This window comes from Trifolium pratense, linkage group LG1 (assembly GCF_020283565.1).
Source record: "Trifolium pratense cultivar HEN17-A07 linkage group LG1, ARS_RC_1.1, whole genome shotgun sequence".
In the NCBI taxonomy this organism is placed as follows: domain Eukaryota; kingdom Viridiplantae; phylum Streptophyta; class Magnoliopsida; order Fabales; family Fabaceae; genus Trifolium; species Trifolium pratense.
This window is the reverse complement of record NC_060059.1, coordinates 38,116,652-38,226,278: the sequence shown is the minus strand read 5'-3', so window position 1 is coordinate 38,226,278 and position 109,627 is coordinate 38,116,652. Positions and strand designations below refer to the sequence as shown.

The 109,627-nt window shown below is 33.1% G+C and overlaps 14 protein-coding genes and 1 long non-coding RNA gene across 23 annotated transcripts; 7 read left to right on the top strand and 8 right to left on the bottom strand.

Annotated features, from left to right (window-relative positions):
- The first annotated feature begins 2,819 nt into the window (after positions 1 to 2,819).
- On the top strand, positions 2,820 to 8,922 carry LOC123915102 (protein tesmin/TSO1-like CXC 2). The gene is made up of 11 exons (XM_045966256.1): positions 2,820 to 3,147; positions 3,940 to 4,097; positions 4,186 to 4,726; positions 4,845 to 4,994; positions 5,836 to 6,353; positions 6,440 to 6,511; positions 6,595 to 6,778; positions 6,861 to 6,959; positions 7,054 to 7,120; positions 7,892 to 8,060; positions 8,176 to 8,922. The coding sequence occupies exons 1-11, from the start codon at positions 3,043 to 3,045 to the stop codon at positions 8,732 to 8,734; spliced, it is 2,622 nt and encodes an 873-aa protein (XP_045822212.1). The 5' UTR covers positions 2,820 to 3,042; the 3' UTR covers positions 8,735 to 8,922.
- A 7,098-nt stretch (positions 8,923 to 16,020) lies between these two features.
- LOC123915067 (peptidyl-prolyl cis-trans isomerase CYP95-like) lies at positions 16,021 to 23,575 on the bottom strand. 7 transcript variants are annotated; one of them, XM_045966233.1, is made up of 15 exons: positions 23,358 to 23,483; positions 22,222 to 22,274; positions 21,966 to 22,079; positions 21,818 to 21,872; positions 21,461 to 21,549; positions 21,140 to 21,164; positions 20,469 to 20,504; positions 20,237 to 20,354; positions 19,564 to 19,691; positions 19,010 to 19,361; positions 18,513 to 18,631; positions 17,750 to 17,954; positions 17,046 to 17,660; positions 16,852 to 16,926; positions 16,021 to 16,635 (listed from the first exon to the last, which is right to left on the bottom strand). In XM_045966233.1, exons 3-15 carry the CDS (start codon positions 22,041 to 22,043, stop codon positions 16,317 to 16,319), a joined length of 2,214 nt encoding a protein of 737 aa, XP_045822189.1. In that variant the 5' UTR covers positions 22,044 to 22,079; positions 22,222 to 22,274; positions 23,358 to 23,483; the 3' UTR covers positions 16,021 to 16,316. The 7 variants fall into 7 exon arrangements, with proteins under 7 accessions (XP_045822189.1, XP_045822173.1, XP_045822177.1 ...); XM_045966217.1 differs by lacking the exon at positions 22,222 to 22,274 and having other exon boundaries at positions 23,475 to 23,575; XM_045966221.1 differs by lacking the exon at positions 22,222 to 22,274.
- A 1,706-nt stretch (positions 23,576 to 25,281) lies between these two features.
- On the bottom strand, positions 25,282 to 26,015 carry LOC123915061. The gene is made up of 2 exons (XR_006811860.1): positions 25,917 to 26,015; positions 25,282 to 25,803 (listed from the first exon to the last, which is right to left on the bottom strand). It is a non-coding gene; the product is annotated as an uncharacterized LOC123915061 (long non-coding RNA).
- A 283-nt stretch (positions 26,016 to 26,298) lies between these two features.
- On the bottom strand, positions 26,299 to 26,774 carry LOC123893818. Its single transcript, XM_045943626.1, has 2 exons — positions 26,487 to 26,774; positions 26,299 to 26,400 (listed from the first exon to the last, which is right to left on the bottom strand). The coding sequence occupies exons 1-2, from the start codon at positions 26,772 to 26,774 to the stop codon at positions 26,299 to 26,301; spliced, it is 390 nt and encodes a 129-aa protein (XP_045799582.1).
- Positions 26,775 to 28,294: 1,520 nt separating this feature from the next.
- Positions 28,295 to 33,124, bottom strand: LOC123915054. Its single transcript, XM_045966208.1, has 3 exons — positions 32,985 to 33,124; positions 30,380 to 30,880; positions 28,295 to 29,211 (listed from the first exon to the last, which is right to left on the bottom strand). Exons 1-3 carry the CDS (start codon positions 33,058 to 33,060, stop codon positions 28,685 to 28,687), a joined length of 1,104 nt encoding a protein of 367 aa, XP_045822164.1. The 5' UTR covers positions 33,061 to 33,124; the 3' UTR covers positions 28,295 to 28,684.
- Positions 33,125 to 40,608: 7,484 nt separating this feature from the next.
- LOC123915046 (cytochrome b-c1 complex subunit 7-2, mitochondrial-like) lies at positions 40,609 to 43,884 on the bottom strand. The gene is made up of 4 exons (XM_045966202.1): positions 43,704 to 43,884; positions 43,429 to 43,586; positions 42,496 to 42,543; positions 40,609 to 40,882 (listed from the first exon to the last, which is right to left on the bottom strand). Exons 1-4 carry the CDS (start codon positions 43,795 to 43,797, stop codon positions 40,814 to 40,816), a joined length of 369 nt encoding a protein of 122 aa, XP_045822158.1. The 5' UTR covers positions 43,798 to 43,884; the 3' UTR covers positions 40,609 to 40,813.
- A 1,601-nt stretch (positions 43,885 to 45,485) lies between these two features.
- LOC123893810 (potassium channel AKT1-like) lies at positions 45,486 to 50,484 on the top strand. The gene is made up of 12 exons (XM_045943614.1): positions 45,486 to 45,673; positions 46,018 to 46,383; positions 46,589 to 46,646; positions 46,853 to 47,170; positions 47,275 to 47,520; positions 47,928 to 48,026; positions 48,112 to 48,144; positions 48,228 to 48,413; positions 48,527 to 48,730; positions 48,970 to 49,045; positions 49,311 to 49,883; positions 50,219 to 50,484. The coding sequence occupies exons 1-12, from the start codon at positions 45,486 to 45,488 to the stop codon at positions 50,482 to 50,484; spliced, it is 2,613 nt and encodes an 870-aa protein (XP_045799570.1).
- Positions 50,485 to 51,124: 640 nt separating this feature from the next.
- On the bottom strand, positions 51,125 to 60,071 carry LOC123915031 (probable boron transporter 6). Its single transcript, XM_045966191.1, has 13 exons — positions 59,798 to 60,071; positions 59,145 to 59,321; positions 58,674 to 58,866; positions 58,253 to 58,391; positions 57,982 to 58,147; positions 57,544 to 57,710; positions 57,037 to 57,210; positions 56,856 to 56,951; positions 53,399 to 53,515; positions 53,006 to 53,313; positions 51,993 to 52,272; positions 51,723 to 51,911; positions 51,125 to 51,623 (listed from the first exon to the last, which is right to left on the bottom strand). Exons 2-13 carry the CDS (start codon positions 59,317 to 59,319, stop codon positions 51,603 to 51,605), a joined length of 2,025 nt encoding a protein of 674 aa, XP_045822147.1. The 5' UTR covers positions 59,320 to 59,321; positions 59,798 to 60,071; the 3' UTR covers positions 51,125 to 51,602.
- Positions 60,072 to 64,081: 4,010 nt separating this feature from the next.
- Positions 64,082 to 66,252, top strand: LOC123915037 (probable histone H2A variant 3). The gene is made up of 2 exons (XM_045966197.1): positions 64,082 to 64,252; positions 65,659 to 66,252. Exons 1-2 carry the CDS (start codon positions 64,145 to 64,147, stop codon positions 65,953 to 65,955), a joined length of 405 nt encoding a protein of 134 aa, XP_045822153.1. The 5' UTR covers positions 64,082 to 64,144; the 3' UTR covers positions 65,956 to 66,252.
- Positions 66,253 to 66,843: 591 nt separating this feature from the next.
- Positions 66,844 to 76,117, bottom strand: LOC123915024 (carbon catabolite repressor protein 4 homolog 6-like). The gene is made up of 16 exons (XM_045966186.1): positions 75,941 to 76,117; positions 75,398 to 75,827; positions 74,289 to 74,455; positions 73,744 to 73,809; positions 72,997 to 73,049; positions 72,104 to 72,185; positions 71,930 to 71,961; positions 70,541 to 70,622; positions 69,489 to 69,581; positions 69,338 to 69,370; positions 69,165 to 69,253; positions 68,189 to 69,069; positions 67,906 to 68,087; positions 67,628 to 67,713; positions 67,287 to 67,371; positions 66,844 to 67,172 (listed from the first exon to the last, which is right to left on the bottom strand). The coding sequence occupies exons 1-16, from the start codon at positions 76,022 to 76,024 to the stop codon at positions 67,089 to 67,091; spliced, it is 2,529 nt and encodes an 842-aa protein (XP_045822142.1). The 5' UTR covers positions 76,025 to 76,117; the 3' UTR covers positions 66,844 to 67,088.
- Positions 76,118 to 78,501: 2,384 nt separating this feature from the next.
- On the top strand, positions 78,502 to 83,448 carry LOC123915013 (KRR1 small subunit processome component homolog). Of its 2 annotated transcripts, none has more exons than XM_045966178.1 (12): positions 78,502 to 78,654; positions 79,813 to 80,090; positions 80,190 to 80,300; positions 80,905 to 80,973; positions 81,799 to 81,855; positions 81,991 to 82,029; positions 82,138 to 82,242; positions 82,328 to 82,410; positions 82,493 to 82,574; positions 82,687 to 82,830; positions 82,935 to 83,006; positions 83,141 to 83,448. In XM_045966178.1, exons 2-12 carry the CDS (start codon positions 79,827 to 79,829, stop codon positions 83,255 to 83,257), a joined length of 1,143 nt encoding a protein of 380 aa, XP_045822134.1. In that variant the 5' UTR covers positions 78,502 to 78,654; positions 79,813 to 79,826; the 3' UTR covers positions 83,258 to 83,448. The 2 variants fall into 2 exon arrangements, with proteins under 2 accessions (XP_045822134.1, XP_045822131.1); XM_045966175.1 differs by having other exon boundaries at positions 78,514 to 78,654; positions 79,810 to 80,090.
- A 3,026-nt stretch (positions 83,449 to 86,474) lies between these two features.
- On the top strand, positions 86,475 to 90,730 carry LOC123915006 (6-hydroxynicotinate 3-monooxygenase-like). Its single transcript, XM_045966166.1, has 4 exons — positions 86,475 to 87,418; positions 88,383 to 88,687; positions 89,037 to 89,247; positions 90,014 to 90,730. The coding sequence occupies exons 1-4, from the start codon at positions 87,167 to 87,169 to the stop codon at positions 90,503 to 90,505; spliced, it is 1,260 nt and encodes a 419-aa protein (XP_045822122.1). The 5' UTR covers positions 86,475 to 87,166; the 3' UTR covers positions 90,506 to 90,730.
- A 990-nt stretch (positions 90,731 to 91,720) lies between these two features.
- LOC123893800 (aurachin C monooxygenase/isomerase-like) lies at positions 91,721 to 93,812 on the top strand. Its single transcript, XM_045943602.1, has 5 exons — positions 91,721 to 91,816; positions 92,046 to 92,168; positions 92,223 to 92,353; positions 92,751 to 92,961; positions 93,330 to 93,812. Exons 1-5 carry the CDS (start codon positions 91,721 to 91,723, stop codon positions 93,810 to 93,812), a joined length of 1,044 nt encoding a protein of 347 aa, XP_045799558.1.
- A 2,471-nt stretch (positions 93,813 to 96,283) lies between these two features.
- Positions 96,284 to 99,800, bottom strand: LOC123914999 (V-type proton ATPase subunit c''2). Its single transcript, XM_045966160.1, has 4 exons — positions 99,527 to 99,800; positions 99,364 to 99,441; positions 96,834 to 97,004; positions 96,284 to 96,747 (listed from the first exon to the last, which is right to left on the bottom strand). Exons 1-4 carry the CDS (start codon positions 99,655 to 99,657, stop codon positions 96,579 to 96,581), a joined length of 549 nt encoding a protein of 182 aa, XP_045822116.1. The 5' UTR covers positions 99,658 to 99,800; the 3' UTR covers positions 96,284 to 96,578.
- Positions 99,801 to 102,748: 2,948 nt separating this feature from the next.
- LOC123914988 (50S ribosomal protein L33-like) lies at positions 102,749 to 105,921 on the top strand. 2 transcript variants are annotated; one of them, XM_045966149.1, is made up of 3 exons: positions 102,757 to 102,875; positions 103,054 to 104,298; positions 104,865 to 105,921. In XM_045966149.1, exons 2-3 carry the CDS (start codon positions 103,879 to 103,881, stop codon positions 105,801 to 105,803), a joined length of 1,359 nt encoding a protein of 452 aa, XP_045822105.1. In that variant the 5' UTR covers positions 102,757 to 102,875; positions 103,054 to 103,878; the 3' UTR covers positions 105,804 to 105,921. The 2 variants fall into 2 exon arrangements, with proteins under 2 accessions (XP_045822110.1, XP_045822105.1); XM_045966154.1 differs by lacking the exon at positions 104,865 to 105,921 and having other exon boundaries at positions 102,749 to 102,875; positions 103,054 to 103,518.
- The last annotated feature ends 3,706 nt before the right edge of the window (positions 105,922 to 109,627 follow it).

Here is a 109,627-nt window from a genome sequence, read left to right as displayed (position 1 = left end):
GTGTGGACATGAATGGGGGTTTTGGTTGGTAAAGCTGGAGAGTCCACTATAAAAAGAATTGTTACAAAAAGAATCATCAATATGCTAAAATCCAACACATGGGTCTGTTTGACTTAGTTCAAAAGTAATCAAAGCAATCTATAGTACATTAGTACCAAACCAACCACTACCACGTACATGATTCATCTATCATTAAATAATTTTTGTTTTTTTTGTTTTTCACCGCCAGTTGAATCTGGTTCGGAGGTCAGTTCTGATATCAAGTGATTTCAGCACCCTTCCGATCGCAGTTGCGAGAATTATTAAATGAAATATTTAGATTGAAGGTGAATTTGACAAAACCGCGATGATATGATTGAAATTTAGTGTAGTTTTTGCTAAATTGCAATTATGATAACGTTAAACTCATTATTTATCTAAATGTACACATTTAAACTTGCGTTTAGTTAAGAATTTAATTTATATGCACCGTCGGTGTAAAGTTATTTTGCGCATGCGTCCAATAATATACCGACACATCATGTATTGTAATTAAAAACACATGATGTGTCACATTCATTAAATGATGTGGCAACGCGTCATTGGATGTATGTATAAAAAAAATTACACCGACGGTGCACAACAATTAAACTCTTTAGTTAATTGGAGTATATATATTGGTTAAAGTTAATCTCAACGTTTGAAAATTGCTTACATATTAATATTGTTAAATTGTCCAACAAATGTATTGGTAGCAATATTTAAACTCAGCGTTATGTTTATGGTGAATTGCATTTTTACCAACTAGATTAACATTTGTTACGGTAAAAATTTTGTTACGGTAGAAATTGAATTCTTTTTTTTTATGTAACTGTGGCTTATACAAGACATATATCGTTGCCTGCCATTGCTTTAAGAAAACGGATTAGATGCGGTTAGTGATTGATGCAATTGTCATCTATGAATCATCTGATTAAGATTTGACAGTTTTTAATTGAGATTTTAAGACAGTTTTTAATTTTTTATTATATAAAAATTGAAATTAAAATTGAATATGTTCGATCTTGATTGAATGACTTTAAATATATCGACCGGATAACTTTGACTCCACTAAATAGATCCTTGCTTCAAGAATTTCCTAGTTCCTAAAATTCTTGTTGTTTTCAACCACATAACACCATTGCTGCACTTCCACGCACATCAACAAGTATTTTATATTGATTAACTTTAATATATTAGAGATTTGGTGTACCACTAAAACAGCATAACTATAAATCTGTATGGTTTCCTTTTTTCCATTGTCGTCCATTTTGTTGGTTAGTGGTTCGTATCGCATAGCATTGTTCTATGGTTTAATGTACGTAAATTTATTTTTAGTATATAGTTATTAAAATGTGATTTATTTATTTTTTTTATGAAAACTGACATCCTTAAATATATTTTCTCTTTTACTTTTTTAATATTAATTTTTTTCAATGATTAAGATTTCACTGGACTTCTCATATTATTGGAGAGGATTTAGTCCCTCTATATACATACATGACGGTTTCCAAGCAAACAATCATAAAATATAAATATCAAGAAATGTATTCAATGCATATCTAACCTTTTTTTCCCTCCAATGTAAATATGCAATGATGTTTGTCTAGCTAGTTTTGTAAATTTTAGTAAAAAAAAAAATGCTAGGTTTGTAAACCAAAAGATCACAGTTTTTTGTGTATAACTAATGCATCTCCATATGCATCCGTCAAATATCGAATCTTCGACTAAAAAGTTGATATAAGAGAATATAACATCTACTACTTATGTCACACTATATTAGTACTAAAAAGAAAATGAGTTCTCTGGTCCGTGCGTATGGATAAACATTTGTTATGAGAGGTCAACCCCTTAAATGGATCTTAGTTATCTAGACGGAATTAGTGTCTACAATTGCGCGCGGATGATAGATTTGGTTAAAAAAAATAGTTTAATACTATTTTTAAAGAATGCATGACCTATGGATCTAATGTCTCATTTCCTTTTAGATAAATATTTCATCTGTTTCAAATTACTTATCGTTTTAGAAAGAAAAAAAAACAATAAATTAAGAAAATGTATTTTTGGACCTTATTTTTATATTATAACTTTATTTTAATTAACCAATAATTTTTTTTCCACACATTTTCTCTTTCCAATAAACTTAATATATTATGTAAAAAAAATTGTTTTCCAAATATATATAAATCTTTTACGGTTTCAACAACTACTGGTAAATATTTGGAATTTACATGAGGGTATAATAGAAATTCGTGCAATAAAGTAAAGAAATAGAAAAGAAATTCGTACAATAACTTAAAGTCTCGTTTGACCCTACTTATTTTATACTTCTCCACTTCTCTTTAAAAGAAATAGAAAAGTAGAAAATTGTATTTGGACCTATTTCTCTTTAACAGAATTAGAGAAATAAAGTAAAGAAGTAGAAAATAAAGAGAAGTTGGGTCAAACACAATTTTTTACTTATTTACTATTTTTAAGGAGAAAAAAAAGTGAAAAATAAGTACGGTCAAACGAGCTTAAACAATCGATTATCTGGTTCATTGAATCATTTTTAAAAATCAAAAATAGAATTATTATATTTATACTTATTACTCGTATAATATTGCATAATACTGCATAAACAAAAATAACACAAGTTGTTAATCCAAAAAAAAAACTAGTTTGTTAAAAAAAACAATAACACAAATCAGTGTTTCCAAGAAGACAGACCCGACCCGGTACAATAAGATAGACCCGACCTGGCCCAATAAGAAAAGAGAAGTTGATTGATTTTTATTTGAGTTCCCGCTTGCATTTTAAACGCCCGCCCTATATGCTCGTATATTTCACGCGCCGCACGCACTCTCTCTCTTTCTCTCTCTCTCTCTAAAATCGATGATATAACCAAAAAAAAAAAAAAAACAAAACAAAAATGGTGAGTGAGTTTCATTATTATCACTGAAGAGAGAGAGAGAAAGAAAAAGAGGGGTTAGGGAATCGAATGATACAGTGACTCAGTTGAATTCATTCTTGCTTGATTGTTTCATGGATTCTCCAGAACCTTCTAAGATCAACAACAACAACAACACTTCTTCTTCTTATTCTTCTCTCTCCACTCTCAATGCCGCCGCTGAATCTCCTCAAGTTCAAGTATCACTCTTTTTCTCCAATTACCTTTTAATTCGGCTTCTTTACACCATTCTATACTTTAATTCCATTTCGATTTATCTCTTCTTATTGCTTTGTTTGCTTATCATGCTATCAATGTATTAAAAAAATTCATTTTTTTGGTCAATTAGTAGTATTGGTGGTCAGAATTTTAACTTGAGTAAGAGTGGGGAATACTTGTTCAAAACCCGACCCGTATGTAATGTTCATATCAACTGAGTTATGTTTACGAGACATCAATGTATGACTTATTATTGTGAGATCTATTCAATATAAACCAATTTATTTCATTTAATGCACTCTTGTCAAATTGCCCTTATATTGCTTACATTGTGGAATTTTAACAAATTGCTATGTTTCGCAATTGGAACAAAATTCTATTTTTTGTTTTATGCAATAGACAACATATTTTAATGTGTGAATTATTGTGAGAGACTTGTTTCGAATTGCGTTTGTTTAGGGTAACTCATTTTGTTTCATTTGTTAATGAAACCACATTGTCTCATTTACTTTTTTGCATAAACTGAATGATGAATAGGAATAAGAAGGTTATCGATTAGGTAAGTGTTAATGGACTTTGGAGGATTTCTATACATGTGCATTGTACTGCCACGCTGCCACGCGCTTTCGTGTTTCCTGAACTGTCTATTTTGTTTATAGATGTTTAGAAATAGAGACTAGTGTGTTATTTAGTTGCCTTGTGTAGTATTTTTCTGGCTTTCATTTCTAGTATTATGATTAATGAATGAAATTCACTTGTCGTCTCAATTTTAGGAATCTCCCTTTTTGAGATTTGTCAACACTCTATCTCCAATAAAGCCCGTCAAGGCTTCTCACGCGACACATGGGTTTCTCGGACTCAATTCTCCACCTCTTGTATTCAAGTCGCCGCGTATTAGTGATCACCACCGTGAAAAACAATACTTGGAAAGGTTTGTGATTTCAATTCCGTGTTCGTGTGTGTTATGTTTGTTACTGACAAGGCACTGGCTATTTGTTGACATGTTTTATATGTATCAGGCCTCAAGGTAGCAATTTGTCCAGTGGGGAAATATCTCAAAGTGACATCGGAGACAACAGTCTTGGTGAAGCTCGTGGTGATTTGAAGAAATTGACTTCTCAGCAGTCATTGCCAGAGGGGTTTATAACAGATGCCCAGAAGGAATTTGGCGTCAAGAACGATGCGAATAACGAAAGCTGTAGTCCTCCACAATCTGTTGAGGAATATTTGGCTGATCCCGGGGAGGATCAATTGTTTCCAGTCAACCCAGAAACGGAACAATCTACTGATGCGGTTGGGTCATCCTTAACTGAGACAGAGAGAGTTATATTAAAATTTGATAGGAGTGATGGTCCTAGTAACAGAGCAGAAGAACTTTTGCCTCTGTTGGAGGAATCTAATATGGTTCATCAAGAAAGGCAAGCATATGTTGAAAATAATTCAATAGTAGAAGGGGAGAAAAATGGTGCTGAATTAGTTTCTCAAGAGCACGTAAACTTAGGCTCGAGTTCAGGTGCAGATGCTTTTGATAAACAATATTGCAATGATTCACTTCCCCAGGTAACTAAGTTCTTGCTGTCTTATACTCTATATTTGTAATGTTGATGTAGGGCATGATTAGTGTGAGCTAGATGTCCTTTAGTTTCTTTTGATTGATCTACAAAATTTCAAGCTTCAGTGTGTAGGAAATGATCAACGACATCAGAGTGACTGTAAACCTCAATTGATGCCTGATCCTATCCAGGATGTTAAAGAATTCGAAAATTCCAATGAGATGGTGTCAACATCACAAGTAAATTCAGAGAATATCCCACAAGATGGCTCTGAGGTAATCACTTTTTCCCCCTCAGGTTTATTGCATTCCGCCAAAGGAATGTGTTAACTTTTGTGTCAATTTTGTGGTCTTTTTATGCTTTCCCCCTCTATGAATGAACCAGTTTTATGTCTATGTCTGTGTTCTTTTATGCTTTAACACTAAATAGACTCTTTCAAGGTTAATGATTATATGCTTGAGTATACTTCTATTTTTTTTAATCACCGGCATTTATTATATCCAATTAAGAGAAGAGTACATTACATGCATTCTATTGGTACTTGGCAGACTTAATCTTTAAAATCTAATAATGCCTCAATGATCTTGTTTGTTTATGGACCTTTGCATGTGTCATCACAAGATATTTATTAACGAAATTATCGGCAGTAGTATACTACATATTTCTGCAGAAGATGGGTGCTGTAATCAGACATCTCTAACTAAAAATTCCCCCCAATTTTCTGCTTTTCAAGTTTTCCTTTGTTTGGAGGTTTTAAAATTGTGCTTTTTTGGTACTTGCATTTTCTCAATCAAAGATTGTTAATAAAATGTGGTTCCTGATATTACATCATGGACTCAAGGTTAAGGGCATCTCTTAGAATAAGGAAGTCAGTTTTCTTTTTATGAATATATAGCATGGAATATATTTTGAATGAAGAAAAGTCAGCAATAATTTGTTGGCTACAAGGTTTTGGTCATGTAGGATGACACTATAGTGGTCTAATAGCATTATATACTTATGCAGAATTTATATAGGATAAAAAGTTGCAGTCTGATTATCAGGAATTTGCGATTTTTAGTACAATTTAATGAAGATTTTCTTTGTGTAATATAATAATTTTTACAATCAATGTAGGCTAGTCTAAAGTATCATGGCTTCCGTAGACGCTGCCTACAATTTGATGAAGCTGCTTCTATTGTTCTTGGAAGTAACAAGTTTCATGTGAAAATGAATGCAACTTCAAGCAACGTGAAAATAGTTCCTGTGGCAGGTTCAAAGCCACCAGGCATTGGGTTGCATTTAAATAGCATTGTAAATGCAATGCCGCCTAGTCGTGCTTCAATTTCAGGTGTGAGATTATCAGATGGTTTACAGGGGATACAATCCAAACCTTCTATAAGTCTGCATAAAGTGGAAAGTGTGACAAGATCCTCGGTTCCGTCCAATATGGATGGTCAATCGTTTATTGATACTAGAAATGAGAGCCATGAAACTGATGCTTCAGTAGTTGCAGATTCTTTCATTTCTGAGTCTCCTATCTTGAAAGAATCCATCGACCTATATCCGGCAAATACAAATGATAAGAAGAGAGTTAGCCCTACAGAAGTTGAAAATACTGAGGAATCAAACCATCGTAGCACCTCCAGGAAAAAGTCAGTTATCATGATCTTTCTCAAAGTTCATATTTTTTATTCTTTACATGTTTGCTAGTTTCACCAAATATTGCATTGCTCTATAGGAAGAAAACAAGTGCTGATGATGCCAGTGGCCCTAAGAGTTGCAACTGTAAGAAGAGTAAATGTTTGAAACTGTGAGTACATTTTTATATATGTTTTGATACTGTACTTTATATGATATGAAAAATCAATGTATTTTGATTTGGGTACTTTGCAGTTATTGTGATTGTTTTGGTGCTGGACTCTTCTGTGGCGAGGATTGTGCTTGTGAAAGCTGTGGTAACAGAGTAGAATTTCAGGAGACAGTTGTTGAGACAAAGCATCACATTGAATCTCGTAATCCACAGGCATTTGCTCCCAAGATTGTACTGTGTGCGGCCGATGTTCCACCAAATAATATGGTATAAGATCCTCATACTTTACTGTTGTTCAACCTCTTGGAATTCAGAGAAATTAGGTGATATTTTAATGTGACATTTGCAGGAAGATGTGAATATGACAACACCGGCATCGGCAAGGCACAAAAGAGGTTGCAATTGCAAAAAGTCAAAGTGTACTAAAAAATATTGTGAATGTTTTCAGGTTGTCTATATTATCCACATTTCTATGCTCTAAATATTTCTCCAGTTTTGCTGTGTCCGCTAATAGATTTCTTTTTGGAAATATTTGTCATAAGGCTAACGTTGGATGCTCGACTGGATGCCGATGTGATGGATGTATGAATGCTTTTGGCAAGAGAGAAGGTTAGAACTCATAATATGAACATCTATTTTAAATACTTAATGCACCGCACAATTTAACTTTGTTTGGTCCGTAGAAATGTTATGGATTGATGTTGGGAGGTTTTGAATTTACCTAATACTAATCCTTGTAAGGAAAATTGTTGAGGCCAGTCCAGCATGATTTTTATGTTTTTTGATGATATGTCTAGAGTTGAATCCAGAACATCAACTCAAACCCCACCCACCATTGTGCCCAGGTAGATTGCTAGAGATGGTCATATAAGCCATACAAATGACACTCCATTGATGTTTACCGTGTTATAGGAGTTAATATTAACATTGACATATATTAGAGAGACTGAAATGAAACATTGAAAATCAAAAGCAATTTTTCTTATTTTAGGAATTCAAACTGGCAAGCCATTTTTTTTTTAAATTTAACTGGCAAGCCATTTTATAGAGACTAAATTGAAAATTGGTGCGAGTTACATAGACTTCAAAATTATTTTAGCTTTTAAAATAGGGTCTTGCTAACGCGTGCCCTAATTGATTGAGGATTTCATAAAAGGAAATTTTATCTTGAAAATACAAGTTGTTACTTTTATCAATGTAATAATTACACCACTTTTTTATACAAAGATACTTCTTTTGGTTTTTTAACTAATGCCCTTAGGGCACTCATTAGCATTCTACTTTAAAATATAGTTGATTTCTTTTTAATGCCACATGGTGGAAGAGAGGGTACAGATGATTAAATATTTTGGTTAATGTAATTCACATTTTAAAATTCAGATTTTGTGGCAATGGAACATGCTTTGAGCAAAGAGAGGGAGAGTAGCATTGTTGAAGAAGGGTTCGATGACACACTTCACAATAAACAGAAAATGGTGACAGTTAGGACAGGCTTGTTTCGACCAGTAAATCACCTCTCACCTGTAACACCATTGTTGGAATGCTCTGAGTAAGATTTCTTTCACTACAAGTCTTCCTATATTGTATATAGAATAAGAAGTTATTATCTTGAGTATTTTGATGTCTCTGCCTTTGTGCTGATTGGCCTTTTTCCATTTGTCCAGCCAAGGCAAGCAGGCTGCAAAGTCCAGAGTTCCTTCTGCAAGTTGGACTAAATCTTCCAAAAAATCACGGAGCAGTCTTGCACATTCGGAGTCGAATAATTCTCAAAAGAATGCACCTACAGGTCCTTCACCTAAAGATAATGAGTGGTTAGATCTTCCACCATACCAACTCTCCAATAGATGCGGTATTCGCCAATTGTCCGGGGGTTCTCTTCGTTGGCGCGGTAGTTCACCAATTACCCCAAATGATTCCAAAGATGATGAATCAGACGACAAGCTCTTTGACATTCTAGAAGATGGAACACCTGATGTATTAAAGGAAGCTTCAACTCCCATCAAGTCTGTGAAAGCAAATTCTCCGATCCAAAAGAGAGTTTCTCCTCCACAGAATCATATACTTCGGATTGGATCAAGCTCCTCAGTTGGTGGTTTGAAAAGTGGCAGGAAATTTATATTGCAATCTGTTCCTTCTTTTCCGCCGTTGACTCCTTGTGCTGATTCCAAAGCTATTCGCACTGCCAATGAGGATTCGGGCAACAGCACAGATAAAGTGACATAACCCAAAAGCTAGAGAACACCCTCAATGTGTGTATTATGGTTGGCATCTTGTCTGGTAGGGGTATGTTGACATATACTATGTAATAAATGTTTTAGAATTTTGCCATTTATATGCTTATGTGTGAATCAATGCACAGTTGCAGTTATGACTGGATCATCCTTCCAATGTGTAGTATTTATATTTTTCACGTTGAAAGCTGTGTTTAGTTCTTTCTTGGAACAGATTCTGCGTAGTTTATATTTTTCTTGCCCCCACACTAAGATTGACAAATCTGGTTTTTACGTCAATTTATTTTGGCTAAGTGAAATTGAAATGTAGACAACTCCTAAATTTGTAGAATTTACCTCATTTAAAATAAACACATATAATATATATTTTAACTATTTGTACTTCATTTGTTCCTTACTATATATATATATATATATATATATATATATATATATATATATATATATATATATATATATATATATATATATATATATATATATATATATATATATATATATATATACTCTTTTGCTGCTCAAAAAAAAAATTTAACTTATTTAATTTTGAACGTAATCTAAAATATTAACAACTTTATTTTTAATTTAAAAATTTAAGTGTTATGAATATTAATTAAAGAAAAGGGCGCCCCTAATTTGGACCTTTTTTTTAATGACAAAATTAATATATTATTATTTTTAAATTAAAAATAAATTTTAAATATTAGATAATTCACACTTAATTGATTTTTTCTCATTCTCATTAGTTAAATATGACTATAGTCATACATTTCAATGACAAATAACGTAACAACTATGTGCTTATCAATATACGTATCTTGTAAAGAAATAATATTTCTCGCATTTTTTTATGAAACCCCCCTTTTATATTATGTATCTTTTTCTTTTTTTTTTCAATATTTATGTATCTATTATTTATCAAATAACTTATTATATTTAAATGTTCACGAATCTTAATTCAACTGGTTGAAATATCGAAATTGCAATGTCTCATTTCATCTATCTACCCAAAAAACCTTATTATATTTAAATAATCACATAAAATTTTACAATATTATATTATTTTATCAATATATAATTACTTATTTGTTTTATTTCTCAAGTATTTTCATTTTTTTTTCAATTTTTTTTCTTTTCCCGCACACATTACCTGTTGGGAGACATTGTTGAGAACCCATTACCTGTTTAACTCTTAATGTACTCCCTTCATTCATCCGTCCTCTTTTATAAACAAAAAATATTCTATTAGGATCTTTGAATAATTGATTTAATTGGTATATAATCATGAAAGGTTGCTTAAAAAAAAATATTGTTATAAAAATAATCACATTTTTTTTAGACAAATGGGGTGGAGATTGGGAGGTACTTTCGGATATTGATGGAGGCTTGTGGGGTGGAGGTATAATCGAAAGACTCATCATTTGACAGGTTTAAATTTAATCTTCGTTTTAGTTTATATTTATATTTTGTGTTTTTTTTTTTAACCAAACAAACTTAATTCATATCATGAACTAATAAATGTTCAATACACGAGGGAATAATCTCAAATCTATGGAAACTGACCCAAACATTGGCCGCCCTAGCAAGAGTATGAGCAACCAAATTCGCTTGTCTCCTAACAAACTTAACCTCAAAGTTTACACAAGAAGATGACATGAGAAGAATAATGTCGTTAACAATTAAATTCTGAATTGTCTCGTCTTCTCGAATGGATAGCGTCAACCAACAACTTTGAGTCACTTTCAAATTGAACTCGGTCAAATCCACGATAGATAGACTCTCATAGCATGTAATAGTGTTCATGCTTCGCCTTCCACTATGGAGTAAACATGTTGCTGCCATTGAGTCAATCCAGCCACAAACTGCCCATTGTAATGTATGTTTTTCGGCTTCTAGCCTTAATAGGGTTATATCAACAATCCGGCCCGGGTACACTTTAGGATATTGATGGAGGCTTGCGGGAGTGGAGGTACATTCGAAAGGGCAAACCTGCAGATTCCACGAAGAATGTTATGATTCAAAATAGCATATGAGAAAATACACTTGGCATAACATAATTGGTTGAGGTAAATGGACACATGATTAGGGTTGTGCATAAATAGTGAAATGAGGATCAATAGTTGCTATGAAGAAAATTGATGAAAGTCTCTAGCTCTCTCCCTTTGGTACTCTCTTGTAGAGTAATGGTTAAGTGTTAGATTTAATCTTCTTGTATCATTTCCTTAATGTTTCTTTTGTACTAAGAGCACCAATTTTAATTGGGTTCTCATCTATCAATTTTACTTTAAATTCAATAATCAATTTGCAATTATCCATATTTTATATTCCCAATTTTGAGAACCCTTACAATGGTGCTCTCAACCTTACAAAACACAAATTTTTTCAGATGTAGTTGTATAGGTTTCATGCACCAACTCATCGGTGAAATCCTACGCATCCTACACAAAATTTAATAAAAGAAAGACAAATAAATTACATTATTGTCAAGCTATTAGTGTCTCAAAACCATTCATCTTATATTGTCAACCCATGTGATGTGACTCTACAGTCCGCTATTCATAGCAGTTTCACACGGTAATAATTTGCATTGTTGATTTGAGATCGGACGGTTTAAATCACTTACACAAAATTATTTCAATAGTCTATTTTAGATCGGACGGTTGAGAACTTTAACCGTGTGGCGCAATTACATTAAAAAAAACTAATTCCAATTTCCGACTATATGTTCAGGTTGAGATTCATGGTTCATAATTGTTTTAAAACACCTCAATACACTTATTATAAAAATAAAAATAAAAAATAAAAAAAACCTCAATACACCTTTTGTAAACAAAACAATATGTTCAGGTTCCAATGCACGACACCGCCACTACCCGGTGCTGTTTAGCCGGGATGCCTGGTTGAGGTCAATGTGATCCATTCAATGCCAAAACTCCATTATCAAGCAACAATTTAACCTTGTTAGGCAACTGATGTTGAGAAAGAAAACTGTAACGTTTAACACAAGCAATGATTTTTTTGTCAGATATCTAGGGTAAACTTCTTCTAAGAAATCTAGGGTTACCATTAACAATGTGAATAACATCAGAGTTAGAAGCACCTTTAGAGAGTAAAAATTGAAACTTAGGTAAAAAAAATGGGGACTTCTTATTGAGACCCAAATAAGTGGCAAACTCTTCCTAAGAGTTTTATGACTGTATGCACAAGTCAGATATCGAACACAGAATCTTAGTTAAAATAGTAGAGACACACACTATCTCATCTAAGTGTTCTTAGGTAATTAATAGTAAGTTGTAAAATATAAGAACTTAATTGTTAGTAAATGGTTAAATATATGGACCAACTTGACAATTTAATAGAACCAAAGATTTTTTTAAAATATTTATTAAGACAGGAAACCATTTGAGAGTGTTTTACATGGAATAATTTGATGGTTTGCTTATGTTCCTTGTTTACTCCCTTTTCTTATGTATAAAATGTGTCCCTTATTTGGAAAATATATTTCACCATCCATCGCAAAACCTGGATCTTCTCCGGCCGCTGGATGGTCCTGCACAAATTTCTGCCATTAATTTTAATTTACCGTAGCAATCAATATGGAATGAGGGATGGCTCGTATCAGCAGCGCAAAACATGAAATATAAATAGCATGAGAGGATTCAAATTCATCCGACACTCTAGAAATTACAATGTATGTTAAGTTTTGTTTAGACAAAATTGATCTTGAATTGGTGTTGATCATAAAATTATTTATATTGAGATACCTTTGTAAAAAAGGTGATTTACATTAAAGATATTGTTTAGATAATTTTTTATTGAAATTATTTTTACACCTCAAAATGCATCTTAATTATCTTAGAGGACATAAGGAATAGAGAATAAGATTTCTTGCATTCAAATTTTCTCAGGTTCATACATACATTTGTACTATTTTTTTGACAGGACATACATTTGTACTATTATTCAGAGTGTTTTTGGTCTTTTCCTCATCTAACCTTTTATAATCCACTTAGCCAATATAAAAAATGCACTTTCTCTAGACTCATTAGCTCTGTAGCCATCAAACTATCAACCAACTATAAATTATTTAGAGCAATGAAGGAATAAAAGGACTTTTGTAACTATCAACCATTGGTGACAGACTTTTTTCTAGTTAGCCAGAATAGAAAAGGATTAGTAGGAAAATATGTTACCAACGTTCAGCTAACTAGTCTTAGTAGCTAATCATGTATTTTAAAATATATAGGAGCATGTGGAATACCTTTAAAAATATGCTAAAAATATGGAGATATAAGTTGTAATGCAACTAACTCGTACCAAAGTAAAATTGAGTAGATATCTCCTATATTTAATAGGCAACAAGCTTAATATGAGTTTGAATGATACCTTATCAGATAACACTTCACTAATTAAAAATAATTTTCAAACCAAATTAAATAAAATAAATTATGAAATAAGCAACTTTTGGAATATTCAACAGATACAAATTGATACATCAAAATTACATACCCCTTTTCTATATAATATTTTGGGTTCCTAAACTATTCTAAGTTTTTTCATCTGTATTCTGAATTTTCATAATATTTCACATACATCAAAATTACATCTCTTTTCTATATAAACTGTTCTCTATTCTGGTTCCTGGTAAACTATTCTGAGTTTCTTTTTATCTGTATTATGAGCTTTCAAACCATATATCAAAATTACATCTCTTTTCTATATAAACTTTCCATGTAAACTATTCTAAGTTGTTCTATATAAATTGTTCTCTATTCTGGTTTCTAGTAAACTATTCTGAGTTTTTCTTTTTTATTTGTTTTATGAGTTTTCAAACTATTTCATACATCAAAATTACATATCCTCTTTTTTATATAAGTTATTCACTATTCTAATAAATTATTCTCAATTTAGCATCAGCAACGACAAAAACTACAAAAACATAAGGAGTCACACCACCATAAATTAGAACCCATCAAATCAACCACCATAGATGAGCATTTTTCTTCATGTATGAAGAAGATTCTTCGTGCACGAAGAAGAATACCCCTCTATGTTTATGCTTGTATATTTACATACACACACATACCTACATTCAATTTGAATTAAAATCTAGTTGTACTCGAACAACTTATTTAAAAGACAAGTATCCAAATATTAAAAGCTAGTCCTTGCTAAAAGTGTGATTGATCATGCATGTCATTATATTCAATTACAGTTACAATTGATCACTCATCTCCTCTTCTTCATTATATATATATATATATCAGTAATTGGCATGCTACCATCAGTTTTGCATAATCAATCCAATATTCATGATTATGCAGCCTGTGTTTTGAAACATCATGGAGGAACTTTTCAGTTTAAAGGACCTTGGTTCACAAACATTGCCAACTTTGTCCTCACGTGATCCCATGAATGTGCACCACACCACTAGCAAGAATTTCACCAACTATGGGAAAGGGTCTGATTTCCATGAGATTTTTGAATTTCTGGGTGTTGGTATTTTCAATTTGGATTCCGATGAATGGAAACAAGAAAGGACACTACTTCATTCATTGCTCAAAAACAAAATCTTTGAGATATTCCTTCAACAAATCATTCAAAATAAGCTACAGAATTGCTTATTACCATTTCTTGATCAAGCATCCAAAGGAGTGAAATTATTTCTCTGGCGCACATTAAGAGGTTATCTTCCGGTTCGCGGTCATATAGTGCAGAAAGGTGTTCAATGGAGTAACAACTAACAAGTGTCCTGACTGTGATATGTTTGAAGAAAACGAATGGCACTGTTTCTTTGGATGAGTGAGTACACAAGAAATTTGGAAAGAAACCGAGGATTGGTAGCACATCGATAAGTACATGAACAATGCTAACGGGTATGTATCTATGGTCTATGCAATGATTGATGATCTAGACCTGAATACTATATCCAGAATTGTTATGGTTATGTGGACAATTTGGTGGAGACGCAATAAAAAATGTTGGAACAAGCAGATGCCGACAGTCATTAGGCACGCGCGAGACTCACTGCAAGACTGGATTCAAGTACGGCTGCAGCATAACAGACAGCAGAGAACAGGTCCTGAACTGGCGCGTAATGTCTGGACGAGACCAGCAAGAGGCACGCTTAAGTGCAATGCTGATACGGCGTGTTATGCATAAGGGATGAGAATGGTCTGTTTGTACAAGCTTTTGTGGGGAATTATGCAGGAAAACCACTCATTGTAGAGGCTGAAGCAAAAGGATTGTTAGAGGTGCTGCATTGGTTGTGTGTCTCTAATAGAGTAGCAACTCCAATTGTTATGGAAATGGACTGTCTACAGGTTGTGCAAACAGTTGGATCGAGGCAAAAAAACAACATCGAATTTGGAGCTATCATTTATATGTGAAGTAACTTACGTGTCAAATTTCTAAGACTCCACATTGGAAATATCACAAAAATCCAAAAACTTTGCCACAAATATCAAACATCATGTGCCTCTTCTAGTGAGAGTTACCATTACTGAGAGTTTTTTGGGCCAAAATCTTCAACAAGGCCCATTAAAATTTTTAGCCTGATCCAAACAAGGGAGGGCAAAAGATTCGTTTTCCAAACAAAATACAGCAGCGCAAACCAGATTCCTCACAACTTCAAAAACCCTGACTTGTTCATTGATGCGGTTCAATTGCTGCTGATGCTTCATTCACCATTAGTATCTCATAACCATTAATCTTATATTGGCAACCCATGTGATGCGACTCTACATCCCACTATTCATGCAGTTTCACGTGATAATAATTTGTATTGTTGATTTGAGATCAGACAGTCTAAATTATATCTTAATACACCTTTTGTAAACAAAACAATTAGCTCGGAATACCTTGTCAAAAATTAGGAAAAAATTACCTCAATTAACCTTTTCAAAAATTCTCAAATTGGAATCTTATCTCCTTCAGACAAAAAAAACAGCTTTTAATTATCTCAAATTAGATGATTTTAGGGAAAAAACTTTGTTTTCTTTTAAAATTACAAGGAAAAAAAATTTTGATTGTGCAATAGCAGGTTCTTTTCATTCCTTGTCAACCAATATTTTGTCGAAGAAACCCAATAAAAAAAAAATACATCATAAACAAAAGGCGTAGATAACAAAAAAGAACTTATTTTGCCACCCCCTAAAGTCACTTTGGAAGTATACTTTCAAAAGGAGAAAAAGTTCTAATGCCACGGTCCAAACTTAAACACTTGAAACGTGGGGTGGGAAAAAATCTCTAACAATACAAAATTCTCTAAAGTGAGGGTGGAAAAAACCCATAATATTAAGCATTTAATATAGAGAAATACTAAAGAATATCTTCACACACCTATATTAGGATTAGTTGGGAAATAAAACTGCATTAGAGTATGACATGTATAGTCTCAAACTTATTCTAGTACCTACGATGGGAAATAAATTCCCAAGCTTGGTTCATGAAGAATATGTAACATTCACTAATTTCAGCAAGCAGATAAAGCTGTATGTGAAGTTAAAAAAAAAAATTAAAGCCTCCAGCTCATTTAAGGTGACTGCTTCGCTGAACAGTCTGAATTTGGTATTTCACCTATCAAGTGAATCAGGAGAGCCATTTCCATACGAGACCAGGCCTTTCTTTCCATCTGAGCTTCTAGAGGAAGACCTTGACCTATCTCTGCTTGCCTTTTTTGGAGACTGTGATTCCACTGGAGACCTGGACCTGGATCGAGATGGACTCCTGCTGGGAGATAATGACATGCGCCTATCCTTACGAGCAGGTGAGCGGTTGCGAACTGGGCTGGGGCTTGGGCTGGGGCTGGGGCTGGGGCTTGGGCTATACCGACGTGCTCGGTAAGGTGGGCTGCGTGATACAGATGGTGTCCTGCTTCTCCTACTTCGGTACCTACATTCAAGGTTTTCACATCATCATATCTACTCTACTCAAAAGGCTGCCATCATTATTGATCACTGGCGTGGGGGTAAGAATACTTGGTACCAGAAAATTCCTCAACAATTAGTCAAATCAGTGAAGAGAAATAAACAAAGCTGCAAATACAATATTTTCACCCAGAAATTTAAAAAAGAATGCAAACAATGTATAGGAAGTTTGAAAAACAACCTTGGTGGAGGAGTTCTTCTTCGTGGCGGTGGGCTCCTAAAACGTCTAGGGGAGTACCTTCTGTATCCTGAATATCTGAGAACAGGAAGTGTAAGAAGTTATGACATTTAACTCTCACTATCAATAGAGTCATACTACCCCTAGCATGATGACTAATTAAAATTTAGAAACCGCATAATACTTAAGCAGTTTACCTGTCCCGGTCATTCCTTCCATTATAGCGGTACCTCACAGGAGACTGAGAGGGTGTTCTGTATCTTCTAGCATAAGAGTATTGTTCACTGAAACCTCTTCCCCTCCTGATACGTTTTGGTGAAGCATCAGGTGACACACTCCTTGACAGACTCCTCTCACGAGTTGTCCTTTCCCTACTACGAACAGGACTACGACTCCTGGAATAGCTGCGGTGATTGCCTCTGTTTGCCATTCTGACAGGACTTCGGCTAATGTTTCTCAAAGGAACTCGGCCAGAACTTCTGCTGAGGCTTCTAGCAGACGATCTAATTGGACTCCTGCTGATGCTCTTTCTTGACATTCTCACAGGGCTCTTGCTGACACTTCTATGAATGTGTGTTCTTATAGGGCTTCTACTGATACTTCTCCCCTTCCTCCCTCTCAAAGGGCTTCTGCTGATGCTTCTAACAGGACTCCTGCTCAAACTCCTCCGTGATGGAGCATGTGGGCTCTTACTACCACTTGGACTTCTGCTCAACCTCCCTTTTGGACTAATGCTTGGGCTTTTGCACACACACTTGGGACTAATACTCATACTCTTGCTCACAGTTTGCTTAGGGCTCATGCTTCGACTCCTGCTCATCAACTTTTAATAAAATACCAGATCTGGAAGAAATGGTAAGCATAAGAAATAACGGAGGTGTGACAAGATTTGAAAGTAGACCTAGATTTTCCTGGATTATCATCCATCACATCAGGCTGCCTCTCTTCACTTCTGTCAGGTCTATAGTTGACCCCAATGCCGTTGCTATGCTGCGCTCCGTTTTCTTTTGGGAATTCTTCCTCCCCTAGCATGTCATCCCCCTCCCTCCTTTTATGACTCATGGGAGGCAATTCTTTCTCCAAAACTGAAGATGACTGGACTTCAGCTGGTAGAGAAAAACAAAGACAAGACATCACACTTGCTACCAAAGAACAAAAACTGAACATTAAAAAAACCTATAACAATACCATAGAATGGAGCTACAAGTTTGTTGAAATTTAATTTCAGTGGCTCACATAACAGACAAAAAAGGACTAGTAAATGAAATTTTACTTGTGGAAAGTGCAATTGCTTCATTTTTCCAATTCTAAGGCAAACTAGATGACATCGTTCCTAGCTAACAACTGTTAGAAGGCAAGAAAGAGGCAACTACAAATACAGTATAAATCAAAAGAAGATGCAAGGATAGGTGATTTTAAACAATAAAACTAGCATGCTTAAATTGTCCTAGATTGCCTTTATTTTTCAGGCCACAATTCCACGTAAAATGATAATGAACTAGGATGACAAATCAGTATTCACCTGGAACCCCCCAAAAGAACCCTTGCAACATCTTGCTTATATTTTAGGATTTCGCTTGGTCGGAGACAAAAGATAACATAACTTACTGGATAAACTAAATTACACATGAAAACAACAAAAAAGTGAAGGACTTCAAAATTACCATCTCTCTGAGAATGATCTTTATGCTTCGGAATTATCCCTTGAGTATCAAGACCTTTGCCATTGGAGCTATCGTCAATCTTACTTGCAATATCTGCATCAGTACGACTGCTTGATTCCCTAACACCACGCAACAAAATCTCAGCGACAACCATAAAAATTGTTAATCAAAGTAGAATTGTTAGTTTTAAAATTGTTCATACAAATTTGGTATTGTTGAGACTTGAGAACAATGGATGCAGCTAAACTCATGTGGTAAGGGGTTGTTTTTTACCAACTCAAGTGGTAGGTTAATAACTATGATATTCGTAAAAATAAACAGCAGCACACAATATTTAGACTACCTATACAACATACTAATAGGAAAAGAAAAAAAAAAAAAAAAACAGTATGAGAGCACAGGATATACATGATACAATTATAAATCTTTCACAAGCAACTATGACTGGAATTTTATATCCCATAAATTTTAACCAAATGTTTAATCATGTTTAATACCTCCTTGATTTACGTTTTGATCTCTTATCTTGTTTTCTTCGCCGCTTTTCTCGACGTTTATCTCTCCTTTTTCCATGTCTACGTTTATCTTTCCTAGATCTCTTTCTTTTCCTCCGCCTGTCATCACTAGATGAGCTTGTGTAAGATGACGAGGACACATCTGAGTCAGAGTCACTCTCACTTAATGAAGATTCACTTGATGAAGATTCAATGTCGGAATCTGAGGAACTATCTGATTCTGATGAGTAATGTTTTCTCTTTTTCCTTCTGTCTCCTGAAGATTTTTTATGCTTTCCCTTCCTTTCAGAAGATCTGTTCCTTCCAATTTTTAACTTGTGTGTCTTCTTTGTATCTAACACGAAAAACATGAAGATTCAAATAAACATATCAAATACATCTAAAAATGGCATTATCAGATTGGACAGAAGCATCAATTTGAAGAGGGAAAATAAACACTACAACACATTCATCATATGATTAGGGATTTATCTATCGTCACTACTTATATTAAGTGAAAAACTCAGTATTCCTTAAATGGGCTAAGGAATTCTCACCCTCATTAAGTTCACCACAATTAATTATTTTAACAGTTACGGTTGGGAGTCCTTCTTCATCGCCTACATCTTCAATTTTCTTCAAGATATCATAACCTTGCACAAGCTTGCCAAAAACCACATACTTCCTGCAAAATGACCCCATAACTGAACACATTAGCAAGTTGAGCATTTAGTACCATTAACCAAAATGATGAGTCTATACCAATTTACACTCTCCAACCATACACAGAGTAAGGTCATATTTTAATACAGTTTAAAGTTTGAACAAGTACTTAATCAAGTAAAACTTGTTAAATAGGGCCCATTGCCTTAAGTGCAGCAAAAAATAAGCCAATTGTCATTTGAATATGATTCAAAATTTAAGAAGCACTCAAGACAAAAGATAACTTTAACATTCTTTATGGTTATTTTAGTCAAATTATTGTAAAAAGAACTACTTCCTAAGCTGTTCCTAGCTTTTACAAAGACTTATTTTTCATTAGCTTAACTTATAAAAATAAGCCTAAAACTTCTTACATGGTTTTCAAAAGCTTTTTTAATCAGTTCATCAAAGCAGTACCAAAATGCTTCATAGTTGTTAATAGGAGATAAGTTCAAATAATTTTCCCTCATCCAATCAGTCCCAAAGTATTAAACTAAATGGCACTGGGAATAAATCAGATAAACAAACCTATCAAGATGGTGATCAGCTTTCAAAGTGATGATAAAATGTGAACCGAGGGTGTCACGGTCAGCAATTGCCATGGATAGAAGGCCAGGAGAATCATGCTTTAGCCTAGGAGACTCGTCTGGAAAAATAAGTCAGAAGTACAACTATAAGAACTAAATAAGCTTTGAGGACATAACTCAAAAGAACACAAACTGGGGAATATGAGTTCAAGACGACAACTTAGCATTCTAACCTGGGAACTTGGGGTATATGCTTTCACCACCAGTCCCTACAAAACATACAGGAAAAAGATACAGGAGTTAGTACAATGGACAATACATGCTGCACATGGGATGCATGCAAAGGAAAAATGATGACTGTTGACGAGGTTTGACAACTAGCTAACTGTTACTAAAACATACGAGAAAGAAGTGACTATTCGGAACTCTTTTTACATTACATTGGTTTGAGATTATTTGATAAAGAAAGTTAAGAACCTCAGCATTACATGTTATTTTAACAGACCCTAATGAACAGAGCATGTGAAGAAAATTGCATGCAGATAAAAGCCAATGTTGGCAGGGTTTTAATTTAAAATTAACAACAGTAAGCCACAGTATAACAAATATTTAATAAATAAAAAAATTAACCCAAATTCGAAAATCAAACCACTTTTGTGCCCCCACTAAGTGACAGGCCAATCTGTATCCAAGCAAATGGAACTTTCTTAGTTTCCTAACTGACTAGGAAAAGAAATTACCATTGTGACAGGAAACATGTAAATGGAATGAGACTTGCAACCCGGACAACTGGGTGGTCAAATGATAAAAAAATAAAGTGACTACATATATTTTATCAAATTGCACCCTTCAAAAGATGGAGAAATAATTAATGATACAAAGGGAAGAATCAAAGAATACTTACCATTTCGATTGATAAAATCACCACCCTGCAAAAGGGAAACCAACCATTAATTCACACAATCAAATTATAATAATGCATGCAAATAGTCTGGTCATCGAGAGCTTATCACAATTATGAGTGAATAATTTCATAAGTACAACCTTAAAACTATATCACAAGAAAAGCAGTCGTGGCCGTCAGCCTGTATCCTACAGAATAAACAAGGGAAACTGACAAAAATAGGGACCACTACTAAGCCATTTTCAACAACAAAAAAGACAGAATACTTACTATAGGAACTACCAAAGAACAATCTAGATATAAGAAAAAGTAAAAACATACCCTAACAATAGAGCCTTTTACAATCTGATGGAAGAAAGAACCCTTATAGTGCAGTGCTTTTCCAGTATTGGGGCTGACTCCTCTTTCTCCTGAAAGGGGAAATGACCCATTTCAAAGAAAAGGGAAAGGTAAATCAGTTATTTGTTGATTGGGAAGATGATTCATAATTAAGTTCTAATTTTGCATGCACGGCTCATAGAACCAAAAGGCAATACCATGTCCAAGAACTTTCAGTTGATGATGGATGAACAATGGTAATGATATGTGGAAGTTTTTTAAGGAAAAAAAATGTCCAAATTCAGCAAAAACATGTATTATAACTGAAGAAAATTTTATGCAAATAAAATGTAGTATTACCAGTACACAGTGCACGGAAATTTTCAGCAGTCTTTGGAGCAACATCATAGAAAAGCTGAGAGGACAAATGACATGCCATTAGGTTGAATATTGCAAAGCTAGAGTATTATATATCATCGGAAAAAAATATAAAAAGAAAGAAGAGTACCTCAAAAACCATTGTTTCACCCGGATCCCCATCTATAGACACATTCATAAACACCATGGGGTTCTTCTTCTTTGCCATAGTGTGTCTTACTGATCTAAAACCACAAACTGATTACTGCATAAACATCAATAAATCATTGATAAGAAGCAATAATTAATAAACCATCACTAAGCAAACAAACTCCCATTTTAGTCACAGAAATGAACTATCCAGCAGCACTTTCAAGCTAATAAAACATAAGTTTCGCATAACCTACCTGAATTCACGTTGACCTCACAAGTTATAACTACAATTAGTCTTGCTGAATTCCTAAATTAACATTTACAGTGCACAAATAGCTACAATTAGCCTTACTGAATTACATCCTTGTATTTGCAGTACAATCAGTTGTTAAGACACTAACAGTTACAGTGCTCAATTCAAAAACCTTAAACTAACAAAAAAGGATAAAATCAAATCACATGAGCAACACAAATATGACAAGCAATTAGAAAGAATCCCAACTACAAATTGCATTTTTTGCAGCACAATCAATATCCTACTATACACCCGCAATACTAAATTCCTTCGTTAAGACAAACAGTTATCAATTCAAATACCCTAAACTAACAACAACAAAAAAAGGGATAAATTGAAATGGGCAACACAAATATCACATGCAACTATACTTGTACCGCAGTCAATCTGCTACTATGTAATAGACTACAGAGATAAGCTCTATAAGACATACAATGATACAACTGTAACAAAATCTGCCTTGTAACGAACTTATTGAATCAGTTAGACACATCTGGTATAAGGCCCTGTTTGGATAAACAGCTTATTTGCTGTCTATAGCAAAAGATAAAATGAAGAGGAAAAAAAAATCTGTATAAGTTATAACTATAAGCTGTTTTTATAATCTATTTTTGAGAACTTCTGAAAACAGCTTATGAACAATTTCATAAGCTATTTTCGTCAGTTCTCCTCCCAAACAATCTCACAAAACTTATGACAGTAGATAAGCTCAAATAAGTTAATCCAAACATACCCTAAATACCAAAGTGCATTGTAAGTGTCAATCAAGATTCCATTCATACAATACAAAGAATAATGAGAACTAGTTTTCCCCCTCAGTTCCTCACCCACAATTTCACAGTTATAAATTCAAAAACCCTAACTAACAAAAAAAAAGGAACAAAACGAAATGAACAACACAAAAATCACATGAAATGAACAACACAAATTATCAATTCAAAATTTCTCAGTATAACAGTTTGTTTGCGCAAATCCACAATAATCTTGAATTGAATGAAAGAAATCAGATCAGCGAGGAGTATAAAAACGAAACGAAATTGTAACAGAAAAACAAAGATTGAAAGAAAGAAAATGCATCGAAGTTGAAGTGTAAACCTAAAACCCTAGAAGAGGATGGAACGAGTACGAAGAGAAGAGAGAAAAAATGCGAGCATGGATTGAAGAAATAGAAGAGTGAAGAAACGACATGCGTTTTAGGGGAAGAGAGGTTACCTGAACCACAAAGATGAGAATGAGAATGAAAATTGAGAACCTGGGTGGGGTTTAGGTGTGAATAATGGAGTGTGAATTTACTCCAATATCCCCGCTCATCTGTACTATATTTGGGGTTACTTTCGTATTTATATTTTTATTTTATGTTTTTTACTTTAAAGATAATTTCATTAATGAAAAGTCTGAAATAACAAATTTAGTCAAAGATATAAAAAAAAAAAATATTTTTGTCACTCTACTTATTTCCAGACGCATCCTACTAAATTATTAAAATACTTTTGTCTGTTACTTAAGTAGGAGATTCTATGTAAGAGAGTATTTTTCTTAAAAATTTTATTTTTATAACCTCCGCTGCTTAAATAGTTAATTTTAAAAATGAGAAATTTTCATTTTAAGAAGTGTTTTTTTGATATTGTGGCTATCGGAATTGTTTTTCGTACTCCACATTAACATGCCACCCACGCCAACATTTAAACATCTAAGAAACCGAGGATAATTGTTAAACATTTTGATTAGTAATTGCATTAAGTGTTGATTTTTTTGGGTTGAAGAAGAGGATTTACGACATTAGAAAAACTCCAATTTTTTTGATAATAATATACTTAAAAAAAAAGATAGTGTTGATTTATTGAATAAGAAATTAAAGCAAATTCAATTTTTTTTTATTATTCAATCAATTTAAATTAGATATTTTCTCTCCCGACCCCGTTTCTTTTATACCCCTGAATTTTCAATTTTGCCCTTGTAAAAAACTTCGGTTTGTGGAAACCGAAAATTTTTTTGCCTTGAAAACAAATTTTGGTTTATAAAAACCGAAATCTACTTTGAAATTGTACTAGAAAAAATTCAATTTTTGCGAACCGAAATTTTTTACAAGTGTAAAATTGAAATATTAAGTGTATAAAATAATCACGGGAGTCTGGAGAGAAAACATCTTTAAATTATACTCACTAGTTCTAGATAGTATGTTTGGTGAATACCAGTGACTTGCATGTTCACCCAACAACTTGTGGATGTGTTGGATGATTATTTGGGCTTGTGGAGTAGAGAATAAGAGTGCTAGCAGAATTGGTAGCAAGCTTGAGGACAGAAACTTTATCGTGCGTCGGTTCGTGATTGTGAATAATATTCCGCATGGAGTTTTAAGTTTGTTCCCCTTACACACAAACACTCACAATTTTCTAATATAGCGTCCGTGCGTACATGCATGCGTCCGTGTTTTAATCTAACTAGTTAATATAGCATTCGTGCGTGCATGCGTGCGTGCATGCGTCCGTGTGTGTTAATATAATAACTAGTAATAGACCCGTGCATTCGCACGGGTCGTAATGTTACGACGTTAATTTGTTAAGTCACACTTTGCGATAGCAGGTTAAGAAGACAAATTTATATTTTACATACTAATTATAAAATAAGCATATTTTAGTCAAATATGCATTTAGTACAAAAAAATTTTATCGACAACTTATTTTTAATTGCAAAAAGACATGAATAGATAATACATAAGTAATTTGTAAATAGCAAGTCAATAAAATTTTATAAATAAAGCAATTGATGATGTAAGGTATCAATGTCATTTGAGTATCATTTTATTGATTAAACAATGTACTACTAATGTTATATTCTAAAACACCATGTGATAAGTATGGTTATCTAGTAGCATGACATATTGATACCAAAACATGATTTACATCCAGAGATTAGTACAATGACCTTAATATTGCTCTGCACATAAAACTCTGCATATAAGTATAAACCATGATAATTAATCTCATACCAAGCATGACTTATATTAGTATAAACCATGATAGTTAATGTTAGATTTCAATCTTAATACATCATAAAAGTCACACATCAAGATAGCACACAAAACTTCAACACCAATGAATCCTGAATTTCTTAATCTGGTCTACAACACAAATTACCAAACAGAGTACATACAACTTACTAAAATTAATTGTTAATGTGAACACATACAACTTCAAATGACATAGAACATGAAATAAAATGCATATCACTTAAAAAACGTCCTGAAATTACAAAAAGCATGTCATAAAGTCCTGGTAATTCTTGAAACGAACAATGTCAACGTGCAGAATGTTTTATCCCCTCTGAAGTTCGAAAATCAGCTTGTCGCCTTTATTTAGCTTATTAGCCAAAACCCAGTTCTACCATCCTTTCGTCAAATACTTCTCAACAATATTTTTCCTTCTCTTGTCTTTGTTCTTTCTTGCATAGTGCACCTAATGTCAATCAATTGATGTGGAGTATCTATGATTAGATATTCCTTGTCCCTCAATACAAACTGAGCAGTTTTAGGTGGAAAATGCTATAACATTGAAACAATTACTAATCATAATCATATTAAATCAAATTGTATGATATTAGATTAAAAAACTTACTGCATTCATGTAAAAAATAATAGTTTTGTATTTTACTTACCAGAACTTGAGATTTAGTCCTGCTTGTGTATGCCTTGCTCACAGTGAGTTCCCATTTATACAAACTTTCATCATTGTTTTCTTCATTTTCATGAAATGCAGGGTCATTGATATTTTCATCAGAATTTGCTGAGTTTTCAGCACTTGAAACAATAAAGTAATCGGAGTCATTCTCATGTAAACAAAATAGTTGGTAATAGGTAAATTTATAAAAAATTATGTTTCATAACTTGATCAAAGATAATAAAGACATTGATATGTTAATGTTGTTATAAATTTGAAACCTAAGGTAGCATATAAGGAAAACATATGAAAAACCTAAAATAAGTATTGGATCCTTTAGGGAGCTTTATAATGAAAGTACTGCATAATGGTAGTGTAACTTACAGGATTGGTTGTTGATCAAATTGTTGAGGGTTTTCAGCAATTTCATCATCAGCAACATATTGAAGCTCTTGAGCAGGTTCATCTTCTTGAACTCCATGCTGCAAAAATAAGTAAATACGTTAAATTTGGAAAACCTAATCAAATTTGTTACCTAATTAAAAGAAAAAAAGACAGTGTACTTTACCAATACTACGGTTGATGCATTATCCTGATCATCAGACGATTCAATCAAACTCAATGAAAATATATTATTCTTAATTTGATATTCCAGACGCACTTTTGTTGGTCTTTCAAATACAAATAAGTATGAAACATCATTTCCATACATAACCTTTTGAGTATCATTGAATTCAAAATAGACACGTACTGATTGATTGTTCCATACGATCCTACCATAATCAAGGCGATGCAATTCTCTTTCCCATTGATCATAAAATTCAAAAGGTTCGTGATTGTGAATAATATTCCGCATGGAGTTTTAAGTTTGTTCCCCTTACACACAAACACTCACAATTTTCTAATATAGCGTCCGTGCGTACATGCATGCCTCCGTGTTTTAATATAACTAGTTAATATAGCATTCGTGTGTGCGTTCATGTATGCGTCCGTGTGTGTTAATATAATAACTAGCTAAAAGAAAGAAAAAATGTGAATGATATATTGATATTCCATGTGATTCATCAGCTAGCTAGCTAATATACATTCTAAGAAACACATTATAACAAGTATATATATGCTAGTATATAGTAGGATACATTATAAGAACTATATATATAGGATAAAAACATTATTCATTATTCATTTCTCTCATGCTATTTAAAAGAGCAACCACTAATAAACACTAAGAAAATTCTTCTTCTTCATTCTCTTCTCAACAATCTTCTCCATTTTCAAACAAGTCCAAACTTCAGGTAATACTTTTTTAGTTTCCACTTTAATACATTTTCAAAAATCATTTTGTTATTGTTCTTCCGATTTATAATGTAATATCAGTGTGGCATTTTTTCAAATGTGCCGCTGTTGGGAACAAAAGCAAATTGAACACAAGAGCATAGAAGGATTAAAACGGCATGGAACCAAATTGTACTAAAATGGGCACCGACGCCCATGTCTCATACTGCCAATGGGTAACTAAAAGAGTTCTTGAAATCAAATTGCCTTTCAGTGGTACTCATTCAACTGAGCAAGAAATGCCTGAACCTACCCCTATTACAAAAGAAGAGGTAGAAGGGCTCAGAGCAGCGTTGATAAAGTCCGAAGAAGAAAAAAAGAGTCGCAAGAAAAATTAAAAAAATCATATCAAGAGAACAAAGACTTGCGGTTGAAAAACAGTAGTATGGAGCGACTACAAGAGTGTTTGAGAGGCGCAAATGAAGAACTAATGGTGTGTGATGAATGGTGGAATAATGCTATAGATAAAGCTTTTATGTGGAGAGAGTTGTGGCTAGAGTCCAATATTGCTGAAAGGAATGTGCAAAGGGAGCATAAGGATTTGAAACAACAATTGAAAGAGATGGTGGTTAAGTATGAGAACCAAGTAAAAAATGAGATGGGAGCATAAAGGAAAAGTAAAAGTCTTAGTGTGTATGTGAGCGTGCGAGTGTGCGTACATGAGTGCGCGCGTGTTAAAATAAATAAATTATAAAATAGACGGACTCTTATGATTAGAAGTTATTAGATAAAATTTGCATTGTCAGTCACTAATAATGTAGCACAGCCTCAATACGAGAGTTCACAAATTTCTGTTAGTATTTACCTTACTACGCCCATGTTTGGTTGATGGTTAGAAATGGATACACAAAATTCTCACACCAACTAATTGTTGGTTAAACTTTTCATTTATAAATAAATATAAGAGTATAGATGAATCAATCTAACTTGTTTCCCATAATTTATCAAAACAAAATACATGAAAGGATTCATAGAAATACGCTGATGTATACTATATGTCTGTATATACTTCATTAAACATAGACTCATTTTCATAGTATATATATGCTAACATCATTGATCATTGATAATTTGATATACACACATTTTTCATATATATTCAAATAAAAATCATACTTAGCACCTCAAGGGTCTTTTAAAAAAGCAGGAAAAAAAAAAACACTCTTATTCCCCTAACAAATATATATAAAAACTGATCAAAAGGCTTAGAACCCATAATAATATTTTGATACTAGCCTCACACCATGAAAAGCCCAATAATAACAACCTTAAGGTTTAGAAAGCTTTTTTTCCATCCCCGATTCTTATAAACCGCTTCCGTCCAAATTTACTAATCCGAACGCAAGAAAAATACAACATTTTTCTGGTTCGGATTAGTAAATTTGGATGGATGTAGTTCTTAAGAGATTAGTGAAGGCTAAAAGTAGCCCTTTAAGGTTTCCGCACGCTGAGTAACTTGACATCATCAATAACAGGACCACAAAGAGAAGAAAGATCATCACTTCTCATACTATAGAAAGTACTTAGAAACATCACCCTTGTTCTTATCCCAACAGCTACAAACTTAAGAACAGCACGTTTGAATCCACCTTTACCTTTAGATTGATAAGGTACCTTAATTGTGTTTTTACCAGCAAATGCTTCAACAATCATTGAACCTTCACATGAATTACTTGCATCACCAACTGAAAATGATAGTGCATAAGTTTTGCCTGGAATTGTTCTAGCTACTTGTGCTATTGCACTTTCTTTTCCGGCTACTAATTCTATTGCTCTTGTTCCTTCGGGGACGGAGAAATGATCCGAGTCTAAGTATTTTACGGCTTTTAAGGATTCTACCATCCATCCCGGAAGGGGTGAATGGTCGTCTTCTATGTTTGGTGGGATGATTACTCCATATGATGAGTTTGGGATTATGTAAGGTCCTTCTTCAAATCCACCATTCTTTAATATGTTGTCTGTGGAGTGTAAAATATTTTGGAATTAGAACATGTAAATATAAAATCATTCAGTTCCAGACATTGAGGAATCAAATTAGTGCATGATTGAGTTGACGAAATTACGTTAACATTGTAACTCTATACCACATTTTAACTTAGACTCGGTCTTTTTGGTAATCAGACTCTGATATCACTGTTGAGTTCATAAGGGAAACTCGAAAGATCATTCACATTTGATCAAGAGAACACTCATACAAGTGAGTTTGACATCATATCGTAATTAAAAAACCTTATGTATATTGACATTTTTCTATTTTTAAGGGGAGAGGGTTGCTATATAAGAAATCCATTTTCTTTGCTAAAGGCAAGTACTAGTGTACTACTGATTAAATAAACAGCGAACTGATTTCCATATGAGACACTGCAATGAATTGACAGAAAACAACTGTTCTATTCTAATGTCAGACATCACTTTAATTTCAATTTATGCAGGCAGCATTTGTTAATTGCATTTCATTAATATATGATCATAACATCTTACCTACCAACTCTGGCCATGGATATATATTATTAATACAGAGCCACCACACCACGTCTAGTCGTCTATTGGTTTTATATGTCTGATATCTATATATGCATAAACATGCTAATATATACTTAAATAATTACCTTAATAGGTATTAATCCGGCTTATTCTCTTGTGTGCTAGTATTAGTTAATGTTTGATCTTATGTGCTTTTTTGATTAAGCATTTATGTGTGTTAGTTAATGATCTCAGGAAGTGTTACATCAAATCAAACAGCTGTCTCTTTGTGAAGATTTGGCAATGGATTATTAAAAGATAATTAAAGGATTAATCTAGGACTAGGAATAGTGTGTTTGTTGCATCTGCAGATTCTGCAAAATTATTTATTTCCTTCAAATCAAACTGACCCTAAAAATGGACACTTCTTCCAACTAAATTGGATTCAAATTTTAGTTTGTCATATTATACGAGTTTAATGTCTTACGAGTTTAATGTCTTCTGCTAGACTCAACTCATATTGTCCGAGTACCTTTTTAACTTAAACACTTGATAAGTACTATACTAAATAGATTGACTAATATTATCATCATCATCATATACTTAAAAACATGCACTTAATTAATGGTAATGATGCATGATAAATAAAGAAGTAGAACTTACTCTTAGTAAGTCTAGGAGGGTAGAGAGTCCTAAGGGCAACAGAATCAATAAGAGGACCACAAGCAGGATCTTCCTCAACACCAGGATTATGAATAACCATTTCCACAACATCATATTCAGCTTTAAAACCATAAGCAATTGGATCCCAACCACTACTTGTATACAATGTTTGTATTGGAATAACACCAAAATCAGGAGCAATAGATATATTAATTCTTTCTTCTTGTGCACATGTACGTGCAACCATAAAAGTTACTGAATAATACATTCCTTTAATCACTTTTATTCTTTGTTTTATTGATGCTTCATTACCTAATCTCACTGCATATGCACCTTCTGGTACAACTAGCAACATGTCACCTTGTTTTTGTCCTGATTTTATGTATTCTACTAGTCCTGATATTTCCCATTCCGGTATCGAGTTTTTGCCGCCGGTTACGACTGTGCCTTTTAATTCTGTTGGTTTCGGACCCAGCTCGAAATTTCCATTTGCCACTAGCCCTGTATGTACAATATTAATAAAGGTTAGGTCACATTATGTTAGATCGGAATTCAATACAGATATAGACCACGTGCAACGGTTAGAGACTCGTGACCGTCCAATTGAAATAAAAATGACGGTCACAAATTGCTTTGATATCACGACTGCATGCAATCTGTGTCTGAATCAAAATTCTATTGTGTTATTGTTTTAGTCTTCCTTATAATCTTGATGGAAATATGTTTAATTAGAAAGGGTTGATATACAAATATATATTTGCAAACAAGGCTTGCAAATTATGTATAAGATACAAATATATGTTACATATAAGTGAAACAAGTAAACTTATTTTTACAGTCGGATAATAAAAAATAAACCAGTATATTTTTTTGGTTTCAAGACTTGCAAACAAACAGAAATATTATTGTCAAAAAAGAAAAACAATAACAACACTATGCAATGAAATCCAATTATTATTGTTGGAAAAGGAGATTTTGTCCAATAACCGACAGGACTAGAGAATACAAACAAACAAAACAATGATAGAACAATAGAGAAATCAACCTATCATCAAAATTATGGGCATGGGTTAACATAATTTTCAAATTTTATAAATTGAAAAAAACATTTTTGAAATTGTAGAGTATAATTAATTCATGTATTCTTCACATATTCATTTACCGTGAATATAAATTTTTGGTCATAGTAATACATTTTCACTCTTACATGTACTATATAATAGTACCATGTTCTTACTACTCCTCCATTTTTTATTGTCCATTTACGTCGAATTTAACGTTAATAACTATTCATTTGATATTTTAAGGGTACGATTTGTCAATTATACTATTTGTCAATTACTCTTATATTTTTCAATAAAACTAATTCATGTTATATATTTGGAAAACTAAAGTTTTTTTTTTTTGCAAAATTATTTTTGGTATATAACGTATTAAATTTATTGTAAAGAGAAAGTGTCTACAAAAAAATATGAATTTATACTTTTTTAATAGAAAGTAAGGTATAATAGAAAGATAATGTGTAAAATTATACTTTTTTAATTTAGTGTTACTATTGTTTCAGTTTCCTCCCAATTGCGATTGAAAGAATTAAATTGTAAATTTTTCTACTAAATTAAATATCAATCACCATTAAATCAACTAATAATTTCCACGGTCAAATGCCAAATGTATAGTCCAACAAATCGACTACTGTGTAATAATTGGGCAGTAGCTAGTTAGAGGTAAAGTGTCCTCTGAAACAATTTTGTGATAGGTCACGTGGTGGCCTGTATTTGTTGGCCCCTTCCCCCCATGTGATTTTTCAGACCATACTGCCCTGCTTTATTCATTCATATAGCCTCAAAATGTGGCCCCAAAAAACCACTACTATTTTTTTAATAGAAAGAAACTAAATGACAAAGACCAGTTGAAACTTTGAAACCGATATATAACTACAATCATAATTTTTAATTGAACTATGTCTTACACCAATTTTAACTAAGATTTATGAACACTACATTAATTGGATGTTTATATTTTAAATTGAAATAATAAATTTGAATTTAAAATATGAACGTCTTTTTTTCAAATGAGCCGAGTACGTGTAGTATGTAGTCTGACTGTATTAAATCTATATCCAAAGTAATAATTACGAGAATACATTTCTTAAAAAAAAAAAAACTAAGAGAATAAATCTCTAGAACCTTGTACCAAAAAAAAATTCTCTAGAACCAATAAAAAAATTATATATTGTCTTTTTTTAAAAGATTAACACTATTTTAAAAAATGGTAAAAGCAAAAGAGTAATAAATCTATATTCTTTAATGTTTATTAATTGAGGTGAAAATGAAATGAAAATATAGAAAGCATGGTAAGTAAATGAAGTTGGGAAATGCCATTCAAAAAATAAATAAAAATGAAGTTGGGAAATATGATGAATGTTGAGCTGTTTAATACATAGTGCCTACACTACATGTGTCAAAAAAAAAAAACCTAGTGCCTACAAATTAACACATGTATGTATATGTACATTAATTAACAAGCATTTTTCAACATTAGCAAATGAATTTAAATGGTGAAAAATAAGTAGTAATGTAGTAAATAATATAGAGATATAACTTACCATCAATGAGGGAGAGGGAGACATGGAAGGTGGAACAAAAGAGAAGGGAAAGAAACAAGAACACTATCTTCTTCATTGTTGGTTGGTTGGAGTTTGGGATTGGGAAGAAGAGGATATATATGGTAAGGCGCGAGAATGAATGAAATGGGCTTAGGGATGGGCATGTCCTTATATGCATGCTTTCTTACCAAAAAAGACTTGTTTTTTATGTAAAATATCAAATATGCCATTCAATTATTATTTTCAACTTCATTTATTCACATATATGCCCCCATATTCTTCTTTCATAAAATATATGTACTATGTAGATATATGGAATTATGGATACACTTGATTATTGTCCGAGAAAATTATCAATTTAGTCCTTAAAATTGTGACGATCGACCAACATAGTGTGACACGAGTAGTAAATACTTTGATCCCTTAATCGTTTGGTTCTGGGTTCGATCTTTGGTCTCTGGCTAATGCGTATGGAGAAACATTTGTTGAGAGAGGTCAACCTCTTAAATGAATCTCAGTTACCTCAGAAGGATTAGTATCTGCAGCAATTTTTTTTTTTGACAATTGATCATAATTTGTTCCTCATAATTATTTTATACTTAGAATAAAATTTAAAACAAAAATGTAAATACATATTTCTTATCCTTTTCCTTTTATTATGAGGAATCTATAAAGATAATTTGAAAAAAAAAACACAACATATTGATTTTTTCATCTTTTGATATTTTAAATTTATTTTTCGCACTGATTTGGCACATTTTGTGCAAAAAAAAAACTGATTCGGCACAGAGCCAGAGCGTGTGTATAGAGATGTTTTCTCTTTAGGCCCCCATGGTTCTTTTTCACCCTCTGAATTTTACTTTTTTGCCCTTCAATAAAAACTTCGGTTTCTACGAACCGAATTTTTTTTGCCTTGAAAAAAAATTTGATTTCTGTTAACCGAAATTTTCCTGAATTTGAACTAGAAAAAACTTCGATTTCTGCGAATGGAAATTTTTATCAAGGACAAAATTGAAATATTTGCGGGTATAAAAGATACATTGGGGGCCCAAAGAGAAAACATCGTGTATAGAAGCAGCAAGCTCACTCATTTAGGCCCGCTGTGCAATGGGCCGCAACTGAAACGTGTCAACCCATATTGAAATGCAGCCCAAACCATTCATCATATAACCTTAAGACAAAAATAATACTAATAATATAATGGTTTCAAAATAATAATAATAATAATAATAATAATCGAAGTATGAATATACAATCTTAAAGTTTATGTACTTCGTTTTAAAATAATCAAACACAATTTCTTTATACTTCAAAAAGTGTTCCGGAAGGACTCTTAAATTTCAAAACTAACTAACTGCGGCTGATATAGATGGTTAGATCTTCCAGTTACACATGATTTGAGTTTTAGTAAAATTTTGCAATTGATAAGTTACATATACATTTTATTGTAAACACTAAATAAAGTTTGCGGTTCTTTTCTATCTTACACAAAGTTGAATGTATGCTTCCCTTAATCTAAATTTGCATATGGGCTAGGTCTAATCTCAAACAGATAATCGCAAATTGCTAACTATACGACTCCATGTAATTTGTGACTGCATTCAATCTTGATCCGACTTTTAGTCCCGACAGCCACAAGTCACAATTATTTTGCACTAAAGGGTGAGAAAAAAACCAGCAAATTTAAGAACAATATATAAACTAGTGGTGAAATCATTAATTGTACGTTGAAGATGAAACATTTGCATGTTAGTAAAAGAGTACGACGAAACAAACATAACACGAGGAAGGTAGGAAAGTGGGGTATTGGGAGAGAGACTCACAAAAAGGAACAATGTGGACTGTATATATAGACACTCACTGCCCTTAGATGGGGTTGCTAGAAATAGACACCGACCTATAATTAGAGGACATATTAGTTTTGTTTTTATGGGTTTTTGGTGTATGCTCTTTAAAACAAGTGGACGTATTCACATTTTAATGAAAGTGGTTGTGCTTTCACACTCACCTTCATGCATAAAAAAAGCAAATGCTAATCATCATGTCTCTGCATGTAACACAAATCTTGTTTTTTTACCATAATTTTGAGAGATATATATGCAGTAAAATAAGTTGAAAATTCAAACTCATATTTCAAACAATAAGTTTAAATTCCAATCATCTCATTTATCCACAATAACTTTTATAAAGTATTATTGTCTACTTTAATTTTTGTGTAACACATCAGGCTTTGTACTAAGATAAAATGCGTCTCTGTGATGGATATCAATTTTTACAGATTATCATTAACCTTAATTATCGAATGATATGTGAGTTTTTTTTTTTATGTATAATCAAAACATTTTAATCCAATTGAAAACCAGCTCAATATCCCATTTTTGCATGGGTGATTATAGAATGTGAAGCTCCTCATAATAGACGTGTCTCGATGTTGGATGCACGTCGGTGTGACACCAACACGACATTGAAATTTATAAAAATATATGAAATAATATCATTTTTTAAAATTAATATTGGTGTCGACATATTAGTATTCGTGTGCCGTGCGTCCATGTTTCATAGATATGAAGATTTCACAGTGTTCTTTTATCCTCATCTCATCTCCAATCATCATTCATTTGAAATATAATTATTGATTTATATGATTTTTTTATTTATTTTACTAATGATTTATATGAACTTAGAGCCTATATTAAAAAAATAATAACTTAAGAGAGATGGGGACAAAACGACAAGTATAACATTTTGATAATTTTGTCTATTTATTATTGAAAATTATTGTATTGAAAATTCACACACACATATATATATATCATCTTAAATTTTAATAAACTTGTAACAAACACATTAATTCATTTTTCTATCATTTTATTCTCAAAAATATATCAATATAACTTGAAACAAATGTGGTGTTGTTTTCGATCATCTCAAACATCAGTTTATTAGAACACATGGTATGATCATATTAGGTCACCTTTATTAATTAGAGACTAAAATAACGGTTTATAGTAACTGAACCCAAATATAAACTAAGACATCGTAACTTTATAGCCTAGCTAAAACTATTTTAAATAAATCAAGATATTAATCTTAAGTGATTAAGATAAATTATTCGGAAGAACTCGAAACCCAAAAAATGAAACTATTGAAATATATTTTTACAACTTCGCATTTAAAGATTGGGGTATCCTTAATAATGAAAAACATGGGGTGAATGTCCCACCAAAAATAAAAACCGCAAAGTACCTATACATAGGGAGGGGTCCAAAATGAAAATATATATAATTAAAGATGAAGGGAGATGAATTTTTCAATTAATTTGAAAAAAGAATAATTTGGATGTGGCTGTGGTTATAAGCATATGGTTGAGATTACATTTGATAAAGACATTTCATCCAACAAGCACTACTATCTGGCTGCATAAAATTCGAAGGTCATTCCCTTTACCACGTACCATGCATTTAAGGAAATTGTCTCCTGTGAATTCTCCAAGATAAGATCTAGGAACCAATGCATGATCTCTTTGGCCCCAAAATCTTATACTTTCCAAAACTTCTACAGTTACATGCTAGATCCAAATGAGTGTTAAGCTTCCAGATTTTGTGGTTGACTATATCAAATAATTTTTTGTTTATCAAATTGATTAGTGGCAAAAAATCACTTTTTTTTTATATAATTATTTTCTGATTTTTGGAAAAAAAATGACACTAGTAATTCAGAGTTCGTCTACGAGATAAGTACGTAAATTCTAACAAAAAATTTATTTTTACCAGAAATCAAACTCAAATTTTACCGAACGATTAATCTTATGAGAATTTATTAACCATTTGAATTCAATTACTCGGTGAAATCACATATTATAAATGTGAAGAAGTAAAAATCACAACACTCTAAATATTAAATGTCACTAAAATTATTATTTGAGTTGTACTTACAAATCCAATATATCAAATTATCATCCCACTATACTAATAGTTATCTTATCCCTTTGTTTTTTTTATCATATATCCAATAGGACACTATATAAATAGGGCTATTGAAATTAATACATCAACACATTCCTAAAAACTTAACCTAGCTACAGTATATGATGAGTACTAGTTTCCAAAGAACTAATATTTAATTCAACATTTCTTCTATTGTTTTGATTACTATTATTTTGAGAAATAAGACAAGACAATATCTCCACACAAATCTGCACAAAAAGTAAAAAAGAAATAAAAGAAACAACGGCATATCTACCATTAATCTCACAACAAAATATTTTATTACTGAAAATTCACTCATATTGAAAAATTATTGGTAAAAAAAGACTTAAACTAACTCCATATTTATAATAGAGATGTGCTATATAAACACAAAAAGGTTGGACAAAAATAAGATATCGTATTTTTTCACTCACAGGGTGAATATCAAGACGTGCAATAAATATTAAAAAAAAAAGCAAAATGTGTAGTTTTATTGTATTTTTGTTAAAAAATTGTGTTTGAATAACATTTTCCTTTATAATAACTCTATTTTATTTCCTTCTTCACACTACTTGACATGATACTTGAATGAATGAGCATCTATTTTATGTCTTCCATTCACCCTCACATAGCAAAAGATTATTCTTGTGACTAGCTATATTTGCATAAAGATATTACTTTTCAATTTTTATGTCTTCCCCTCTAGACTTTACATATCCTCCATAAATTTTAACTTGTAGGTGTGAAAGCCAAGCTCTCCACAATAATAACACTTAGACAATACTCATATCTTTTGATTGAAATCTTCTACCAAGTTGATCACCATATTTCTTATTTCTTTGATCACCTTTAGTAATTACTAGATTGTCTTTAGAAGATTTATCACGACTCATCATTTGTTGACTATCCTTCAACGATCTCACCATTTATCTAGTTGCACTTCCCTGCTAATGTTGACTGCATAACTGACTTATAAGATTTGGGGAGTGAAACTAACAAAAGTAACACTTACTTATCTTTAATATTTTCCTATGCATTCTGATCTAACTTGTTGATCAGAATAGAGATGGTTGGTCCGTTGAGCAATTCGTCCACCGGAGGGGGGTTGTACCTGCAGGCACTCCGATGCTTAAGTCAGCAAGAGAATACGAGAGATACAAGAGAGAAGAGAGAGAGAGAGTGAAGAATAGAATGGAATTGAATACCTGGCTCTCCTGTATAGGAGAGCTTATATAGTCGCCCCCAGCGCTGGACCAAAGGTTGGTCTAATGGGCCGGAATAACCGGCCCAATAGACTCAACTGTCAAGATAGTTCCTGTATCGTAGGGGAGGCGGTTATTCGCTCTATCTTGGTTGGAGTCGTTCCACTATAAGTGGGTAATGGATAAGCTCCCTGACGAAGTCGTGGCTGGATGGATGAGCATGTATTTAACGTGTCGCGTAACCGTTACGTCGTAGAGGACACGTCATAGGCTGACATGTCGGGGAAGCCTCCCCTTATTGGACTATGCCCCAAATTCCGGGCAAGAGGACAATTGGGCCAGCTCTTGGCCCAGTCCAGAACACATTCATAAGTTTGGATACCAATATATTGAACTTATTAATATGATAAAATACATTATCTTCATCTTTTATCTTCTCTGAGTGCAAGTTCATTTTTATCATCTGAGTGCAATTACTGTTAATCGAACTGTGCTCTAGTGCTTCCTCATCATCTCTTGATTATAACATCAATTTTGTCTCAAAAGTTTGATCTCCCTATATTTGTTCTATATACGACATACTCATAATTTTATAAGTACAGTACCTATTAATTGTTGTGGACATATATTTGCTAGTGTAGGACAACCTTCTCGTGGATTCACGTGGAATGTCTACTATTATGGTTAGGTAGTTAGTAGATAGTTTTAATTTCATGAGTTTTCTTAAGAATTTCAATTCTCCATATTTTCAAAATTGAAAATTAAACTTGTCAACTTTTAATAGTTAATAGAAAATAAGTGCACATATATAGTTCTTGTGAAATTACTTGGCAACTTTCGATTTTCAAAAGTAAACTTTTGAAGGACTTGTATACTGCAAAAGAGAGAATAAATTTCACGGGTTGCCCCATAATTTATTTGCTCATATTCTCCACTCATGAACTAGAGAGCCTTTTAAAATTAATTTGGACTCACTACACAAATTACGGAATTTATAAACCAAAATGTATTTGTTTACATTATTAAAATTCACAAATAAATAAGTATTTATTGTAAATATCCTTAGATTCAATCTCTATCTTAATATTAGCTCTAATACTTCAGGTCATTCATGTTTCAAAAGAAAAAAGATTCATTCATGAAAGGTAAAATTAGAATTTTTGTTACATATCTCTTTAAAAGAATTGAACACATGTTTTTGTTTGAGAAACATAGGCGCGCGATGATGCAAATCCAAGTTGGTGATATACAAATCCCAGAACCTCTTTTTTGTTAATCCTTGAACCACTCTAGGTTCTTGTTAGTCTCTGGCATCTTGTATGATCTGGTCAGCCAAAAGCAATCCTTGAACCACTCTAAGTTCCAGTTAGTCTCTATGTAATCTTGTATGATCTGGTCAGCCAAAAACGATGTGCTGTGGTAGTGCGTCTAATTGATTTCAATTCCAGCGCAAGAAGTGTTCCATACTTGAGTTTTAAATCGCGGGAAAGACAAATAATATGGATTAAGTTTTAAAATGGTATAATGAATAATATTGATCAGATTTTATATTCGGAGGCAAGGCTTACATCGAAGTCTGTCACTAAATAAATGCATAAGTTGCCCCAGAAATAGAAATGTGAACGTGAACCAGCAAGAAATTGAAATAAAGGTCACTTCACTTGAGCTAGGGTTAGATTTGGGGATGGCAGCTCAAAGGATGTTTCTTTTTCATGCAATGGAATATCATGTAGGGATGGTAACTCAGCAGTGTTTTTCCAGAAATGGGATGCATCGGTCAGCCATATAATATGTGCTTGCTTAGTGTCACGGCGTTGAAAAAGTGTTATGCTAACCTCCCAATGTAAATTCACAATGATATTGTTAAATTGGACTTTTCCAAACACATTCTTTATTCTTAATCCAATGGAGCTCTATGCCTTCGTTCCATCTTTAGCATGCACATCAAATTGCAATTACAACATTCTCAGGGATCAAGCCACGTTTCATTTTACAGGATTCTTGATATATAACGATAATTTATCACAACCATAGTTTATTTTATAATAATAATAATAATTCCAGCACCATGAAATACATAACATGGGTTTAGTTTTAATGACACCCTTGTGCTGTTATTCTAATAGAATAGGGTATGTGAAGAGTATTTTGTATTATAATGGTTTCCTACTCTAATAGAAGAACATCACAAACAGCACATTATCCTTTTGAAAATATGAACAAGAGCCAAGAATCGGGAATTTAAATAACAGATATCATTGACTAGTGTGAAAAAACAATTTTAAAAATAGGTACGTTGGTTTTTTAATTTAAAAAGTATATTAATAATAAAAATATATGAGTGGATTTAAGAAAATTTGAAGCTTTACCAATGAAAAATATACAGCAGCTATATCGACAAACAAGAAATGATTCCAATGAAGACAAAGGGCAAAGTGAAATGCAAGCCATAAATTATGAAGGCAAACCAGTTTATTGTTGCCATTTATTTATTAGAAAATGCTGAAGGGAAGTTTATAGCACTAAAAAATGTGGTCCATATAAGGTTTCATCAAAGCTGTCCCAAGATTTCGTCTTCAACAAAAACATTCTACCACAACAGTAATACATTTCAACATCCAATTCCAATCAAAATAGCTTCATGCAATACTTAATGCACTTATGGAAGGGTTCGTTGATATAGGGGCAAACCTCCCAATGCTTCACGCTCTGCTCGTTCCCTCTTAACCTGAAAATTGTTGGTCAGAAAGCATTTAGTATTACTTCTAGAAGTTATTAGAGTGTTGATTTCCAAAAGTAACACTTTTTGCTACATGTACAACCCTCATCCAATCACAAGTGAGTAATTCTCACATGCTTTCAATTTTTGAAAGTAAATAGATTCATGCAATCAAAATATTGTTCTCACTCTTATTAGATTGGATGGTGATGAAAACGGATGAAAAACAGTGAGGAAAGAATTTGCAGAGAGAAATTGAGGTGATTTAGTATTTGCTTGGATGTAGAAAATAAGGAAAGAAAGATCAATTTTATCTCCACTCATTTAGTTCAATAGAAAATGACAAAAAAATACTCTATTCATTAAAATATTATATTAAATAAAGAACATGATGATGTGAGTGTCAATGTTGTCAGTGGCAGAGGTGGAAGGCCAAAAACCCATCATATAAATACAACATGGTGGGTGGCCAACAGTGCGGCCATGACAGGCATCCCATCACAAATTGCCTATGGCGGTTGTCAAAAAATCTGCCTTGTGATTCTCACCATGGCAACGCCCATGGCCATTGGCCACCATTTAACAACACTGGAGAGTGTTTAATTTAGGAAGCAATGACTAAAGGTTTTCAACCAGGAGAGGTTCTCTAAGGGACTCTCAATCTAAGAACATAGAAAAAACACCTAGATCAAGGATAGATACATAGATTGCAGAGGGATGGAAATAGAAAAAAGGAAAGTAGAAGTCCCTGAATCTACACTGTATCCAACTTCCATGCGCAAAAGCTCAGCTCTACAATTGTAAAGTGCCAACAATATGTTGCCCAAATGCTATGTTGCATAGGTGCGGGTACGGTACCGGTATCCGGTACTGGTACCGGTACGTGGTACGACATTTTTAAAAAAACTATGTTGCATAGGTACGCGTACCGGTGTCTAAAACGGAGTACCCGTGCAACATAGCCCAAATGCATCAGAAATTATGTAAGATAACAGCCAACAACCAACCCAAGTTTGGATTTTTTTCCCAACCTATTAATCTTTTAGAGTCAGTATCAGCCAGTATCACACCCGAACATCCGTATTATCCACAGAAGAAACTAAGCTCAAATGATGTTCTTGTTCAAACTCTGGAATCCCTCCTCACAATCAAACTGACATGGCCTATAATTTCAATGTTTGTAGCAGGTCTTGGTTCGCTAGACTAGGGGAGAAATTTGAAGGGCTTTCGGGTCAGTCACCATGCTTAAACGCGTCTACATGTTTGGGGTCCATATGTGGAACCCATGTGCCAATGTGTCATATACCTTGTTAACTCCCATTACCTTGTCCATATTTAGAAAAAAGTATGTTGTTTTTCATAAGAGATTTCACGTTTCATAAATAAAAAGAAAACAAAGAAAATCCGTAACTATGCTACTATATTTGTTGAAATGATTGAGTTTCATTCACACCAAGAGTTCTAGCATTAAAGGATAAGATTGTAGGTATATTGGGGTAGAAAACAGTCAAGACAAGGACTAATTGTTGTCTACTTCTGTAAAGGATTATGTAATAAAACACCCACGCACACCCATCATTACACAATTAGTTGTTACTTTTATCATGAATGAAAGCACTTACAAAGGTCAGCATTTCCTGAAGGTAGCTCCTGAACGGAGTTTGCATTGCCTGTCAAAAAACAGAAACAGAGTATATGAGTGCTCAAAATTTGACATCTGTGGTCAGAATATTCAGACATGCTCTTCACACAAGCACATACCAAACAAGTGCAGTGGATATTCTTTGATACATTCACATAATAAAACACAGATACCAAATAAAAGGAAAACTCACAGAAAAGACACAAGGACACCAGACATTTTGCAAAATTGCAATTGTCCCACAGAGGTTATGTCTCAATATCCAATGAAATAGAATACAATTCTCATTTATTGTTTGGTTAATTTACAACAAAATGGAATGAAACGCAACAAAATATAAACAATATAATTCCATCTTACACCTCCAAATTGGGGAAAGTGCAATGAACATTTTTTAGGAGAATACTTAGGTTAAGTGCCTTAGACATTGTAGTGTTGATTCAGTCCCTTACGTAATTTTTGCAAAACCGTGTTATTTTACAGTTTGTTAGATCCACTAAATTGGCAAAAAAATATTGGAAGCTCTTTATCTTTTCAGTAGAGAACTGGATAAACAGTTTTTAAAGAACTGTACATAACCATTTTCCTATTTTTTTTATCATATAACCGTTGTTTAAAATTAAAAATCTACGCGACCCCTACTGGGACTGAATCAGCTGCATTTAAAATCACCATTCATAATCCCACCAGGGAATGCTATATTATTTCCAATCCCAATTTAAACAATCCGATTCAAAAAAATGAAACCTAACTCGCTATTCGATTCAATTGCACTTCATTTCATCGATTTCTATCAAAATATAAACACACCCAAAACAATTTCCAATAAATTTATCAAAAACTAACACAAATGATTACTCTATCTTACTCGTAACTGAAATTTCACAACAAAAAACAAAAATAAATAAAAAACCTGAAGATCCTCAGGAAGATACTCATGCTTCATGGAAAGATCAATAGCACGCTTAAGACGCGCATGACGAGCATCAACAACCTCCTTAGGAAGCCGATTCAAAGCCTCCTTGATATCAACATCATAATATGGATCATACAGATCATCATATCGAAGACCTAATTTCAAATAAACAATCAAATTTCACGAATCAGTAACAAAAAAACGAGTTCGAAAATGAAATTAGGGTTTGATAAATCGAAAATAAATGAAATGAAAATTAGGATTAAGCTAACCGTATTTGCGAAGACGCGTAGAAACGGCTTTCATGTGCTGACGAGCGAACCAGTTTCTCTTTGGATCTACAATCGCTTGAAGCAAAGACGCCATTGTTGAGTTTTTGTTTCTCTCACTCGCTTTTTTTTTTCGTTCTCGAATAATCGAAGAGAATGAAATGAATAAGTGCTTTTTTGTTTTTCGTTTAAGCCCTAAAATTTCTCTTGGTCTACGACGACTAATACGTGTCGTTTAGTAGTCTAATTTCTTTTATTTGGAAAATACATTAATTGTGAGATCTATTTATTTAATTTTACGAGAATAAATGAGATTTTTGTTCATAAAAAAAAAAGAGATTTTTGTTTTGTTTAGCCTTATAATTTCACCTTGAATTTGAGTTTAAATTTTAAATTTACATAATATAAGTGATGTCTCTATCAATTGAGTTAACTCACGTGGATGATAATTAATGAGATTTATTTTAATATATGAAACATTTTACATTTTTTTTTAAAATGCGGAACATTTTACATTGTTAACAAAAAAAATTATCATTTGTATGATTTTTAAGTGAAAAACTAGTAAAATAAATTAATTTTATTGATTCAAAATTATCTGATGATGTAAGAATTTTTTTTTAAAAAAAACTCAAATGTTAGAAATATTTAATCAAATGACTAAGATCAAGTTGATAATAAGTCACTCATCGAATTGTTTAAATGAATATGAGCTCGATTTTTCAATAAGATATACAATAGATGTATAAATAAATATAATAAATTAAAAGAAAAAATATTCAATGATGTGATTAAAAAATTTCTCTTTAACTTTAGTGTTTAAATGTAGTCTTGGTTCTTTTATTTTACTAAATCCAAAATTTTAGCCCTTGTAACAATTTTAACATTCAATATTTGAAGAAAGTGGTGAAGTGACAAGTGATATCGTTACAAAGACAATTGGATGCGACAAGTGGCGACACAAACTAGATATTTTAAAAATTCAATAAAAAAAACTATTATTATAATCAAAATGTGAGTTTCTTCTGCGGCTGATACGTTTTTGTTACTGGACCATTTTGTTTAATTTATTCATTCAGCGGGAGGCCTGCGACCTCGCCGCTCATTCTTGCAGCTACTTTGGTTATGTAGCATTCGAGTTGTGTGAAATGAGCAGAATAATAGGATATTCAAGACTAAGGAAGTTACAGTTCATCAGATGCTAAATAAAATTAAATTACATTCGCTTTGGCAGATGAAAGCCTATAATATTAATCTCAGTTTAATTCTCACATGTGGTGATCGGTCCCTTTTATTTGTATGGACATCGATTAAGCGGTGTTTCTGTTCTGGCACAACTTATGCTAACTATAACTTATTGTTGTCATTAATAAAATCCATTTTTTATTGTTAAAAAAAAATGCGAGTTCCTTAAAAAAAATGTGAGTTCTATTCTTGTGAACGATTTTTTTTTTTTACTTATTGTGAACGATTGTGTTTTATTCGATTTTTAAAAATGATTTCCATGTAAGCTCCACGTGTTTTATCCACATAATTAAGCACTTTGTAAAATCTCACATCCATGTGCCATTTCTTCACCAAATTGCATGTCATGTCATAAATTTTGTTAAGGCAAATTCTTTGTTAAATATTCATCATTCATTCATTCATGCTAACTAACTAATAAGAGTAATGCGAACCAATAAAATTATCATAAGGGAAGAGGAACGCATGATGAATGCAATTGCATAGTGTGTACATTTCATCGATCAATCTTCTTGTTTATAAAGAAAGAACAAGAACATGATGGATATTGGATTAAAGTCTCATAGTCATAATAACAAAAACAATGACGGTAAAAATCAACTCCTCAAAGATGATGTTGGCAGCCAATACAGTCTTACCGGTATCATTCTTCCATCTCTCGGCGCCGAAACCACCGCCCGTACCGACCTCCCACGTGGCATCATCTCCCCTTACAACCGTACTTATCAGTAAGCTTTTTATTTAAGAACGTATAAATTTATGTCATCAATCAATCTAATATAGATAGCATCATTTAATGAATTATTATTTTCTTTATCTTAAATCCTAGGAATACTGGTTAGCATGACACTTTATTGTTATACCAAAGATCATGACGTGATTGCAATGCCATTGTGACTATGATTTAAAATCTAGCGTTGGACTTGGTAGGGAGGACCACGGTTCAATCCCCTGCAACTGACCCTTGAACCAGATTAGACGGCCCACTGGGCCGGATACTGGTTCAAAACAAAAAAAAATCTAGATTATGATGAATGATGATAATGATATGTGATGATTATTGATATTGCAGGCAATGGTGCAGGTTTCTGATGATATGGGTTTTCTACACTGCATGGGTGTGTCCTTTTGAATTTGGGTTTCTTAAGACATCAAAGGGTCGACTCACTTATGTAGACAGCATTGTGAATGCACTTTTTTTTATTGACATTGTTCTTACCTTCTTTGTTGCCTATCTTGACGAAACTACTTTTCTACTCGTCGGTGATCAAAAGAAAATTGCAAAGAGATATTTGAAATGCTGGTTTTTCTTTGATTTGGCCTCTATCATTCCTTATGAAATGTTTAGGAAAGACTTGCCAACAACGGTCCAGACGTATGGTTACTTCAATATTCTTCGCCTTTGGCGCCTTCATAGAGCCGGTGCTATGTTTTCGAGGTAATGTCAATGCTCAAAACTTTCATTCTTTTCAAGATCAATTGTAACCTTCTACACAAATGTATTAGTGTGTGTTTGGTTTTGTGATGATAGAACCACTTATGGAGGCAAAATCATTTCTACACTCCTGAGATCAATGTTGCCTCGTCGAAAAGTGAAACCAAACAAGATGTTACTTATTTATCTTATTTGTTCCTTGTGCCAGGTTAGAAAAGGACAGGACTTATAACTATTTTTGGGTGCGATGTTTAAAACTTTCATGTGTAAGTACTTTCTGATTATACTGTGATTTTGTTTTTGCAAAATTATGGCTTATACTTCTTTCGGTCTCAAATTTAAGCAAAACAAAGTCTATGTATTTGGTCTAAATTTGAATCAGATATATAGACTGTTTTGCTTATATTTGAGAACAAAGGAAGTACTGTATAGAAATCCTAACTTACGAGTTAAAATGTGATTCCTTTTGTAGGTAACGATATTTTCAGCACATGTAGCAGCGTGCGTTTTCTATTTTCTTGGTACAGAACACAACAACCGTAAAAAAGTTACATGGTTATCACTTGTTTCAAATGGTGCCGAACTAAGTATGTGGGATGGTTATGTATCATCAGTATATATGTCCGTAGTGACTCTTTCTGCAGTTGGTTATGGAGATTTGCATTCTGTTAGTACAGATGAACAGGTTTTTTGCATTTTTTATGTGATATTCAATTTTGGACTTTCTGCATATCTTATAGGAAACATGACCAATTTGGTTGTTCATTGGACGCAAAGAACTAAGAGATATGTAAGTATATATACAATGCCTTATCCTTTTGTTTTGAAGCATCATGCACTTGAATATTCTGCATCAATATATACTGATTAATTTCAATTTTGAATGTGAATTAGAGAGATACTGTCCAAGCTGCGTCAAATTTTGCTCATAGGAATCAGTTACCTCAACGTTTGCAAGATCAGATTTTTTCTCATTTTCGTATGAAGTACAAAATAGATTTAGAAGGACTCGAGCAACAAGAAATAATTTGTTCCCTTCCGAAAGCCATTCAGTCAAGCATCGCATATCATCGGTTTTTTAATGTTATCAAAGAAGTATACTTGTTTAAGGGAGTGTCAAGTGACCTACTATTTCAACTGGTAATAATACTGTTTTTCCATAATCCTTTTGATTTGTGAGCCTGCCTCAGCAGTTCAGTCTGCTTATCTCCAACTCATGAAGTTAGATGATATAAAACTATGTGATAGCACTCCATTTTTTCGATTCGGTAGTTTGGTTAAATCTATGCTATGCTTTATGATTTATGGACGATGATAAGATCCTTCCATTGAATCAGTAGTATGCCAAAAAAATATGATTTTTTCTCTATGACAGGTTTATTAACCAATTAATCTCTTACTTTTAGTAAGTTCAAAACATGTATATGCAATGTCGCTAACCAATTAAATCTCCAAGAACGATTATTTTCACATTTTCTTGCTATTCTTACAGTTTTGAATAGATTGACTATTTTACTGGCCTATATTGAAATCTAAATTTTTTGAAGGTCACACAGTTGAATGCTGAGTTTTTTCCTCCAAGAGAAGATGTAATCTTGCAGAATGAATCACCAACAGACTTTTATATATTGTCTATTGGATCTGTTGTAAGATATTCTCTCTCTCTCTCTCTCTCTCATAGAATGAATGACATGACAAATTATTTTAACTTTCATTTCTTCGAACTGACAGGAACTTATCCTTCAAGAGAACGGAATAGAACGGGCAAGTTTCATCTGCATTCCTTTATTTGATGTCATGAAAAACTTATTTCCATGACTAACAAAACATGTTTTCAATTATATTAGGCTTTTCGTGAAGTAAAGCAATTTGAAGTTTTTGGAGAAATAGGAGTGCTATGTTACAGGCCACAACTTTATACAGCTCGGACCAGGCTATTAAGCCAGATCTTGCGTTTGAGTCGAACATCATTTCTAAACCTTGTTCATAACAATGTTGAAGACGGAACAATTATCATGAACAATTTTCTCCAGGTATATAAGTTATATAAGATATTTTTAAATTTTATTTTACTTTTTTCTTTCTTTCAAGAAATGATTCTGCAAGAAAGCATGTATGTTGATGTTTTCTACCTTATTTCATGCAGCATGTGCACAATTTAAGTTTAACGTACCCAGCCATGGTAGGGTTTATGTCTGAAGTAGAGACATTGTTGTCAACAGGCAAAATGGATTTGCCTATAAGTTTAGTATTCGCAGCTGAAAAAGATGATGATATGCTGTTGCATCAATTGCTGAAAAAAGGCTCAGATCCAAATGAAATAGATCACAAAAATGGAAAGACACCACTGGTTAGAATTTTATGTCCTATAATGTCAATACATATATTTTTCTACACACTACTCCCTCTGATCTCATATATATAGAAAGGTTCATTTTCAGATTCATTGAATAACTGCTTCATATTATGGACCAACCAGATACATCAGTTATTCAACGAATCTAAAAAAGGAATCTTTGCTTATATATGAGACCGGAGGGAGTATACTACTAGACACTAATTACAACTCTACTTTCACATGCTATATAGCATGTTGCAGCTTTTAAAGGCAGTGATCATTGTGTGGTTTTGCTTCTAGAATTTGGAGCTGATACCAACATACAAGGTATAGTTATAGAGATTTTCGTAAATTTAGTTACTGTTTAAAAGGTAAAACGTGAACAAGGTGAGACATTGGTTACCAACAGTATAGCCAGGGTTAATTTAGGCTTTTGGAGAGTTCAACTTGATTTTGACAGAAGCTCCATGTTTTTGTGAAAAATCGATTTTGACCGGCCCTAAACTCGTTTCATGTCCTAAAACATACAATAATGAATTGGTTTTGTAATGATGTAGTCTCTAATAGTAATTGCTCTTATATCTTTATACAGACTTTGAAGGAAATATATCACTATGTGAAGCAATGAAAGGAGGGCATGAATTAGTGAAAAAACTACTTATAGACAATGGTGCAGATATATCTTCCGCTAACGTGACTCCTTTAGCAATCTTCGCTATCGAGAAAAATGACATTCAATTACTAAAAGATATTATGAAACTTGGTGGTGATATTGTGACAAACTTTACAAAAGAAGGAACCACTGCACTTCATGCTGCTGTATGTGAAGGAAATGTTCAAATAGTTAAGTTTCTTGTAGAACACGGAGCAGATATCGATAAGCATGATAAAGCTGGTTGGACTCCAAGAAATTTAGCAGATCATCAATGCCATGAAGAGATACAAAATATGTTTAAAGAAATTCCACATGTTATTCCTCAGATGCCAAATAATAATGGAGGGTCAAATATTCCAAAGTCTTACAGTGAACCTTCTATGCTAGCTATGTCTCGAGGTGGTAGCTTTCGACCTAATCAAGATTCGACATGTTTGAATGGTCATCAAAAAAGAAGGGTTGGCTCTTCTAGGAATTCCTTTTTTGGAATGGTTACATCTGCTAAACGAGGTAAATAAATATATATATATATGCCTTTAACTGCAATTTAAAATAACCGGAAAATATTAAATTCTCATTAGATATCAGTGTAAAAGTAGCTTACGCTGACAGTGTGTATCCTCTTTTCTCATTATTTATTGCATATATTCAAATCGAAGAAAATATTAAGATATAAGAAATAAGATACTGCTATAGAGAGTGATTGAGTGTGTGTGTGTGTGAGTGCGCGCACTCGCGCATCAACATAGAATTCGTGGAGATAATCTGTCCTAAAAATCATTTCATTATTGGCATGCATATGATTTTAGAAAAGTGAATGAGTTTTGCTTTTGATTTTTTTTCAGATAAATCTGGTATTTCTGCATCTCAAGACGGTCAAACTACAACTTCTACACGTGCACACGAATTGCCGATTAGAGTAATTCTTAGTCGCCAAGAAAAAAGTGAACAACCTAAAAGGCTTGTTTTTCTACCACAGTCCCTTCCAGAGTTGCTAGATATTGGTGCTCAAAAGCTTGGCTTCTCTCCCTCTAAAGTTTTGACCGAAGATGGAGCTGAAATTGAAGACATTAACTTGATTAGAGAGGGTGATCATCTTATTCTTGTATGATGAAACTAAGCATTGAAACTTGAATTGATGATTCCTATACACTTTTGTAAATTTAGAATTTAGGAATATGGACACAAAAGTTATGGTATTACACACGTATGTGAAAATATTGATTAGCAAGAGATTATTTTATGGAAATGTAAATTTAGAATACACAACGATTATTTACATTTAATGACACAACATATTCTTCATTAATTTGATGAGTTGGCCTAGCAGAAGCATGTTAGGTCTGCAGCAGAGAAAATGCATAAAATGGAACATAAGAGTTTATCTGTCTATGATTCGATAATAAATTCCTCAGAGAGAAGTTCTACCATTGTGTTCTTTGTCCTCGAACAGAATGATTACATGCGAGTTTTAACCAAAATAACAAATATCTTCATTCGTATTCAAAATAACTTCGAAATAAATATTTAATGCATCTGATACACACTTTCTTTTTTACTAGACCCTAGCTGAAATGATATTATCGTTCCTGTAACTTTTTTTTTTGTCTTAACACTCTGATTCATTAGAGGAACATTCACAATAAAGTTTTAAGTGGCTTTAGTTCAAAACTTTGTGATTCTTGTTCAAGTTTTCGTTCTAAAGTTAGCGCTTCTATTTGAAGCGGTCATACACACACGCACGCGCACGATAAAAAGAGACCAAATAAAGAGAGGATTCTATCACTTTAAATTAAATACATTAGGTATTATACAAATAAGAGACTGAATTTCATCTAAGTTAAATACAAAGAAATTTGTACAAAACTAGAAGTTAGTCCTTTGTAGGTGTACTATTGCACCATGTTAAATGCTATGATCTAAATACTGCTTAGTAAATATTGTTCTTACAAATCCTCTAAAAGAACAAGTGTTGGAAAAATTACAAAATAAGAGAGAGTGCTCTAAAGTTGTATCCTATTCTTTCAAAGTTAAAGTGATTTCTTCTTTTCCTCGATCGAATATCTTCTTCATCCACACAAAATTGGTTGTCATTGTCTCGGACCTTAACCGACATTACAACAATCTTGAGCATGACATTCAAGAGGATCTTATACATACATATATACAGGCCTTGTCTACATTCTAACAAAAGGCGAAAGGAGAGAGACTTCATCATGTTCGGATAGATTATTGATATTCAGGGTAAACCTGTCCAAGTCATAAACATAAATAAAAATTATTTCAGGAATCAAATCAAGCAAGTAATTCATATTGAAACCTTTAAAGAGTTTTTTATCGGTGTTTTACCTGAACGTGTCTGTCTTCATTGAAACCATAAGTGAAGCTACGGTTGAAGCTTCTGCTATTATCATTTTGGTTCACTGTTCTAAATTTCAATTCTCCCCTAAAAGTTGTCATCTCATCCAATATCTCTGCATCATAATAATCTTCTTCTGAAGTATCATGATTGTCGGAACTAGCTAGTCCATCGTTTTCCTGACCAAACATCACCAAGATCAGTGACTCATACAGCATATACAATATAAAACTACAAATAAGTAAATGATAAAATCTTACTAGTAGTGGTATATTATAGGGTCCGAGTGGAGCACCAATAATTTCCTCATACTCAGAAGCATCTAATTCCTGAAGATGATTTGCCTTGAATAATCTTGGAAGCAATTTCTCTCTTATAGTTATGAGAAGGAAGAAAGGTAATGGAAACAATATTCCACCAATAGGTATCCATGTCAAACCATAACAGATTACAAAATATAGAAACTGTAAACCTGTAAATGCAGCTATTATCTGGTATGGTACTGACTCAAAAAATGAGGCATGAGAGCCTTCCAAAATTCTACACAAAAAAGAAAGAATATTAGAACGATAGACAAACCTTGGTTTGCGTGTATTCAAGAGAAAAATGTAGTCAGGCAGTCACGTGATTCGACCACTGGATGAAGATTGGACAACAATAAGAGTCGTCTAATCTTTATCCAGCGAGCGAGATCAGTGACTCCATGATTCTAGAGACTTCTCCTTTAGCAAGTGCTTATAGCATAAACTCTTATCAACAATAAGTGTTTATTTATATACTATTTCTATAACGAAAGATAAAATAAAGTCAAATTGTTTTCATATAAGCCACCATAAGTTGTTTTTATAAGTTATCCTGAAAGGCTTATAGGCTTGTTTAGATTGACTTATTTGAGCTTGTATACTGGCGCATAAACACTTGTGAGCTTGTATCTATCAATTTCAGCTTATTTTCATTATAGCTTATGAAAACAGCTTATATCTTATATGAATACAGGTAGACTTTATTTTGTTTTATTATAGAAATAAGCTGATACATAAACACTTATGTTATATGCGCTTAATTAAATTGTTTATCAAAACAAGGACTATGTAAGTATGCTGAAAACAACTTATGGACATGTCATAAGTTATTTCAAATAGTCTCACAAGTGCTTCTATTAGTAGATAAACCCAAACAAATCAATCCAAACAGGCCTTACGTCTAATATGGAAAAAGTACTCCCGTCACAAAGAAGTAAAAAACATTGAAAGCCATAAACAAGGATACTTACTTGTAGTGCCTTTTTGGGGTGATGAAGAGAAGCAATAACCTTTCCCAGAATTGATTCCCATAAAGACTATCAATTGCCATATAAGCAAAATATCCCCAAAGAACTGAGCTAGGTATCTTTCTGATGATAGAAATAGCTAAAAGTGATAGAGCAACAAGTAGAGACTGCAATAAGTTGCTCATTCTTTGCTCATTAACTCTAACAGGCAAATAAGCATCTATATGTTTAATAGGATCAAATTTTTCCTTTGTACCACTCTTTTCATTAGTTTTCATTACAGCTTCCTTCAGACATTCCAACTCTTTAACCTAAGACCAAAAAATAAAAAAAGTGTTCACACTTGGACATGTATATACACATAGACACAAATTTTATGAAGCCAACAATACTTACGGTAGGTGCGGCATCCATTTCTATAAACACAGCTCGCATCGTTCCGTATAACTCAGAGGTACTTCCTTGTTGCCTAATGCATTCCTTAGCACTCTTCACCACCTTCTTTCGGATCATCTGAGAATTTGACAAAGTAAATAAGAATATATTTGAGCTGATTCTTTAGACTTAATCACTAGTGAGACTGTTGGAGAGAACTTACGGAAAGTGGAAACAGCTTATGACATGTTCATAAGTTGTTTTTAGATTATTTCCATAAACTCTCCAAGATAGCTTATGAAAACAGCTTATAGTTTATATTAAAACAATTTGACTTTATTTTATCTTTAGTTATAGAAATAACTTATACATAAACACTTATGTTATATGCGCTTAATTAATCTTTTTATCCAAATAGGGCCGCAAAATATGATGTTTTGTTGGAACATTGTTGAACAAGTTAGCAACTTAGCTACTTGTATGATGAACTTGGCATAGATGTAAACACAAGTGAAAGAACTAAAGGTGTGAATTTGAAAAAGTTCACATTTAAGTCCCACATTGGATGGGTCACTACCTTTAGTAGTGTTTATATACCACTAAGTGGCAACCAAGGGTGTGCCCTTGGGGTACCCACTTTTGTAAGAAAGGGAGACCGCACACAATGTCGAATATCACACACGCGCGCGCCGCCGCCGTCCGGCCGGTTCGGGCCGGGCCTGGGCTTGGGCTTGGGCTTGGTGATATCTTAATTTTTTAATACTCAGAAGTGATAAAATTAATTAATAATTAATTTTCACTAAGAAGTACATCAAATGGATGTTAAAACTGCTTTTTTAAATGGTGACTTAGAAGAAGAAATCTATATGGAACAACCTGAAGGGTTTGTAGTACATGGCCAAGAAACTAACTGTATGGTCTCAAGCAAGCACCGAAGCAATGGCATGAAAAGTTTGATAATTTAATGGTATCAAATGGGTTTAAACTCAACGAAAGTGACAAATGTATTTATTACAAGTCAGATAATAACATCTGTACAATGATATGTCTCTATGTGGATGACATGCTCATCTTTGGATCAAACCTTTCTGCCGTAAATGCTGTGAAATCATTGTTGTGCAACAACTTTGATATGAAAGACCTTGGTGAAGCGAGTGTGATTCTAGGAATCAAAATCACTCGGTCTGAAAAAGGGATTTCCTTAGACCAATCTCACTATGTGGAAAAGGTTCTAAAGAAATATGGATACTTCGACTGTAAAACTGCGAATACTCCTTGTGACGCCAGTGTAAAATTATTTAAGAACACTGGTGATAGTATTAGACAGTCTGAGTATGCGAGCGTCATTGGCAGTCTTAGATATGTCACTGATTGCACTAGACCCGACATTGCATATGCCGTGGGACAGCTTTGCCGGTTTACCAGTAGACCTGGTAATGAGCACTGGGAAGCTATAAATAGAGTCATGGGATATCTTAAAAAGACCATGAACCTCGGATTACATTATCTGAGATTTCCTGCTGTACTTGAAGGGTACAGTGATGCTGATTGGAACACCTTGTCAGATGATTCCAAAGCAACGAGTGGCTTCATTTTTAGTATAGCCGGAGGAGCTGTATCATGGAAGTCTAAGAAACAGACCATCTTGGCACAGTCCACTATGGAGTCTGAGATGATAGCACTAGCAACTGCTAGTGAAGAAGCAAGCTGGTTGAGATGCTTGCTATCCGAGATTCCCCTATGGGAAAAGCCAATGCCAGCTGTGTTGATCCATTGTGATAGTACCGCGGCTATCGCAAAAATTGAGAACCGTTATTACAACGGTAAAAGACGTCAAATAAGACGAAAGCACAGCACCGTGAGAGACTTGCTCACTAAAGGTGCTGTTAGAGTGGATCATGTACGCACTGATGAAAACTTAGCCGATCCTTTGACGAAAGGACTAGCTAGAGAGAAAGTCTACAGTACATCTGTTAAGATGGGACTAATGCCTACTGTGAATTACTTATGATGGTAACCCAACCTAAAAGACTGGAGATCCCAAGAATTAGGTTTCAATGGGTAAACAACAAGTCATGAGTAATAGGGAATGAACATGCAAGTATAAGAAGCATGTATCCTGAAGTGAAAAAGGATGAGTTAATAAAACTCTTAATGAAATCTATACTCTGTGTCAGAGGAGTACCACACTTCAGGGGTACTTTAGATAGACTCACCTATATGAATGTGGAACTGAGGCCGGTTCCTATGGAGTTTATGGGGCGAACTCCTAGAACGTTCATGAAACTGGGATATACGTGCAGGGCCAGAAATGCACGGGCTGAGAAAACACCTTAGGAAAAGGTTATGTGCGGGTTTGAGAAAAATCTGAGATAGAGTTCAAGACAAGCGTCACTCTTGTTAAATCGGGCTCTTACTCGCTATGTAAAGGTTCAAGACAAGCGTCACCTTTGCTTATGCATAATCTTAAAGAAACGTTTATCGTTACTTCTGAAACAACTTTTTTAAATTCAAGTGGGGGATTGTTGGAACATTGTTGAACAAGTTAGCAACTTAGCTACTTGTATGATGAACTTGGCATAGATGTAAACACAAGTGAAAGAACTAAAGGTGTGAATTTGAAAAAGTTCACATTTAAGTCCCACATTGGATGGGTCACTACCTTTAGTAGTGTTTATATACCACTAAGTGGCAACCAAGGGTGTGCCCTTGGGGTACCCACTTTTGTAAGAAAGGGAGACCGCACACAATGTCGAATATCACACACGCGCGCGCGCCGCCGCCGCCGTCCGTCCGGCCGGTTCGGGCCGGGCCTGGGCCTGGGCTTGGGCTTGGGGATATCTTAATTTTTTAATACTCAGAAGTGATAAAATTAATTAATAATTAATTTTCACTAAGTGTGACCGGTTCAACAAAAACGCACATGTTTTTTGTGCTTAATGTCAAGTCAAACGGAATTATTACCGTTATTAATTTGAACTCAGTCATAACTGAGATCCCTGAAATCGTGGCCACGTTTTGATGTGCTGGCCCTGATTCTCTCCCACTTCCTGCTCCACATCAGTTGCATTCTTTCCCTATAAATACACATCAGTTCTCACAATTTATTTTCACGTTGAAAAACTGCAACTCTCTCTTCTCTCTTTCAATATTCTTACTTCAAATTATTTTTTCTTGTTGTTTCAGAGAAAGTGGTTTACCACTTCGAATTGATATTTGCATATCAATCTAGACTGGTTCGTAGTAACCATCGGAGGTGTTTTTCTGGCCGTTTTCTACTGTGCAGTAGTTAACGGTATTTCGCTTGAATTGGCTGTTTTATCCTGGGGACTTCACGGTTGTTAGTCTACCTTGCACAATTTGGGTAGTGCCGTGAAACGTCTTAAAGAGAGCGTATCGAACCGCGACTCGGCCGATAAATTCACAGTTGCTATTGTTTTCAAAAACGATTTTCAAAACCGAAAAACAACATGTTTACCTGCCTCCTAAGAATTGCTAAACTCTTTGTATGCATAGGGGACTGAGGAAGGACTCCATTTGCTGGAGGAAGACCAAGAATACCGCAAATAAACGTCTAAAGAATCAAAAGGATATACATGTTAGGAAAAATTTATGACATTGAATTTACATATAACAAAGTTTACAACACAGTAACATACCATTATTCCAAGAAGTAAAATATCATAGTGGTAAGCAGATGGTTTTTGAAGGTTAAAGTCCTTCTGTTGAGCCAACTTTGAAGCTACACTATGATCGAAAAAGTATAAACCTGCTATCATCACTGCTGGAATAAATGCTCCAAAGATAAATGGCAACGGTACCTTTCCCATATCCTGCAGTTTATAGTCAACAACTTTAGAAGGATTTTATGACTTGCATAACAAGAAATTAGTCGTTTATTAGAGTATTTCTAAAATATCTCAATTATTGATAACTTGATCAATATTTTAATACAAATTTTGATTTTTTTTTAAAATTCTAAAATATCAAGCTTAAAATCTGGACGGTCCGATCTTCTTCCAATGCCCATTGATGTGGCTAACTGCGTGGAGTCACAGTATTGAATGCAAACAATCCAAATCCATGTTATAACAACACTAATGAAGATACTACTAATTATGTTGTAGACAAGAAGATGAAAAAATTTAGTCCATGTATAACAATACCTTAACTACTGTCCAGTGGTAGAGAGATGCAGCTTCCCAAGGCAGTTTACAAAACAATCTTCTAGGAACATCAGATGGAACTTTGCTAGGTACGGTATAAGATAGTATAGTCCAAAACACTACCATCAGTGGAACTCCATAATCTGCAATGATACCTCGTATCCACCCTGTATTGTATGCCAAAATAAGACGAGAAGATAAGTTTAACCTGAAAACATTGTCTGTGTGGTGTGGTCTTATTATACAATACAAGGTTTTAAACTGCATTTGTGACTTGCGGGTGAAGTTACATCGTAATATCAATGTAACTCTTGATGTTGCAGAAAATTGTGGACAAATGCAAAAACTCAAAATATGTTGACAATGTGGATGCGATTTCATATGCAGACCACAATTTAAAAAGTTAGTATTATATATTTGGATTCTGGAGTCATTTACCTGTTCCATATCGCCATTTTCTTGCTCTTCTGCTTAGGATGGCAGTGAAAAGTAACCCAAAAAAGAAAATGATTGAAAGTAATCCATTTGTATACCGCCAATGGAATTGATATTCCTCTAACGAGGGATTTGCATCCTTTGGTATCTTGAACTCACTTATGAGTCCCTATGGATCAAAACAATTGCGAGGTTAAAATTCTCTGCAGTGCAAAATTCACTTTCCATTTTGCTAGGAAGAGTTAGCCATATATGTATGTATCTAAATATATACCTCTACAGCCTCTTGAAAGAAAAGCACAGTAATTAGCGTGCCAAATAATTCCTCTGCAAGCCTAGTAAACCTACTGATAATTGTACACGCATTGAAAACCGCAAGCAGAATCAACAAGAATGATGTCCAGACACAAACCCTGCAATACACTTTCAACAATTATATACTTTGAACCTATTTTCATCACACTCTTAACTCTCCATATAACTTTTAAAAAGTGTGTTATCTTAGCATGCATGGTTTTAAATTGTGGTCTGAAACTGCGATTGCAATCATAACATACTGATTTTGGAAGTCATTGCAATGACATTGCAACCACAACATTAAAAAGAGTGTGTTATTATAGCAATTCTTAAGCTTAATAATGAACTAAATGGAAAGGTAAAATATAATTATAATGCTGAATGGCATAGATACTTACCAACCAGCCCAAGCCAAAAACAGCTTGGGACCTAATTCTGGTCTTCTTGAGCAAAAACTGTATAGAATGGTATACATGATAACAGTTGGTTCAGCAACTCCTAAAATCAACAAAGGTTGACCACCAAATATCGAATGGATAATTCCACACATAGCCGTAGATGTCAATGTTTCAACTGTGCTCAAAGTTCCATCTGTAAAAACATGACATGGATGCTCCCTTATAGATCAAAGAGTTTAATTTTGATGCACTGTCAGTGTGAAAAGTTTTACACCGTCAACAAATCGCAACCAATCATACGATGTAGTTGTGATTAAAGTCAAACATTTTTAATGATCTGACGATTATGACTGATTGACTGTGTAACTTTTTAAAAAAGATGATGTATATGAATTAAATCCATAGATCAAATAACATAAACATTTGAACTTTGAAGCTATATCATAATGGTTTAAAATTTTGATCGTTTACCTGTATCTCTATTAAGTTGCTCTCCAAAAGCAATAACAGGAAGTGCAGAAGCAAAAAATATGTAGAAAGTTGGGGCAAATATTCTAAGGCCAGTAGAGACTGCACAAGTCCAATCTTGTTTATAAACTTCACGTCTTCCATTGAAATCTTGTTTTATTCCACTAAATGGTCCCATAGCTACATAAACATATAAATTCACAAACATGAAATTGGTAACATTCTTAGGACAACTTGTACAAAAATTGTTCCTGGGACTGCACAAATTGGGGCCCAAGGGACGGAAAAAAAAAAACTGAAAGTTTTGTTCTCTTACTAAACCACAATTTGTTGTCCTCTGCGCAAGTTATAAAAAATACGACAAAATTTGTTGAATACCTTAAATCCTTGTGTTGTTTTGTCTTATATTATTCTGTTGCATATTGCAAATCAAACGGATCTTTAGTGATTTTTGTGATTCTAATAATAATAAAACCCTTTGCATTTTCTTATTAAGGAACATCATGAAGAACCTTCATACAAAAGTAATATTAATATATAGGTGAACAACATAACACATTGAAAAAGGAACAAAATTTCCACACATATATATGTATAATGAATTAACATATTTCATTTTAATTTGCACATATATAGAAATGACAATGCAAACTTACATGAATTGCGGGTCCAGGTGGACCCTCAAGAAGTAGAGGAACAACAAAATGATTGAAGATGGAAAAGAAGGTCAGGAGGTTTGAGAAAAGAATGAAGAATGTGGAAGAAACGAATCGCCGCCACCGTAAAATCCAGATTTCACAAATTGAAGGGTTTGTTTGTGGCTCTTTCTTTCTTTTCTTTCTTTGTTTCTTTGCAGAGAAAGATGATGGCATGCATGCATGCAAAAATTAGAAAATGTTGAAACACAAAAATGAGCGAGTTTTGTGGGATAAATATGATCCTATGATGTTGGATATGGATATTGATTACTAGGACATGAATCCAGTGTCATAACTTCTTCACGCAATTACACGTAGTAAAAAATCTCAGCCACAGTCCACAGATATTTGATTGGTGGATGGTTTTTGTCTTAGTAGTCGGATTTTAAATTATTTAATCTCAGCCATCAGATTTGATCAGACAATCAGAAACAGTTAATGCGTCATGCAGTAACAATGTAATCCAAATCCTTGATTACAGACTATAGTGCGCGAAGCTAGCAACAAATTTAAGATGGGGCTAATCTATATCTAAAGAAAAATCTTCCACGTGGCACTCCTAGAAACAATGATATATCATTTTGTGTAAAATAAAACCACATAGAGCATCATAGATCAAAATGCAGACATCGTTGTTGAACCAATTAAGAGCGATTTTTATTTGTGGATACATCTAAATGTGCTACTTTCATTCCCTAACCTAAGTCAACATTGAGAACGACTCATTATATATTTTCATTTTTTTTTTCTTACTTTTATTTTGATGTTTTCTTAAAATTATTTTTGTTGGTTTTGGTCTTTTGGACCAACTTTGATTTTATCAATTTTGTGATTTTTTTTAATGGCTGTAAGACATTTTCATGTTAATAAGTTTTCATGTTTACTCATTGATGTTAGTTTTTTTTTTTTAAAAAAAAAAAAAATCGTTTGCTCACTAAAGATATCAGATAGCCTACAAACCCTTATCATTTTTAATAATAAAAATATAATTAAATATTTTATTTTAATTTACTAAAAATATTAAGATTTATTTGTAGACCGGTCTATATTAGACGTCCTCTAAATTAAACTATTTTCACTATCTACACTTCAAACAAATACATGAAGTAACACTCAGGGGCGGATCCAGTGTGCAACCAGGGGGTGTACCTGCACACCCTGAAATTTGAACAATTGCACCTAATACCCTATGTTATTTCTACTTTGCACCCCTCTGACATTTTACATTTGCACTCTGCACCCAAACTCGGACGCGTGTGCGGTCCAGATTTCCCCAATTTTATGAACTCTATCTTCTTGTTTTAAAGGACCGATGCATATTATTAATATTATATAAAAAAAGGGCAGATGCATGATGATCAAAAAGCAGGATTGACACATGTACAGAGCAGCAGTCAATATGTTTTCATAGTTTCTTTTTACAATACTTTGTATTTTTTATTTTATTAATTCAAAATCTCTTCAAAATTTTTTAAAGGTTTTAAATCAGTTTGGCTAAAACAAGAAGATATCTTACCATAGCCAAAATTCCGTCAATAAAAAATGTTACCATAGCCAAACACTACCTGTTTTCTATATATCAAGCAAAAGAACAAGTGACGTGTACACGTGAGACTCGGTTAAATACTCAAAAATGAATAATTTTATTGTGGATGCTTTTACTTGCCAATATACTACTACTTAAAAAAATAAAAAATAAGTGGATATAGCACTACTGTTTTATAAAACGTTTCTAAAAATAAGTGGATATAGCACTACTTATTTATTTTTTAGAAGGAATGTTTTAACAAAATGCATATTTAGAGTAAATATTACCATCTTTTTCAAGAGGTATTCTTGATTGGGCACAAGCCTAAAGTATTTATATTTAGGCGTACACACTAAAAAATATAAAAAATTAATAAGAATGATAATAAAGTGATGATAAATGATGTGACTAATTTATTTAATATTTAAATTATTTCAATCATATGTTTGCCCAAATATTTTTTATTTGGGTTTTTGTCTATATTAAAATTCCTCCTTTTTTAAAAAAATTTACACTTACTAATATACTCCTTATACATAAATTTAAAAAATTTGTATTATATATCCTACTTATAATAATTATTAATTAAAATTAAAAATTTTGCACCCCCTGAACCAGGGTCCTGGATCCGCCACTGGTAACACTTATCAATTAAAAGTACACCACACATTAAGTTGGGATTAATTACTAAGCCTTATCATAAGACTTTTCTTTCTAAACAATCCATGAGACTATACCGGACGACAATCTAAATTAAAAATCAATGGTGTGATTTGGAGTTAGAGTTACTCATCGCTCCGAGGGATATGATCTGGAGTAATTTTAGAGTTAACAGTTACTCTTAGGGTCAATATATCATTTCTCAAATTGGTTCTATATTTTTACATAGAAATTTTATACATAGAAATTGAATAAAGTATAAATGTTACAAATCCTAATAAGTATGGAAAAAGTATAAGGGTGTTTTTACCACCCAAAAAGAAAAACTACTTAGTCTCATGGAGAAAGAGGGAGAAAACACCCTTGTACTTTAATGAAGAATACAATCAAAAGAGTATGTAAGCCATTCATAATATAAACATTGATTACCCTTTTTAGACGATAGAATCTAACTCTAAGAGTGATGACATTTGATAAATGGTTCTATTTTTTAATTATGTTGATAAACTTTCACTAAGATAATGACGTTGACAAAATGTTTCTTGCAAATTTTACCAAAATAAATACAAAATGCGGCATAAAATAAAATGGTAAACTATAGTACCATAATAAATTTGATTCTAGATTTAATTTTTAGATGGCAGGGGAAGTAAGAAACTTTCTCACTATAGTCTAATTAATTTTTAACCATTAAATTAAATAAAGAAGATAGTTTTATCATACACTCTCAATAAATTGGGGTTGTTTTAGGAAATTGGATTAGGTGCATTCGAATTTTTGGTGCAGTCCCTTTATAGTCGTCCGATCACCATCAAACAGTTTAAATAAATACGGTCAAAAAATACAGTTGTTAAATCATGATCGTTCGATCTTGATCGGACGGTCATAAAGTGACTGACTGCACGCAAAATTCGACTGCACGGAATCCGGGTCGTTGTTTTAGGTGTCCTCTTAAGAAGAAAAACAAGGATAATGATGTTGTTGTTGAGTCATGGGAATAACGTACAGGTACAGGTCATGTGTTGTTGTATCATACTTCATCTCCAATGGGGTAAGGTAAGGACATAGGGTGAGGTTTATATGCTGAGAGAAGCAATTGTTGAAACTAATTTTTGGGGTTTGTTTTGGTTTTAAGTTATAGCGGGTGAGGTCCATGGTGTTGATTTTTATACTTACTATAAATATTTTGATACCTCTTATCCCACATTCTTAAACATATAGCGTATTTTGACAATTAACATATGTTTATATATTTTACATGTGATATTTTTGATTTTTTAGTCTCAAAAGCTATGAATATTTTGAAAAGAGTTTAAAAAATTATGCATAGTAATGTGGTTTAAAGATACAGTGTTTAATAAGATTGATTTTGCCATAAAAAAAGGTTAGCGGCGCAACTTGCTGCTAGTTTGTCTTTGATTCAAGTGTAATTATCCTACATATAATTTTTTTTGACACAAACATTTAAAAATTTGTTATATAATATTGTTAAAATATAAGTGGAATTATTGTGTTATTTTTTTTGTAAACTTATTTATTTAATATTTTATGTTTCAAAATAATTGTCTCGTGTATATTTTTAATAAAAAATTAGAAATTTTATTAGGAATATTTAAGGTAATTAGAAATTTATTGTGTTATCTTCTTATTTTTTTTCTATATTATTTCTATAATATTTTTTTACAAAGTAAATTTTCTATAATTTTTTTATTGTTTTTTTTTTATTCCTATTACTTTTTATAACTTTTTTATTATTTTCTTATTCCTATTTTTGTGTATGTTTTGTTCTATTTTTAAGCATATCATCTTTTTATTGTATTTATCTTATATTATTTCCCCACATATGTATATTTTTTACGAAATTATAATGAATGATACAAAATTTGCAACGTGGATTTGGTGGTATTCAATTTTATTATATTAGAAATAAATTATATTTTAGATTATATTAAATTAAAAGTAGATAATTTAATGTATAATTAAGATATTTTAGATTTTGAGAATATAAAAGGGGTGTGTGGGGGGAACATAGAAGCGAAAGCTCAAAAGCCAAATCTCTCTCTCTCTCTCTCTCTCTGAAAGAAGATCCAAGTTTTGGTGAACTTCTCAACTCAAACATGTCGGGAAAAGGCGCAAAGGGTTTGACAACTGGTAAAACCCCATCTTCTCTCAAAGACAAAGACAAGAAGAAACCCACTTCTCGTTCCTCCAGAGCTGGTCTTCAGGTCTCTCTCTCTCTCCCTCTCAAAATGTTCCAAGTTTTCATCTTTTTCACTCTTTTCTGTTGGATCCACATCTTCATCATATTTACCATATGCTACATACCCAAAGTTTTGATTTTTATTTTATTTTCCCCTTTTTATGTATGTTTTGTTAATAGGTTTTACTTTTTTGTAAAAAGAAACTGGATTTTAGATTTGGGGTTTTATGTGAGATGTAGAATGGAGTAAAAAGATTGGATTTTGACCAAGATTGAAATCTGGGTATATTTTATTTTAACATTGTACTGTGTTGTTGATGTTGTTATTGTTGTACGATGGAAGTGTTTATAAAGTGACTTTCTCATGTTATTAGTTTTTTCACTGACCCATTTTACACCTATTTAAAGAAATTATTGTGTCATGTTGATGATGTAAATGGTTTGTTTGGAAGGGTTTAGTTTTAGTTCACCATAATGTGTCAGTGTGGTGTTTGTGTTATTTAGAGGTGAATTCTTTGGTACACATATTATGTGCATATGTACCGGTACATTTGTTGAGTGAATGATTCTGATTGGTTTATAAATAGTATTTATTAATTTTTCTATATTAAACACCATTTGTGGACCAATCACAATCATCCACCTAAGCCGTGTAACGGTACATATCCACATAATATGTGTACCAGAGTGTTCACCTTGTTTGGAAGGCTTTAGTTTATTCCACCATAATGTGTCAGTGTGGTGTTTGTGTTGGTGATAGAGTTTAATTAAATAATTTAGATGTTTTAGTTAGTTGAACCTTCTAGTTTGGTTTTTAGACTTTAGACTCTTTAGGTTATTATAATCCATTGAGTACTATATTTTGAAAATCATTGAATAAAGAAATGTCTTAAATTTTTTGTTGCTTTTTAGATTCATCGAGAATCAAATGTATCTGGTTCTCTTATATTAAGGACTAGAGGGAGTAGCATTTTTCTTCTGCATTATTTCTTTTGTGCTGGTGTGCTGCTATGCATATATATCTATATATTATCCACTACATATATATCGGTTAATCTTCTCACTTTTGGATTACTAATTTGATGAATTCCTTAAAGTGGAACCTGACATCAAAGGCTGTAGCATCCGGTAAGCCAAAGGTTTTCTCTTAGTTTGCTTCACCCACATAAATGTCATGTCTATAACGATGATCTTGTTTTGTTAGTGACAAGTATCTTTGGATGTGATGTGGTGATTTCTTTTCTTTATGCCATAAGAAGTTTTTGCAAGTGGTTAATTATTGCATTTTTTTTATTCTTGGAGTTATGTTTTCCCGATTTTAAGCATGCTAAAATTTATATTCTGGCTGCAAATCACGTTGAGCTTGTTAGTATTGATTTTATTCATCTGACATCATTTGGTTTGCCATCATGAACATCTTTTTACATACAGTTTCCAGTTGGACGTATCCATCGTCTTCTGAAGTCAAGGGCAATGGCCCATGGAAGAGTCGGGGCAACAGCTGCAGTTTATTCTGCCGCTATCCTGGAGTATTTAACTGCTGAGGTGTTGGAGTTGGCTGGCAATGCAAGCAAGGATCTGAAGGTGAAGCGTATTACACCGAGACATCTACAGCTTGCTATCCGTGGAGACGAAGAACTCGACACCCTCATCAAGGGAACAATTGCTGGTGGTGGTGTTATTCCTCACATCCACAAGTCTCTTATCAACAAGTCTGCAAAGGAATGAAGGCGCATAGTTCATTCGAATCAATGCGGAAGAAAAGATGGATTTCAATGTAAATTTGATGATAACTTGATTTGTGGATAATTTGTTCCTTGCGTTGGTTTGATTTGATCTAGCTGTTCTTAGATTATCTGAAAATTTCTTTTTTTTTGAAATGTATTGTATTAACTAACATGCTCACTTTTGTGGTATGGTACTGCCTGTCTAGGATTTATGTTTGTTTTTATCCTTGTTAAACTCTGCCTTTGGTTTTATTTTTAACTCTTTGACAATGTAGTAATGGAAAGTCTTTTGCTGCTAGTTTCTTGCTGTGTGATTTTGTCTTCAAGTAAAAAACAAAGGAAGAATTGATTTGACAAAATGGAAAAATTGAATGAGTTGATGTGTCAATATCTCCTCTATTTGAAGTGTCAATTATGTAAAACTCATGCCATATCTACCTCAATTTAGGGAAAATTGAGGAGACTTTGAAATTGCTAAAGGGGAAAAACATAAGGGACTAATTTGCTCCAAAAAGATGTAGGGGCTAAAATTGTACAATTGTGATATATCAGAAGTTGTATTATGCTGATGATCTTAATTATTTTTTACAATATTACTTGAGAGTACTACTAAGGCAATATTAGATCTCTAATTTTGACTTTCTTTGATCGATCCTTTAAGGGTTTTCTTTTTGTTGTCCTTTTGAAGAACTTTTGATGTTAAATTGCTGAATTTTGATCTCTGAAAATACTATAACGAATTTTGATTTAGTCTATAAAAACAAAAAAGGAATATATTTTTCTCTCGTAACAGTGATAATAAATCCTAAATCACATTTAATATTATAAACATCACATCATTGTCAAGAGTTGCTTTTCCAAAAAAAAAACATCATTGTCAAGAGTTATAATGAACAAGAATCACACTATTCCATTTTAACCTGATTCAAAAGAATCATATAAGCACGCATTATCAAGAGCTGAACATAAACCATTTACAAATTACAAATAAATACATCTATCTCAGCCTCAGGAGAACCTTGTGTCTCCCCTATAACATAAAACCTGAAGGGGGGAAATTAGGCCACGACCTGTTTACAACATTTGAAGATCTTAAACCGGCAAATGCCCACAATTTATTCACCTACTAAAATGCTATACAACATCCTTGCTGATTGCAGTACCATCTTCCAAGAAAGCCAATTCCGAAACCAAGGCAATATGATCACTACCCCATTTCTGTACACGGTTATGAAATGGAAAAATATAAAAATACATAATAAAATTCAACACTTTCAAGCAAAAGCCAATTAATACAAACTTTCACACCAAAACTATAAACTTATTCTTTACCTTTGTTGGGTATCCTTGAGCGCTTTCCATGACACATTTAGGTATTGGAGCAAGAACTCTGGTTGTTTGCAGACCTTCAGATCGCCTATGTGACACAGATCAAGGGAAAAATGTGTATTTCAGTCAACTCCTTTTGCACAATGGTTTCTTTAGAATGCTAATTAATACTCAAAATATCTATCTATAAATAAATGTTAATTGAAAAAACATCATGCAACTGCAATTACTTAAGCAATTACACTTTTTGATGGTATACTTATTGCAATGTTACAATTCAAAATAAAATAAGAAGCACCGAAGAGGATAACAGTTGCAGAAAAACTTTAGAGCTTACTGCCTACCAAATATAGTCAACAGTGCCCAAGAAGCACTTGTTGTAACTGGTTACCAATGGTTCACCATTGGGGTCTCTAGTTCCTGAAGAGTCCTGCACATACAAAAGAATGCCGAGTACAATGACATGAATATGAGAGAGCAGCAATTGTAAAATAAATATGAAAATGCAACATAAAGTACACAACAGTTTTTAAATATGAGAACGATATGCTAGTTGTCTTATAAAGTGAATTAAAAAAGGAAAAGAAAAGGAAAGCTATGCAAGCAGTTCTTTTAGATCTACCACAGCTTCAGTGTATGTGCTCTTGAGCGATAAAGGGTGCTCCAAGAATATGCACTCTGCATTTCCTGTTGCAATTTCTATCTCAGCAGGGGTCCATAATGATGGATCATAAGTAGATTTCTTTGCATAAATAGATTTGGAAATCAGACTTGGAGATAAGTCATCCTCCACTTCATTGCTTTCTGCAGGAAGCATCAAGTTGTTAGAAGCAGAATCTAATACCCAAAATTGATATGATTTTCGAGATCTGATTTTGCAGATGGGATAAGTTCAAGATCAATACCTTCTTCGGCATTATGTAAGGCATTTATGAAATCGTTGGCATCTTCACCAGTATTCCCACTGCTTACATCGGCTTTATCTATCTCATCAAAGGAAAACTTCTCTAGTTTTTCATTTAGTGTAAAGTCAATATTGGTAGGTTTTTGTGGTTCGTCAACTGGATATGCAGTTGATGAGCAATTCATTTGGTCATTAGTGATGGCCACATAAGACAAGCTTTCTCTATACCCTGAATGAGGGGCTTCAAAAGCTTCAGAAACTGAAGTCATGCTGGATGGTTTATTTGAAGATACTTCTAGGTTAAGAAGATCTGTTGACTCAAGATCTATTTTCACCTCTGAAGTTTGATCACCTTCTTGAAGAGAGTTTGGGGAACAATCAGGCTCCACATGCTTATTCCCTTTATGGTCATGCAAGTTGGATTTTTCACTAAATGATTCTTGATATGAAGTCGAGATAGCATCTGATATATGTTCTGTGTCTCCCATCCCAGTTGGGCCAGTGTGAACTGTCTCAAGAGCTGAAGACGTTATAGGTGTGATGTCATGAATTTCATCATCATTTATATGATCAATTGGGAGCCTACAGTTATCATAAGAAGGATTTGGAACTTCTTTCATGTCATCAACTTCACCAACAATCTTATTATAGTCAACAGCCTCCTGAGTATCTTTTCCTGCACATGCATCACTCTCCCTGCTACACTGCATATTTGTCTTATCAGACATATCCAAAACAGGGCGAGTATTTTGAGTCTCTAAACTGTTACTCTCAGTGTTTGGATTCTGCATGTCCGACAAAGAACTATTTTGTTCAATAGTAATTTCCTTGTCACCTTCAGCAGATGTGACCTGAACTGAACCATTATCAAATTGTTTTTCACTGCATTAATTTGGAAGATTTTAGTAGATATTAATTGTAAAAGCATGAAATTTAACAAATTTCATCACATAAGCAAATCTAATGCAGAAACCTACCTAGACTTAGGACCATACTTCCATGGGGAGCGAATTACAGCAGAAGCTTGCCCTGATAGTTTATCCCTATCTATTCCAGATAGATCTAACTGTGATAATATGCAAAAATATCATTTCTGCAGCTTTGTACGCGTTAATCATCGAAGGTGACAAAGTAAAACTGAAGGGTATACCTTTTGTTCTGCGATATAGTTGTACAATGGACTCTGCAACAAGATAAAGAATGTTAATACCATACAAGCTATGACCAAACTTAACATACCATACAAGCTATGACCAAACTTAACAAAATAATACTGAAAAGGCATTATAATAAAAAATAACCTTAGGGGTACAATTAAAATCCCCGCAGATAATAACAGGCGAGTTATTCCAAAGTTGAGAAACAGCTCGAGCCTTATCCAGAAGGATTCTGACCTGCTTAAAGTAAAACGAAAAACAATTACACGAAGAATTTGAAATTGCATGACATAGTCAGCTGTGTGAATCTGATATTACCAGATCAAACAAAATACGGAAAAAATCAGAGTCAGATGAGATGTTATTCAATGTTCACAGAAAATTTTTTTTTTTTGAATGGCCAATGTTCACAGAACTGACAGAAGGCTACCAGACATAACATGGATTTTCATGATTCAGTTAAATTGCACACATTTAAGGGTCCTTAGCTCATGTACTGAATTGGCAATTATAGAGGGAAGAGTTGATACAGACATTTAACTAAACGGGTTAAAATAGGTGTAGGCAGTAAGTAGCACTCCTAAACATACATTACACGTAATCCATATTTTTTTAATCTGGAATAGCAACACAGACATCAGAGCTAACCGCTAAAATGGTATAGCAGATAGCGGGATGGCAGCTACTGTGAAGACTACAAAATATTATACAAAGCGTGGAGCCGGTGTTTAGCACCAAACCATGGGCCACTCCAACTCCACTACAGCGCCGCTATTCACAACATATCCTCTTGCTGATTTCAATGAACTAGAAACAAATGTTTCGATTTTCTAATGAATGACTGATATGGAATGGAAATTGAAAATTGCTGAGGATATCTGAGAAAAACTATAGACAAATTATGTCATATTTTTCATAGGCAATATTGAACAATTTCAAATTTATTAGGACTTTAAACCATAAATAGAGAAAATTAGGACCATTGTTGAATCCAGTCTGCATTGAGAATAAAAGCAGTGGATGAAAAGAAAACCAAAATAAAGAAAAAATAACTAACGCTAAATTTGGAATGCAGAAAGAAATATCAATAGCCATCAAAGTAAAACAGCATTTGCATAGCATTAAATAGTGATGCATCCAAAACAAAACAGTATCACTGGCACAGAGGGTTAATCAAAACAGGAAAAAGTGCATACCTGGCCAAGCTTAATTTCCCCTCTATTTGGATTGTAAAGCACATGAGTGTTGCAAACAACAACCTTACGAGAACCTGTCAAGCTGAAGAGTGCATTTATGTTATATTGAGCATACAAAGATTTCTATCCCTGCATAAAATATGAATGGTAATTTTAAAAAATGAAAAGAAACCCCATCAGATTATCAACACCTCAGTCATTAGAAGAAAGTTGCAAGCATCCTAATACAATCAAGACTCGATTAAAATTATATGGTGACCTTGCATCCTAAAGCAACATAAAATACTCTTGTGAACCTAAACATCGTCTCTTGATCCTCATAAAATTCAAGGAAAGTCCAGGACCGTCCAAGCATTTCAAACAAGATCACAGTTATGTTGACCTTAATTAAAACCACATTTTGGTGTTAAATATTATATTTTTGTATATATCTTAGCTCAGAAGTTAGGTGAGACAGATCTTTCTTAAAGTGGACTTTGTGGTTTCTTACTGTTGAAACAATCAGGGACACTACTTTCATCCTATGATAATGTATGGATACTCTGAATGGTTACTGCAACTAGCTGGTAGAGGAATTTATTGGGTTTGTGCATATGATGATGCAGTTGTTTGAGTACATTTGGGTCAAGCATAGCAATGGGCCAACATCACTCACATACACAAAGCAATCCATATAAGACACAATGTTAGGCTACCTTGTTGTATGTTTTGCTTCTAAATGAAACAATTGCTATTTCATCCCTTTGTGCCCCTTCATAGAAATGTTTAGTTACTTTATATACTATATCAAGGAATTTTGTTGAAATCTTTAAGTTAGAACATTATGGAATATGGACATAGTGTTGATAAGGGTTTTTCAGATTTTATGCATCCTCTTGTACCAGTGCCTCAGTTTTTAGAAATTGTGACACCCTATACAACCATCTAGCTTCTTCCTTAACGTGTCACAGTACACAATTAACAAAACTTCATAGCTAAGAACTATTTTCAACCAATGAACGTAATTTTTCACTACTTTAAACTCAATTTCATAATCTATTGAATGTCTAGGACACACAAGTATTTGTGTTTTGATTCAAAGTTCAGACTATGTTATTTTAGCCACTAAGGTATATCCAGTGATAGCAAGGCTCTGGGAGAAATTATTCATTGACAATACCACACACACACAGGAGTTGTTCTGGCTTGAAGCGTGGACAATGCAAAAGCCTGCCAACGTTGAGCTGAATTTCAATTTTTATTTAGAGGAACATGGGTAAAAAAGACTCTGATACTATGTCATTAACCAACTATTTGAATGGTTTAAACTGTTAAGTGAAAACATATGAATGGCATTTGCACATAATAGAAATATAAAAATTTGATTAGCCAACAACATGGATCAAATACCTGGGTGGGAGAGATCCGTTTTGATTTATGAACTGTTCAAAGGAATCACATATAAAAAAAAAAAATACAAGCACATCAATAAAGGGGTGAAAAGTAGGATAATTGGAGATTTACAGTTTGTCTCAATAGGAATTGAAAAGGTCAAAAAAGGCCAGTATAGGAGTTTTTATGTACCTCTAGTACACATATTTGAGCAACATTGTCTCTGAGTCCAAACCTATTGAACTCAATGCTTTCTTCATACAACAAATTGAACCTATGATAAATCGGGATAAGTAATATTACTATTTGTTAGAAGCACCGAATGAGATAGATGCAGATTATCAACAAGATCAAGAGTATAAAGTATAAAAGAAACAACCAGAAATATTACCAAAGTTAGTCAAGGTTTATGATAGGAACTGGTTCAGATTCCAGATTATGAATAGAAAGAACACAAATTCCTTGAATATTTGAGTATTAAGACAGAAATGGAATTAAAGAATATATTACTGAATGGTGCCCAACCCGAAGGAGTTCCAGAAGGTGGTTCAAGGTCCAAACTCAACCTATTAACATACTAACTAACAACTAACATTTGTGTATAAAAAAATATATTACTGAATGAAATTAAAGATTCAATATAACAACTTGACCAGTCTCTGGCTTAATTATTATATGATTGTAGATTAGTGCCCTATGATAATAAGGTTCTAAGTTTAAGTGATAAAAATAATGTATAAGCAAAATTTGGGAAGAAAAGCATGTGCATATTTTTTCCAAATGATACAGTGTTGTTGATGGCGGAGAGCCAAAAACCCACCATACTGACAGACATATGATGCCGCCATATCCGAGTATTGCACTGTGGCACTGGCGCCTCCATATCCATGTATGGCGCCGTGGCGCCGTCATCCTTCACAAAATTGACCATGGCGGAAAGCCAAAAACCCACCATGGCCGATATTTGACAACACTATACTCATAAACGTCATGTGCATGAATACAATGAATTTTTAGTCACTATCAAAGAAAATAAATCCCAGTTTGATAAGTAGCATCCAGAGGAAGGTATAGGTCTAGAGAACCTTGATGTTCGCCAAAAGATTGCACAACCATCAACTGGATTGCCGGTACGCATCTGTAAGTACAGAAATGTCGTTAGACTTCATAATGCAACAGTAATTTTTATTTGCACAATAATTGATATAACAAATCCCAATTAGAATAATTAAATCAATAGAATTTTTTTTTAAAAAAAACCTGCTGAAAGTGATGATGCAGAAGAAAGGTCACTTCACATCAAGCAAGTTACAACTTATGCAATATTTATAGAGGGAAATGGAAATATTGGCAATCTATCATTATATGATACACGCATTACACGCATTCATGCAAACATGCTTCGCAAGTAAAAGCAAAGTTCTTGGTTTAAAAAGCCAATGTAAGTATTTCTACTCCCAAAAATGTGACCTATAAGCCCAAATGAAAGGGACATTCATATATTTATGAATAAATATTATGTCAGTTCTGATGGTCATTTTTTTTTTGAATGGATGTAGCTTCTGATGGTCTAATCATCACAAAAACAAAAACAGCCAACAATATAAAGTTCAGGCAAGTATTACGTCCAAAAATATATCATGGATAGTTTGATTATCACATAAGCATAAAAGTGATGTCATCTTAACAAAGTTCAAAGTAGAAACAAAGCCTGAGAAAAAAAAATGTATACTTATAAAAAGTGACATGGGTTGGGTAGCACTGAACAAAACAGTAAAAATGCTTATGGCATGTAGCCTTCAAACACATAGCTCTTATAAGTTCTAACCAACCTTCCAGATGCCTCTGTATCCCTTAACCTTCAAGTCCTCCGCCAACTCGTCAAATCTATCAACCTCCTGGAAGTAGCAAAATAAGATCAAAAGGGGATTTTCTTTAAATTCTACAGTTAGTCAGATTTTCCATATTCAGTATCCATGCATATAACAGAAATAACAAATAATGATGATATGATCAGCAAAGAAGGCATGAGGAAAAAAATCCAAAAAGATAAATCTTTCTGAGATGTTAATGCAACTCAAAAACCTTGTTTGAAAATAAATGTAAAGCCTTTGGAAAATGAAGATGTAAAATTCCAAGTCTGATGCCAACAATTATAAGTGGAGAATCTTTCTTGCAATATATCATTCTCTTGTGTATTTCTGCCCAATACAACATCTGTAATTCATGTCATAATTATTAAACAAGCCAAACCAAATTTTACAATAGTGTTACAGTGTGATGATATATAATATGTAACAGAATGGTCACAAACATGTTAAATAGCATATTTGGCAAGAAGTTAGCATTGTGGCATAATATGTAACAGAATGATAACCTGAAAGCACATGATATCGGCAGACCACAAGCCAAGCTCAAAAATAATTTTACTCTTTCTCCACTGCCAGTTCAACATGTAAGAAGGTATGTGATAATAAAGTTTTCTCCAGTGGTCCATAGCGAGGTAGTCGGCCAATATATTATAGGAAAGGACTTTAAACCTTTCTGTTGAACATAAAAAAAACAATCACAAACTAAATTAGTATGATGATGTATTGATATAAAACTCCAAAACAATAAATCATGAGCAACAAAGAGTGGGAAGAGGGTAGAGTAATAAACAATCAACCTCAAACCTATCGTCCTCTCACTCGCCAAATCATCCATAGTTTTACGATATTTTCATTTATGTAGTAAATTTAGCTCCTATCTAGTAAAAGATTGAAATGTTGAACCTCATTTCCTTCTTACCACCTTCATCTTTTCAATATTTTTCACTTAGGGTATTAGATTAAGCTCCTTGTTTTGGATATATATATATTTCTAGTAAAATATTTAAATGTTTTGAACCTCATCATTCTTCTTACCACCTTCATCTTTCAATTAAACTTGTGTGTAAGCAATAACATCGCAAATTCCCAAAATGCCATTTATCAAACCATGTATCAGCAAAATTCTTTTTCATTGTCATTTGATTTCTTGAATTAACACCTAAATGCACGTGGATGCTCCTTGATATTGATAAGTTTACAACTCAGATAAATTTTTCATAATCTAGCCCTGTTTGGATAAACAACTTAATTTGCAGCTTATATAGCATAAGTGCTTATCATGATCAGCACTTATGTATAAGCTATTTCTAACAGATATAAGTTGTTTTTAATTTTTATAAGCTATCTTGAAGAACTTATGAAAGTAAGTTATAAGCAGGTTATAAACATTTCATAAGTTGCTTTTATATCTTCTCCCAAACAACCTCACAAGTGGTTATCTCAGTCTATAAGCTCAAATGAATCAATCCAAACACGCCCTTACATGACACATTGAACATCAACAATGCAAAGTAGCAACATTAAGAATTCCGACTGCTAAATATCCACATCATCCTAAACCCTAAGTTTTGAACCAAAGTAATAATAAAATCACATGATACAATAGTGAAGTTACCACTATGACGAGGTGGTGGTGGCGTCAAAGCAACCTCCCACTCTCGATGATCCGGAGCCTTTGGGCGAATATTCTGCTGTGGACGAAATTGACGTTGGTGATCATTTGGCTGCCGAAAATGTGGCGGCCGATGAGGATGTGGATAAGGATGAGGTCTTGGAGTATAAGATGGATTCTGATATTGAGGCGGTGGATGAGGACGAGGATTGTAAGGTGGATTCTGAAAGTAAAACGCCGGAGGAGGATGACGACTCAGATCGTAAGGTGGATTCTGATGGAACTGCGTTTGATTCGCAAAATTTTCACTCTCACCTCGCCGGAGTGCTGAATTGGCGTCACGAACTGACTGTATGTGATCGTCTCCGGTAACAAAATGGCCTCTCCCGCCGGAGTTTGAGCGGCCGGAGTATCCTCTACGGTGACCTCGGTGCTGCAAAATTTGAAGAAAAAGATTAATGATAATAAACAGAGTTAAACTTTCATAGCGGATTCATGCATTGTTACTACGAGCATGTGTGTGTTGGAGAATAAAAGAGAGATTACATAGGGGCGTGAAGACATTGTGGCGGTGGAGAAGGCGGTGTCGGTGGCGGCAAGGAAATGGATAGTCGGAGGAGTGCGTCGCATTGTGTGAAAGTGAAACTGTGAGAGTAGAAAGAGAGCGCGTGAGAAAGTGAGATGGCGCGCGTATGCACGCTCTCTAAGGAGACGCGTGAGGTGATGCACAAATTTTTTTTTTTTATTTTTGCTTTCACCACCGGTTGAATCTGGTTCGGGGTCAGTTCTGACATCAAGTGGTTACAGCCCCCTCCCAATCGCAATTGTGGATGATGGAACTGCGGTCCTCCCTACCAAGTTCAGCGTCAATCACCACTAAACTAACTAACGATTGATTGGTGATGCACGAAACTTGATTGGCCTTAAGGGTGTTCGCGGTGCGATTTGGTTCGATTTTGAGCATAAAAGTCATCATAACCGCGAGATAAAAATGCATGTGGTTCGGTTTGGTTCGATTGGTTTTTGAAAACTCATCCAAACTAAACTAAACCAATGCGGTTAGAGTTGGTTCAGTTTGTGCGGTTTATCATGATATAAAAAATATGACAGTATTTTCAACTTGTTACAAATAAACATATGAAATTTTAATTTATTTTATTATTTACATGATACAATATACATGATAAGTTATTTTTAATACCAATAATATAGTTCTGGATCACGTGAAATGATATGTTTAGACAGCTAATTTTATGACTCAATTTGGGTTATTGATAATATTAATAGTCGATAGTTAAGTTAAATATTGCGGTTTGGTCTGGTTCGATTTTCTGAAATGAAAACCGCAAACCAAACCGTGCGGTTTAGAAGAAAAATGATCCGTGCAGTTAAAACTAAATGCGATTTTTGCGATTTCGATTTGGATTGGTTCGGTTTGCAATTTTACTTTTGGATTGGTTCATATATGACCATCCCTAATTGGCCAAACTCCTAAAGCCCTTCTTTTGGCCGCAGTCACACCATTAGATAAAACATAATGACTTAAATTATTAAAATAACTTAAAAATCTCTACTGAAATTGAAAAAAAAATAGTCTTTTCACATTCTTACATTTTCATTTTACATTAGGTAAAAATTATATTTAGTAAAATGTATTAATATTATATCTATTTATATTTATTTATGCCTCTAGAAAGTTTTTTTTTTTTACAATAATCAGTTTTATTTAAAAAAAAAAAACTATTCATGAAGGTCAATAAACACATGAGGTACTCAATTTTTGTGGATTATCCACTATATGAATACATATGAATACCCACGTGGATATGAGGCCGTTATGGATATCATAGCGGGGTGTTCATTGATACGGGTGACTTGTTAAACCCGCATTTTACCCGCGAATCCGTGTAAGTGCGGGTCCAATTTGAACCAACATGTTCAAACCCGAAAAAGTTGGTTCAGGAAATGCGTTTATGATTCTAAACATACGAACCCGCGAACCCAACCCGCTCTAAAAAAATCGTTACATTATGCACTTTTGATCCCCTTATTTTGAAAAACATGAACTTTTGATCCCTTTTTTAAAAAGCCAACTTTTTGATCCCCTATTTTGAAAAATCTGAACTTTTGATCCCCTAATTTAGATTTTTCTGAATTTTAGTTCCCGAACTCAATTTGATCAAATTTTTGCTATGTGTCAAGCTCATTAATGATGTGGAAGTAAGTGTCCATATTGACAAAACGTTTTAATGTCTTTAATTTTGTTTACATCAAATATTTTAAAAATATTAAAAATTAAATTAATTAATAATTATAATTTAAAAAAGTAAAATTAACCTACACACACGCGCGCACACACGCACACACGCACACACGCACACACACACAACCACATTAAGTGGTGCATGGAAGAAGTTCGTGATATCACTATAACGAATACGAATTTTACAAAATCCACTTTTTGATTGAAAATAATGTTTGTAAAATATAGACCATCCATGTCAAATTTTAAAAAAATTTAAAATTATTTGGTATGTCATTGAGACCCATCAAGATTAACAATTTATGAGTTTTTATTAAATACCGTTAATCTTGATGGGTCTCAATGAAATATTAAATGATTTTCAATTTTTTTAAAAATTGACATGAATGATCTATATGATTCAAACTTTCAATCGAACAGTGAATTTTATAAAATCCGTACTCGTTATAGCGATATCACGAACTTGTGCACCATGCACCACTTAATGTGGTGGTACATGTTAGACAAAGCCCTATATTTAAAGTAATTCATATAATTTTAAGTGTTTAAATTTTAAATAGTACTCCAATATAGTTTAAATTTATAAATTTTCTTGAAATAAAATGTCACTCACCAGCGAGTTAGGTCGATTCGAGTTTAAGATAAAAAATACAAATTTTACGTTCAATCCAACCCGTTTAACTTTGATATGGTTGGATAACGAATTTGGCTAAAATCGGGTCATCCCAACCCGCGTGCCTTCCATCCTTATGGATATTCATTTACATCATTACAGGGCATTTTTGGAATTTTGAAGACTTGTGCAATATATATATAGGGGCTAAAGAGCAAATTTATTTTTCTTGCATGCCCTCCTTTCATCTCATCTCATATCTCATATTTTTCATATGCTGCAGAGAAAGATTTGAAGACTGAACCCTAGTTCTGCACATTTGTGACCACCGTCTAACCTCCGTCCTCAACGTCGAAAATCTGAGCTCGGTACACAACCTTCGAGGTATATTCTCAACTCTATTTCCTCCTCTCCAGTATATTGCTTTGTTTCCTGTTCCCTGCTCTGTTCACATTTTCCATAATCGTCCTCTCAGAAGAATTAGATTTTCACCACGCTTAATGTTTAGTTACTTTAAGCTTTAGAGGCTTAACTTGTTTATTTCCTTGAATTTTGTTGGTATTTATAAGCTTAAGACATGCACGTTTTACTTCTAATTGTCAATATTTCATGAATTTTGAGTAACTTATTTAATTTTTCAGCAATTATGTGTTTATTAGTATTAACAATATAATCATTCCGTCTCCGATTCGCTATCCGGGATTGACATCCTGGTTTTGATTTAGTTGTAACTGTGTGCCTATGTGTTGTTGAGGAATGGAACAATTATGGTGTTAACATTATAAAGATGGAGAATAGGTAAAAGATTACTTTTGGCTGGTGTTTTTAAATAGCAGCTATTGTGTAGCGGAATTTAGACAAACCACTATTTTTTCTGATATGCTATTTATATTTAGTACAAAATGTTGTCACATTGATGCTGTAGTAGACCTATTACGTAGCGGAATTTTAACAATCTACTTTTTTATGCTACCCAAGATTGACAACACAGTTATATATCTCACTGTATCAATTTCTGATTAAGTAGATTTCAACAAGCTAATCAAGCATGCACTAGTAGTAAGTAGTTAATCTTTTGTGCACACAAAGAACTATGCTTGTTTTGCAATTTGTGCTACATATGATGCTCTCTGTTTGCCAGAATCGTGCTACATAATTGTTGTCTTATGTAATGTCTTTGTTTGTTGGATTTGTGTCAAGTATGTGTTTGATTTGTTTTATGCGCAACCAATTTTTTGTTTGTGAGTAAAACTTAAATCAATGGATCATGTATTGGGGCGGTGCTGGTTATAAGGAAAGAATAGTAATACATTTGTCATTTAGAAAAGTGTGCGTGTAATATTGGTGCTGCAATACTGCAACTTAATGGGTTGCTGTTGGACTAAACATGCTTATTGGGTTCTAGACAGGGGTATAGATTTGATATCTAGGTTATGGTTGTGTTCAATTTACAATGTGCCTGCATAATGCAGCATTGCATGTACTTTTGTGCCTAATAACCCACCGCACTGGCTAACCAATCCGCCTTAATGTAATCAGCAGGTACAGAAACAACAATGGACGAGAACGACTTAACCAACGAAGTAGTGAAAGGGAAGAAGAAAGGGAAACACGATAAACCAAAACCATGGGATGACGATCCTAACATCGACCGCTGGAAGGTTGAGAAATTTGACCCATCATGGAATGAAGGTGGAATGGTCGAAGTCAGCTCCTTTTCAACTCTCTTCCCTCAATATCGTGAAAAGTATCTCCAAGAAGCTTGGCCACTCGTTAAATCCTCCCTCAAAGAATTTGGCATTTCTGCCGAACTCAACTTGGTATGAATTCTATTGATATTGCTTTTTGAATCCCTAATTGATTAAATATCAACCCAATGATAATAATGTGTTCATTGTTTATTGCATTCACAATTCTAGGTTGAGGGTTCAATGACAGTTTCAACAACCAGAAAGACTAAGGATCCTTATATTATTGTTAAAGCTAGGGATCTTATCAGGCTTCTTTCTCGGAGTGTTCCTGCTCCTCAGGTTATTCTTATTATTGCGTATCTACTGTCATACTATTTGGAAGAACTTCTATAAACCAGCTTAAGACATATCCATTAGCTGTTTTGAACTTATTTAGAGTAAATATTGAAAACAATTTATAGCTTATATGAAAATAATTTGACTTTAGTTTATCTTTTGTTATAGAAATAGCTTATGCATAAACACTTATATAAGTAAGTTGTTTATCCAAACAGGGCCTAATCTCTACAAAAGATCATCTTATCCATTTTTGGCCTTCCAATATTTTTGCTAATGTTTAAACCCTAGTTTGTTGACATTGGGACTAAACATAGATGAAGATGTTAGTCCCTAAATTGTTTACTTCAAGACTAAAATACATGGGCTAAATCGGCAAACTAAGGGTAAACATTGATGAAATGATTTATAGGGGCTAAATTTGATAAGAAATTATTTTATAGGTGTTAAAAAACATTTTCAAGTTCATCCTAAATTATAAACTAGGTCAAAGTATTTACATGGTTGACTTAAATTTTAGTTTTTTATTTTTTAAATGAATTATGATATATGTAATAGTTGGTTGGTTTAAGTATTTTTATGTTGTTATGTTGATTGTGTGTCTCAGGCAATAAAAATACTTGACGATGAAATGCAATGCGACATCATTAAAATTAGCGGGTTGGTTCGCAATAAGGTAACATCATTGAGCTGCCTCTCAATAAAAATATTGACCGCACTTTCTTTGACTTGTGTGGTTTGTTATACAACTGTTTTTTATTTTTATTTTTCCGCTACTTTGCATATTCTTCTTGCTGGTTCTTATTTTTGTGATGCTATTTTGCCGTCCCTTCTTCCATTGTGGTTTTCCTTGTTGTCAGTTAATCTTAGAATATCAAAGCCTCTGTTAGATTCTTATTTGGTTTATTATTAGTCCTTTGTGTTGGGTATGTTTGCTGTTCAGTTGCCGAACTGGAAAACAGTTGAAAATCAGTTCGGTAAACATTGGACTGAACATATGTGCGTCAAGACTCAAGAGTCAAATTCAAAACAGGTTGGGTAATGCGTCTTTATATAAATCATCAGATTTACCCCTGTTTACCATAGCAGCCAGCTTTGAGTTGCTGCAGTGGAAGTTGCAATGAAGGAAATCATGTAGTAACCACCCGCTGCAATGCTGCAGTGCCTCTATTCCATACAATTGACTTCCATGAAGGCAATGTTAGGATTTACACATGCTAGTAACCACACGTGTTGAGCAGTAATTATTCAGCTTAATCAACTTATTCTTCTGAGCCATCAAATTAATAAGACTAGAGTTTATAGTTAGTTCATTGTTTTTTTTAATTGCAGTGAAATTCACTAAGCATCTGAAGGTTTTTCCATCCACGCTCCAATGATTTCTATGGACTTCTTATTCTGCATATATGTGCTCATAGATTTTGTATATAGTGATAGATTTTAGAATAGAAACATTTCAAAGAAATTAGTTTGATGGTAGGAGTTGAATATTTGACTGCAGGAGCGATTTGTAAAAAGAAGACAGCATCTTGTGGGTCCCAACTCTTCCACCTTGAAGGTATGTTTTGTGTAGTTTTGTTTTTTTTAGGGGATTGACTTGGTTGTCTTTTTTTTATTATTTATTATTATTTGGTACTGCATACCTCTGATAACATAAGCTGTTACTCACTTTTCTCTAACTACAATAGTGCAGGCTCTTGAAATACTCACGGGATGTTACATTCTCGTACAGGTAATGTTAATTGTTGCTTCAGATTCTATAAGCTCTGGACGTTTACTTGCACTAAGATTTAGGTTGAGTTCAGAATGAACGTTTCTAACTTTGCTTGTAATTTCACAGGGAAACACGGTTTCTGTGATGGGTTCATACAAAGGTTTGAAGCAAGTCAGAAGGATTGTTGAGGAATGCATGCTGAATAAAATGCACCCCGTCTACAACATCAAGGTTTATATATTTGTATTTTCTCCAGCTTGTTCTTTAGTATAGATTTCAGGTGTAGAAAATATCTTATTTCTTTTCCCATTGTCAGATTCTTATGATGAAGAAGGAACTTGAAAAAGATCCAGCACTTGCCCAAGAGAACTGGGATAGGTTTCTTCCAAAGTTTAACAAGTATGGCTTTAATTATTCGATAATTTGTATATTCAATGCACCCTCTGCTTCAGTTTTGTTGATGCTTCATTTCTTTTTCCAGGAAAAATGTAAAGCAAAAGAAAGTTAACACTAAACAGAAGAAGCCATATACTCCTTTCCCTCCTCCTCAACAGCCTAGTAAGGTGAGAGAACCAAATTCTCCTCGTCAACAGTCACCTCTTCTATCAGATATGTTCTTTGTTTACTGGTGAATTAAATTCTAAGGTGTCCTTCGTAATTTATGTGATATTCCAGGTTGATATACAATTAGAAACTGGGGAATACTTTATGAGTGACAAAAAGAAATCCGCAAAGAAATGGCAAGAGAGGCAGGAGAAGCAGGCGGAAAAAACTGCTGAAAACAAAAGAAAACGAGACGAATCCTTTATCCCACCTAAGGTCTTTTGCTGTTTTTCTCTACTTCACAAAAATTTATGTCATGCATACTGCTTTATGATTTCCTTCATGATATTTAATCAAACTTCTATTTAAACTTTTTTTAGGAACCTACAAAACTGGTGGATAATTCTGAGGATGCTAATAATAATGTATCTGAAATGGCAATGTCCTTAAAGGTGCGAGGTTATATCAAAATTTTCAATTGCCATGACAATTTTTCTTATTTTGTTACAAGTTTTCTTTGCGGAAACTAGCAGTTTATCTTCAATGAACAATTATCTCACCCGAATTCAAACTTTTTCCTCCACAGAAAAAGGCAAAGAAGTTTGGGAAGAGCAAATCCGAAGAAAATATAAATGCTGAGGCATACATTATAGGGTCATCAGACCAACCATCAAGAAAGAAATCTAAGCAGCAAAGGTCTTAGCATGATATTCATTATAAAGATGGAAGATGTGCATGTGATGTGATTTTGATCCATAAATTTTGATCCAATGACTGTAATGTCTGTAACGTCTGTAACATGTATACTTCTGTTCCCTATACAACTTTTCGTCTCTTTCAAAATCATTGCCAGATTCGTACTTATAATATCCATGGATTCTTGAGTTACTTATACTCTCTCCGGTCCTTTATAACTTTTTATAAGGAACACTTTGAGGAAAAAAATTGGTCATTTTTATAAAAAAAAATTTGACTAATTTTCAAATGTTTTAAATGTTAAATTTCACTTATGCCCTTATTTATTATGAGAGAAAATTTAAAAATAAGTAAGTTAATTGAATAAATAGTAATTAAATAAGGGTATACATGAAATAAATTTAAATTTATAAAAGTATTAAATGAAAATAACTATTGATTGGTCTATGAATTTTTCAAAGGATTATTTATAAAAAGCAGGAGTATTTGATTTGCTAAATTCTGTGTAATACCATTCTTCTGGGAGTAGTGGTGCAACGCAATGTGGTATTTGTGTCCTTTCATCTATTTCACTGCGTTTTCTCTTCATTGATTGCCATGATGAGTAGTGGTGCAATGCAATTCGGTACTTGTGCAACGCAATATCACATGTGTCGTGTCTGGAAATATACTTACATATTTCGAGATGTTAGTTTTTACATCAACTTGTTTTCTGTTAAATGAAATCACAGTAAATTCATAGAATTTATCTTATATTAAAACAAACATATACTTTTTCTGTCCCTAATTATAAAAACTCTTTGTAAAAAAAGTTTGTCCTTATAAGATCCTTTACAAATTTCTAGCTGCAGTTTGGGATTTATGGAATGAAATGAATAATCGGTTATTCAAGAATTCAGCTAAAATGTTATTTCAGCTTTTGGACAAAGACAAAATTTACTCTTTTTGATAGTTGAAGAAGACGAATGTGACCTTAGTTGCAAACTTACACAATTGGTGGTCGAATCCTATGTTATGTTTGAGAATCGACTAATGTTGTTTTCTTGTTCATCCGATTATATGTGGTATGACTCTTTGTAGTCTCTTTCGGCACACCTTGTGTTGAGAAGGCTATTCGGTCTCTTTTATTGTGATCCATTTTTACTTGTTCAAAAAAAAAAAATTTCTATACGGAATTATTACTCTTTTTCCATATATATCCCTCATTATCGGTCGCAGGCCTGTCACAGTTGCTGCATAATGCAGCTTACCAGCATGGGACTGTCGTAGATAGGGTATTTCGAATGTGCAGAATCGAAGACACTGCAATGATAGGACGGGTTGCATCATTATTTTGGTGCATTTGGCATAATCGAAACAACAAGATCTAGAATGACAATATTCAGTCCCCGAGCCAAGTTGGAAGCATGGCGTTCGTCGTCTGGAATGAGTGGTTTACTGTCCACCAACTGCAGCGTCATAACGTTGTTCCTGTTGAGGATCCTAGGCCGGTTCAGTGGGAGAAACCAGGAGTGGGATGAATAAAATGTAATGTTGATGCTGCGTTTTTAGTTGGGTCCGGTGTTACTTCTATGAGTCTTTGCTTTCGTGATATCAATGGACATTTTATGGCTGGCTTGACTCAATGCCAGCAACATTTTTATTCCATAGTGGAAGGCGAAGCATTGACACTATTACATGCTATGAAAGAGGCTATCCATCGTGGATTTGAGCGAGTTCAATTTAAAAGTGACTCAACGTTGTTGGTTGACGCTATCCATTTGAGAAGACGAGGCAATTCGGAATTTAGTTTAATTGTTAACGACATTATTCTTCTTATGTCATATTCTTATGTAAACTTTGAGGTTAAGTTTGTTAGGAAACAAACGAATTTGGTTGCTCATACTCTTGCTAGGGCGACCAATGTTTGGGCTAGTTTCCATAGATTTGAGATTATTCCCTTATGTATTGAATATTTATTAGTTAATGACATGAATTAAGTTTGTTTGGTTCTAAAAAAAAAAAAAGTAACATTGAATACATTAGATATAAAGGTCAAATTAGTAAAAGTCTCATTCAAGTCACACAAAATTATTACTCCAACAATTTTTCTTAATACCCGTGTTTTTTTTGTAAAGATTTTTATATTTAGGGACAGAGGGAGTATAATATATATTTTATCTTATTTAATTTTGAGCGTAATTTAAAATTAATAATTTTATTTTTAATTTGGAAATTTAAGTGTTATGAATATTAATTAAAGAAAATACGACAAAATTAATATATTATTAATTTTAAATTAAAAATAAATTTTCAATATTAAATAATTCACACTTAATTGAATTTCTCTCATTCTCATTAGTTAAATATGATTATAGTCATACATTTTAATGACAAATAACGCAATAACTATATGTTCATCAATCTATCTTGTAAAAAATATAATATTTCTCTCATTCTTTTCACGTATTAAATAACTTTTTGAATCATGCATGTCATATGATATTGAATATTATATATGATTAGAATTTAAAGTGATTGACTCTATAAAAAAAAATACAAAGTGATAAACTCCTTGTTTTATTTTATTTTTACAAAATCCCTTTTATATTACACTTTTTTTATACAATATTTATGTATCTATTATTTATTAAATAACTTATTATATTTGAATGTTCACAAATCTTAACTTAATTGACAGAAATATCGAAATTGTTAGGTGAAACGCAATTTCATCTATCTACAAATTTTTTTTTTATTATATTTAAATAATCATATAAAATTTTGCAATATTTTTTTTTGAAAACTTGGTATCCGGCCTTAGGACCGACTAATCCAAGGGGACCAATCCCACCGCTCACTTGCGGGGGCCCCATTTAAAGCCAGAGTTTTTTTTGCGTTGCATGGACTTGGCCCACCGAAATTGGCACCAGTGGGAATCGAACCTGAGACCTTGAGAGGAGCATACTCAAGGGCCCAAGCCGACACCACTTGACCAACCCCAAGTGGGTTAATTTTTTTTTTGCAATATTATATTATTTTATCAAAATATTTTGGGTGGGGCCTATACTACCCTTTCATAATTTGAGGGTATGTGTCCATTAACCAATAAGAACAAATATATGAATGGATTTACATGTGGTACCCACAAGAAACTTGTAACAAACTTTTGAATTTGCAGGACTTGCATATAGCTTGTTATCATTGGTTGAGGGTATTTACCCATCAACCAATGACACAAACACACTTCCTTCTTGCACCGAAGACAGCATAAACAACCACCGCAAGCCCGCAACAACACCAACGACCCATTTTTAAACAAAAATGGATTTAGAGAACCAACACCATCCGTGAATAGTGCCCAACCAAACAACCATGAACCCGGTTGTGAGCCACGAACAGAGAAGGTAATTGAATCACTTGCATGCGGCACGTAAGGGACTCCGAATGGCATGAGAGGTGAAGCAGATGGTAAAGGACCACACTCGAGGTTACTAAGTTTGGATTTGAACACATAGTGGTGGCTTGTCAGTTGAAACGGCCACAAGAAAAATTACTGTTATAAAAAATTGAATTGGCAAACAACTGTGAACAATTATATGTTACTTCTTTCATAATTAAAATATATTATTATTGTTAAAAAATTAAGTGACTTTTTTGATATGCTATTATGTGTGTTTCTAGATAATTTTTTTTGTGTAAACTTGTTTTGACTTCCAATTTTATTCAAAATAATTTTAGTTTCGATTTAACACTGAAATTCATAAAAAAAAAAAAACATAGAATCATAGACAGATGAGTTAACGGAAGAAGGAGTATTTGATTTACATTTTACAATTTCAAAAATATTTGACGAATTTTAAAATTCAGGGGAGTATTTGATATTTCAATCCTTACTTATTTGATTTGATGACTAAGTGCTTGAATTGAAGAGAAGATGGTTGGAGAAGGAAGAAAACTAAAGGCAGTGATTGCTGGAGGTAGCATAGCTGGGATATCAACTGCACATGCCCTTATCTTAGCTGGTTGGGATGTCCTTATCCTTGAGAAAACCACCTCACCTCCAACTGGAAGTCCTACTGGTGCAGGTCTTGGACTCAACCCTCTTTCTCAACAAATCATTCAATCTTGGATTTCAAAACCACCACAATTCCTACATAACTCCACTTTTCCACTAACTATTGATCAGGTCAATATTCAATATCCACCCTCTTTATTTGTTTATTGTTATATCAATATGAATTATCTTATTTAATTCTTATTTAATTCTTATGACATACTTTGTTATATCAATATGAATTATCTTATTTCATTATCAATATTCAATATCCACCCTCTTTACTTTGTTTTCTCTAAGCTAAAGATATCTTAATTACTGTCTTTTAGAGCCAAATTGTTTTGAACTCACCTAGTTAACGTGAATTCTGATGATGATTAATGAATGAATACTGTACTATTCATATTGTTAGGTTAATTAATCAATTATGTGAATTGGCATAATCAAATTGATTGTTATTAAACACCAATTGATGAATATGTATTATAGTGCGTGGCAAAACGGGCCGAGTCTGCCAGGCCAGTCCGTTTAGCCCATTATTTTAGGCGAGGCGAGTTGAAGTTTTGAGCCATATCCCGTTTCGTATATGTATCATTGAACCGTATCCTAAGTGTATAGGACACATTTTTTTTAAAAATTAAAATTTAATTGCCGGATACTTCCCCGATACGTATCAGACACCGACACTTTGGCAATTTGGAAGTATCGGGGGCTTCAGAGCCGACCACTCAAATAGGCCCGCCTCTGAAAATACATGATAGTAAAGGGGTGGAGAAATACATTTTATTGTGATTTGTTTGTTCTGAATGATCCGTGATCTGTCGAACCATTTTATTATGCCCAATGAGAGGTTTTTTCCCTCAGTCGATTGGTTATTTAACCGTTAAGTAAGAAACAAAGGGGCAAGAGAATCTATAGCAACTTATGTATTTCTTCGAATGAGCTAATACTTTGTTAAACCAATAGTCGAAAGAAACCTTTTGATCTTGATGTATAATTGAATGAACTCTTTGAGAAATTGTAGTATTTCTCAGGTGAAACCACAGAACTGAAGTGTTGTTTGTTTTTGTGATTTTTTTTCCTCCATCTTGAACAGAACGAAGCAACGGATAGCGAGAAGAAGGTTAACAGGACATTGATAAGAGACGAAAGTTTCAACTTCAGAGCAGCACATTGGGCTGATCTTCATGGTATTCTCTACAATGCATTGCCGGAAGAAGTATTTTTATGGGGTCATCTTTTTATCTCTTTCCATGTTGCAAATGAAAAGGGTTCTGTCATAATAAAGGCTAAAGTTCTTCAAACTGGAGAGATCATCGAGATTGTAGGAGATTTGCTTGTTGCAGCAGATGGTTGTCTCTCTTCCATCCGCCAAAAATATCTCCCCGATTTTAAACTAAGGTTTGTATATCAGAACGAAGTTGAAATGAATAAACCATCAATTTAATAACTAAATCTAAATTATCAGTTTGCAGTTTTTCTCAAATTTAGCCTTAAAATATATTAAAATATATTAAAATAATAAGTTGTCCCTAAAGTATATGAAATCTGCCATTTTAGTTACTAAAGTATACAAAAAATCATCAATGTAGTCTCTAACATTTTATTAGTAGAGACTAAAATGACGAGTTTCTTATACCTAGGATAGTACTTTATTGTTTTTATATGTTTTAACTTTTAAGGATTAAATCCATGGTTTATTCTTTCTTTTGTACGGAGAATGTCCTTTAAGGTGAAGTATCTTTTGCAGATATTCAGGCTATTGTGCTTGGAGAGGGGTTCTTGATTTTTCAGAAATTGAGGATTCCGAAACCATCACAGGTATCAAGAAGGCCTATCCTGATTTAGGAAAATGTTTGTACTTTGATTTGGCCTCAGGTACACATAGTGTATTTTATGAGCTTCTGAATAAAAAGCTCAATTGGATTTGGTATGTGAATCAACCAGAGCCTGAAGTGAAGGTAACATTGCTCATCTAGTCCTACTTCCTATAATAAGAAATATCTTAATTGATAAATATCCTTAGAATTTGCTTAAATAAATTTGTGTTGCTCTTCAAAACATGCTTCAAACATAGTCTTTAAATTATGTTCTTAGTCAATAGAAAAGCTTTCTAGCTTAGGGCCTGTTTGGTTTCAAATTATGTTTTCTGTTTTGACTTATCTATTTTTATTACTTGGTTTGCTTGTGGAGGTAGGGCTGCGTACATCTACCATCCCTAGTCTCCATCTGGTAGGAGCCTTGTGCTCTAAGTCTCCCTTTTCTGTTTTCGAAGTTTTGTATAGAAAAGAAAATGGCATGGAGCAATTTTGCAATTAAAAGTAAAAATATGAAACAAAAATAAAACAGAAAATGTTTTTTAAATCAAACAGGCCGAGTCTCCATTGTGATCCCAAATCTATAATTTTCATTTTCCTTTTGTTGCCATATCAACTTGTGCCGACTCTATATATTTTGTATATGCATCGGTGTTGTCAAATAGAGGCTATAGTGGCGCTATAGTGTAGTGGAATTTGAAGAAACTACTATTGTTCTGCGATACACAAATCTAATACAAAAGTGCTGTCACATAGAGGCTATACCCCATAGCATAGCGGAATTTAAGCAAACTGCTATTGTCCGTAATTCACGATTGACAACATTAATATTCATGCTTCCTTTTATTGTTGTCGGATCAACACTGCTAGTTCTGATTCTATTTTAATCTTTGGTTTCAATATTCTTCAGGGAACTTCAGTGACAACGAAAGTAACTAGTGACATGATCCAGAAGATGCACAAAGAAGCAGAAAAAGTATGGATTCCCGAGTTAGCAAAGGTCATGAAAGAAACAAAAGAACCTTTCTTAAATTTCATATATGATAGTGATCCCTTGGAGAAGATATTCTATGACAATGTAGTATTTGTAGGTGATGCAGCTCACCCGACTACACCTCACTGCCTTAGAAGCACAAACATGTCGTTATTAGATGCATCAGTGTTAGGAAAATGCATAGAGAAATGGGGAGCAGAAAAGCTTGAATCAGCTTTGGAAGAGTATCAGTTCATCAGGCTACCAGTTACTTCCAAGCAAGTTCTTCATGCGAGGCGTCTCGGTCGCATCAAACAAGGACTTGTGCTCCCTGATAGAGATCCTTTTGATCCCATGTCTGCAAGGCAAGAGGATTGTCAGGAGCTTTTACAAAGGAACACACCTTTTTTCAATGATGCTCCTTTGTAATTTGTTTCGGTTACATCTTCGATTTGATTGCATGTGTTAGTAGAGTTTTTGCTGTTGAACAATAGCTTCACCATCAATGGATATCAAATGCAGTAAAAATAACCTTTTGACAGCATTTGCAGATGAATATCAAATGAGGAGTTAATCAGCATTTTAGTGCTTGAAACTGTAAGCGTCTGTCAATTTAGTCCCTTAAATCAAACATCAATTTAGTCTTTTTCCAAATTTAGCATTACAAATTTAATGGTTTTATTCTTGTTTTCATGCATTGAAATACTACTCAATTCAATATGTAGGTCTTTCTTTGGTTTTAATGGATATACTAAAGTAATATTTTGGTGTTGGGGCTAAATTTATTGATGTTTGGAGTTCGGACTTATAGTGCTATTTCTTAAATATGAGAGACTAAATTGCTCGGTTCATAGTGGACTGGTACTCTGAAGAATTTTTCAAAACTCCAACAATGATAGAAATAACCTTCCAAAACTAACAGTTTACGGTCCTTCTCGTCCTCACAGATTAGACAGTGATTTGATCAATGTCGATTCAACAAAAACATAGAGAAAACGAATATGTGCACCTCAAAACTCAACACATTCATTTTCCTTGTTTCGTAGAACTAACTTTTAGTAGGCACACACCCTTGTTTTCAGAGGTTTCTAATGCCCCAAGAAACTTCAATGGTAGTGGCACATCTCATGTTAATACCAATATGAAAGTGATATTTTTATGTAAAAAGAACCTAAAATATTACTTGACTATTTATAATAATATTTTAATACCAAGAAAAGAACAAAAGCACACATAACAAACATTGTTAAACTAAAATTTACTTTCTTATATAATGACTTGCACAGTTGCACTACATACTAAAATTCTTTATAATTCTAACATTGTAGTCCATATTTTAATATTAAATATTCAACCTATTCTATTATATTGTCTGGAGTACAAACATTGAGTTTGTAATTCAGCATAACAATGTTTCAAATTAAGCATATTAATCTAACTATAATAATGTAAACAAAGACTCTAATATAAGCATATAATAGATATTCATACTAATTTTTTATTTAATAAGACTCTAATCTATGCTTCGATCAAGTCACCATCTTAGCATCTTCCGTCTCTGGTGAATCCTTTCCTTGTTCTATTTCAGCTTTCATCTCTGCCTCTTCCACAGAGCTTCTTCTAAGTGCTTGAATTGAAGAGAAGATGGTTGGAGAAGGAAGAAAACTAAAGGCAGTGATTGCTGGAGGTAGCATAGCTGGGATATCAACTGCACATGCCCTTATCTTAGCTGGTTGGGATGTCCTTAATCCTTATCATTGAGAAAACCATCTCACCTCCAACTGGAAGTCCTACTAAGTTAAAGATATCCTTACTTACTCTCTTGTTAAACCAATAGTAGAAAGAAACCTTTTGATCTTGATGTATAATTGAACTATGAACTCTTTGAAAAATTGTAGTATTTCTCAGGTAAAAACACAGAATTGAAGTGTTATTTTTTTTTTTGTGAATTTTTCTTCATCTTGAACAGAACCAAGCAACTGATAGCGAGAAGAAGGTTACTATGACATTGGCAAGAGATGAAAGTTTAAACTTCAGAGCAGCACATTGGGCTGATCTTCATGGTGTTCTCTATGATGCATTGCCAAAACAAGTAGTACTTTTATAGGGTCATCTTTTTATCTCTTTCCATGTTCCAAATGAAAAGGGTTCTGTCATAATAAAGGCTAAAGTTCTTCAAACTGGAGAGATCATTGAGATTGTAGGAGATTTGCTTGTTGCAGCAGATGGTTGTCTCTCTTCCATTCGCCAAAAATATCTCCCTGAGTTTAAACTAAGGTTTGCATCTCAGAATGGAACTGAATTTAACAATGTATCGCTAAAATTATTTGACTGTGATCTTATCTGTCATAAAAGTCATACAAAGGATGATTTGTGATCGGATGACAATGTAAAACGTTTTACACCGATAGCAGCGTATGTTGTTAATCGCAGATAGCGAAATATAGCAGTTATGTGTTGTAGTGCTATAGCACTGAAATAGGGTCTATTTGACAACCCTTCGTACTAAATTGTGTATTGCGGAACAATAGCAGTTTGTTGAACTTTTGCTAGCTATAATGCTATATATAGGGCCGCTATATCCGATAATTTGACAACACTGACTGACAATACTTCAAAATTAATCTCTTCTTTTATATGGAGAATGTTCTCTAAGGTGAAGTATCTTTTGCAGATATTCAGGCTATTGTGCTTGGAGAGGGGTTCTTGATTTTTCAGAAATTGAGAATTCAGAAACCATCATAGGTATTAAGAAAGCATATCCTGATTTAGGAAAATGTTTGTACTTTGACTTGGCCTCAGGTACACATAGTGTGTTATATGAGCTTCTGAATAAAAAGCTCAATTGGCTTTGGTATGTGAATCAGCCAGAGCCTGAAGTGAAGGTAACATTGCTCCTCTAATCCTCTCCTATAGTTTTCATGCTTCATTTTGTTGCCACATCAACTTGTGTTGATTCTCTATATTTTGTATATTCATATCTGTTGTCAAGTCGAGGCAATAGTTGCACTATAGTGTAGCAAAATTTGAACAAACTACTATTGTTCCGCGATACACAATTTAGTACGAAAGTGTTGTCAAATAGCAGTTATAGCAGCGCTATAGCATGATAGCGTAGTGGAATTTAAACAAACTAGTGCTGATTCAATTTCCGCGTCCCCGATTGATAACATTAATATTCATGCTTCCATTTATTGTTGTCAAATCAGCTAGTGCTGATTCAATTTTAATCTTTGGTTTCAATATTCTTCAGGGAACATCAGTGACAACGAAAGTAACTGGTGACATGATCCAAAAAATGCACCAAGAAGCAGAAAAAGTATGGATTCCTGAGTTAGCAAAGGTCATGAAAGAAACAAAGGAACCATTCTTAAATTTCATATATGATAGTGATCCCTTGGAGAAGATTTTCTATGACAATGTAGTATTTGTAGGGGATGCAGCTCACCCTACTACACCTCACTGCCCTAGAAGCACAAACATGGTGATATTAGATGCATCCGTGTTAGGCAAATGCATAGAGAAATGGGGAGCAGAAAAGCTTGAATCAGCTTTGGAAGAGTATCAGTTCATTAGGCTACCGGTTACTTCCAAGCAAGTTCTTGAGGCGAGGCGTCTTGGTCGCGTCAAACAAGAACTTGTGCTCCCTGATAGAGATCCTTTTGATCCCAAGTCTGCAAGGGAAGAGGATTGTCAGGAGCTTCTACAAAGGAACACGCCTTTTTTCAATATTTGAAATTGTAAGGGTATGTCAATTTACTCCCTCAAATTTTAGTCCCTTAAATCGAACAACATCAATCGATTTAGTCTTTTTTCCAAAATTAGCATCACAAATTTATAGGTTTTATGCTTGTTTTCATGTATTTAAATACTGTTTGTTGGTGTTAATGGATGTTTGCTAAAATAATACTTTGGCGCAAAGACTAAAATTATTTATGTTCTTTAATTTAAAGGACTAGTCTGCTATTTCTTAAATTTGAGAGACTAAACTGCTCGGCTCATACAATTTTGATGAACCAAATGTTGAATGACTCAATATTACATATTAAAATTGACAGATTTGTTTAGAGAGTTTATGGAGTCCATAGTTGACCGGTACTTAGAGAATTTTTCCACACTCCAACAATGACAGATGTCGCCTTCCAAAAGTAGAAGTTTACGGTCCTCGTTCTAACAGATTGGATAGTGATCAGAGTCGATTCGACAAAATTAAGAAGAAAATGAATATGCACGCCTCAAAACTCAACACATTCATGTTTCCTTGTTTCGTAGAACTAACTATTAGTTAGCACACACCCTTGTTTTCAGTGGTTATAATACCAAGGACAAACACAACATTGTTAAACAAAATAGTATGCTAATGTTCTCTGAGAAGAACAGTAAATATTTTTCAGTACCAGATATAACAAATATTCAAAAGCTCACACATAAAACTTGCACTACAAACTATTTTTTTTAATTTTATTTTGTAATTCTAACATTGTTGTGCATATTTTAATATTAAATATTCAACCTACTTTATTATATTGTCTGGAGTACAAACATTGAGTTTGTAATTCAGCATAACAATGTTTTAAATTAAACATATTAATTATCTAACTATAATAATGTAAAATAAGACTCTAATGTAAGCATATAAATAGATATTTGATACTACTGTTTTATTTAATAAGACTCTAATCTAAGCATCGATCAGATCACCGTCTCAGCATCTTCTGTCTCCGGTGAAACCTTTCCGTGTGATTCTTGCCTGGCTCTACTCCCTTCTTTTTCAGCTTTCATCTCTGCCTCTTCCACAGAGCTTCTAAGTGTTTGGATCAAACTCTCCAATCATATCCCACATAAAGAATATGCTAGCTAGCTTTGAAGCAATTAGACCGCATATTTCACCCATGTTTATTATTTTTTTTCCTTCTTTGTTTAAACTTCATTGGTTTGTATTTATACACACATACTTAGTGAGTGTTAGTTTTCTGTGAGTTTGCTATGGATAAGGACAGAACATATCATGAGATGTTAACGATTTTTTTATGTTGAATGAAACATGCATGTATTTTCATAGTACAGTAAGTTATTTCAGTGATAGTTTGAACTTTGACCACATGCAAACCATGAAGTTTGTGATGTCAAGTTGTTAACCATGAGTATGACCATGAGCTTAAGAGTATAAGGGGAAATGTTAATTAATTTTTGGGAATTCATTTAAAATGAATTAAAAACAAGTAATGAATATGATTAGAAAAAAAGTTAATGAGTAATGACAATGACATAAATTACTTTTTTATAAGTGTACCCCAACTAAGGGCAGTTCTTCTGTAATGAGATAATTCCAGATAAATTCTTGAACTTACCTAAAGTAGGATTGGAGTAAGTAAAGTAAACACAGTATTTTGCTTCAAATTACTTTATGAAAATAAAAAGTACTTGTTGAAAAATAATCACTTTTGTACTCTTGTTAGTAGAAAGAAAGTGTAATGAAGGAAAGTAAAGGGAAATGGAGTAAAAAAAGAGATGATATTTTACTCAACATGAATGACATGCCGGTTAAATCTAAATAAAAAGATAATCACCTAAACAATTTAAGGTAAGCATATAGCAGAATGAGAAAAGATGATTTGAAAATGAATTCAAATACATGTACATTTTGTAATTAAAAAAATAAAAATACATGTACATTTAATGTATCAGCAAATCATTTTCTAGCTTTCTTAGTGAAACTAGAGGAAGGAAACCCCTTCTCATTGGAATAAAACTCAGATCCAATCCTTAAAATATTTATTTCTTGAGAATATTCATTTTCAGTCACTATATAAAAATTAGATGGGAGTAAACATCAAAAAGAGTTTGAAAACAATAATAAGAAATATAAAACACTTTGACAGTTCATTACCTTGAAAAGTAGATACATTATTGAGTTTTTATCATTTTTAGGCAACATCCATTGGCACTTCTTTTTATTTTTTACAACCATTGGTGAGACTAAAAATGATGATAAAAAAAAAAAGCTCACACAAAGTTGGGCGTGTGAATACAGAGGGAAGGGGGAGGAATTTAAACTAAGTCTACCAAAAGAAGACATTTACAAACTTACAATAAATTAATCATAAATGGATAGAAGAATCCAATCTGAACATTGATGATCATATGCTTCTTAATCAAAAGAAATTAACTTCATTAGTACATCTCTCAAGTATCGACTTTATTGCCGAACCCAAATAAATTCACATTTTTATTTATAAATGAATAAACATCGATGATTTAGTACTTTCAAAAATACTAAAATTCAATCAACAGACTGATATATCTGACATAGAGGCCCTTCTATAACAACTCATTGGTAGATAGATAATACAGCCTACGGTTGTAACGGATGCAAGCTATCATGTTGGTTTTTACATTCCTGCCAAAAGAGATAAGCAGAGAAGACTAAATCGCTGACAATACACAAAACATAGTGTGCTCTACCGTAATCGCATTCCCACACACTGATGATACAAGACAACTAAAATTTTGAGGGCCATGTTGCTTGAGCTGACATAATAATTCCAACAATAACTCCAAATAGGCCAAGCGCGCTGCCGAAGATCTCGATCACAAGAATTTTCACAAAGAGAGAGGAGTTCTGAGCATCAGACAATGCGCAGCTGCTTCCGATTATTCCTACACACAACCTACAAGCAACAAACATAATTGAATACATACAGTGGGATGGATAAATTCCTGCGAATATATGAGATGCAGGTAAAAAAGTACACACCCGCAAACAAGATTTGCGAAGCCCACGATAAGTCCAGAAGCAAAGATTGCATATCCAGCTCTAAGAGATTCTGGTTCATAGATACTTGCTTTTGGAACGCTTTCTAATTTTGTCTGCAGGATAATAGCCACAATAACACCATATATAGCAACAGCTTCACAGAAGATTACACTGAAATGCCATAAACATCAAGAACCATATTGTCAAATCAAGTACCACAAATGGTTATATTTGGAAGTACTGCTGTGCCAGGATAATATATGTAAATACTACGTAATATGTATCACATCACATGTAAACAGAACACTAGCATCACAGCACTCAAACATAACAATTTTAAAGTCATAAGATTCTATGAGTAGATGCGAACGTCTGACAACCATAATTATAAGCAGCAAATACAGGAAATGAAAACAAAAAGCAAATAACACCAAACAAGCCTTAAACTTTTGAGGGTCATGTTGCTTGAGCTGACAATAATTCCGACAATAACTGTAAATACAAAACTATCTCAAATTCAGACATTCAAAATGGCAATTCTGAAATTTACATTGGCGAAACTGAAATTTACATTGGGGAAAGAGTGAAATAACAGCAAAACCTGATAATCACAGGCACAGCAAAGTAATAAAATCAGAGCTAAAGCCTCCTAAAAATCCACAACTAAAACCACCTAGATACAACAGGGTCGAACCAAAACTAAAATCAAGACACCAACAACAAAACACCAAAAACACAAGAACATTACAAACAGGAACACTCCAACAATAAAGCACCAATGATGATCACCACATGAAAATTACAACCATAACATTGGCAGGTTAATTATGCAAAAAACAGCAACAGGGCAGCAGCCATCATAAAGAAACACGATAGCATTAGACATACCCCCTCAACAAAACTACATCATCACAGTAACTACCAATAGAGAAGACCAAAAGCAACCACATTTCAAAACTCTCTTATAAATCACTTGGCAGCTATCTACTCAAACAATCTCCCAGATCCCAGGACCACTCGTAAAAAAGACAAGGGAACATCCTCAATCCACTCAACCCCCATTTCCATGACACAAACTTAATTTCATCCACCACCTCCATGACATTTCTAGACTCATTTGCAAAAATAAAACCATTTCTAGCCTTCCAAATTAACCATAATGCCAAATCAACTTATAAACCCTCCGAACTTTGCTGTTTTATCTGCACTGATGAAACAATCGAACATGACAAATAAATTTGGAGGAATAATCACAGCAATCCCAAGCCAACGGCACACTATAGACCAAACTTTGTGCGCAAACTCACAATGAAGAAAAAGATGAAGAGTCGTTTCGTCAATATGATCACATAACACACTCTAGAAATATCACTACCGATTACTTGACAAAAAGTCAAGTTACCTCTAGTTGGTATCCGATCATGTAAAAGTTGCCACGAAAAAGCAATGACCTTTGAAGGAACTTTACTTTCCGAAATCTGTTTGTAAACTCGCTCCCCCACATCACTCCTCCTTTCCTCTACCACTAGGAGCCGTTCCAGCCAAACGTAAGCAGAATTAACTGATTTCTAAACTCATTGGTATTCTTTAGATTTCACATATGACAATGGTGAGAAGTAAATTTAAAATGGGAATGAAACATAGTGGAAGAAATATTATATCTTTCCTTTTTCTTCTTTATTTTCAAAAATTAGATATAAATCAATAAAATGAAATCATACACTCGTACCCTTAAGATCAGACCAAATTATCATTTATCATCAATGAGAAATAAAGATTTTTGTTGATTATCGGCAAGAAACAGATGCCCAATACATAGTAAAATCCCTTCACCCAAAAAACTAAAATGGTATGTTTCAAAAGTTTTCTATTAACAAAGAAAATTGCATGCTATCACGAAACGGTTTATCATTGATTCTTAAAAAGTGAAACGTGTAATGTCATGAGGTTTGTGAGTGGTTTTTATTTTGATATATAGCACGACTCATTAATAAATCACCAATTAAGTCACTGATGAAGTAACACCTTTGCATAACGACCCAGTGTCAAACAACAGTTCTAAACCATTTCCTCAACACTAAAGATCTATTCATTAACTTTATCATTTCCTTTAACTAAAGAAAACACAATCCATGCAGACACATTAAACGAGGAAAACTAAGTACATCAATATCACCAAGACAATTCTAAGCTATGTAACAAATAATTCATCATCCTTTCCCTTTTATCATCAAAACTAACAAGACATCTCAAAATTCCAAACCTCAATCAAAGCAAAAATTAAACTACATAAGTTCCCTATCGAAAACCGAACACAGCTAATAGAAAACCGTATAATCCTAAGTCAAATCAACCCAAACAAGAAAATTTCACCATTCTAAAACCTATCAGCAACCTTATCAAGTATCATAAAAATCATTTAACCAAAAAATACTAAAAAACACCAAAATTAAATACATAATACATACAATAGAGTATAATTGAAAATTCAAAACAAAAATTCCAAACGAAATGAAGAAAAATTGATTACCTAATGAGATTTTTGGAAGTGATTCTGGGAGCTTTGATTGCAGCACCGATCAAGCTACTACCGGTGATGTAAATTCCCCTACCGAACAAATTACATACAAATTCAAACGTGAGGAAGACGGAAAAGGAGAATCGGAAACGGGAAAAGATGAAAAAGAGGTTACCAAGCAGCGCCGAGAACGGAGACACCGATTGAGACGGCGATTCCGATTGCGGAAAAGGTGTATGGAGAGATCCTAACGAGTGCTGCAGCCCAAGAGCTAGAATGCGCCGCAATGATTGCAGAGCTAGACATGGTGATGAAACGATTGGGATCGGATCTCGGAGGTTCGTTATGTTAACCACGTACTGGAAGAGAAAGATTAGAATCGCAGTGTCGTTTTTCGTTTAAAAGAAAAGTTGGAAAATGGTTTTTTTTTTTTTTTTAGGGTAAATTACACTTTTGCTAAAAGTTGGAAAATGGATATATATTTTTTTAGTCTAATGAATACGCGTCGTCGGTGTAATTTAATTTTACACAAACAATCAATTAAAATAATTCAATCTTCCATGTCATGTTAAAAAGATAAGGTTAAGTGGAGTGACGTGACGAAAAATATTGTTGTGATTGGTTGATGGTGTAAAATAATTTTACACTGTCAGTGTATAATCATTTTTCTTGTTTTTTTTCCTCTATAAATATTTTGAATTTTATTTTTACTCCATATAAAAAAATTTAGCAACTTTTAGTTATCAAATATTTTCTGTCACAACTTTTGATCCATACTTTTTAATCAACTCTGCGTACTTTCACATTTTGAATGATTTTTTATATTAATATTTATAATATTTTAAGAATATTTTAATCAACTCAGGAATATTTTTGAATTTTTTAGGGGAATGATAGGAATGCGGGGGCCTAAAGAACAATTTTCAAACTTATTTAATTATGATATTTAAGCCAACAATTTTTTTTTCCTACCCCAACATTTAACTCTTCACTCCTACAGAAAACTCAATATTCCCTTTATAACCTTTTTATTATTTTACTTCACCCCTACATTTGAGCAAAGTTACATACTGAAAAATTTTTTAAAAAAAAAAGAGTTTTGATGTGTAGCCACGGTTAAACCGTGGCTAAACTGGAAAATTTCGAAATGGTTTAATGAAGTTTTCCGATAAGAAAATTGCAAACAGGAACAATTATAAACAAAAGTTTTTCGGTAAAGTTTTAGCCACGATTTAACCGTGGCTAAATATAGAATATGCAAATCAAAGAAATGAATCAAAAATGATAATTTCTGAAGAAATATAGAAGCTGAAGATTTCATCTCAACAAGAACAAATAACTCAAACGTTACGCATCAAAATTAAGAGTCTCAAAACCATCACAACAAAACAATCATTCCTGATCTGACATGATGATTAAAAAACTCATTTTGTAATTCAAATCAAAACCTTGATACAAAATCTATACAACCAATAACAGAATCAATTAAAAATAAAAAAGGGTCAAAGCTAAATCGAACTAAAGGAGCAATTTTGAAGCAAACCCATGAAACATCAACACATAACTAACCAAAAAAGAAAAAATCCACAATTTAAAATCAAAAATAAAGATTCAAAGATAAGATTTTTAAGAAGATTATAATTTGTAAGATGATGACGGGAGTTCTGAAGAGCCTCAACCAAAAAAGGGTCAACCATTGACTTCTTATTTTTCGAACCCAGAAACAAACGATGAATTTATGGTTCTTGTGGAGATTTCCAGATTCTATATTTAGTCACGGGTAAATCGTGGCTAACTCTTTACCGAAATTTTTTTTTATAATTGTTCTGGTTTGCAATTTTCTTACCGGAAAACTTCACTAAACCATTCCGAAATTTTCCAGTTTAGCCACGGTTTAACCGTGACCGTGGCTAAACATGAAAACTCAAAAAAACCGTGGCTAAACATGAAAACTCATTTTTTTTGAGTTTTTCAGTATGTAACTTTGCTCAAATGTAGGGATGAAGTAAAATAATAAAAAGGGTATAATGGAAATATTGAGTTTTTTTGTAGGGATAAATAGTTAAATGTTGGGGTAGTAAAAAAAATTTCCTTAAGCCAATCCCTTCTCATACAAATGTAAGCCCAGTCCAAATTAAAACATTTTGTTATTTCATTTAACTAGAACTTTGACCCATGCGGTGCATGGGTCTAATTAGGTGTAATATGTAACAATAAAAAATAAAATACAAAAATTCTAAGAGCATTTTCAATAAGAGTAGTATAGGGAATTTCATGGACTAATTATTCTATATTGTTTATGTGCTTATTTTATATTTTATATATTTTTTAAATAATTTTTGAACCCCATCGTTTTGTTTACTTATTAAAAAAAATTGCTGATAACTAAAGGTTAAAAAATTGATGATAATTAAAGGTTAAAAAAAAAAAATTAAAGATGTAATCAAGAACGTAAACTTAAGTAGACATCCATAAATAAATAAAAATTGTGATTAATTCCGCCGTTCAAATTTATTGAAAAACAGGGTTAACATATTAGGATTCCTAAATTCTTTCATAATTGAAGCACATGTTTTAGCGGTTGAAAGGTTTTATTGTAAGTAAGAGATGCAGGTTCGATGACAAATCTGTATATTTTTAATATAAAGCTGCAATAAAAAGAAAGAGAAAATGAGGGGAAAAAAATTTGGTTTAGGGTTAGCTTATGTTAGCAAGCTTATAATATAAGAGATTATCGGTTTTTAATTGTTTAAATTGTGCAATGAAAATTGATGGTGCTTAATTGTCGTATGAAATCTTTCCTATGAAAGTTGATGGAGCTTAACACTTTGTGGACATAATTTAAATCACAATTGGTCTGCTAGTGCATATTATATCTATTGATCATCGGTTAATATTAAATCTGCAATATTAAAAACAAAATAATGAATGTGATTAGTGACATGACTATGGTTGTGTTTGGTTGTATTGCAAAAAAAATTGATTTAGTAGAATTGAGTTTGATAATAACTTTCCAAATTACACGTGATAATAACTTTCCAAATCTCACATGATAATTATTCTCTAAATTTATGATCCGGTAGAAAAAAAATCTTTGATCAGGAAAGACATAAAAATATTTCGTGATGAATAATATAGTCAACAATAATTTTGATATGATATACTTTTAAAATTGATGGTGCTTATCAATTATTGCACATAATTTTAATCACAATTGGTATACTTGCCATAATGGTTGGAAATATTGGCTTGCATTGAAGGGTTGCGGGTTCGAATCCTAGTCAAGACAAAATTGTATTATTTTTTAATAAAAATTGCAAGATAAAATAGAGGGAAAACAGGGAAAACAAATTAGGGTTTAGAGTTTGCTTGTGTATACAAGCTTATAATATAAAAGATTTAAACAAATTAAAACCCTATACAAGTCTCCAACGAAGAAACCCAGTTCGTCTGAAATCAACTCGCCGGAAAACCAAAAGCTAGCCGGGAAATCAGCCGGAGCTGTTCGTCTTCCACCTGAAACTGTGAGTACATTTTTAATTTATTTCGTAAACTGTGATTTGTCAAAATCACAGTGGTACAACAATTATGTTTTTTTTTTTTGACAAAACAATTATGTTGTAAACTGTATTCGTATATATTTTGGACCTCAAAATGCACATTGATTTTATATAATTCATTTGCTTTTTTTTTTTTTCCTAGTAAGAAATGGGTAGCGCGAAGAAGAAGGCTCAGATGTTTGTAAAACTTGTATCTGCTGCTGGAACTGGATTCTTCTATGTTAAGAGGAAACCAAGACAGTTTACAGAGAAACTTGAGTTCCGAAAGTATGATCCCAGAGTTAATCGTCATGTTCTGTTTACAGAGGCTAAAATGAAGTGAGATAGGTCACCTTTCATCGCTTCCTTCCGATGTAATGTAACAATCCTGTACTGCTTTTATTGTTTATGGTTCTGTTATATTTTTTTTTGACTGATTGTTGGTATTATTTAGTACTCTATGTTGGTATCATGAACTCGTATGTATTTCACTGTCTGGTCTCTTATTCTGCCATTTTTACACTATTTCCCAAAGCATCACTCTTTCTCAAGGAAGCCCTTGGTGCCTTTGCCATTGTCCTAATATAGAAAATTATACTATTTTAAAGGGAAAAAATGTATATAGTGTCACACATGATATTTTCTATATTAATACTTTAATCTTTTCTATTTTACCCAACCTGGAACTTCTTTCATCAACAGCCCCCACCCCCCAAATAAGGCAACATTCAAGGAACATGAAAATACCATTGCCTCATGTATTGCTGTTTATTCTCTTGCACACAATTTGTTTCCCCTTGAAAATCAACAAATTACATGCACCTTTTCATTTCTCACATATAAGACTATTATATTCGTACCTTATATATCTTATATATGTGTGTAAAACCTCATGTATAATATCATATTAGCCAAATTCATTATTCTGGTACTACTGAATACTGATAAATAGTGCTATTATATCCCCTCATATTCTTTCTGCATAAAAATGGCAACCACAGTAAATATTGTATGCAAAAGAACTGTGGTGAGCACAAAGGCAATTGAACCAGGAAAATACTTACCTTTATCGGTTTTAGATCGTTTCATGGAGAAAAACCATATTAGAATGGTGTACTATTACCAAACTTCAGGAGAATTAGAGCTTGGAAAATTGACCAAGAAATTGAGAGAGACTTTGTCAGAAATGCTTACTCATTTCCCTATAGTAACTGGAAGGTTGTTAAGAGATGATATGGGACATTGGAAGATCAAGTGTAATGATGCTGGTGTTAGAACACTGGAAGCAAAAGCCAAAGGAAGTGTAGAAGAGTGGCTAAGAAATGTGGATAGGGAAAAGGAACTTGAACTTGTTTATTGGGAAGATATGCTTGAAAAGCCTTACTATTGGTCTACTTTTTATGTCCAGGTTTGAATTTTCAGTATTAAAAATAATGCATTTGATTGATGGGATACATTAAGAAGAGATTTTATGATCTTAAGCAAATAAATAAATACACTTTTTACATTTTTCAGTATATATTTTTGAGAGGACATGTTTTGATTATTTATGGGATATGTTAAGAAGAGATTTCAAGATCTTATGCTTGTATAGGTGTTTGAGTTGCACAAAAGCAATATGACACATTCTTTTGAAGCAACCTAAGTTTGTGAGCGCCTCTCGGCGGCTACTCAAATCGAATCACTTGGTTTCAAATCATCATTTTTTTTTTTTTTGAGATTTCTTTTGTAAGAAACCGATGAAAACTTCTAAAATTGATAATTTTTATAATAAAAGAAAAATGATGAAAAAAACTTGTTAAATTTACTTTTAAATTTTCTTTTCCATAATCTATTCATTAACATATTAATAAATTCTTCAAATTTGATTTTTTCACAAACAATTGAATCAATTTTAAAAATGGATAGAATAATAATGTATTGGATAGAGCTTTTTGTTAACATGATCATCTTAAATTGTGATCTTAATTTCAGCTGACTGAATTTGAAGAAGGTGGATTAGCAATTGGCCTAAGCTGCACTCATCTCTTGGCAGATCCCATTTGTGCAACAAGATTCATGAAGGCTTGGGCTGACATTTCATTAGGCAACAAAATTACTTCACCTCCAATATTTCACCCTTTACCCCCTCAAAGATCACAAAACAAAAAGCCCAATAACAATAGCAACCCTTATATGGGCTTAATATCTCACTATAAATCCATAATTGAAAAGCCCATTTTTGTCAAGGAAGCAAAGTACACTACTATTTCTATGGGCTTTTCACACCACATGGTCCAGGCTTGCATGTCCATGGCCCAATTCATTGGTTCATCAAGCCCAAGCCCAACACCCTTTGATGCACTAGCTGGGTTGTTTTGGGTAACTTTAAGCAAAATCAAAGGGATAAAAAATGGATTTGTTGACATGTCCATATGTTTGGATGTAAGAAAAATCTTGGGCTTAGATCAAGGATTCTTTGGAAACTCAATGCTATATAATAAGGTGCATTTAGAAGAAAATCTCAATTTAGATTTAACTGAGAATAAGTTTCCACAAGCTACTAGGGCCATAAGGGATGTTGTGGCTAAAATTGACAATGATGAAATAATGGATCTAATTGAGTGGCTTGAAAATAATGATGTAAATTCATCTAAAATGATGAATGTTCATGATTTGATTATTACTAGCTTAGAGGATGTTGACCCTTATTTAGCTATGTTTCAAGATATGTTCAAACCAATTCGTTTCTCTTGTTACATAGAGCCAGTTTTTGGAGAAGGACATGTTTTGATTCTTCCAAATCCACTTGATGAGGGTCCCTTAGGAAGGGTGGTAATGGTGACACTTGAAGAAGAAGATGCAATTAAGCTTTGTGAAGATGACTTTATCTTACTATTCTCTCCAACTATCTTGATGAAATGTGTCAAATAAATAATAATTGTGTTTTGTGTAAGTGTGTGTCAATTTCAATAATGGTGACATTAGCTTGAAATAAAGTTGTATCCCCTACCTTAATATGAACATGCACATGCTATCATTATCAACAGAATTTAAAATGTTGTTGGTATAGAATCTTATAATTTACAAATATATTTCAGCTAATTAGCTAGCTAGGTTGGTGTTATTATGTGTCATCATCACCAGCACAATTATAAAATATAGAACCTATAATATTTTTAATTTTTATTCATCAATTTACAACCTAATTTGTATCAATATCTTGGATTTCAAAATTAAGTTGACCATTCAATCTTAATGAACACTTTAAATAAAATTTAGTTGGGGAATTTATATTGAATTAAGTATCATATTAAGTTTATTACAACTTTGTCTTTCATATGAATTTAACTTAATTGACATAGAGATTACATGTTAGGTTCTCCATATGAGTTTAAATCGAATTATTAAGTATCAATATTATACTTTCTTCACTTTAATTGAATGTTCAACTTAATTTAGTGCCAAATATATACTTTTTTTCAATCAAGTTATTAAGTATCAATATTAAGTTTATTACAATTTTGTCTTTCATATGAGTTTAACTTAATTGACATAGACATACATGTAATATATATGATTAAAGTTTGAATTCTGATACACATACTCATTCATCTTAAAATATGAAATTTTAGTCATTAAATTACTTGCAAAATAATTGTTTTACAATTTTGTTTTTTTCTTTTATTACAATTATTTTTTCAGAAAAAAAAAATTGAAGAAAAAATTATTAATTAAAGTGACACTATATATTGACAATTTCACAACCGTCTTTGAGAAAATTTAAAATCAATATCATAAGAATATGAGGTTAAACTCTTATTGAGCTAACACTCAAGTGTTTTAATAACAATTTTATTACTACTTGAAAAAAAAATGGGAAAAAGAAAAATGAAGTTAATCCAATCATGCAAACTCATTTGCTCATGTAAGGTCAATATATATTATATTACAAGAAAAAAGAAGGAGAAACACTACGAGTCTAGCTAGTTGAAAGTTGTCTAGCTGCATTTTTTAAATTGAAATAAAAAATATATCTTGAACATCTATATTAAAATTCCAATTTGCAATCTATGTACGACAGTATGTAACTATGTATAATATAAGGTGAGTATTCATTTTTTAAATTGAAAAAATTGTGAAAATTGAATCTAGCAGAATAGGCCAGTCTCACCAAGGAGATCAAAGTCTTTTTGGGAGGGAGACAATTGAAGTTTTTAGTTTAGAAGTTATTAATTACTAATTAATTTATTTTAAAATAGGGATTTAAACTTGAAATGTGTCAATTTTATAGAGCCAGAAAACATAGTTAACTTCAATAATAATAATAATAATAATAATAATAATAATAATAATATAAACCATCAAATTGGTTTTTAAATTGTCAATCTCTCTCTAATTTTTTCAATGAACTCTAAAAGTATACAATAAATAGTTTTTAAATTATTAATAATTCATCAAGGTAGTCTTTCAGTATCACGATTTATGACCCAACTTCATAATCATAGTCATGACCAAGCTAACACTAATTCATCACATATTCAGCTTGACAAATCTACTCAACTATATACACCTTTCTAAAATACAAAGCTATTAAAATTTGGTGAAGACTCAATAAAGATTGTAAAAAATGTCTTATCATTTATTTATACAACTCAAAGAAAAGAATATCTATTATTCCTATAGTTGCATCATTAAAATTATAAAATAATAATCACAATTCAAGATAAGGCATACAACGAAGAATAACACTCATCTATATAATATTCTCATTGGAAAACTCTCTCATACTTATAAAAATATTTACAACATCACTACGTACTTTTCTTAAAATTCTTAGCATGAACATGTACTTACCAACCTATAATTGAAAGTAACAATAAGCTCATTCCACTACGTACTCGTAAACCGCACTCAGTCCTATAAAAATAGGAGAAAACATGAATGCTTAAAGACTATATTAAAAAAGAAAAATAAGCATAATTATAACATAAGAATATAATATTAAAACCGACAATTAGAGAATTATTACTATGTGAAATTTTTTTCAACACATAAATTTCTCTCACTCTCACCCTAATACCCCAATACAACCACACTTTCACAAAACAAATATTTAAAGTAAGTCAGATATATATAACTTTGGTCTCTCCCTCACTTCACCATACTAAACAAAATGATATTAGTCCACTAGCTATAATTTTTAACCATATTCTTTATTTAAGAGATTCAACAATGTAGGACTTGACAATCATACAAAAGCCATCACTTCAGTTCACGCATATCCGCTGGACTACGAGGAAAAAAAAAAATAAATCTTTAAAATAGGCCTAAATAACAGACTCCTCAAAACTAGTCAATATCTAAAATTCAATCTCTATTCTTGCTAATAAAACATTTGTTAAGAAATGATAGCTCAGTTGATAACTACTAAAAATAGTATTGAAAGGATTGATGTTTAAATTCTGTATTTCCCACTTTTTATATTTATAATGCGTAAGTTTAGCCACTAAATAAAACTAATAAAAAAAAATATATATAAGTTCTAAGAAAGTAGGTCTAAGAGATTGTCAATTTGTCATGAAAGGAAGAATTCTGTGTATCACAAGATGTTAATGATGAATAGAGGTTCCACCTACTATCTTTGACTTTAACTTTCTCCATGAAGTAACTTTAATTTTCACAATTGTCCAAAAAAAAGAAAATCACATTTAATGGACATTTGAATTCATTTTTTAGTAGAGCTTATTAAATATTGATGTTAGATCATAGCATCAATATGTATGATTTTGAATGGAGTAAAATTATTCCATTAGAGGTCTCTCTATTTGTGTAGAGATTGTTATAAAATAGTAGACTTCCCGCAAAGGATAAACTATACGCTGTAAAAAACAACTTTTGTGAAATTTACATTATATTATATATTAGTGATCGTAGTTCCTTTGAAATATCTCAACATTTGTGAGTGCTCATAGTTTAACATGGGCGAATTGCAACAAGTACAAGATATGAGCTACAATATCGGACTTCAAAATTTTGAGTCTCAAAATTTCATAATTTTATTTAAACTCGTCGATAATAATACTGGTTAAATATATATCAATTACAAAAATGAAAATAGCATGATGTGTCACTTAACTTAATCATTGTAGATATTGAAAACGATTTTAAGGTTAATTGTGACCCTAGTTTGATAATTTTTATTAAAAGAAGATTTGAGTTACATGTTTGAAGTGAGTGATGATCACTTGAGTGTTAAATGCTTAATTAGTCATATTTTAGTAGTAGGTTTTGTGTTGATTTGGTGCAAGTTTGTTTTAGTTTGACTATGGTCTTTTGATACTATTTATCAAATAATCGATTATCCCAAAACCTTAAGGTGTTAGGATAGAGCCATATCAATGGTTTTATAATATTTCTAACACGTCCCCTCACGCAAGAGCTCAATTGGGCTTGAAGCGTGGATAATGCATAGACCCACCTACCATATGCTTAAATTCCACTTTTTAATTAGAAAGTAAGAGGAGCGGAGATCGAACTCTAGACCACTTAGTTATAGAGGCTCTGATACCATATTAGAATTGAGTATTAGACCTAACTCATCCTTACAAAACCGGCTTGTAAAGTGATGATTGCCTCTAGTATATAAACGCTTAGTCAGGCCATCTCTCAACCAATACAAGACTCTTAACACTATTGACATTATTGAGACGTGTAACTATATATGTACGTATCATTGACACATCATATTTCATGTG

What these genes read in the sequence shown, in the direction of transcription:
- LOC123915102 (XM_045966256.1), top strand. Translation starts at nt 3,043, where the DNA reads ATGGATTCTCCAGAACCTTCTAAGATCAACAACAACAACAACACTTCT. An exon ending in CGTAGCACCTCCAGGAAAAA is followed by an intron (nt 6,354 to 6,439) that starts GTCAGTTATCAT and finishes ATTGCTCTATAG; the next exon opens with GAAGAAAACAAGTGCTGATG. An exon ending in CCATTGTTGGAATGCTCTGA is followed by an intron (nt 8,061 to 8,175) that starts GTAAGATTTCTT and finishes CCATTTGTCCAG; the next exon opens with CCAAGGCAAGCAGGCTGCAA.
- LOC123915067 (XM_045966217.1), bottom strand. Translation starts at nt 22,043, where the DNA reads ATGGCAAAGAAGAAGAACCCCATGGTGTTTATGAATGTGTCTATAGAT. An exon ending in CATATACCCCAAGTTCCCAG is followed by an intron (nt 20,355 to 20,468) that starts GTTAGAATGCTA and finishes TTATTTTTCCAG; the next exon opens with ACGAGTCTCCTAGGCTAAAG. An exon ending in TTGTGGTGAACTTAATGAGG is followed by an intron (nt 19,362 to 19,563) that starts GTGAGAATTCCT and finishes TTTTCGTGTTAG; the next exon opens with ATACAAAGAAGACACACAAG.
- LOC123893818 (XM_045943626.1), bottom strand. Translation starts at nt 26,774, where the DNA reads ATGCGGAATATTATTCACAATCACGAACCTTTTGAATTTTATGATCAA. An exon ending in ATGCATCAACCGTAGTATTG is followed by an intron (nt 26,401 to 26,486) that starts GTAAAGTACACT and finishes TTATTTTTGCAG; the next exon opens with CATGGAGTTCAAGAAGATGA.
- LOC123915054 (XM_045966208.1), bottom strand. Translation starts at nt 33,060, where the DNA reads ATGAAGAAGATAGTGTTCTTGTTTCTTTCCCTTCTCTTTTGTTCCACC. An exon ending in CTCCCTCTCCCTCATTGATG is followed by an intron (nt 30,881 to 32,984) that starts GTAAGTTATATC and finishes TTGTACATACAG; the next exon opens with GGCTAGTGGCAAATGGAAAT. An exon ending in CCCTCCTAGACTTACTAAGA is followed by an intron (nt 29,212 to 30,379) that starts GTAAGTTCTACT and finishes TACACTCCACAG; the next exon opens with ACAACATATTAAAGAATGGT.
- LOC123915046 (XM_045966202.1), bottom strand. Translation starts at nt 43,797, where the DNA reads ATGGCGTCTTTGCTTCAAGCGATTGTAGATCCAAAGAGAAACTGGTTC. An exon ending in TACGCGTCTTCGCAAATACG is followed by an intron (nt 43,587 to 43,703) that starts GTTAGCTTAATC and finishes ATTTGAAATTAG; the next exon opens with GTCTTCGATATGATGATCTG. An exon ending in TTCAGGAAATGCTGACCTTT is followed by an intron (nt 40,883 to 42,495) that starts GTAAGTGCTTTC and finishes AACAATTTTCAG; the next exon opens with GTTAAGAGGGAACGAGCAGA.
- LOC123893810 (XM_045943614.1), top strand. Translation starts at nt 45,486, where the DNA reads ATGGATATTGGATTAAAGTCTCATAGTCATAATAACAAAAACAATGAC. An exon ending in CGCAAAGAACTAAGAGATAT is followed by an intron (nt 47,171 to 47,274) that starts GTAAGTATATAT and finishes AATGTGAATTAG; the next exon opens with AGAGATACTGTCCAAGCTGC. An exon ending in AGCTGATACCAACATACAAG is followed by an intron (nt 49,046 to 49,310) that starts GTATAGTTATAG and finishes ATCTTTATACAG; the next exon opens with ACTTTGAAGGAAATATATCA.
- LOC123915031 (XM_045966191.1), bottom strand. Translation starts at nt 59,319, where the DNA reads ATGGGACCATTTAGTGGAATAAAACAAGATTTCAATGGAAGACGTGAA. An exon ending in TTTTACTTCTTGGAATAATG is followed by an intron (nt 56,952 to 57,036) that starts GTATGTTACTGT and finishes TTGATTCTTTAG; the next exon opens with ACGTTTATTTGCGGTATTCT. An exon ending in CCTATAATATACCACTACTA is followed by an intron (nt 51,912 to 51,992) that starts GTAAGATTTTAT and finishes ATGTTTGGTCAG; the next exon opens with GAAAACGATGGACTAGCTAG.
- LOC123915037 (XM_045966197.1), top strand. Translation starts at nt 64,145, where the DNA reads ATGTCGGGAAAAGGCGCAAAGGGTTTGACAACTGGTAAAACCCCATCT. An exon ending in CCTCCAGAGCTGGTCTTCAG is followed by an intron (nt 64,253 to 65,658) that starts GTCTCTCTCTCT and finishes TTTTACATACAG; the next exon opens with TTTCCAGTTGGACGTATCCA.
- LOC123915024 (XM_045966186.1), bottom strand. Translation starts at nt 76,024, where the DNA reads ATGCGACGCACTCCTCCGACTATCCATTTCCTTGCCGCCACCGACACC. An exon ending in ATTTTAATTGTACCCCTAAG is followed by an intron (nt 69,371 to 69,488) that starts GTTATTTTTTAT and finishes ATCTTGTTGCAG; the next exon opens with AGTCCATTGTACAACTATAT. An exon ending in GGCACTGTTGACTATATTTG is followed by an intron (nt 67,372 to 67,627) that starts GTAGGCAGTAAG and finishes TGTGTCACATAG; the next exon opens with GCGATCTGAAGGTCTGCAAA.
- LOC123915013 (XM_045966178.1), top strand. Translation starts at nt 79,827, where the DNA reads ATGGACGAGAACGACTTAACCAACGAAGTAGTGAAAGGGAAGAAGAAA. An exon ending in TTTCTGCCGAACTCAACTTG is followed by an intron (nt 80,091 to 80,189) that starts GTATGAATTCTA and finishes TCACAATTCTAG; the next exon opens with GTTGAGGGTTCAATGACAGT. An exon ending in GCGGGTTGGTTCGCAATAAG is followed by an intron (nt 80,974 to 81,798) that starts GTAACATCATTG and finishes ATTTGACTGCAG; the next exon opens with GAGCGATTTGTAAAAAGAAG.
- LOC123915006 (XM_045966166.1), top strand. Translation starts at nt 87,167, where the DNA reads ATGGTTGGAGAAGGAAGAAAACTAAAGGCAGTGATTGCTGGAGGTAGC. An exon ending in TTCCACTAACTATTGATCAG is followed by an intron (nt 87,419 to 88,382) that starts GTCAATATTCAA and finishes CATCTTGAACAG; the next exon opens with AACGAAGCAACGGATAGCGA. An exon ending in AACCAGAGCCTGAAGTGAAG is followed by an intron (nt 89,248 to 90,013) that starts GTAACATTGCTC and finishes AATATTCTTCAG; the next exon opens with GGAACTTCAGTGACAACGAA.
- LOC123893800 (XM_045943602.1), top strand. Translation starts at nt 91,721, where the DNA reads ATGGTTGGAGAAGGAAGAAAACTAAAGGCAGTGATTGCTGGAGGTAGC. An exon ending in ATGATGCATTGCCAAAACAA is followed by an intron (nt 92,169 to 92,222) that starts GTAGTACTTTTA and finishes CCAAATGAAAAG; the next exon opens with GGTTCTGTCATAATAAAGGC. An exon ending in AGCCAGAGCCTGAAGTGAAG is followed by an intron (nt 92,962 to 93,329) that starts GTAACATTGCTC and finishes AATATTCTTCAG; the next exon opens with GGAACATCAGTGACAACGAA.
- LOC123914999 (XM_045966160.1), bottom strand. Translation starts at nt 99,657, where the DNA reads ATGTCTAGCTCTGCAATCATTGCGGCGCATTCTAGCTCTTGGGCTGCA. An exon ending in TCCGTTCTCGGCGCTGCTTG is followed by an intron (nt 99,442 to 99,526) that starts GTAACCTCTTTT and finishes TTTGTTCGGTAG; the next exon opens with GGGAATTTACATCACCGGTA. An exon ending in TTCGCAAATCTTGTTTGCGG is followed by an intron (nt 96,748 to 96,833) that starts GTGTGTACTTTT and finishes TGTTGCTTGTAG; the next exon opens with GTTGTGTGTAGGAATAATCG.
- LOC123914988 (XM_045966149.1), top strand. Translation starts at nt 103,879, where the DNA reads ATGGCAACCACAGTAAATATTGTATGCAAAAGAACTGTGGTGAGCACA. An exon ending in GGTCTACTTTTTATGTCCAG is followed by an intron (nt 104,299 to 104,864) that starts GTTTGAATTTTC and finishes TCTTAATTTCAG; the next exon opens with CTGACTGAATTTGAAGAAGG.